This window comes from Meriones unguiculatus, chromosome 19 (assembly GCF_030254825.1).
Source record: "Meriones unguiculatus strain TT.TT164.6M chromosome 19, Bangor_MerUng_6.1, whole genome shotgun sequence".
Taxonomy (NCBI): domain Eukaryota; kingdom Metazoa; phylum Chordata; class Mammalia; order Rodentia; family Muridae; genus Meriones; species Meriones unguiculatus.
Genome location: NC_083366.1, coordinates 52,734,998 through 52,879,176, shown reverse-complemented (window position 1 = coordinate 52,879,176; position 144,179 = coordinate 52,734,998). Strand labels below are relative to the sequence as shown.

The 144,179-nt window shown below is 44.1% G+C and overlaps 1 protein-coding gene and 1 long non-coding RNA gene across 2 annotated transcripts; both read right to left on the bottom strand.

Annotated features, from left to right (window-relative positions):
- Nucleotides 1-38,027: 38,027 nt before the first annotated feature.
- Nucleotides 38,028-104,828, bottom strand: Ly86 (lymphocyte antigen 86). The gene is made up of 5 exons (XM_021650947.2): nucleotides 104,618-104,828; nucleotides 74,678-74,764; nucleotides 73,377-73,505; nucleotides 44,252-44,304; nucleotides 38,028-38,467 (listed from the first exon to the last, which is right to left on the bottom strand). The coding sequence occupies exons 1-5, from the start codon at nucleotides 104,751-104,753 to the stop codon at nucleotides 38,384-38,386; spliced, it is 489 nt and encodes a 162-aa protein (XP_021506622.1). The 5' UTR covers nucleotides 104,754-104,828; the 3' UTR covers nucleotides 38,028-38,383.
- A 25,518-nt stretch (nucleotides 104,829-130,346) lies between these two features.
- On the bottom strand, nucleotides 130,347-134,951 carry LOC132649270 (uncharacterized). The gene is made up of 3 exons (XR_009587713.1): nucleotides 134,781-134,951; nucleotides 131,966-132,238; nucleotides 130,347-130,744 (listed from the first exon to the last, which is right to left on the bottom strand). It is a non-coding gene; the product is annotated as an uncharacterized LOC132649270 (long non-coding RNA).
- Nucleotides 134,952-144,179: the final 9,228 nt, after the last annotated feature.

The window sequence follows — 144,179 nt, the reverse complement described above, 5'->3', positions numbered from 1 at the left end:
TGTTCCTGGGAATATACCCTTCCTAGCTAGATGGGGACTATTTGCACACCCCCAGCTCCAAGATCCCACTTCCTCCCTGCTTCTTCATCTCCTTTGGCTTCTCTGTCTTGATTGTCCTCATAGTCTGGCAGACCTCTCTTGTCTTCACTTTGGTCTCTGCTAAGGGTGGCCCAAGGTGGAGCATGCTGAAAGCAGCATCCCAGGCCCCCAGCCATACCACTCTGGAGAGACTCTATCCTCTTCCACAGACCCTGTCCTCCTGGAGAGAGAGATCCCATTCCACCTACCATCTTCCTGGCTAGACCCCACCCTGTGGCTAGACTCCCTCTCCCTGTCTATCCGTTTCAAGAACTCGCTTCCGCAGAGGGAGTTCTGTGCCTTCCGGCTCAGTTCAACCCTTCTAGCCAGACCACACCCACCCCATTTGCCTGGCTCTGCTGCCTTAGCTAGGCCACTTTCTCCGGGATCTGCCTGGCCTTCCTGGGCAGACTCGGTTACACTCGTCCCTCCTGGCTGGGCACACAGGCACACAGCTAAGTCCCACTTCTGATTTTCTTCCCTACAGCTTCCTGGTGGAGGAGTTTGGCGAAGGAAAGGATTCAAAGTGATTCCCTTAGGGTCAAGTTTTCCAGCCCTTTATGGGTCTCGTTGAGCACAGCGCTTCTCACACTCAGGAGCTCTTTAAAGAGTCTGACAAGTGTACTCTGAATTCATCCTGACGACGCCAATTTTGGCCCACCCCAGTTCTGCAGAATGCACGTCTCCCGGGAGAACTTTCGGAATCTGCACTGCCACACTATAGCCGTTCCGTTTACAGTCGGGCTTGAGAAGCACAGCTGTGGCCCGCCTAGGACCCAGCCCAGACCCCGGCGGCCATTAGGGATTTCTCCAGCCCTGTCTCCCATCATCACCCAGACTAACTGCTGCCTCCTTTCTCACTTCCAAGATTGAGGCCATCTGTTGTTAGCTTCCTGCACTTCCTGCCCCCACCCTCGACATTCTCTGCATTTCCCAGTCTTCCTCCTTCTCTCTCTTTTCTTAGAAAATAAACATCTTCCCATGGATGGATTTCTATCCTCCTTGACCATCTCCTCTGTAACAATGATCCTCTCTCTGTACATTTTAGTCTTTTTCTCACCAGTGGATTTTTCTTTTTCTTTTTTTCTCTTTCCTTCCTTCCTTCCTTCCTTCCTTCCTTCCTTCCTTCCTTCCTTTCTTTCTTTCTTTCTCTCCTTCCTTCCTTCCTTTCTTGAGTTAAAAAATTTTTGGATTAGACATGATGTCTTTTCTTTCCTAAACCACAAAGCATCTCTCAGTAACTTGGCTGCCCCCTCGAGCTGCCAGCTCACCTCTGGCTTTCTTGTCTTGTGCATCTCATCCTTGTGTAGTGTCAGCCTGACACTTTCCCTTTCCAGCACAAGGTGCCCTGTACAATGCTGTGCAAAACGTCTGCTATGAGCCTAGTATCAGGCTAGAAAGTCGAGCTTTCAAAGCTGAAGACTAGGTTGCAGGCTTGCCCTCAGACTGGGACCACATGGTTTAGCTCTCTCAGACCTTGCTGCTCAGATCCTGTAAGACCTGGGGTCTCACAGCTCAGGAGTTCAATCGCGCCCTTCCCAGAAACTCCCCCAGACCAAGACTCGTTGCAAAAGCAAGAGGTTTATTAACCATTGTACAATGGGGTCACCCCTGCCGGTCAGCAAAGAGTGGCACCAGGAGACAAAGGTCTTTAGGTTTTTAAAAGAAAAATTGTGGGAGATTTGAAGTTCTAGTTTTGGCAATTTAGGATTGGATGAGGAAGCTATAAAGTAAGATAATTGGTTAGTCTTAGGTGCTCAAGCTTGGCCAGTCCTGCCAAGTGTGGATGCAGCTGCAATTGAAGGTGGGGGTGGTTAGCTCATCCTTGAAGATTAGGGCTGCGGGCTCTTGGCTGGAGGTCAAAAGCTACTCAGAAGAAGTCTAGGTTTGTTGCTAAGAAACGCTATCTCAAGGACAAGGGTCTGGTCATTCTTTTGCTGAGTGAAGGTCATTGCTTGCTTGCCCTTTTTTTATATCTGTCCTCACAGATAGGGTCACATTCCTTCACTCTCTGGAAAGGTACTAAGAGGCTTTAGCTTAACCCGGACCTAAAACTCAAAACTATAGGCTTTAGAGGACATATAGGTTACAAAGTTAGCCTAACCCTTTCAGTCCAAGGCTATGTCCTTAGAGCCTCCTTACGAGCAGGTGCCACCTATCACCATCTGCGTATCTGTCAGCTTCCTGTTAGTGTCACAAAACACCTGAGCGAACGAATTTACAAAGGGCAAATGTTTATTTTGGTTCATAATTTCAGTCCATGGTCGCTCAGTCTTGCTGAACTGTGGCAGGAACATGTGTCAGAGCAAGGTACTTATCTCCTAGTAACCAGGAAGCTAGAGAGAGAGAGAGAGGATTCCCCCTAATATCTGCTTCAAAGATACCTTGCCCTTCCTAATAACTTTAACTCCACCTCTTAAAGATTTCACCACTTTCAAATACGACCACAAGCTGGCAACCGAGCCTTCAAGACACTAGCCATTTGGGTAACACAAATCTAAACCACAGCAATTTGAAAAACTAAAGAGAGCCTAAAAGGAATGGAAAAGCAATTGTTCCACGTGAGCATGAAAGCTGCTAAGCTGTACAGGTGAGTTTCTTTGCACAGACTTTGGTGTACGAAGAACTACTAGCAGCTGAAGGACGTGCAGACCAATTCCTCTTCCAGACTGGGCCCAGATAGGGTGCTCCCACCCATATGCACCAGCCTTATCAGGGTTTTTTGTTTGTTTGTTTGTTTTGTTTTTCCCTGAGACTGAGTCTTACTGTGCATTCTTGGCTGGCCTGGAGCTGGTAAACCAGCCTGGCCTAAAACTCACAGAGATCCGCCTGCCTCAGCTTCCTAAGAGCTGGGATTAATGATCAGCAGCTCTTCAGGGGATGCCGGGCTCTCTGTGCTGCTTACCTGTCCTGTAGCTTAGCCTCCCCTCTCCCACTCTCCCTGGTGATGAGCACCTCTGAGGTTTTTGTAGGACACAGAAATACACTAGCAAATCCACGCTAACAAAGACTCCTTGCTTATTCCGATCAGAGTTGCCGATAATAGCTAGGATGACCCAGTGCCTTGACATTTCCCTTGAAGCTTCATACTTTCTCCCAGATGACCTTCTTTTGTGTTCCTCACACGGATGATCTATAGGGTGCGGTTGAGAGAATTCTCAATGGTAAAGGCCCTTTAATTAAAGCCAGATTCTAGAACGAGAACAAGCAGAAAGGAACGAGGTTGTCTGGTTGATAATTCGATTATAATTTGGTGGTTACAGAGCAGACTGTTGGGACAGGCAGACCCAGGAGTCTCTTATGTCATTCCACAGGCATCTCATGAAAAACCTCCGGCTAGTGAAGAACGAACTGATCAAAGAGAAGCACAAGAGGAGAAGAAACTTGGAGAAGAAAATAAATAGCACCTCAAAAGAGTTACGGTTCTCCTGGTTGCATGACCTCACCTGGGAAGGGCAGCACAGAACCACCGAATGTGCCCTTGCCACCTTCTCCCACATCTCTGTGGACATCTCTATGAGTTTAGACAGCCGGTTGCATTCAGTGTAATTTATGGCTTATTCTTTTCTTGTGTGCCTGTGATCAATTTGAGGAAACCATTTTTTGTGGATCCTCTGTGTAACAAAAAAAAAAAAAAAAAAGGATTTTATTTTTTAAAAACTTACGGAAAAGTTCAAAGTCTGTTTGGAATGCTTAGTGACTGACTGGCATAGAGTTGTGAGTGGACAAGGGCTGGGTGACACCGTTCCTGCGGGGACTCGAGCAAATGTCTGCTTACCCTGAGAAAGAACCGACGACAGACCAAAGAAATGGTTACACCGAAGCTCAACTTGCGTTTATTTATTTAGTTAATAAAATAAATAAAAATGCAACTAATTAATCAATCCGTTAGGATTATTTAGAGTAGCGTAGGTGAGAGGTGACTCACAGGAGCAGCTGCTCGAAAGCAGCCGCATCATCAAATATCCAGCTCTTAGGTGCAGACTCCTAAGAGCTGCATCCCTACATTTCTCTCCGTGATGTGCAGGCAGATTGACAGGCCAGAAAAATCTTCTCCATGTAGTTCTCCCGCCTGGAGAAGCTCCTCCTCCCGCAGTTGTTTACTGCTTCCATAATGTTGGGAAGGGTCTTTGTGTACCTTGTTAATTAGTTAATTTCAGGAACCTTTAGAGACTTGTGAGTTGTTTTATGACACCTTCACCTCCACCCCTTTGTCCTGCAAGAATGTTTCCATCCAGGATAGAATACTTAAATTTAGAGAATATTGTTATATAACAACATGTATGAATCTAGTGATTTAGAATTCTGGGTAGACAAGAGATAACTTACATGTGTGCTTAGTGTACTTTTGGCGTGACACTTCTTCCTAATGGCCAAGCACCATCTCTTTTTGTTCTGGTCCAGGAAGCATCAGTTTGATGGCTGAATCGACAGTTCTCTAAGGTCAATACTCCTTCGTGTAGCACAACTGCTACCATGGCTCTTATAGACTTATTTGTACTGGAAAAACACAGATCTTCTTTCATCTGTAGTTCCCTAAGAGCACGTGCTTAGGGCCCTCATTTATGAGGCTATGTCTGGCATGGTGGAACCCTATGTGTCATTGCTAGTTGCCATTGGAGGGGTAGAAAAGAAGCGATCTCTTTGCTGTCCATCTCTCATAGTCAACACTCTCTTATAAGGTGGATTAACAAGAAAAATGATAGCATTTGTCTGATCATAGTTTTATGTGACATGGGAGCCTTCACACTGATGACTTGGAAACCCAGACTGAATTTCCCAACCTTATTCCCAGGTCTGATGAAGCATGAACAGCTTGTGGAAATGATTGGATCCCAAAAGGCATGCTTAACTGGTAATAGACATACAATGGTAAACCCAGAAAAGCTTGTTTGTTTAGGTGTCCTCTCGATCTGGGGCTGGTCGTGACGCTCAGTGGCAGAGTGTAGATCAAACTCAGGGGAGTTTGATCCCTACAATTGAATGACGTAGGTCAAATTTTCATTGCCTCAGCTCTTATGCTTAAAGGTGTTCATACCGTTTAGCTTTATGGGTGGGAGAAGGCTTTCTATGTCCCATTTAGGAGAAGACTAACTCTAGTTTCTGTCTTTCCTAGAAGGAGGAGAAAAGGTAGTAGGAGAAGACCAGAAAGCAGCTTTGTTGCCATCTGAGACTTTCCCTTGCAGTACAGTCTCCTGAGTTCTGACACCACAAACCTGAGTGTTGTTACCCAGAACATCAGAAAAGGACATGATGTGATTCATCCTCCATCATTAATGTGCCGTTCTGCATGTTGTGATGTAAAGAGAACACATGTTCCTATCATGTCTTTTCACTTTGGACTGCTGCTTGCATCCTAGGATGCTTTTTCCTCACATGCATCCTATGCCTGCCTTCCATGTCCTATCCTCAAAGAGGCCCTTGGGAAGAGCAATCAAGGAGACCCAACTCAGCAAGAAACACCATCCCTTTTCCTGCACCGCCTTAAACTTTGGGAGAGCACAGTGTCAGCAAATCTGTTGTAATCAAGAACAGATCTGGGCATGGTGGCTCATGCCTTTAATTCCAGTGCTAGGGAGACAGTGGAAGGTGGAGCTCTGTGGGTTTGAAGCCAAGAGTTCCAAGATAGCTCCAGAGCTACATAAAAAGACCCTGTCTCAAAAAATAAATAAGTAAAAAAGCAGATCTAGATTAGCAGACCCTCTTGCCGCCTCAAAGTGAGAGCTAAAGCTAACAGGCTCTCAGGGAACCCCCTGACCCGTGCACAAAGCCTGCAGAAGGCACGGTGACGGTTCCCCTTTCTGCCTAAAGCTGGCACAGAGTGAACCCGGAAGGGGGCCGACAATCCTACCCAGGGCAAGGGTCAGGGGTAAATGTGTTGGTAGCCCAGAGCGCATCTGATGTGCTAGTCTAATCTACGTCTGATGTGATTTGCCCAAAGTTAGCATGTTACCGTCCCAATGTGACCACAGATGCAGGCTTGGGAAGGAACCTGGGGCAGGAGGTGGGGGGGGGGGGAAGGTGGTGAGACAGCAGACTGGGCTACTAGTTAATGTAGTTTAGTGATGCCCTCCAAATGCACTCCTGTCTCATGCAGCTTACTTGTGCCCTCTTCTCCTGGTTTTTTATTTTTATTTTTTTAAATGAAGGATAGCACTAGGGATCAACCCTAGGGCTTTCCTGGTGTTATGTAAGTGCTCTACCATTGTGCTACATCCCCCTGCCCTTTTAGTTTTGTTTTGACACAGTTCACTAAGTTGTTCAGGCTTGCTTCATGCTCAGTAGCCTCATACTGGGATCCTAGGCACAAGTGACCATACCTGGCTTAGATCTAATTTCCATCCTAGAATGTATCTTATCCAATGACTGATACCTCCACCCCTAAGGAGTCCGCCAAGTCACATGACTCCAATGGGAGATGTGCTTGTCTTCACTTTGACCTTTAAGGCTCCACTTAAACATCCGTCAGTGTCATCTAGCGTGTAGAAGGGGTCAGTGTTCCCTGGTGTGGGACTATGCTGCCACCAGGAACAAATAAGTTTGCCAGGCACTGCAGTCCCTAACTTGTGGTAGGGAGTCTGAGGTTTTCCATGCTCGTGCATATTCCTTCCATCTTTCCCAAAATGTACTGTCGCTGTTTATGTACTCTTCTTGACATATTGGGGTACTCGTGAAAGTTTCTGTCTGGTATCTTCTACTATGACGGTTCTTATATCATGGCCCACAGAATCAATGCTGAAGCCAACCCAACTACTGAGTAGGTAATTACAATTGTGCATTTAGGATTCAGAGTTTATCTAACACATGCTTCTGGAGCTAATGGGAACATTATGAACAGGACATCAGCCACGATTCTCTCTAGGGCCTGGCTCTGGGTACTCACTCTAATGTGGGGAAGAAGTCATAATGACATTTAAGACCCTCACATGTCAACGGTAACTGAGACTGTGTGAGGTCTATCGTAGGTTGACCATTGTTCTCCAAAAGATGATCCAGGAAAGCCCTGCTCCCCAGGACTCGTGAATGGGACTTTGCTTGAAAACTGTCTTTGCAGCTGTAACTAAGTGAAGATAAGGTCATGAGGGTGGATCCTGTTTCAGTTTGACTTATGTTCTTGCAAAATGGTGAAATATGGGCTGTTAGCATGCAGGAAGCCATGTGGGCTGCATGAGGCAAGTTCTGAGTGTGCATTCTACAGAGAAGAAAACGTGGGCCAGTCTCCTTTCTAGGGCTGAGGCAGAAATGTACCATGACCTTTTTATTGTTTGTTTTTTAACTTTTTCTTTATTACAATTTATTCGCTTTGTATACCAGCTATAGCCCCCTCCCTCGTCCACTCTCAATCCCACCTTCCCTCCCTCTTCTCCTCCCATGCTCCTCCCAAGTCCACTGATTATCATGACCTTTTTACCTGCGGTTTTTAAATCTTGAAACATTCTTAGCATAGTACAGAGCTGGTGGTCTCCAGATAAAAGGTTATTCTCAAGGAGAAGCTAGGTCCCCTATCTGGCCACATCTCAAACAAACAAACAAACAAACAAACAAACAAACAAACAAAAAACCTCTCTGTTGGGAATCCTACGACCTCTTCAGGTCTTAACTGTCAGCTTTGTTTAATGAGTATATCCCATGACTTCCGAGTATTCTGTTAAGTCTTTATTATCCAAACAGTGCATCGAAAAACTTGGGTCCATTGGGAAGGCATTCATTTCCTTGGGTTCTTTGACTTAGGAAAGCAAGGGGTGGAGGCTTTGGTAACCATGGTGAAGAGAGCGAGAAGTTGAATGTGCATGTGCACAAACATAGTGGGCGAGCAGGTCGGTGGGTGTGAAGGATCTATGGGACAAGGGAAAAGGCGTGTGCCCCTCCAAGGGACCCATAGGGTCATGGATCCGGTTGAAGAGGTGAAGGTCACCAATATTATGTCATGCATTCAAACCCTTCTGGTTGTAGAGGTAAAAGGAAGATGAAAGAATGAAGGTAACCTTTTTGTTTCTGCTCTACTCCCAACTAATCAGAATTATCTGGTGCATCTCTGGGTAGAATGGAAACCCATTCTGTCCAAAGCAGCCTGGGGTCTACTGAAATACATTTACACTCACACACAAGCACACACAAACATACACGTGCACAAGCATCAGTGTTTGCAGTGGTATTCATACAAGCTGGGCTGTGAAGAGATAGAAAGTTCTAGAATTCTTAAAGCTCCAGGCTGTTACATGAATTAAAGCCAATGTGCTGAGACATAAGGTCTGATAGAGACATCGTCGCATTGTCTTATTTAAGATCTTCCTTCTTGTATTTTCCTTCCCTCTGTCCCTCCTTTTCTCCTCTCTCTTCTTTTTCCCCTCCCTCTTTCCCTTTCCCTTCTTTCTTTTGTTCTTCCTTCTCTCCCTTCCTTCTTCCTTCCTTCTTTCCATTTTGCCCCTCCCTCTTCATCTCCTTCCTCCTTTTGAGACGGTCTCACTGGCCTGATCCTCCACGTTTCGTTCTGACTTAGCCATGCAAGTGTTTTGGACGCAGGGACCCAGCAAAGACGTGCCATCCCAGCAGTGACGGTTGTTGGGATCTGAAGATAATATTGATGACTCATTATGTGTTTTCATGCTCAGAAGGCTTTCCAAGGCCTATTGCGATGTCTCACTCCCTGGAAATAAGCACGCATGAAGTAGGAAAAAACGATACAGAATGCAGCTGCTGAGCATTCACACCTGGTGCATCCTCAGAAGACTGGATGTTCCACACTGATGGAAAGCTGGTGTCTGCCATGAAGGATCCACTTATCAAAGGGTCCCTGTGGCTGGCACCGTTCCCTCTCTAGTGGTCCTCATGACTGGCACAGTTGTACTGAACATCCACCCTAAGACTCACACTGTCCTTGAACCACTCTTGGTGCCTATAAGTGTACAAAGAAAAGAGTTAAGGTTTCTGCTTCATCAGAGAGTCTATATGGACACAGCATAGGGCCCCTCAAATCCATGGGGAGCAACTGTGCTTCCAGAAAACAGCTTCTCAGCAAGCTCAAACAACACATGATAAATTTAACAACATAACGTACCTTACACCTTGGAATCTGGTTTTCTAACATGACTGCCACATGCATGTCAGATGATACTGAACAGGAGTGTAGGGATCTCTGTCACCATGTCTCAAACAATCTTTGCTTTGCACAGTAGCCTACAACTGTAGAAAGGGCCATCCAAGCTGAAATCGTGGGGGAACAATTTTATAAGGCAATGAGGAAAATTATGAGTGACCTCATGAAAACTAAAATAAAGATGATGACACTGTTTAAAACCTTTGCTAATAAAAAAATCCTCTTGCTGGTGGGTGTGAATATAAATGGGATTTCAAAAGCAACTAAATTAATCTTTGATAGCAAGAGAGACATTGAAAAAAATACTGACCAGGATCACTTTAGGTTTTTTAATAGCATATTAGTCAACAGGGCTTATCTTCAGTGACATAATCAAGACCTCTAACAATAGTCTCTTAAGTGTTGACTCTTGGGTTGCGTGTCTGGTGAAAATGCTTAGAAATGTTGTGCACGAATACCAAACTGCAGCCTCACTCACTGTCCCTTCACTGAGGAAAACAGCAACCAGACTTCAGGCCCATAGAGGAGAAAGTTTACAGAGAATCAAGAATGTGTAGTGTTTCCCTTTTCTTCCTTTCCCCCCTCTCTCACTTTCCTCTTTCTCTTAAACAGTGTTTTACCATGTGACCCAGGGTGAGCCTGGACGCAGTCCTTCTGTCCCAGATCATAAGCTGGGATGATAGTTGTGAACCACCCTGCCTAGGAAAGAATTAAATATAAATTCTAAAGTCAAAGATGCATACATATGTCTAGAAAGTATAATGCATGACTAGACTCTAATTATGTATTGTATATTTAGAATCTAGAATGTATAGCTAAAATCTGTCCCTACAGCCTCAAAAACAACTTAAGATCTGCCAATAAACCTTTAGTTTTATTTTGTTTTGTTTTAAGATAGAGACACAAAGAAGAAGAAATTAAGAGATCCATCTATACCATGTTTTTTTTTTTACCCAATAAACAAGTCAGTCATCTTTAATCTATATTGATAATAGTTTAGGATTCTAATTGGACAATTTTACTAACCTTTTTACTAACTAATTTTACTACTTACTACCTGTATTTCTTGCACATATTAATGGAGTGATGTTTCAGCTCTTAACAAAATGCTGACCAGATGATTGGGGCTAGCACCATTTCCTTGTCTGTAAGTATTGCTCTTCTAGAACTTTTCAATTGTGTAATAGCGCATTCTGATCTATCATCACATCACACTGTTCCCCAAAGCACCAGGATTTACTCCATCTATACAGCCGTGTTTTGCTACTCTTCCATACTCTTCCATTTTTCTCTGAGAAAATTATATTGAGAATAAACTGAATAGCACCTTCCCCTCACCATAAAACTCAGGTGCAGACCAAACACCGTTTCCGTGGGGCGGTGAATCTTCCCACACTTCTAAATTTGAGTAAGCCCATGGAATTTTATGCTTTGTATTTTCAGTGCTGGGAAATAGCCCCAAAGTTCTTTTAATGTGGACTGCCACTGCAGCATCTTTAGTCTTGGTCTTCTGGCTTCACTTCAGAATCTCTCAGAAGTCGGCAGGAATTCGCTCCTGGGGCCAGAAACTCCTTCTGGAATTCCATTTACATTTCATTCATTGTTCACTTCCGGTATGATCCCTTTTCTCTTTGGCCACAATTCCCTCTTTAGATTACGACCCCTCCTCTTTATTAATTTAAACCTCACATGGGTTTGCCATTAGAAGCCACTGATCATCAACAGACTTGGAAGGAAGTGATGTGGTTGGTCACTGATGATGGTTCACACCTATTGGTTATGTCCTGATTTGTGGGCTCAGTTGTGCAGTGGAATTTGTGTCTGCTCTTGGTTAATGTGCCTTTCCATATGCTCTCTCATGGGCACCCCGGTGCTCAGCTTTCTGCTGTGTCTCAACACGCCCTGTCCTTTGTACCTGGCCATATGTCTTCTTTTTAGCAGATTGCCACTTGCATTGGGCTCACACGTCACCTTTGTGACATCATTTTTGACATAATTACCCCTTCGTAGGCACAAATACGACCACATTCTAAGGTTCTGGGAGAAGAAGTCTTCATATGAATTTCGAGGGTGAGGTCATAACTCACTGTAAGGAGGTATGGCATACTCATTTCCAAAGGAATTATGCTTTTAGATGAAGGGGGAAAACATGGACATCAGAATCAAGAAATGCAGTAACTTTCACGATTGGCTAAAGTACTTGATTCTGGTGCTTTTCACCAATCATCTCAGGCCTATAATCTAGCACCTGGAGGCTGATTCAGAGAACTGACAGAAACTCAAGGCCAATCTAGTTTACTTTCTGAGTTCTAGGCTACCCAGAGCTATCAAATGAGATTCTGTTCCCCTCCCCTTCCATACTTAATATGAAGCATTGAGCTGGCTGGTGAATACAGAGTAAGAAATAGCTCTGCCATTTTTGTAAAGTGTGGATAAATATAAGTAGTAAAATAAGATTTTGTTTGGGGGTTTCTAAACATGTGTGCTGAGGCCCAACCACAGCAGCCAGAGGTTGAAACTCTTGGTTTCTTTCGAAAGGCAAGTTTAAAAAGGGCTCCCTAATTGCTGCTTGCAAAATAGTCCTCCCAGTGGGGAACTGGCCTTTCTTTCATGATGTTCTGACCCCGTGGGCTGTTTGCTGTGCAGTGTCGACACTCCAGTGTCAGGATTCTCTTGGGTTGCACATAAAACAAATACTGACTGGGAATAGGATGGGAGCAAAAGGGAATTACCGGAAATGTGACCCGGGGATTGTATTTGTGGTAGAGGTTTGAAGACGTGCTGTGTTAATCAGATTTCTGTCACCATGATGGAATACCTGCAGAAACAGCTTTGTGTGTGTGTGTGTGTGTGTGTTTTACATTTTGTTTGTCAGTACTAAGGGTCGAACTCTGGGCTTTATGCACCATAACGTGTACCGGAGCCCAAACTCTTAATTTTTGAGACAAAGTCTCCTTTAGTTTTCTAAGCTGTCCTTGAACTCACTTTGTAGCTGAGCAGGCCTTGAAGTTTGGATCTTTCTGGTTCAGCTTCCTAAACAGCTGGGGTTTCTGGTCTGAAGAGTCTGCCTTGGCTGAGATAAGCACCCTCTAAGGAGAAAGTTTTGTCTGGGCTCTGAGGTGGCAGTCTGTGCTCACAGAGCTTCATTGTTTTTAAGCCTATGGGAGGTCACGATAAGCAGGCAGCTCAACTGACGGCCAAGAAGGGAAAGAGGAAGGGAGGGAGAGGGAAGGGGGCAAGGAGGAAGGGAAGAGGAGAAGGAGAGAAAAAAGACAAAGGAGAGGAATCCCAGTACCCCTGTCAAGGGCACCGTCCTCAAAACTAACTTCCACTCTACCTTCCTTTCAAAAGTTTTAAGTTTCTACAAATTTGCAAAAAGGACTCAAGTTACAAACGAAACCCTCCCTTAACATAGAGGACTCCTGGAAACTTAAGATCCAAACTCTACTATCTTCCTCTCATTGTCTCAGGGTCAAGTCTTACCTCAGCCACAGGTTCAGATGTAGTTTGAGAGCCCTTACTGAGCTGCCTTTACCAGCGTACTGCAGCCCTTCTTATTCCTGAAGAATCCCAAAGGGAGACCCCACCTGGCACATGCTCATCCTGGAAAGGGGAGCCAAAGGGTCTGGGGGCAGCAGCCAAGGGAGGAAGGCCCCTCCCCTACCCCCACCCCTCAGGCCAGTGATGCTAAGGTGCGTGCCATAGGTAGCTCTGAGCACTCAGATGTCTCCAGACTTTCCTCAGTGGCCCCTGCTCCTTTCACTCCTTCTAGCTGTCCTGCCTTCCTGAGTTGATTATCTGTCTTCTTTGAGGTAAATCCTGTCTCAGGAAGACCAGACAGGCTTGAGACCTGAGTCTTTGGGCTCCCTAAATGGGAGAAAGTTGTCATAGGCTATTATGGGGGCATCAGAAAGGATGCAGATGCTCAAAGGGAAAGGATGCTGCTGCCACAGTGGAGAAATAAACCAGTGTGGACTAAAAATAGCACGGGGGAAGGGAAGAGGAGAGAATGGTCCACTATATTTAAAACAGCCAAGAGCAATGGTGGAAACCAGTCTCCTGGGAATACGGTTTGCTAAAGGGAGGGGCTGGGGGTTTGCCCACAAGCCTAACAACGCCCTAGTGGGACTTAGGACTCCCATCCACCACTGCATGCAAAACAGCTGCCTTTCTCACATCCTTATGTCCACAGAGCACGGCTAAAGGAGGTAAGCCTGTAGCTCCCACTACAGAGATGAGAAACCAAGGAGAAATGACCGGTTGAGACACCAAAGCCATAAGAGAAAGCCATGCTGAGTTTGGGATTACACTTTCGACGTCCCACCCTCTGTGGCCATGGCTTTGGCCTGGCCCCACTTTTTTTTTTTTTTTTTTTTTTTTTTTTTTTTTACTGGATGTGACCCCAGGGCAGAAGAGTTGCTAGGTTCCTGGAAGGCGGAGGTTTGCGTTTGCACGCTTTGCAGTGGGGACATTTCACTAGACAGGAGGAGAAAGCTGCCGCTGGCACGTTGGAGAAAGGGAGGGGAGAGGCACTGCGGGAGCAAGCTGCAGGGGGGGGGGGGGGGGTGGAGTCCCCGCCTCTGTCTTCCCGTGACTGGACTTGCCTCTGCCAGCAAAGAGCCTGCATCTCCAGCAGTAGCAGCCTGGGGCAGGGCCGAGTCTTGTCCAGATACTGTTCTTTTAAACACCGCTGTTTGCAGTCAAATGCAAAAGATAATGAGAACGACGATAGTAAAACAGTCCCCAGTGTTAAGCTGCTGTTTTCTATACATGGGGCGGGGGTGGGGGGGTGGGATTGGAACTATCAAGACAATTTGTGCCCATCTTTGAAGCTCAGAGAACTGAGCTAAGGCACGCTTCAGCTGCTGCTGCTGCTTCTCCTTCTCCTTAGGTTCTGTTCTACTTTGAGCCTTCAGGGTGATGCCTGGCACTGCATTTTGGGTGCGGGGGGGGGGGGAAGTGGAGGGACCACAGCATCCTTGGCACGTGTTAGTGGCATTTACCTGCATCTCTTCCCCCTTCCTGACAGCCCTGTGAGGCACGTACTAGAGTGATGCATCTTCCTTTAAGAGATGAGCAACCAAGGAGCATAGCAAGGTGAGGGAAGCTGAGTGTCACCGGGCAGCCCCACCCTAGCCTGTGCTATTTCCTTTGTCAAGGAGGAGCCTGCCTGGCTTCTTCACCATTGCAGCTTCCTGCACAGCTTCCTGCCTCCTGTGAGACAGTGATATCCTGGAGAGTCCTAGGCATGATAATTTCAAATCATGGGTTTGTCCCTGGTTTCCCCACATTTTTTTTTTTTTAATGGATGACAGGTTTTTCTCGATTCCTAGCATTTATCTTTGGGTAACTGTCAATGTACTTGGCTGGAGGAAAGCAGGGAGGTGGAGCTAAGGGGCCAGAGGGAAGTAATTGTTGAATATGGGTGCTCAGTCCACAGATCGTAGCGGGAAATGCTTTCACAGTCTGAGGACTTTGTCCTGCTGCCAGCCTAGTATTCTAGGTGACATAGCTGAAGATGCTATTGGTCCTCTGGGCGCCGAGAACTGGTGCCACAGGTTGGTAAGGAAATCCTGAGTACCATTCTTCTGTAGCTCTCCATCTTTGAGCTTGCAGTCCCACCTATGTCTCCAGAGTTCTGAGATCACTACCGTGAATCACCCTGATCAAGACAACACCCACCTGAAGATCTCCGGGGAGCTCCTGATGGCTGGTGGATGGGGCACTCATGGACATTCACAGAGTACATGTGCAGAGGTCAGAGGACAACTTACAGACATTGCTCTCATCCTTCCACCACACAAGGCTGGGAATCAAACCAAGATCAACAAGCTTGGGGGCTTTATCTGCTGAGCCATCTTGCTGTAGCCTCCAGTGTGCCGAAAAGGAGAATTCTAAGCCCTAAGGCAGCTATGTGATACACTGGCTCTGTATCAGCATTTCCCCTTCTTAGGACCTTCATGAAGTAAAGTCTCTTATTCAGACAGAGTTTTGGGTTTCCATGGGATGTGGTAGGATTTATGCCCTATGTTTCAATCGTTATCAATCTGTTTCTAATGTACTCATGGAAAAATATGGCAGCCATCTTGCCATTAAGCTATTTTTGAAATCTTGTGGAAAACTGCCAGTGTTTTTGCGAGCTATCTAAGAAACACTCTTGCATGTGAGAGGGGATTGTGGGAATATGTCTCTGGATGTCTCTTTGGGAAAGTCGTTGTTAAACTAGCATTATTCTAGTGCCAAAATAAGTACGTAAGCAAGTAAATAAACAGGGACGTAATAGGAACAATTAAAATGTTCCCATTGCAAAATGAGCAATTTAAAAAGTAACACTGGTATAGTATTTTTGCAATTTTGTGTTCTATTATTATTATTATTATTATTAATTACTATCATTATTATTATTTTTTTTTTCAAAAGAGGGTTTCTCAATGTAGTCCTAACTGTCCTGGAACTTGCTGGCCTTGAACTCAAGTTCAGTTGAACTTGAACTGCCTGCCTCTGCTTCCTGAGTACTGGGATTAAAGGCATGCACCACCACTGCCTAGCTATGTTTTATTTTCTTAAGACATCTTGCTTTGCAAAGCAGGCTGGTTTAGAACTCAGTTGGGCGTGTACCACTCTGCTCCGCTTGGTATGACTTTTAGCTTGGTATGACTTTCGTGAGAACATTTTTGTTCAAGTGGCTGGCCCATTGGCTCACATGTTGAATGATTTGTGATGTGGAATCCATGCTTTTCTTTAGTTCTCCAGATTCATCCCACGAGTGTCTTGACATAAAATGTGTTAACTTTATCGCTGGCCCTCCAGGCGTGTGCTCTACATTTGCTTTTAGAAAAAAGGCTGTTAGATCGCAACAGAATTTCCACCTGGACCTTTTCCCCGCAAGCCTTCGTGCCTATGCAGCTTATCTCTGAGCCTGAAGAAACACCAGGAGCTGCTGGTCTTTTGATGAACTTTGGGTTTTGCCACATTCCGGAGGACCCACAGAAAGGATCCAGTCCTTTGATCTGCACCATTATTTTGAGGACGGCCATTGCCTTTTCACTGTTGTCCCTGGGCTAGTGGCACCCAAGTTCAAGAAAGCAGGACGCAGAGACCCCTGGGTTTCTGGGAAATGGCATAAAAGCAGACCTTCCCTAAAAGGTCTAAAAGGTACCTTCCGACCTGGAATTTGGCACCTGTGTTCTTGTTGAAGCAACCCCTCTCCTGTTCCATGACTTTCTGGTTCTCATTGCCGAAGCCATGAGTTTCAGGGTCACCCTCCACACCCCTGGGCCCCACACTCTTCCTCCTATCAACTCTCTCTGTTTTCCTGAAGCCTCTAGGTATCCAGGCCTGGGCCTCACTGTCTCTGCTGCATGCCTTGGAGGGAAAAAGTGTCAGTCTTCATTTATCCCTCCCCCCCTCCCACCTCCGCCTAGTGGCTCTGAGAGACCAAAAGACTAAAAATTAGCAACTATTATTAATTAAGGCCTGAACTAGGTAGGTAAAGAAGTACAGTAATGCTGAGGGGAAGGACCGCCTTCCTGCATTCTTTCCCCACCCACTAGAGATACAGTTGCTAGGAAACTGGACCATCCCCCTAGGGAGGGACACCAGACCATTAATGGTCTGGGGACCTTCCTATAGCCAATCAATTCAAAATGTAGCATTTTGACCAATAGATGCTTGCCAGGCAGCAATTGACCCTGCCTTGGGCATGCTGGGAGGGACAAGAATCTTTAAATCACCCAACTAACCTGGGCACAGGGCAGTTGGCTCCCACCACTTCGTCGGTGGGGGGTGTGGGCCCAAGCTGCAGCTTGTAAATTACAATAAAAAGAACCTCATGTATTTACAGCGGAGTCTGTTTATACCTGGTCTTTTGGGGTTCGTGAACTGGGCAGAACAACTCTAATCTATGCAATATTATTCAGCCATAAAGAAGAATAAGTTGAGTTCGTTTTCAAGAAAATGGATGTAAGTAGAGATCAGCAAGTGACACAAACTTAATTACACTCAGAGAAATAGTTCAGGTTTTATCATTTGTGGATCCTAGATTTTATACCAGTATACACCATCGTGAGTGCACGTATTGCATGAAGTAGAAGCAAAACCGATGAGGGCTATGAAGGGGACTGATGGGAAGGAGGAGAGGAGAGGAGAGGAACACAAAGTGGTACCTGGGAATATGGTCAAAGGTCATTGCATGCTTTTATGAAGATGTTAACAGGGATGCTATCCAGCGCTGTGTACCATGAATATACACCAGAACCCTTTAACATAGCACCCCATTATTTTCAGCACTAGATTAGACTGCTCTGCATCTTTCGGTCTCTTCCCCCTCCACTCCCCATCAGTTCTCTGGACACTCTGCATGTGGCTCAGTTTCCACAAAGCTTTCCTGCTAGCACAGGACTCTTTCCCTTGGCTTGTGTGTGTGGTTCCTCACTCACCCTGAGCATCTGGGTATAAAAACACACACGTTCCACCCTTCAGAGTGCAAGGTACATAAGCCTAGACCTGCACAGGTGTTATTAAAGGAACCTGGTTGGTACCTGGACAGCTGGGCCTTTTAGAACGTTGGAGGTTCTACACAGGTGTCGCAACTGGTGTGATCCTGCCTCGTGGAGCCTGTGAAGGCATTAAAACAGGCCTGGGTGAAGGCTGACACACTCTGATTTGGCTTTGGGAAACAGTTTCAGTTCTTCAAGGTAAGAGCCACGTCACCCTGCCGCAGGGCTCTCGCTGAGAGGCAAAAGACGCCCAGCACTGGTTCAAGGTCATTCCCCTGGGTAGTAGGTGTGGAACTGGTGCTTATCACCAGCGGGTTTTCGTTCTGTGCCTTCTGTGAGTTACCACCTTCCCTCCGACCTGGGGAGAGCCCTCTTCCTGCCTGGGAGTTAAAAGGTTGTGCCAGTCCTTCCCTTAAACTCGAGGCTTCTGGCGATGCTTCCTTAGCGCTGCGTATCCAGTCAGCGGGTGACTTTTTTCTGATCACAATGAAAGGAGAGGCTTCCTCAGGGGAGGCTGGGATCCGCCCTCTCTAAGATGCTCTACTCCAGGGGTGCTCTGATGTATTTTCATGCAGACAGAAGAAGGTCTCAGGAATTCTTGGCAAGTCTGGTGCGTGGGTAGGATGGGGGAGGAGTCTGGTATGGGGTGATAGTTAATGCTGGCCCAGGGGAGAGTCTGCCTTTGTGTATACGTAGGTACGTGTGTGTGTGTGTGTGTGTGTGTGTGTGTGTGTGTGTGTGTGTAGGTGCTAGTATTAGTGGATGGAATAAGACTTAGGGCTTACATGAGCGCCTAGTGAATTTTCAAACCAGCACTATAGTTTTGATAATCTCAAGTTCCTCCAAGACCAATTAAGACAAAATAAAACATTTTACAAAATAACAAAAGTGTGAGTTAGGGATTTTGGAAGGCACAATATTCTCCACCTATTTTATAAAGAAATCAGAAAGTCTGGGGTTACCGTTTGGTGATAGCCCACTTGCCTAGCCTATGCAAACATTGGGGCCCAAGTCCCAGTTTCTCTCTCTCTGACTCTCTCTCTCTCACACACACACATACACACACAAACTAACACATACATGAACACACATTTACTTACCCATATGCACTCTCACATACACATACCATACACACAAACACACACACTCACACTCACATACTTCCCACCCCCTCTCGCCTCTCAGAAAACACATCACAGAATCAATAGAATGTATTTTTCAAGTACAAATCTGTATGGCAATAAAAAAAAAAAAAGCAAAACCAAACCAAACCAAAAAAAAAAAAAAAAAAAAAAAAAAAACCAATGCCACTTTGTAACTATTTTAGCAGATGGGGGTGGGGTAGAGGAATTATGAATGTGCTAGAATCAGAGGGTAAAGGTATGATGAGGATCAGGAGACTCACACTGTAACATTATGGCAGAGGACCTCGCCGGGTGCCATTCTAAACAAGCAGCCCCCAAACAATCACTAGTAACAGATCACTAGTCAACAGCAAGAGCCTTCAGATAGGATGTCCTGGAACCTCATCCCTGTCTGACTCCTGCCAAGACGTACGTATTTCACAAAAAGGCCGGCAGCATTCTTCTGAAGTGTCAAGGTCATGAGCAAAAAGCACCCAGCAACTTTCAAGTTCAAGAGAACTAGAGTGACACGGACAATAGATTCACTGATTTACCCTGAGCCAGGAAAGGACACTAAGTAAAATTTAAATGAGGTCTGAAGGTTAGGTAATAGTCCTATATTAATGGTATTTTCTGGTTTTGATTGTTGTATCATGCTTTTGTTGTAACTTAATGTTTGAAGAACCTATAAAAGGTGTATAGGAATTCAGTATAATTACTGAAAAACTTTTGTAAGTCCGATGTCCAGAATTCAGAGTGCAATTGTCTGTCTTCTAAAGATCTGGCTTGAGTATCTTTTGTTGGCCAGTTTGCTCTGCCTCCTGAAGGCTCTCCAGTTCAGGACTGCCATCTCTAATTAACATGCAGGGAAATGAGGAAATGGAGTTTCCAGAGCTTTCACTGCTTTTCCAATCCCAAAGCCAAGTCCCTCTGGTGCTCCAGCTGCTTCCTTCCTGCTGCAGAGAAAGGAGACTGAGCATTCTAGACGTTCCTCTGCAGTCTTCATGATCTGAGAGACTCTATAAGAACGACCAAGTGCTGAGATTCAAGGAAAAAAAAATAAAAACTTAATTGACGTGAGACTTTCCCGCCATCTTCTTTTTCATGGTCACTTGTAAGTTAATAGGATCTTGTCACAACCCCCTTCCCTCCGGGGCTTAACTTTTAATTAGGTCTGGCTTCTCCAAGCCGTCCCCGTCTGGGCCTCCCCCGCAGCTGTTCTGCTCTGTGTCGGTTCGCGATAGCCATTTGAACTCCATCTCTCAGGAAGGACGCCATGAAACCTGTTTGCATGTGCGGGACAGCTGGGTGCTGCATGTGGGCAAGTATCTGGATTGGCAGCTCGGGTTTTGGGGGAGTCGCTTTCAGGACAGAATTGGTTATTCGGTGCAGCCTCCTTCTACCCGCTCCGCTTCCCGGAGCTGGAGTCTGTGTAGTGGCTGGATGGCTGCTGCCCCTAGACACACCTTCCCACAAGCCCCAGGAAGTCCAGGGTCTTTTCTCACTTCGCTTCCTGGAACGAACTTGTAGCTGCTGGGAAAACACTTGACAGTCAAGCTGTAGCTGGGAGGGTTCGACAACTGGAAAGGCACAAACATCCTCTATCTGCAGGGTGAGGCTAGTTTCTGTTTGGGCTTGTGCTTTTAAAAGGAGGAAATAGTTTTCAAAAGCATCTGATTAGAAGCAGGAAATGTCCACAGGACAATGAGAAGCTGATCAAGGCTGAGCACCAAGATTTTGTCGTTGGTTCCTACCGCCATCTCCTGGCAGAGTTTGAGAACTACAGGGCATGGGCTTTGAGGGTAAACTATTGGAGCTTGCTTCTCTCTCCCCAGCTCCTTCCTACAGTCTCAGCGGGCAGGAAAGAGAAACGCCAAGAATTGTTTTTTCCAGATAGAGTATTTACCAGCATCTTTCGCTGATCCTTGAATGATAAATCAAAGATAAGAAAGAGGACGGAAACTAAGTGAGCTTTTCTTATCTGCAGCACTAGGGTGGCTGTTCCCAACCTGTGGATCGCATATCAAATATCCTGAATATCATATATTTACATTATGGTTCATAACAGTAACAAAATTACAATTCGAAGTAGCAAAAAAAATAATAATTTTATGGTTGGAGGGTCACCAACCACAACACGAGGAACTGTATTAAAGGGTCACAGCCATGAACTCAGTGGCCTCCTCTTTGATCACCTCCCCCTGTGGGGGGTGCAACCTTACCAGGCCACAGAAGAAGACAATGAAGCCACTCCTGATGAGACCTGATAGGGAAGGATCAGAGGGAAAGGGACCTCCCCTATCAGTGGACTTGGGGAGGGGCATGGGAGGAGATGAGGGAGAGAGGGGAGATTGGGAGGGGATGAGGGAGGGGGCTACAGCTGGGATACAAAGTGAATAAACTGTCATTAATGAAACAGTAAATTTAAAAAAAGGGTCACAGCGTTAGGAAGGTTGAGAACCGCTGCATCAGAGGGAAAGAATTCACCAGGGAAGCTTCTTATACCTCTGCTTTCATAACAGAGTACCCAACAAAAACAAGCTTAGGGAAGGAAGGGTTTGTTTTCATTCACCTGGAGGGAACAGCGCTACTAGTGAGGAAAGTCTTAGTGGCAAGACCAGCTTTAGCTGGAGGCCACGGGGCCTGGAGGTAACTGGTGGCCTCATGCCCACGGTCAGGAGGCAGAGGGAGGAGCCCTCGGCTGGGCTCTCCTTTCCTCTTTTTTAGTCACAGGAGTCCAGCCCACGAGTGGGTGCTTCACACATCAACAGCGGCTCTCCCCTCCTCAGTTAAACCTCCCTGGAAACTCTCCCTGGAAACGTTTGTAGGTGTGTCTTCTAGGTGCTTTCAAATCCAGGACGGGGTGACCTTCACCTGCTACTTTCTATATCCAAAGCACATGTTGGCACAATCTCAAATTTTAAGACCCTTAAAAAAAAAAAAAAGCGTAGAGAAATCTAGAAATCATGTTGAAAAAAAAATCAGTGCAAAAGTAAGAAACTGAGTCAAAGCTGCAGTATAAAATGGCGTGCCTCTTTAGGCCTACCTAAATCAAGCAATGAAAATGATGTTAGATTTGGGGACTGTTAATCCCACAGATTTGAGGAGAAAGACCACTAACCCAAAGCATGGCCAAATTAATTCCTTGGACACGGGCTGTCTGTCCTCAAGGCAGTGTTCAAGAGATCAGCATTGGATGTGGAGAAGAGAAGGTTTTCATAGCTCAGGAGGATCATTATGACAGCTTTTTGAAACAAAGGCATGGTGGTTGTTTCCTGGAACAGGTAGTAGAGAACCATTTGTAGTTAAGGTTACAGGTGGGCATAGCCCAATCCTCGAGAAACAGATTTAATCATAAATAGGGATCAGTTTCAAGCCCAAGATGGTGATGGGCTGGTTTATCAGGACTTGCTCATTTTATCATTTAGTATTTATACACTGGCCCTTACCTACCCTTCATGAAGGTAAATTCTGTTAGAGGCTTAGCAGAACAGACATGTCATATACACATACAGGCAGACATAAAACAGGCCTTCCCAGGTATTGAGGTTTTGCTTTGGGAAGAAATTGTGTTTTATATTTAATAGTGAAAGCGCTGCAATCAAGAGAAGCATTTCTGAACCACATTAGGGATATGGACACAACTCCTAGCTCTGCCCTTTCCTCAACAACAAACCTCATGTTCCTCTCTCATGGGGGCCACTGTATGGACTGACTGTGTTCATGAAAGAGAGACATACAAGTCTGACTTGTGTGAACCAGAGCTAAAGTTTCTGTTACAGTAGCAGGGAAAAAAAATGTCAAGGTTTTATTTGGAGAGTCTGAAGGTGAATCACATCAAAAGCTCAGGCCCACTGTTGTGGCTCCCTGGTGGAGTAGCTTGCTGAGCCTGGAAGAAAGAAACAAGAAAATGAAGAGCTCGGTTACCCAGAACAATCACTGGGAGATAGCATTTGCTATGCAAGCACTATGAGGGTGCTAGCTGACCTCCTCCTACCCCCCCCCAGAAGAACACCCCTCCTACTCAGGTTGTAGAGGATGCTAAGGAGAAACCAGCCCTACCTCTCTACCTCAGCCAGGCTGAGAACATTGGTCCTGTAGGTTGCAGAGAGAGAGAGAGAGAGAGAGAGAGAGAGAGAGAGAGAGAGAGAGAGAGAGGGATGAAAGGAAAGAAGAAAAACCGCTTGATTTTTAACTGTCCGTCAACTCTGGAGGAAACTTTCCCTAAGCTAATTCCTCAGGAAGCTCTCAGAGCTTGGGAACACAATCAACACAGGCCTTTGTGTGGCCTGTCAGTCACCCAGCCCCGTGCTGTTTTCCTGGCCTGTGGTGCAGGGAGGGAGAGTTTCTGAAAGGATGTGCTTATCCTCTGTGATGACTTTCCAAACGAATCCACCCATCAAAGCACTTGGGTTGGGCTGGTGGTGCACATCAGTGGCCGAGTGCTTGCCCAGAGTGAATGGAAACTCTGGAAGAGCAAAATGAAGTCAAGATGAAAGTCTGTTTGATTATGCTGTTCGTGATACCTTCAGCCGACGGTATGTGCTTTTCGTGTGTCAACGTAGAGTTATTCAGTCCTCCGAGTCTACTGACGGGTTAGCAATGTTGAGAAGTGAGAAAACATGTGAGCTGGGAGTCTCCATCCAGTCTTAGTCTGTGAGACAGTTTCCTCATCTAGAGTATGGATTTTAGAGTAGCCCCTGGGGCGAGGGATTGCTACGAAGATTAAGTCTGATGAGCACACAGACCCTTGAGTGGTCAGTAGAGCAGGAGGTAAGCACACAGGACTCTGTAAGCATGTAGCGATGATTAGCTGCCACCGTTGTCATTTACAGGACTGTTCATCCTCCAGTCATGTGCTATCCAAAGTGGTGTCAACTACCGGCCTCCTGTGGCCACTGAGCACTTGAAATGAGTTTAGACCAAAGTGAAACGTGCTATGAATACAAAACACTAACTAGGTGGTTCATGCTTGGAATCTTAGCACTCAGGAGATGGAAGCAGGAGGGCCAGGAGTTCAGGGCCACCCTTGTCTACAAAGTGAGGCGGAGGTCACAAAACAAAAGCAAAGGTGTCAAAAGAGCAAAACTAAAACCAAAACCAAACTCTAAGCTGGCCATGGTTGTGCACACCTTTAATCCCAGCATTTGTGAGGCAGAGGCAGGCGGACCTTTGTGTTGGAGGCTGGCTGGGGCTGCAGAGCGACTTCCGGGATAGCCAGAGTCACATGGAGAGACTCTGTGTCAAAAACCCAACATACAGCCAGGCATGGCGGCACATGCCTTTAACCCCAATACTCAGGGAGGCAGAGGCAGTCTGATCGATGTGAGTCTGAGGCCAGCCTGCTCTATAAAGTGAGTCCAGGACAGCCAAGGCTACACAGAAAAACCTTGCAAAAAAACCCAAAAATTAAATCAACCCAAAAATACGTATGTATGTGTATACACACACTCTGGGTTCTGTTTTTAAATTTTTTTATAAAGGATTTATTTTTATTTTATGTGTATGGTTGTTTGCCTGCATGTATGTATGTACCGAGTGTGTTGCCTCAGTGTGATGGCATGTCCATCACCTCAGATAGTTATTATTTCTTTGGGTTGAGAATATTCCGAACTCTCTCTACTAGCTGTTTTTGCAATATTCATTGTCTTCTCATTCGTAGTTAACTTACTGTGCTAGTCCTAACATGTATTACTAACATTAGTTCTACCTGTTTCTGTCTTTAAAAGTAGCTACCAGGAAATCACAACTCCCATGCCTTGTGTACCAGATTGTTGTTGGGTAAGCACTGGCCCAAGGTGGATCGATTAGAGGAGGTGGTGGGAGTCATGGAAAGAGGGGGTTAAAGTGAGTGAAAAATCACAGTTCATTTTACCAGTACGTGCTTATCCTGGAAAGAAACGAAGAGTCAGCAGCCTCTTCCCAAGGGTGTGTGGGCTCTGGTATGAGGCAACCCCATCCATATTGCCTGAGGTCACTGTGTGGCCACTTCAGGGAGTGACACTCAATCCCAGAAGATTAAAGACAGACTGTAGAGCTGATGGTCCGGATGGAGCTGCAGGATCCAAGATGGAGTCTCAGCTGCAGAGTGAAGCATCTTGTTAACCCAGGGCCACAGCAGGCTGCTGTCAGGGACCTGGGCAGAGAAGCTGTATGTTTAGGGGCGGGACACTTGCTTCGCCAAGGCACTGCTGGTGCTCGCATTCGGTTCCATAGGTATCATCTGCCAACCTGGCATGAGCTCGATCCTCTATTAGAAGTTGAGGGAAACAGTGTATGCTTTAATGGCGCTCGCTGGCTAGTGTTGAAGGCGGGAGACTAGACAGTCGTTCACGATGCCCATGGTGAATAGAATGTTGCAGGAGCTCTTGAAAACAGAAAAGGAATCTGTTGTTTGGGGGTAGGGAACAGTTTCGTGGAGAAGGTAAGGTCTCCCCCATGACTTGTGGGACAGAAGGTGAAAAACACTCGTTAGGGAACCATTGGTGCTGGGAGCTGCACACAGCTCAGCCATGCTGCTGAGGACAAGAGTGGCGGCTGGAAGCTGGAGAGAAAAGGGAACCCAGCAACACAGAGGGTTTAGAGCTACAGGGAGGGAGTGCTTTACAGCCCTCAAGCAGGGAAGTGGCATATCTCTGTTTGTGGTTTAGGAAGACCCCTCTGATTAGATTGTAGGGTTTCGGGGAACTCAGTTTTGTGTCTGCTCCTGAAATGGTTAGAAAATCTGGGCAGGACTGATGCAGTCAGCCATGTGAGGGCTCTGGAAAGTGAATAGTAGCATGTGGATTAGGAAGAGGTGATTTAGGATGTTGGAGAACGGCCAGGATGCCTCCGTTTCTTTCCCCATGTGGACTTTTTCTGGGTTTAATTAGAACCTCAGCCCAGGAAAGGCATCAGGGCAGAGAAAGATCCAGAAGTGTGAAGAGCGGGAAAGCTGTTTCTAATATTAAAAAGACAAAAAAAAAAAAAAAAAAAAAAAAAAAAAGAGTTGAGGAAGTTTCTATTTTTACTTCTGTCACCATTCTGCAATCCAGTCCGGAACCAATGCTGAGGTAGGGACTGTGCAGGGACAGCATTGGCAACACCTGCTCAGAGAATCCTGAAGGTCCTGAGGAAGGAGAAACATCTGGGATTAGAGGAGCTGTGGCCTGGAGTGCACGGAAGGCACCCTCATCGCTTAAAAAAAATTCTGACGTTATTTGTCCTTGGGTATGTACTTGCATGCTGCAAACCTGCCGAAATGAGGTAATGGTGGTCCTCCATTTCCATCTGGAGACTGGAAAGGGTGACTCCAAGGTGACTCCCACAGCACCGAGGCTGGGAAAAGCGAGGGATTCTGGTAAGCAGCTTCCAAAAGCTGAGTATGAACTCTTCAGTTCCTTGTGCTTGGGGCTGGCTCTACTCAGACTCCAGGAAGCAAACTATGGGCTGGACCATAGTCCATGAGCCATACTCACTACTGGGTGACGGAGCATGTGTGAACACCTTGGCAATCGAGCTCTCCCTGAAAAACAGCCTGTAAATGATACTGACCCTGAGATCACATCTGTGGAAGAACATCTGCAGCTGGCCAGAGCTTGCGGCCGCTGCACGAAACAGTTTGCCCGTCTAAGCGAAAGCATCAGCGCGTTCCAAAGGTTTTAAATAGTCCCTCGAGTCTCGTGGCCTAGCATCCAATATATTTATTACCCAATATTTGTTAACACACAACTTTCCTGAGGGCGAGAAACCTGAAAGAAACGCTGAAGCAGAGATGTCACGAAGTCAGAATTACCTAATAAAGATTTTAGAACTGTGGTTAGAAAAAAAGGTTCTCAGCAGTTAGGCAAACCTCCCTGAAATGAAGGAAAGGTAGTTTCCATGGGCAAAGAAGATATGAAATGGAAAAAAAAAAAAAAAAAAAAAAAAACAAAACCAACTGGGCATTTTAGGAGTGAAGAAATATAATAATAATTTTAAAAAGCTGTTGGACTTCATAGAAGCAAGAAACTACATGGCAAGCCTGGGCTGTTTAAGAAGACCCTGACTCCAAAGAGCACACACACACACACACACACACACACACACACACACACACACACACCCCAAAATAAAATCCCAGTCCAAACACCCAACATCTGTGATGAGCGTGTCTTGTAGTTTGTGCCTTAATGCAAAGAAGATGTTCATCTAAGTTGTGCAACTTGCTGTTCCAGGCAGAAGGGGAGAACTGCAGCCCTTTCACACTGGGAGACAATAGGGGGCTCAGGGGAGCTTGTGGGGAGGAAGGTGTTTGTCGTTTTCCGTCTATACTGCTGAGGACCGAGGGTGGCAGAGAGTGGAAGGTTACCTCTGGCTTCCATCAGCTCTTGGCTTCTGAGGGACACGGTGAGCTGGCTGTTCAGGATTGAGCACTGTGGAAATATTTGTGCTCTGGCAATCGGCAAAGACTTCAGATCCCCGGATGCTGTAGTTAAGATTACCAGCACAGCAATGGAGTCGGCTCGAAAGGATGCAAGACCATGTAGGGCCTGGACCATGCTGCTCAGTGTTTAGTGCTTGTAACACTTGGTATTGTTGGTGTGTGAGGATATATGCCAAATGCTAGGTTAAACTAGCATGGCGGCATGCTATAGTTGAGTGGAGAATGAGCCTTCGTTTTTTCATTTGTGTGTGTGTGTGTTTAGGGGCCACAGTGCACTGTAGCGCATGTGTGTTACAGTGGGGTGGGAGTCAGAGCGTAACTTGTAGGAGTCATTTCTCTCCTTCAACAGTGCGGGTCCCAGGGACTGAACTCAGGATGCCAGGCTTGGCGACAAGTTCCTTAACACTTTGAGCTATCTTGCCAGCCCCAAAACTGAGTCTTTTTCTTTAATTTAAAAAAAAAAAAATCTCCTTATTATTAGTGTGCAAGAGTCTTCTTGGCACTTTCAGGTTGCTCGTTTCTCACGTGGCATAAATCCTGACTGGAAGACCAGAATCTGCCATGGAGCCAAATGTACCGTTAGATAAAGGGTCCTACTACAATGCCTGGGCCAAAGAATAGGCCCCCAGAACTCCACAGACCAGTCAGAACTAAGAGAGGCTGTGTAAACTTTTGTTGTGTAACTCATTCCCATCCTCACACTCAATAGGACACCACACTGTGAAAAAAAAAATGGTCACAGGTTCATGAGCCTCAGGCTTCATCCCTTGGCTGACAGATCCAATAGGCAAGGTCATGTTAACTCTATCTTAGGGCCAGATAGAGCAAGCTGAGCTCCTCCTCCCCCTCCATTTTACATCAGGAAGCCACCAGAGCTGTGTATTAGATACCATCTTGTCAGGGGTAGCTTCGGGCTAATGGAAATTGAGATAGAATTTCCCTCTGAATGAACTCCAGAGGGACCAGTGCAGTTACTGTATCTAACAGGTAGAAGAGCAGACCGAATTGGTTACATGGACTGTCCTCCCCTGGCGCCATATGGAGGGAGCTCAGGGCGAAGTCCAGACCATATTGACCCAATCAGTCCGGGAGCCTAGAGGCATTTGTATCAGAAATGAGCAGTGTAACTTTTGTTCACACAAAGGTGTAACTCATGAGACACCCCCATGCAGGCACACACACACACACACACACACACACACACACACACACACACACACCTCAAGCATTCTTCGCACACTGGAGTTTGACATCAGTAGTTTATCATACCAACTTGGGTATCTTGTCCATGGCAAGGGCAGGACTTTTAAACCTTGGCCCTCAATCCCCATCTTATACTGGGACCCAGAGTTCCAGCCCCTACCTGCCTTTGCAGGACTTCATGTGAGAAACCAGCTCACTGCTGGAACGCTGGCGAATGACCAGGGGGACAGGACTTCCATCTCTCACGTAGAACAGGTGGGCCTTCTTCTGTTGGCCCAGTTTTCAAAGACACAAATTTTGATTCCTCCTCTTTGTTAAGCTCCATTGGGAAAAATAAATCTGCTGGATCTGTACTTGGGTTAAACAATTGCTGACTTGGGGCTGGAGAAATGGCTCAGTGGTTAACAGCACTTGTTGCGCTTTGTGGAAGACCCAGGCTGAGTTCCCAGCATGCGCAGGATGGCTCACAACAGTGTATGGTTTGAATTCTAGGGGATCTAATGCCTTCCGTCCTCTGTAGGCATCGCATGCATACACACACATACACACACACATGGGCTGCTCACAACTGTCTGTTCCGCACACACATACACACATATGTGCAGACAAACACTCATAAATATAAATCTTAAGATTTTTTAAAAATGGTGACTTAAGGCATATCATTTTTTAGTTAAATTCTAGGTCTCAATGCCATTCTCTAGTTAGTTCAGAGAAGAGTAAACAAACACGTGTGTCCTTTTCTGTTTGACTTATTTCTCTGGACACATTGTCTTCAAGATTCATCTACAGTGAGGATACAGGAAGATTTCCTTCCTTTTTAAGGCTGAATGACAGTCCACTGAATGCAGATGTCACACTATTTGTTTTCATCACTGGTGACTGCCTTTACCTTTGGCTATAATACTACCATGAACATGGGTGGACAAATGATGATTCATGTCCCTGATTTCATTTTAATGAAGGGGTGGGTAAATTCCCAGGACTGTAACTGCTCAAAGATTTTTACACTTACTCTCCCACTTCAGATAAATCCATTACTGCTCTGTAATGGATTAGACGCAGTCAAGCATAACTGAGATTGCTATTACTGTCAAGTGTAATATTAACTTTGTTTGTTTGTTTGAGACAAGGTTTTCTCTGTGTAGCCTTGGCTGTCTTGGACTTGCTTTGTAGACCAGGCTGGCCTCGAACTCACAGAGATTCACCTGCCTCTGCCTCCCTGAGTGCTGGGATTACAGGTGTGCACCACACACCCAGCTCCATATTAACTATTTTAATTGGATAACAAAATTTCCTTTTCAAAAAAATCTAGGAGGAGGACTGAAGACATGGCCCAGTGGTTAACAGCACTGGCTGCTTTTCAAGAGGACCGAGTTTAATTCCCAGCACCCAAAGGGCTGCTCACAACTGTCTGTTCCAGGAAATTTAACACCCTCACACAGATACATGCAGGCAAAACACCAATGCATATAAAATAAGGATAAATAACTTAAAAAAAAAAATCTAAGGAGAGTCTTCTAAGAGCTTAGTCCTTCCTCTGGCCTGAATCCACCAGGATGGACTGTGAAAAAAAATGGCTTCCCAAAATGCCCACATCCTTCTTCCTTGTACCAGCTTTATGTAGCAAAGAGACTTTGCATTTTTGACTAACATGGAGACTTTAGATGTGCAGAGAATCCTGGGTTACACAGATGGCATCAGCATCATCTCGAGGGTCCTTAGAGGTGAATGTGGGAACAAGGAGAGAAACCAGGGAGTTGACTGTGGCAAGAAGGCCCCGAGAGCTGCAACATTCTAAGGGTGGAGGAAGAGGCCATGAGCTAAAAAGCAGAGGTGGCGTTTGAGAATCTGTCAAAGGCCGGTACTTCCAGAGGGAAGGCAATCCTACTTCAGGCCTGATTTTCATCCGCTGAAACTCATCTCTGCCTTCTGACTTGTAGAACAAAAAGATGTCAAATTGGTGTTTGTGGTGTTTTATTACAGCAGTGACAGATAGCGAGCAAACAATGGGTACTATGGTTAAGATAGGATTTGGAGTTAGGGAGATGGCTCAGTAGATGGAGGTACCTGCTGTCAAGGCTTATGACCTGAGTTTGGTCTCCAGGATCCTCATGGTGAAAGGAGAGAACCATAAGTCGTTCTTTGACCTCCACAGGTGGGCCATGGCACATCCACTCCCCACACCTCAATGCATGCATAAACCTTTTAAAAGGTTGATCTGGGCTGCTGGGGAAGGTATACAAGTATGGATTATTTAGAACCTCTGCCCAAGGGAAGCATGAGGACTCAAGTCTACTTGTTCAAGCCACATATCTTCGTAAACATCTTTTTCCACCCCCACAAGAGGTACCATCTGCTTACCAATCTGGATGCCACTGACTCCTGGTCTACACAGAAGGGGCACCTTCCTCTAACAGGCCGCCTGTGTGAGTAGAGGTTAGATCACAGACCTGCTCGCTTCATCTCCCTGGAAATCACTTCCTCACAGCTCCCTCTGGGATGGGGAGTTAATAAAACACACTGAGGCTGTGTAGCCTCCCCACCCGTCGAAGCTGTGGGCAAGCACAAAACAACCTCAAACTATAGCTGTATTCTTACCAGTCCCTTGTGACTTGTGGCACATTGGATAGAGGTCACATGGCATAGAGTTTACCCTCTGTGTCTCCCTGCCATGCCCCTTCCTCCAAGTAAACCTCTAAGAGCCCAAACCTCCTTTGTCTCTTCAGGACCCCACTGTACTGTCTAGAGTGTAACAGTCTAACTCTGCTAAAGATTTCCCACCTCAAGGCTTCGCCATGGCTGCCTATGGCAACGAGCCTGTAACTCTCCCAATGCTCTTCCCGCTCAAGGCCTTGCCATTGGCTTTCTACGGCCTAAGCTTTCATATAGATTTTGACTCATGCATACAAAGTCAAGGCTATCTATCTCCTTTTCTTTCTTTCCTTCCTTCCTGCTTAGCATAGGAAGTCTGGAGCACAATGATTCTCTGAGCAATTGTTAACAAATGTTCATGATAAATATTGTCTATAATGCTCTCTGCAAATTCCATTCTTGTCATAGCCTTAAAATCAAATACTTGGTAAATCATTCTAAATTAGCAGTTTTTTTTCCCCCATCCCACAGATTGGCTTTGGGGTGTAGTAACTGAATAGGGTGTAGGTTACTTGGGGTATGCTTCGACTCAGGGCAGCACCAATTATAGGATCTGAGGCTTAATGTCAGGAGGGGAGGAAGAGACCCTGTAAGAGGAGTTTGTCTTAGAGCAGAGGGAAGCATAGCACCAGGGGGACAGTGTGGGCGTGTCAAGTGGACTTCCAGATGGTAGTAGTGGGGAGTAGGAGGAACTGGGGGAGCAAAAGGGAGAGGGAGTAAGATCCCCATTCTACTGGGGATCCAAGGGAGGGGGCATTCCTGTTCACCAGGGATGCTGGGATTTCAGATGTGCTTGTCGATTGTGGTTTCTGAGAAGATTCTTGAACAAGAGTGACCTTTTACCTGTCAGTGACCCACCTGTGTGCCATGGACTGCCTTTAGAAGCTCTTCATTTTCTACCTTTGCCGTTCCCAGGAGCCTAGTGGCATTGTAACAGTGATTCTTTGCTACTCTACCCTTCCTCAGATGGTTGGTCAAGGTCTTGAAGCTCCTTGAAGGTCAAGGCCCATTGCCAGTGTCCTTATTGAGAGCAACACGACAAATCCCATGCCCAGGCTTGGCTTACCTTGTCTCTTCAAACCTTGCTCACCTATAATTGGATGTCCCCCACCCCCCAGAATGCTGTAGGTACCTTAGCACCTCTTCAAGTCAACTGGGAAAGACCAAGGTTTGAGGTTTAGTCTATAGCAACAGTAGCAGAAGTGTCTCTGGTGGCTGCAGAAGCCTGAAGCTGTTTGCTCACATCTTTGTAGATCAGGAAACAAAAATAGGGCAAGAAGTGGGAGCAGGCTACAGCCCCAAGGCACACCCACCAGATATCTAATTCCTCCAAGGGATGTCCCACTTCTTAAAAGTTTCACAGCCTCCAAAGCCAGCTTTACCAGCTGGAGAGCACATGCTCAAACACATGAGGCTGGGTTGATACAGAAGTCCTTTCCCTTAAGGGCAAAGAGACCAAGATATTGAAGTAAGGAACTTAACTTACTTCTTTGTCACTCAGAGACAATCAGCTTATAAAGAGAAAAAGGTTCTCTTTGGCTCAGTTTTGGAGTTTTAGTCCATGATGGGTGGGTTGAGTTGCTTTGGCATTTGATGAACAACACATCACCTTGGGAGCACCTGATAGAGTGATTTCATCAGCTGTGAAGTCAAACGGAGAAAAAGGCCCCCCCCCCAAGACATGCTCTCGATGACTTTAAGACACTCTGCTAGGCTCCACCTCTTAAAGGCTCCACCATTCCTCTCAATTGCATCAACAGCCTAAAAGCACCGAGGGTCTAGACCTTTACTACATGAGCCCTGGGGGAACACACATGCACTAAAATGTGTCACAGATCAAGGGAAAACATCATTAGCGAGGAAAAACATTACATACATACATTTGAAAGAAGTAGAAGTTCCTTTTCAGTTCCAAACTGAACAACTGCAACCGTATGTAGATTAGAGGGAAGATAACTTCTTTTCCACTCTCATAGTGCCCTGCCTGATGCGGTGATGGAGAGAGTAGACAGAGGCACTGGCTTTGCCGACTGGGAAACGTCCGGTTAGTCTACATCTGAGCCATGGTGTCCCAGATGGCAGGCAGTCCGTGTCATAATGAGGCTAAGGCTCTTTCCCACCTCTCAGCAGCTACTTCTGGTGGTTAAGTAATTGTTAAAATGGCAGTTGCTATATTTGGTTCTTCAAGTCTTCTGGGTGTGTCTTTATTTGCAGGGAACAAGTTGAATTAAAACATACACACGCTTTCTTACAAAGATTTCTTCCTGGTAACAGTATTTCCATTTTTTTTGGGGGGGATTCCAATTTATTTTTTGGGGAAATGAATTTCTCTGAAATATTTTGGAGAGTTCATGGATCCAACCTATAACCCATGAAACATCCTGCCCCCTTTGGTCTAAGAAAGCTAGCCATAGCACTCTTAGATAAAAGAGTGGTATATTTGTGCGTCAAGCTGAAAGGGGTCAGTTGTACCGGTCAGTTTTTGTCACCTTGAGGTAAGCTAGAGTCAACCTCAACTGAGAAAATGCCTCTGCCATAGAGGATTGGCCTGTAAACAAGCCTGTGGGGACATTTCTTGATTACTGATTGCTGACGGAGGGCCGAGCACACTGTGGGCAGTGCTGCCCCTGAGCAGGTGGGCCTGGGTTGTCTGAAAAAGCAACTGAATAAGCTGTGCTCCTTTGTGGCCTCTGCTGACTTCCCTCAAGGATGGTTTGGGATCTACAGGTACAAGCCAATAAACCCTTTTCTTCCTAGGCTGCTTTGTGTCAAAGAGTGTTTTGCCACAGCAGCAGAAAGCCATTAGGACAGGCACAGTTCCTGAAATATGGCTAACATGATGGATGAGGGATGGCCTTCTGCCTTCGTTTGGTGCTGTCATGGAGGGTGAGGGGGGAATAAGACAGGAAGGTGGCAGGAGACAGAAGGGAGGGCATGAGGCATTGCCTCCATTGTTGAGTACGAATCCCGACACAATAATGACGCTGATGGCATTCCAAGCACTGTTCTAAGCTGCACACACATCACCCTTTGAATCCCCCAAATGCCCATGTGTTAATGTCTTGGGCTCAAGAACAGTGCCATTGAAAGGTACCGTCACATCAAGGAATGGACCATAGTGGGAGGAAGGTGGGCCACTGGGGCTCCGCTGAGGTACCTGCCCTGTACATCACAGCTTCGCCAGGAAGACACTGCTCCCTCAAAAAGACACTTCAATAATATTCAATGCAGAGAGGTTGGAATTTCCCTTAAAATATGGAAAGGGAGGGGCTATTACAGTGGCTGGAGCTTTTGGGAGAGGCCTTTAAGGCTGGTGAAGAGTGTAACCACGTCAAACCGGTTTTCTTTTCTGCTTCAGAGGTCGGACAAGCTCCCGGAGGTTTCCAGGGGGATTTTAAAACAGTAGCAAAGTCTTTTTAGGAGAAGATAAGTAAACTTAAATTATTTTCTAGACTGTCTGGGTCTCTTCTCTGCTCTCTAGCCTCCTTACGACACCACCTAGATTTCTGGCTCTTGGCACCCACTTAAAAAAAAAAAACAACTTTTTATTCAATTAAAATATAATTGTGTTATTTTCTCCCTGCCTCCAACTTCTCCTGTGTCCTCTCCTCCAAAAAATTATGGCCTCTTACTCTTTAACTACTATTGTTACATACATATGCAAACACTTATTTGCATTATAAATTCCAAATGTCGAGTCTGTTTAGTGTTGCTTGTTTGTATATATTTTTAGGACTGAGTCCTTGGGACTGGATCACCATTTCAGGAGGTCATCTCTGGGGAAGAGTAATTTTCTCTTTCTCTCAGCAGTTTTCAACTGCTGGTAGCTCTTATCTAGTGTCCCATTAAAATCCCCCCATCAACGTTGGCATGTCAGCTGTGTTATCATTGTTCGGGTACTGGTTAAGCAGCCGTTTTGGTGCGATTCCATGGGTGTACCTTTCCAGTCATATTCTTACCAGTCTTACCACAGACTTCCCAATCCTCTCGTTCTTACAACCTTTCTTCCTTGTGCTCTGCAATGTTCCCTAAGCCTTAGGTGCAGGGTTGTGTTGTAAATGTATCTGAATTTAAAAAAAAAAAAAAAAAAAAAGCAAAGGATGTGACTGGTTCTAGGTTTGGTGGAACATAAAGTTTATTGTAGGTAAAAGGGAGCAGATAATCTGAGGCAGAGACATCTGGGAGAGTCCTGAGTGAACATGACCGGACTGAGCCGTGTGAGGAGAAGAAGGCAGAAGCAGACTAAGAGGCTAGGAGGGTACAGGGTAGACCAAAAAAGGGGGCAGGTAACCAAAATTATGGGATTAAATAGGGAAGGGCAGCTGGGGAGAAGAGCAGACGAGCCCTTGGGCTGGAGAAGTTTAGGGTAGGGGGTAGGGCATACCAGCCATACTCTGTAACAGTCAGGGGCTGAGGGACTGTGGGAGAACCCGGCAGCCAAGTCCACTTTGCTATGTTAATGTGCACCTCAGGCCGTTTCTCCTGGGTTTGGGCCGGGCACCGCAGTCAGTCTCTGTGTTCCGAGCAGCTGTGGCTCTCTACAGCCATCCCTGTGTGCTGCAGAAGAAGCTTTTCTGATGAGGAGTGGGGGCTCCCCTCATCTGGGAACCACTTCTCAACACCTCCAGCCGTCTGCCACACCACAGTCTCAGTTTCTGTTTTCCACCAGAACGAGTCTGGCCACTTCTCCTACCGGGTCAAACTGTATTTTTGTAAAAGACTCCTAAATACTGGAGTTTTTTTGTTTTTTTTTTCTCAACTTGCAGAATTGAGAAAATTTTTTTCTCAACTTACAAAAATGGTAAGAGCCGAGGCTTAGGATAAGACATTAGGAAACTGTATATGTTGGGACAGAGGAAGAGTTTCTTTTTCTTGCAAATCGTGTTCTTAGTGAAACTGTGAGTGTATTCTTACAGCTATGCCAGGGATCAGCCCTGTAAATGACAGTCCTTACTTAATTTAAACAAAGAATCTGACTGAATATCTATGTCTGTGACATTATACATGCATGTACACACACACACACACACACACACACACGCACGCACACACACCAGAGCTATCAGGTTTAAGAAGGGGAAAAGGAAAGGAATGGTTGACATCCGATGCCTTCGGGAGCCTGGGCCAGCTGTTCTGAGCTGCTGGGGTGTGTGAGTGAGTACAGAGACTATGAGGGCTTTCATCAGTCACAGGAATGTGCTGAAAAAGGAACGGGGTCAGAATGGTGGTGTAATGACAGGCTTGCTCCTAGGCCTGGCATGGCTGTGATTCTCATGAACATTAAGGGTTCACTGCTATCATTTTTGTTGGCCATCAACTCAGAAAACTCCCATATTATTGAGTTTCAGACCCTGGACAAATGGCTGAGGTACCTATTTAAAACATCAAAGTGGACCTGGCCTCCAGGTTCTCCCAGCATACCTCAGTCCCTACGTGTTAGCAGGGTATGGCTGGCACACCTCACCCTCTACAGTGAACTTTCCAGCCCAGGGGCTGGGCTTGCCCTCCCCCCAGAGGCTCTTCCGTATATAACCCAGACATTTTGGTCACTGTGTGTGTGTGTGTGTGTGTGTGTGTGTGTGTGTGTGTGTATTTTTTCTCTCCCTTTGTGTGTGTGTGCTCTTCACCCCTCCTCCCTGGTCTCCCTGTCTGCATGGTGATTTCTCTGGCCCCATTCCTTGGGACCAGTGAGGTCATCTGAGAGCTATTTCCAAATAAACCTGCACTTTTTACTTTTAATTCAGCTTGAATCGACTTATTTCGTCGGCAGAGAAAACCTATTAAATACTACTGCTAAATCTCTGACTTCCTATGCATGTATGTCCGGCCGTCCTCGTTGGCTTAGCACCAACTCACCGGGTATGTCCAGCCATCCGTTCTCAGCACCATCCATCCTCAGAGAATTAATTACGTATTTGTAGGAATTCAAAACAACTAACATGCTTTTGACTAGGAAACTTTTTCCTCTTCTAATCTGACACAAAGACACTTTTATAGGTACTAAGAACGGGTAGATGATAAAGCCAACCCACCTACCTCTACTAGAACCCTGTGGCAGGAGGCCCAGGGATACTGCCCGGTAGAGGCTGGGAGAAAATGGGAGTGAGTGCAGCAGAGCCCAAGCACCATGTACACATCCAAGATGGGATGGCTCCGGAAGCAAGACGGGAACACGCCCACTTATGAGGCACCGAAGGAGGGACTTGTGACTGAGTTAATGTTCCCCAAACTGGACACATGACTTCTAAGCAGTTCAGGAGACTAATAATTCCGAGGAGGTAGGAGCAGCGTCTTTTTGTTTGTAAGTGTATCCTGAGACCGTAGTACCTGATATGCAAAGTGGTTAGCATAATTGCCTGAATGAATGAATGAATGAATGAATGAGTTCAATATGCACTGAGGGCAGCTAAAGAACAGCTTTGGGGATGCTATAGTTTGAATCTTGACCGTCTGGAGGGCCAATGAGTCAAAAGCTTGGTTCCCAGAGAGATGCTACTTAGAGGTGATGCAACCTTGGAGAGGTCTTCAGTTAACTGGAGTTATTGTCTTGAAGGGGATTGTGGGCTCCTGTGACCCTTTACGATGTCAAATGCTCCTGCTGTAGGGTGACACTCCGCTGCAGGTCAAAGCCTAAGGGCCACAGTCACCAGCAGAAACTCCCAAAGCTGTGAGCCTGGCACCCATTTCCCCTTTGTAAGTTAGTTATTGTAGGGATTTGTTGCAGAGATGGAGGGCTCACGGACGCAGAGGATGAAGGTAAAGAGTATGTGGACAAGTGCGGGATGGTGTCAGCGTTTCATCAGTTTCTCCTGTCATGGTCTTAGGGCCCAGGAGCTCTGAATTTAGGCAGGCTACCGTCTTCTTGGCTTTCTGAGACTTACTGTGTAGCGCTAGGGGTATGTGGAGTGGGGAAACAGACTCTTACAAACACAGACTGTACTTGTAGTCATTGAGCAAGCCACAATGAATAGGTGTGAGCCTTTTTATTTTTATTTATTTATTTATTTATTTATTTTTTGAATCCCAGGCAACTGTGAGGAAGTGTTCCTATGGAGCCGACAAGGAGGTAAGTTTGATGAGATGGGATTACGTAAGGAGAGCTATTAAAAAAGGGGCCTCAGAAATAGATCGTTTCAGAGGCTTTGTCACGTCTGTTTGGTCTGGGAACATTTGTCCTCGGGGATGAGATTGGCAGAGGAACCCATGAGAAATTTCTTTGTAGAGCATTTCTTTGGCATCAGGGGTCTTCATACAGCGAGGTAAGCCTGGGGACCTTGAGGTTCCCTGAGGCTGAGTTGACTGTGCATTTTCTGGCGGGCCGTGGTCAGGAGCAGATGATGGTAGCGTTAGCACAAGCCACAGTAGCACGGTTTTCATTGTACAGTTCCAGCAAGACATGGTATTTTCCCTGCAAGAGACACAGGAAAGGCATAAGGCATATCCACAGTACAGCCAGTCACTTAACACAGTTGCTCCCCTCTCTACTCAAGGACTGAGCATCTGAGCACCCCACCAACTGCAGAACTTCATTTGCAAGAAGCTGTTTCTCTGCTGAACATGCGGAGACTCCTTTGTTACGATTCTCTGGACAATCCAGTGTAACAATCAACATAGAGCTTACATGACGTCCGTATTCTAAGTAATCTGGAAATGATTAAAGTGAGCCCAAGGGTGGGCATAGGTAACACTGCAAAGACTATTTTTGAAAAAGGGTGTCAACATCTGTGCATTAAAGGTTTTAAAATTTACATGTATGTATGTATGTATGTATGTATGTATGTATGTATGTACATATGTGTACATGCCACAGCTTATGGGTAAATGTGTGGGGTGTTAGAGGACAACTGATGAGCATTAGTTTTTTTTTCATTTTACAATATGGGACCCAGGATCATCAAACACCTTTACCTTCTAAGGCATCTTTCTGGCAATATCTGTGGATTTTGATGGTTGAGAGGCTCCTGGAATCTATTCCTCATGTGTACTGAGGAATAGTTACATTTATTGAGCACCTTTTGTGTGCTGGGCACGGCAGGCTCTGGAGATAAACTAGAACAGCACAAACCAGCTCCTTGCCCTGTATAGCTTGCATCTCACTGAGAGAGATGAAAAGTTTGCAGGGTGAGGGGCAACACAGATGTAGCCACTATGGAGAAATGCATGCAGGAAGTGGGGTGGAAAGGATGGCTGGGTAAGGGGGGACTGATGTTGGCTTGCATCTCTAAGTAGGATGATCAGAGGGAAGAAGCCTTGGAGGGAAAATGACCTTTAGGCAGAGACCTGAAAGAGATGCTAGAAGATGGCATGCTACTGTAGGGGTGACGTCCCTGTATTGAAGAAACAGATGAGAGGCCAATGGAGCTTCAGGGAGATTGGAAGCCCATAGGAAGCCAGAGTCTCAGACTCTTGCTGCGATTATGAAAGGGACCCAGGTGTGATGGTTTTCTCAGGTATGTTAGGAGGATCTCTTCAGCTGCTGTGTTTAAAAGAGGCTGTAAGTGGCATTAGCCTAAAAGAAGATATAGCACTTGAAGGACGGCGCTCTAGATTATGAATGACAACATACACATGTTTTTATATAGAGGGTGACGTTACTCAGGGAATCGACCCTTTGTGGAGTCAGATGGAGGTATGGGTTACATGACAAGAGGCCAGAGTAGGGGCAATGGACAGAGAGCATCCTGTTTCTGCTGATGAGAAGGGCTGTGAATTTGCAGGCTAGAAGTATGTTCCTGTGTCCTTGGCAATTTATGGTTCAGGTTATACCAAGAGGATGTCCATATGTTTTGGAAGCCTGAAGGAGCTCTTAAGTTTTAAATCAGAGAAGAACAGACACAGGCAAATACACGATTATGTGCAGATGGGACTGGATGTGTTAAAAGCAACATAAGCGGGTGGGCAAGGCTTTAAGTAACAAAGCTAGTGCTATCATTTCTCAGCATAAAGAAATCATAGCAATGGCTACCCAGTTGCCCTGATCTGATCAATATATACCCTGATGTCACATTGATTACAGTTTATTCACTATGTATCCCAGCTGTAGCCCCCTCTCTCATTCTCTCCCAATCCCATCCTCCTTCCCTCATCTCCTTCCATGCCCCTCTTCAAGTCCACTGATAGGGGAGGTCCTCCTTCCTTCCATCTGATCCTAGCCTATCAGGTCTGTGGCCTGCTCCCCCATCAGGGGGAGGTGATCAAAGAGCAGGCCAGTCAGTTCATGTCAGAGACAGTCCCTGTTCCCATTACTATGGGACCCACTTGGATACTGAACTGCCATGGGCTATATCTGTGCAGGGGTTCTAGGTTATCCATGAATGGTCCTCAGTTGGAGTATCAGTCTCAGAAAAGACCCCTGTGCCCAGATTTTTGGTCCTGTTGCTCTTTTTGTGGAACTCCTGTCCTCTCCAGGTAAGAACAAAACGACTGCCTACAGATTGGGAAAGGATCTTCACCAACCCTATATCTGACAGAGGGTTAATATCCAGTATATATAAAGAACTCAAGAAGTTAAACAGCAACAAATCAAGTAATCCAATTAAAAAATGGAGTACAGAGCTAAACAGAGAATTCTCGATAGAAGAATATCGAATGGCAGAGAAACACTTAAAGAAATGCTCAATATCATTAGTCATTAGGGAAATGCAAATCAAAACGACCCTGAGATTTCACCTTACACCTGTCAGAATGGCTAAGATCAAAAACTCAAGTGACAACACATGCTGGAGAGGATGTGGAGAAAGGGGAACCCTCCTTCATTGCTGGTGGGAATGTAAACTTGTACAACCACTCTGGAAATCAGTCTGGCGCTTTCTCAGACCATTAGGAATAGCGCTTCCTCAAGATCCAGCTATACCACTCCTAGGCATATATCTAAAAGATGCTCAGAGATAAATGAATCCCTGAATTTCATTGGTAGCTGAATCGACGAGCTTCAGGTTCATTGTTTCAAAGAATAAAGGCACAGGGATGGCAAGATGGCTCAGTGGTAAAGGGGCCTGTTGAGAGAACTGACTCCTGCAAGTTGTCCTTTGACCTCCACACACGCACTGTGACATGTGTACACAGCACATACACACACATACACACACACACACACACACACACACACTGTAAAAAGTAAAGATGGGGTAAGACCAAGAAAAGACATCCAATGGAGACCTCAGGTCCATGTACACACACATACACGGACTAGTAAGTATATATTGCATATATAGATAAGAAAATAAATACATTTCAAGAAAGAGGAAATACAACCAACGTATCAAAGAGTAAATGCTGAGTGAGAACACATTTTGGCTTCGGAGAACCCTCCATTAGTTTGAAGCCTATCTCTGTGCGGCCTAGGTGAAGGAAGGGATGTGAGTACGCCTTTCACTAAAATGCTCTCAACTGACTATTCCTATGAAAGTGGAGTCTCTCCTGAGAACAGCGTGCCGGTTCTTTCCAAAGCTCTGTGGCCATTGGCTGTGAGCCGGAGGCCCTGGTCACACTGTGGCTGTTTGTGGCCAATGTGGACAGCCTCTTTGAGATCAAGGTCCCCAGCTGTTCTGCCGCACAGGCCTGGGTGGGATGTGTCCCAGGGAGCTGTGTCCTCTGTTGGGTCTACAGGTTGGGGATGGGTCGGGAGATGGCCAGGTGTTTGCTTCCTATGTACAGGCCCCAGAAGAGGAGGAGAACCAGGGTCAGCACACCTGGCCACGGGGCTGGCTTATATTGGGCTGTATCTCCTGGAGCCCTATTACTGGATGAAGAATGCAAGAAAAAGACTGTAGAGGACTGTAATATGGCGCCTGCTCACAATGGCTTTATAATGGCGAGCGACGAAAATGAGCTCAGCAGGATCTGTGCTTTGCATTTAAAATTTTCATTTTTCCAGGCCCGTGGCACCCCAGATGAGGTGGTACATGCTTATAATCCAAGTGCTGGAAAAGCAGAAACAGGCTCACCCCTGTTCAAACCTCCTTCCACAATGAGCAGTGACAGTGAGTCCCAGTGCCCAGTCATGAGAGTAAACGATCAAATGACCAGCACTCTTTTGCCTGTCGTGCCACTGAACTCTGATGATTGGCAGGCTGGGTCGACTCAATGCATTTTCAACTTAAGCTATTTGCAATTCATGGAGAGTTTATGGGATGTAATCTCTTTATGGGAGAGTTATGGGATGTGTTATGATGAGGAGCATCTGTAAAACCCTTTACATCTCTGAGGGTAAATTTCCTTTCAAAGAGCATCTGTGACTTTAAGAGATTCCCCCCTCCCCAACCCTGCCTTCATCGCATAGGAATTGCTAAGGGTAACCAATTTTAAAAAGCCAGCAAAGCAAAATGAAATCCAATTGTAGGCAATTATTACATCAGTCTCTGGTGGGGTATCAGAAGAAAAATGAGGAAAGGAAGAGTGTTCAAGTAGCAACAATGTGAAGAAATGCTCCCTGGGAGAGTTCAGGCCCCGTGTGCTAGGGGTGAGGAGAGACTGAGTTTTCCTTCCTTGGAAGAACTTGCGCATTTCCCAGAAAGGCTGCAGAAGATCATTGGAGATTTCCAGAGAGGGAGGGACAGAGACTCTGGTTGTGAGAAGGGTTCCTGTGGAAACCAGGGAGGGCCTGGTCCAGACTCTGTGACTTAGGAGAGCACAGGATGGGACAGGAGGAAAACAGTCCCAGGGCTGGAGGAAACTAAGCTCAGGAGATTCCTTATGCAAGAGACAGTGTCTCCTTCAGGTGTCAGACAGCTGAAAAGATGAAGCTGAAGGCAAGATGCTTAAATGATGACATTTTCATGATGTTCCGTATTGTTCTTTTGAGGAGCAGCAGGAAAATGCATGGCCATGTCAGGGTAGCTTGAGTCCACACGCGTCAGAAACCATGTTATTTTGAGTGAAAAGGACTTCCTGGGAAATTCTAGTCCTCGCTCTGAGTCTTGCCGGTGAATGCTCAGGACAGGCCTCTCTATCTGCTTGTGACACCTTACTGTAGCTTGACTGTCTCTACTATAAAGAGTGTTCAAACTTAATCCTCAGGGTGAGGTCAGGATATGTGCCCTGGTGGGACCTTTAAAGGGTTCTGCCCTTGTGAGTGGATTCAGTCAACGGTTTTTCTCCAGAGTGGGTATGTTATAAAAACTTTGACTCCCTTTGTCCCCTAATGTCCTGTGCTGATAAGATGTCACAAAGTCCTCACCAGCAAGAGGACCCCCACCAGATGTGCTCCCCCTTTACCCCGAATGCTCCAGCCTCTGGGGTGGTGGGCTGGGTACACCTGTATTTATTTGTGCATATTATTTGTGTACATGTGTTATGTGGTCACGTCTGTGTGTGCAGCTGTGTGTGTATGTGGAATATATGTACACATACATATACATTTATATATGTGCACACATCTATAAATTGTGTGTGCGCATGCCTGTGGAGGCCAAGGACAATCCTGGCTGTTACTCCTCATGCATCATCTGCCTTCTTCCTTTTTTGAGTCAGGATCTCTCACTGACCTGAAACTCCTCAGGCTAGGTGGCCAGCAGGTCTCAGGGGTGAGCCTGTTTCTGCTTTTCCAGCATTTGGATTATAAGCATGTACCACCTCATCTGGCTTTTTAAACATGGCCTCTGGAGATCAAACTCAGATGCTTTATGTCTGCAAGGTAGCACTTTCCTGGCTGAGCTATTGCCCTCGCCCTCTTCTTTATACATTAAACAGTAAACAGGAGGGGACTAACATCCTAGCTTGGCAGTCAGAATAAACTGTGTAGGACACCGAAGCCCTTGGGGTTTTGTGAACTGTCTTTTCTCTGGACTGCCAGAAGCTAGGTGCCTCCTACACACTCCAAGCAACTCTAGACAGATGGACTCTCCAACTCCAGCCAATCTTGTGGACAAGGTACTAGAATTTCAACTCTCATAAGGGTTTGTTCTAGTTTAGCGCAAAGATTCTATAGAGCACCAATCTGAAGCATCAAAAGGACGAAGCCAGCATGTTAAGCGCGCCTCCTAATTATGGCATGTGCTAGCACTTTCAAATTATGGAATGTACTAACACTTTCAACTACTTCTTCTCTATTTCTCCTCTTCTTCCCCCCTCCTCTTCTTCCTACTTCCTTGCCTTCTTCTCATCCTTCTCTTTTTTTCTCCAACCAAGAGCTGAAGATGAAGGCTTTGACAAAATAGTTAACACAACACAAAACAGAAAACCAAAACCTTACCGGTGGAACTTCAAATCCAAGGTTATTGACAGGGCCGGCATAGTATATCTGCTCTGAAAAATAGATAAATCACAGATAATATTACTCATTCGTTTAAAACAAGCCACCAAATAATGTTTTCATATCACTCATGGCTATAGAGATGTAGATCAAGTCTGGATAATAGAATAAGAGTAACCACTGTTATAAAAAGTTGTGATTTCCTGACTTTCAGATGGCTCTCAGTCATTTATGAGCAATAGCCTCTGGCCACACACATTGCTTGCTTTCCAGGGGTGAGGCTGACAGTGCAGAAACATCTGAATAGAGCGCTGCCTACCAGTGAGGAGTGCAGAAAGGAAACGTTGCAAGTCATGGAGAGACCCTGGCTGACTGAGTGGCCAAGATCCCGGCTGGAGCTGGGAAGCAGAGGAAACCCGGGGTGAACCTGCTCTCCTGGCCTGGCCAGCCGTTCTCTCTTTCTACCCAGCCACCTTGCTCCCAAGATAGGTGTTATAATTAAAAACAAAACAAAACAAAACAAAACAAAAAACAGTGCCCACTTCCTAGGCCTAGGAAAAATTAAGAGTTAATGAACGCAAAGCCTGAAGAGCAAGCAGCCCCTGGTAAACTTTTGCTAGCTCCGGGAACAGGGACTTAGTCACTAGCGAAACGACGGTGGGCAATCTTGTCACTCAGCTTCTGGACTCACAGAATAGAAAAACTTCCTGTAGGGCCCAAGGAGGACTAGAGAGACATTGTCTTTAGGCTCAGGAAGCAGAGTGTGATCCCCAGGAAGGGTACTGGCAGTTGTCACTAGTTGATTATTAATTAGTACCAAGGAGTATCACTTGATGGATTCTGGCAGGTACAAGGACACTCAGTTTGGGAAAGCCTCGTGTAGGAGCATCTGTTTTTCCTTTTCACGTTTTCAGTTTCAAAAATGGACGCGAATAGCTGTTTGAAGAACGCCGTTCGGGCGCTAGCTGCTCCTCTCTGACGCTCACTCAGTGCCTCAGGGTTTGCTAATTTGTGTTCCTCACTCTTCACAGGTCCTTCTCTGGGAGAGGGTTGCATTAAATTGGTTCTCAATGTTTCACACTTTCAACTGGAGCATTTTGGGGGCCCACAAAACTCTCGTTCCTTCCCTTTCTCAGGCCCTCTTCGTTTCTGAGATTCCTTTAATTAATATTCTCACACTCTATACTATAAAAAGATCCCCAGGGTACTCGCACCATTTTTTTTTTCTTTCCATCACTGAAATACTTATTTGTTTTTAATGTGCAGGGGATTGAAGAAATTAGCTTTCTTGATTGGGAAAACATTTCTAAAAATTGGCCTTTTTCCCCCCTCCCTTTTAAAGAGAGTGACTTGGCTTTAGTTCAATTGAACTTAATTTGATTGTCGTTTTGTTGTGCCAGTGATTGACGTCATGCCTCCTCTGCAAGAGCTGGGCCACTGAGCCCTATTCCTACCCATGACTTCTACAGCACGGACATGAAGGCCTCACACAGTCTAGAGGACACAGGCTTGGGGTTCTAGTCTCTGCATTGCTCCCTCTTGCCACCCCTGGGCTCATGGCGTGTCCAGCCTTGGTCCTGTTTCTGTAGTTTTCTCTCCAGTGATGACAGTATAGGCGGGTGTAAGCTCCTATTGGATGAGTTCTTGAACCTCACTGAGAGCCTGGTTCACTGGGGCTGACTCCCCGTTTCACACTCTTTAGTTCTGGCTGCACTGGCTGACCTGGTCAGTCCTTGGCAGGTTCAGTTAATCATTCTGTTTCCGCAGCAGTTACTTAGCTTAGCGGGTTGCTCCATCCTTTTGTTCTCTGAAACCAGGCAGAGGCTGGAGTGAGTGGAGGTGCTCCCGGAGTGGAGGTGCTCCCAGAGTGGCGAACTCTACTGGCAGCATTTCTACCATTCCTCAGGCCTTGCTAGGACCTTGTTAGAATTTCTTCTGCTTTTCTAACATTTGAGCATTGCTATACTGTTTTAACAACGTGAAAACATGTAGGCTAACAATTATGATGCCAAGTCTTACAGTTATGATGCCATGCCCATTAGTTTATGTAGAATAAGGGCTTTATTTAAAAAGATTATTTTTTAAAAAAAATTATTTACCCGTATTTCGCCTGCATGTATGTCTATGTGAGGCTGTTAGATCTTGGAGTTAAGGACAGTTGTCAGTTGCCATGTAAGTGCTGGGATTTGAGCCTGGGTCCTCTGGAAGAGCAGTCAGTGACCTTAAATGCTGAGCCATCTCTCCAGCCCCAAGAGATTTTTTTTTTTTAAATGTGCTATTCTGGGGATTGAACCTAGGGCTTTACCTATTCAAGCAAGTGCTTGATCACTGAACTACAATTCTCAGGCCTCATTCATTTTTTTTATTAGTTACATTTTATTAACTCTGTATCCCAGCTGTATTCATTCATTTGTTTACTCAGCCTTTTAATCAGGTGTCGAAACCAGAGCATTTACATTATGACTGACCATCAAAAATCCTCAAGATGCATTGGGTGTGCCATCGCTGCTGTTTTGGGTACAGCTGATGTTCTTGCAAGGGATCCATGTCTGAATCTGCTTACTCCATCCTGGTAGTGTTTCTTCTCTGCCTTGGCTCTCCAGTTACCCTTCCTCTTGCCTTGGCAGGGCAGCTCTTTGCCACAGGTGGGTTTCTGAAGCTGCAACAGCGAGCCTTAGAAAGCTCCGAAATTACCTGTGGATATGCATGCATCACTGTAAAGACACCTGTGCAGGGTAGTGTTTCGTCAATGCCATACAAACTAGAGTCATCTGGGAAGAGGGAACCACAGTACCTCCAGCACATTGGCCTGTGGGCCAGTCTGTGGGGGCATTTTCCTGATTAATGACTGATGTGGGAAGGCCTAGTCTACTGTTGGCCTTTCCACCCTGGGCAGGTGGTACTGGGTTGTGTAAGAAAGGTAGCTGAACACAAGCCAGTTCAACAGTCTTCCAAGCCAGGAAACAGTCTTCCTCCATGGTCTCTTCTACAGTTCCTGCCTTCAAGTTTGTGCCTTGGGTTCCTTCTCTGACTTACCTCCATGATGGACTGTAAGCTGTGGGATGAAATAACCCCTTTTCCTCCCCAGGTTGCTTTGCTCCTGGTATTCAGAACAATAATATAAAGCAAACTAGGGCAGCATGTAAGTATGCCCCCCCCCTTTTTTTTTCTCTTGAGAAGCCCACATTCATGTTGTGAATGTGAACTTTGTCCATCCTGGCACCTCTTGTTCAACACCTGTTCTTAAATCAACAGTGTGTACCATCTCTGCTTAATAAACTTACTAACTTTGATGTACTCTGACTCTCTCTAAAATTTTCTTTCTGTGATATAGTTAAGGGCCTAGATTGCCCGAGTGGAGGTTCTTAAGGATGTGCATATGGATGGAGGGGTCATATGAGTTAGGCCATAGGTATCAGCGATGGTCTGTTGCCCCAACAACTGCTGACATTTTGAAACCTTTCCTTCCTGTTGGGCCAGTAGGACAAAATGGTTCTCCCACGCTGTAGGAAATTGTGGACAAAGTATATATGGAAGACATTTAACGCTAACCACAGACACCCAGTGTTGTTGCCCCAAAGAGATCGCCTAAGATCCACCCTGTCAGAAAATTTCTAGTAAGTAACACAGGACTGTGAGGGACAGTTTCCACTCTGTGCAGCAGACCTCAAGGACTGGTTGATCTCACAGTCTGTGCCTGCGGAGGTGAGGCTTCAAAGCCATTTTAGCAGGGTGTAGAATTGTGCCTCTGGGCACATGTACACCGAGCTAACTGAGGTGACCAGTCCAAATGTGGGCGGCACTATTTTATGGTCTGGAATCTCAGACTGAAAAAGTAGGTGAAAGCAGGCAATACCTGTGTGCATCTCGGTCTGCTTCGTGGCTGTGGGTAGAGAGTTGCAGGATAGTCAATGCTATTGTGAACCCCCAAATTGTGAACTTACCCTGTTTCTTTGGTGTGGTCACACACCTTTATTTCAAAAACTTTCCGTTTATTGTAAACAGGTGATTATGGTGTGGTTCAGCCAGCCCTAGCACACGCCTTTAATCCAAGAGCTTTCTGTATACCAGATCTAATAAAGGTAGACCTAGGTCAAGAGGCAGAACAAGAAACCAGCTGACAGGGATTAAAGAGGAGGGACTTTGAGTTGAGGGGTATTTGAGACAGCTGAGGGGTATTTAAGACAGTGTAGAGAAGAAAGGGGTATTAATTTAAGCTCTGGCTATAGCTTAGGCTTCATTTTCAGCAACTCAGCTCCCTGGCTTTTTGGACTTTAAGTTAGCAAGCCTTTGGCCTTGGGTTTTTTGTTGTTGTTGTTGTTGTTTGTTTGTTTGTTTTCGTCTTTTGTTCCTGTGCTGTCAGCTGAGCTAGTTAGCCTTTTGGGTTTTTTCCATCCAGACCTGAGCTGAGAAGGAAGGTTAGCTGGTTACTTTCTCTGCCTCTCTGAGCTGGCAAGTTTGCACCCCAGCATCTGGCTCCTGAGTCTTTATTGGTAAAATAGAATGGTTGGGATTTTCCTTCTTTTAAACAACACTGTAATGCAGCCAGAAACCTCTTTTTCCATGCTGTGATAAACTGTGTCTCCTGAACAGTAAACCAGAAAAAAAAAAAGTCTTTCCTTCTTTAGAAAGGTTGATCACAGCAGAGAGAAAAATTAACTTTGACAGTACAGTACGCTTAGACCAATGTTACCCCTTTACTTCCTAGGTCCTGACTGGTAACTATTCTCTCCTGTCTGAGTTGATGAATTTGAATGGTTTTTCTTAACTTTTAGTTTACTTATATCTCGGAAACCATGCAACATCTGTCCTCTCTCTCTGGCTTATTCCACTTTGCACATTGTCTTCCGGTTTTATCCATGGTGTTTAAAATGACGGGGTTTTCTTCTTTAGGGTAGAATAGCATTCCATTGTGCAGCTCTTTCCTAACGGCTTCATTCACCGGTTGATGTTGTTTGTGCTTTTTGTCTCCTTGAGTGCCTGTTTGAAGAAAGGGAACCCTGTTGATGGCTAACAACTGTGGAGAAAAAGAAAACGGCGATGCCTTCAAAACCATAAGCCCGCAGAGCTCTCTGCTTGCAGGGGAGGCCTGTGGGTCTGGGCCACACAGCCTTTGCTCTGCAAGAGCACAGTGCAACAGAGCCCAACAAAAACTAAAGAGAGATGGTAGAAAAACCAAGAGAGAGGCGAAGGTCAGTGGAGCACACTGCCTATCCTGAAGGGAGAGGCAGGGAATGTGTTATTTCACTCTAGTGAGCCGTGAATTAAAACAACAACAACAACAACAACAACAACAACAAACTGTTGCCTCTCCCTGCCTCTGGGTATTTCCTGAACAAGATCTAGACAAGGGCTGAGCATGGCTCCTCCACCACAGCTCTTCAGGTCAGCATGCCAGGCTCTCCTCTCCTCTCTCCTACCCTCCTCTGCTTTCCCCTCTCCTCCTAATCCCTCTCTCTTCCTCTCTTCTCTCTTTCCTTCCTTCTTTCCCTCCTCTTCCCTCTGATTTCCTTTCCTTCCATCCTCTTCCCCTCTCTGCTCCCTTCCCTGTCCCTGGCTCTGTGTGTGCTTGTGTGTGTTCAATCATGTGTGCAGGCTAGGGATTAAAGCAGAGCCTTGCATGTTTCTGGGCCACTTTTACCATTGTCTTGTAGAGTCCCTGAGTTATTTTTGTTTCACTTTTGAGAATTTTAATTTTTATTTTGCATATATGGATGGTTCACGGACCTGCACACAGGTAACTGGACTTACAGATGGTTGTGGGTGCTGGGAATTGAAGCCCTGCCCTCAGAAAGAGCAGCATGGCTCTTGAGCCATCGCTCCAGTCCATTTTTGTATTATTTTCAAGGGGGTACCCCAGGAGTTTCTGTTGCACACCTGCTTCAAGTCTCAAATGTGCCTGCAGGGCCTTACCGGGTGCCTGCAGAGAGTATGTTGTGAGGGATGAGAGGAGCAGACATTCAGTGGCTGGAGTGGCCCTCCCATGTCATCCCAGGTCAAGGCATTGATTGCTACCTAGGCATAGGATCCTGCTTTAGAAACGTCATGGAGGGAAACCAGGAAATCAGTGAAGTGAAACCCCAAAGAATGCTGTTGACCTAGGAGCCTCCTGACCTTGAGGAGGGCAATCCTGCAAGACCCACTGCAGTTCCTCCAAGCTCCCAAACTGGTGATCAGCTCCATGATACAGTGATGGCTCACTTTTCCTCCTTCTTGGGTCCCTTTCCCCACGACCCTCCCTCCCTCCCTCCTGCTTAGTGTTAGGTTTCTGAGTCCCTTATTTCTGTATTTCCACAGGGAGGGTCACAAATGCAGAATACTCCTTGGTAGAAGTTGCCTGCTATGGCTTGAATAGTTTGTCTGCACACAAACCCATGTGATGTCACGGTATTGAGAGGAAGTGGGATCTTTGTGAAAAATTTGGGTCAGAAGGGATAACACCCCCATAGAAAGATTGGCGCTCTGGGTCTGGGGAAGCTGCACTGGTTAGCATGAAAGCAGAGCAGTGCCCATCATCTCCTCTCCTTGCTCCTCCTGTCATTTTATGAAGCAGCATGAGGCCCTTGCAAGATGCAGGCAGCCTTGTTTGGACTTCCCAGACTCCAGAACTATGAATCAAAAGAAGCTTCTCTCCTTTATAAAGTGCCCAGGCTCAAGGATTCTGCTATCGAACTAGAAAATAGGCCACGTCAGTGCCCTACTTTTCTTGTGTACACAGACTTAGGGTATCAATTGCTATGATGAAGCACCATGACTCAAAGCAGTTTGGGGGAGGAGAGGGTTTATTTCATCTGATACTTCTAGGTAACAATCCATCACTGAGGGAGTCAGGACAGGAAGTCAACTAGACCAGGAACCTGGAAGTGGGAACTATTGAGAGGCCATGGAGAGATGCTGCTTACTGGCTTGCTCCCCATAGCTTGCTCAGCCTTCTTACATGACCCGGGACTGCCTACAGATGGCATAGCCCACAGCGGACTGCGCCTACTCGCATCAATCATTAGTCAAGAAAATGCCCCACAGGCTTGCCTAAAGGTACAGGCGGATCTTATGGAGGCATTTTCTCAACGGAAGTACCCTCCTCTCAGATGACTCTAGCTTGTATCAAGTAGACAAAAAAACTAGCTCTCCCACACACCAAGGCTACATTTCAGCCAGTGTTGGCCACAGGAACTCAGCTATTGATTCATTTCAACCAGTTCTGATGACAGGCCACTCAGTCTACAGATTGTGGAGGCCTGGAGTTGTTTTGCTGACTTTTAAGCCAAAAACCAGGAAGAATTTCCATGGCCAGAACTGTGCCTGTGAATTCTCTGAACTTCACACTGGTGGTTGAGACAGAGGGATATTTTATTTTTATTTTCCTTTTGAGACAGGGTCTCACATAACCCAGGGTGTTCGTTAACTCACTTGTGGCTAAAGATGCCCTTAAACTTCTGATCCTTTTGTGTCCACTTCCTATGTGCTGGGGTTTCAGGTGTGTGCCACCACACCTGACTTATGTCATGCTTGGGGATCTCTCCTAGGGCCTTTTGTGTGCTAGCTGTGCACACCATCAGCTGAGTTACAACCCGGTTAATACCCAATATTTTTGTCTGTTCACACTGCCTGTATGTAGGGTCAGGTGCTGTGGGAATCTCTTATTGTCCTCCTTTGTGAAACCACAGTCCTACTTGAGAGCCCACAGCTGTTCGGCAACAGTGGTTATTTTTTTTTTTTATATGAATTATTTTCATTTTGGCTCAATGAATTCTACTTTGATATCTTCCCCCATATACATGCATCAGAGTTCTGACCCCCTTATGGAATTGCACTACCATGAGAGATCCAATGTTATTGACAACTCAAAAATGTTCACTGAGAACTTGTGATGGATCATTAAAAAATGATCAAGTTAGAGTTCTCCAGAGTTGAATCAATCATGGCCTTCTATTCACACCTTTCCAGTGACTCAGAGATGTGCTTATCATCAATCTTCTTATTTTAAACAGCAAGCTAGTTTTGAACTGGGAATGGTTTCAACACATGAGTTATGTCGTTTACTTCAGGCCAAAATGTTTCTCTTCTGGGTAAAGAATACGGCAAGTAGGGGTGGTTATGAAGTTGAAAAAATGGTGACAGTAATGTTCCAGTGAGACACAGCTTTGATATGAAGTGATGAGCTGACCTCCTAACAGAAAAAAAAATTCATATCTTGTTCTGGGCATGTGGGCAAGGGTATGGTCTGGGGAATTCTCAGTTGTTTGGTTTTTACAAGGTCATTTTAATCAAAAACACAAGGAGCTTGAGGCTTCCTTGGATTATGCAGAGCCACTTGGGCTCTTGACATGGCAAGCAGAAGTCAGAAAAAAAAGCCTGTTTCTCTCAGTAAAGGTTGCACAGGCAGCAGTGGTCACTCACAGATGTCCACGTCCTGGTCCCCAGCCTGTGAGTATGCTATCTCACATGGCAGAAGGGACTTTGCAGGTATAACTCAATTAGGATTTTGAGATAAAGAGATGACCCTGGGTTGTCTGGATGGATTCAGTGTAACTAGAAAATTGAGAGAGGGAGAAAGGATGTGAGAAGAAGAGGAGAGGCCATGTGGAGATGGAGGCCGAGAATGGAGAGCTGTGGCTGTGAGCACAAGACAAAATATTAGGGTTTGAACTGGGCCTTGGAGTGGGATTTCTAATTCAAGTTATACTGGTGAGTTTAGGACAATTAAAAACAATACAGAGCAGTATCGAAGAAGTAGATCAGATCTGTCCAATAGAACATTCTGCAAAGATGCCATCAAATATGACTGCCATCAACCCCCCTGTGGCCATAAGAGCTTGCACTGTGGCCATTGCAACAGATGAGCTGATCTTTTAATTTACTTTGAGAACATTTTTGAATAATCACATATGACTTGTTATTTTGCTGGGCAGTGAAATTCTGGGTCAACACTAACAGAAATGCAACATGAGCCGCATGGACCGTGTGAGCTATTCTAGAGGCCATCTTCAAAAAAGGAAAATGAAATAAATAAGATTAATGAAAGAGTTGTTTAACCCAGTTATTTAAAATATTACCATTTTAGCATGTAGCCAATATAGAAATGAGGTATTTACAATATTATTATTGTTATTAATGAAGTTTTAAAAATCTAGAATGTACTCTAGACTTACAGCATGAATCTCTTTGGACTTGTCATGGTTTAAGGGCTTCACAGACACTGGAGGCTGATGGCTATTGCCCTGGATAGTCATTGATGAAGAAGAGGATCCTGGGAGGATTAAGACTTATTTGCAACTTCCTTCCTCTTGTCAGGTCTTTTTTCCTTGGCTGCTCAAGTTCCATGTGAGAAATACATAACTTCTGGGGAGCACAGAAAAAGAGAATTCAACGTGTTCATTATTTTTCTCTCTCCTCCTATTAACCTATTCCTGGATTTCTGAAGAGTCTAAACACCACACTCAAATTTCACCTTAGCAACCACTGGAGTGATTGGATTCCTGGGTAAAGAGAGAAGCACATGGGAGGGAAAAGAAAGAGGCTTGATCTGCAGAATCCTGGGCAGCTCTGGCAAGAACATCGTGACTGAGAATGCAGCCTAAGCATTGAGGAGGCCAGCATGTGTTGGCCTGAAGAACTCTGTGGCCCTGCACAGTGGAGCCCTGGAGAATGCTTAGTTAAAATGCAAATACCAGCAACCTTAGGGTCAGATTGGGGTGGGTTGGAGGAACTGAGGGTTGTCCTTTTAAATTAGCTTTCTAAATGATTATTGCATGAAAGTGTGTGAGTCACTGAGTTAGATTTATGGAATTTCATAACCAGCTAAGGACTTGGAAAGAAGCTGAGCATTGTCTTGGAAAATTAAAATTGCTTCTGGTCCTAGGCCATCATTAGCCTTACTATATTGAGTTCAAACTGAACAAACTGACTTATGTTAAAAGACAGCTTTCACCCATGGCTGGATCATTTACAGCTGTACTTGAATTTGAAGGTGGAGACAAACACCAGAAACACACCAATTCCTTAACAATCAGGATCTCTCCTTTTATTTTGTTTAACAAGGAAGAGTTCCTTTTGCTTAGTCATTGCTCATCTCTTCTCTTTTGTGGCCATTATTCTTAGGTCTGTGTTCTGCAGTTCAATTATTCTACTCATTCAATATAGAGGCAAATGCTTTTGCTGATTCTCCATGAATTTGCAGCAGTAGTGGCTGCCCAGAAACCTAGAGCTACTTAAAGGCTATAGACAAGGAATAAAACATGAAGATGAGAAAGGATTGAAAGCAAGGTGACAGAAATGCAAATGGAGTTCTCTCCTGGGGTACAGGAAGGCCAAGGAGATGGCATTGCTGACCTCTAGGGAATATGAAGGCTTGAATAAAAGGCATTTGTTTTCTTGCTACCTGTGAAGAAAAAGGGCTGCAGCTTCTAAACACCAAGGCCTCCAGTGCCTCTCCAGGTGCCTGGTTATGATGCAGACTTCCACTCTTGAGACTGATGATTCCTCAGGGACTTTGATCCCTGGCTTGTGTCTCTGTCATTAGCTGCTTCAAGTAGCTGCTGTGGCTGGTATTTCAAATGCCTACTGTAGAGGCAAGGCTTCACACACATCAGCCCATATTTCCCTTTGATCATCTAATGGCTTCAGTCACATTTTCCTTTTCATACAGATTGTACTTCCTGAGGCTCAGAAAGTAAGTGGCTTGCCCAAGGTCACATAATTGGTAGCCGTTAAATCTGTAGGTCTGGCCTCCAAAACTCCTGACTGTCTGCCAGGACAGTGGATCTCAGGTGTGGGCTCCAGACCAGCACTGTTACTTCCACTGGAGAGATCTGCAGAGTCATTCCTGAGATTAGCCTCCCACCAATAGTCCCAAAAGTAACCCCCCAAACTTAGAATTTAGGGGTACCCTCTCTTTGGTCTGTTATGGGTTCCCAATCTGAGGTGAGAACACACTTTCCTAGGAACAGTGGACACAGCAGGCATGCACATTTTCAGAATTCTCTTCGTGAGCTTGAAACTTCAGGATGGTCCAGCCATCTACAGTCAAGCACAGCTGCCTCTAAGCAAAGCTGATGCCTGTTCGGTTATGAGAGCTGCTGGGCTATAGCCCCATCCTATCCTCCGGTAGCCAGGCAGAGTGATGAGGCAGGGAGCAGGACATTGTCCCTGAATAACATTGCTTGCGGTGGCATGCTGTCTGCTGTTACAAAATGAGGGTGGGAATGAAGATGGCAGAGAGATTGTACAGTTTTCCAGCTAGGTTCATCCGTGGGAAGAGGAATGAAGACATCTCGTCTCTTAGGCTATTGAGAGGTTTGATGAAGGTCGGGATGAGAAGCCAGGATCAGGAGAGGTTGAGAATAAAGTGTGGGGACAATAGAGCATAAAGCCTTCAGCAGTAGGGCTTGCAGAAGCAGGTGGTCTTAAATGGCCCCAGAAGCCAGGTAAGTGAATGGGCAGAACAGGGGTGACATATTTCATAATTGAGGCTTCAAATTGAGCTGCTTAATCTCCTTCTGTTATCGCAGAAATCAGTGACCAAATTCCCCGGGCTTGCATCTGTTAAACAAGTGAATAATGAGGCCCGTGGACGTGCTGTGTCTCCAGCATGCTTTATAGTGGTTGTCAGCATAGATTAATGCTCTTCAATGTAATGCCTGGAAGGTAGGTTTTGGCCTTGTCTTCTACTATAGCAGTGCAGGTAAAAGGTCTTGTACCGAGAAAGCCTAATGGGAAGTTTTCCAAATCCAGGCAATAAAGAGATGGCATCGCATTGTTCACCCCCTCTTTCATAGATCCCAGAGAGTAGCTTACTGACCTACAAGTAATGAAGGCGCAAGAGAAGCAAATGGATTCTGACCTGAGGATTTAGGTATAAGTTTTAAGATGGATTTTGGATGGGTAGAAATAGCAAGGCTGAGGTATTTTACTAGTTAATGGTGCCCTGAGGATCAACATATTCAGATGCTCAGTGAAAACCTGGACAGCAGGAAACACCCCCAGGATGGGACAGAATGGAGGACAAGTAGTTAAGAGAGAGTGCCCAGTGCACTAACAGTTTTGACTTATTTGTATATGTAAGACCAGGAAGCACCATAGTCTAAGCCCTTAGCTGCTGTCAGGGCTATTATCTGCCCTAAGGACAATATTGTGCTTATATATAGCTCTCGATGGATCTACTGGATGTTGAAATTCTAGTAATTATAATGTATTTACCATACCGGACAAACAATTAAAATAGCAAAGTTGATTTATGCAGAAGATAATCCAGAGAGCAATTGTTTGCTAGACTGAAGAAATCAGGGACTTGAGATGTGGCTCCACTGGAGGAGTGCTTGTGTTGCCCACATGAGGCCCTGGGTTTGATCCTTAGCCCTGAATAAACTGTAGTCCCAGCACTCAGGGGAGAGAAGCTGAAGGGTGAGAAGTTCAAAGTTCAAAGCCATCCTCAGCTATGTAATGAGTTTGAGGCCACTTTGGAACACTCAAGACCTCCCCTCAAATACAAACATCAGTTAAACAAACACTCTATAAAACAACCCCAAGTCCATCAGTTCTCCCTGCAAGAAGTGTCACTGTGTGTAAAGAGTTTAAAGTTAGTGAGTTTAATACCCAAATTCAATTTTGTCCTGTAGCCTACATAGTACACAAAGTGACCTATGATTACATCTCTTGTAGTTTGGAGTAGATTTAAGTCCTATATTTTTGATCAAGGTGTCTTGGACAGGGGCAGAGGTGTCACCAATCAGCAGTTCTTGTGGGTGAGTGATGTCTCCTGCTCCTCTCAGATTCCGAGATGAAAGTGACGTTATTAAGTCCTCTCGGTGTCCATTGTGTCACACCGTATCTGCTAGAGATGTCTGAAATGAGTCATTAATACACACAGATATACCCAGTGCCTTTACATATGACTCTCAGACTTGTCTTTCCCAAGTTTTAAGGTTTTTGTTTAGTTGGTTTGGGGAATAGGTTGGTGCTTTAGCTTTTCATTCGTTTTAACAAATAGTTGAGGGAATCCTTTAAGGAAACAAATATATTTATTTTGGCTTAGGATTTTAGAGGCTCATGTTCATGGTCAGGTGGCCCTACTACTCTGGTCTTGTGAGAACACAGAAGGAGCATGTTCAGAGCAAACCCATTTGACCCACGGCTAGGGAAAAAGAGAAAGAAGAAGAGACCTGGGGTCCTCCCATCAGATCATTCATCCTAATGGTTCTATCACATTGGAACAGCACCACCCTAAAGGTAGATCCTTTAAGGTAGGGGCCCTTCAGGGATATTTAAAGCAAACCATTACAGCTGGGTACACTAGGTATCCACAAATAAATTTATTAAATAGTGAGTTATTGCTAAAGTCAATTATTCTCTTTGAGCTGTGACATCAGTGCCAATCTTGACCACTCTGGATAGAATTCACAGAGGTTTAGCCAGAACCAAGCTTGACAGTGATAGTCAAGTTGTCATCAGCAGTGGAAAAAAAAATCACATACTCTTTGTTTACTTCATGGCCTTGGTCTGGGCCTTCCCTCAAAATCCTAAGTTCATTTCCAACAGAGAAACTCATTGCCATATGGTCTTACATAAAGAACACATGTTATCATACTCCTTTGAGTAATTTCTCATTTTTTTTTTTTTTTAATTTGGGTGGAGTGTGATGTGGAGAAGGCCTCTTCCTACTTTCCAGCTCACTGAGTTTCAGTAAGTCCCATAATTAATTGTTGTTTCTATTTAACTCATGTCACTCTCAGCATCCTGAGATGGGATATTCTAGGACACTCATTGAACATCACTAACCACACTGAAAACACACACACACACCTCTTGACAAGTCATCTCTGAAAGGGAGTAGGGTGACTTGGTTACAAGTTAGGCTGTGGGATCTATACTGTGGTGTGAGTTAGAAATGGAGGAAGCAGGCTTTTGGGCACATTTTTTATGTCAGATGGCTAAGGGGTCACCTTGTTGGGCTTTCTGGAACCCTACCTCATTTGTTAACATAAAGTTAGGGGAAAAATCATTTTCTCTTCTTATGTTCTCAAAATATTATACTTCTAGCTGCTAAATGTGTGAGATTTATTCCCACACCATCCACTTTCTCAGGGTCAGCCGGACTCACTTCCTCACACTAATCAGACTTAGTGCTCACCCTCCAGGTTAAGGGCCCCATCCCTCAAGACTGCCTTTCCTTTTCATCTCAGACACAGAACCACAGTAGTAGGCTCACACTTTCTCTTTAGTTGTCGGTGCCAACAAGAGATTCACAGGAGCCCTTTCTTTTGCTTGATAATTTGCTAACACAGCTTGCAGAACCGGGGAAAATGCCTGCTAACATTTCTCAGTTTGCTCTGAATGGTATTACAAAGGGCACAAGTAAACACACAAGGCGGGTTATATGGGAAGCTGTGCGGAACTTACATTCTGGGCATACCACCCTTCAGGGACCTGTACCCACATTTTAGGGGTCACTTTGCAGCTGCCCCATATAGACATGGTTTGGTATTAACTCAGTCCCCTATGCTTATCAGAAGATAGAAGTGGGTGGGATAGGACATTTCTCGATTGTAATGACTTTGCATTTTTTATGACCAGCTTCAGAGCCAAGCAAGACTTGGCATCAGTAAAGCAAAGATACTCATCACCCTGGAAAGTTCAAGAGGCTTAATAAATCTTGTCAATGGTTAATGTGAGAGGAAAAGATTTTTCTCAGTTCTTCTGAGTGCCTAATACAAAGGTATTGGAAGCTGCTGAGAACTGAGGACAAAGGACATTTATTGTAAACCACAGCACCACAGAAGCCAATAACGAGGCCTCTAGACTTCATATAACTTTAATAACAAGGTCCACAGAAGCTTTGGTTAACACACATGGTATCCTGGTACAGGTGCCTAGTGTGGTTGGGTGTTATGATAATGCTGACTGTTAACTCGTAATGACTTCCTGCAGGGAACAGAGTACTCGTCAGCTACGGTGGGGACTGGAGTAAGCTGGCCTGGTTCTGACCTCCAGGGATTTTTATTTGGTTGGTCTGGGGCATAAACTAGGCATTGGGATCCTCAACATTTTAAAGGGAGGAGATATAATAAATATAATATAAATGTTATACTAGTTAATTCATAGCATATGTTTTTATAATATAACAGATATCATTATATACAATGCTATTATATAATATAAATACATATTTTGTGAATATGGCATATACCATAATATATGCTCTATTTAATACTATATTACTGTCATTATAGTTCTATCTATTGGACAATGTTATACTATAGTACTATGTATATTAATGATATTTAATATATGTTATAATATATGTGATATAATAATATTAAGTCATGCCCAGTAGCATTATAATAAATGTTATGTGTATAATTTTGTTTTTGAACATGTTTTACATTGATTGAATATATGTGTGTGTGTGTGTCTGTACATGTGTGGATATGCAGAGGTCATATCACCCCTGTGGAGGTCAGAGGACAACTTTCAGGAGTCAGTTTTTGCCTTTTATGTGGGTGCCAGGAATTGAACTCAATTCATCAGGCTTGGTAGCAAGTACCTTTTCCCACCAAGTCATATCCCTAGCCCCCTAATTTTGTTTTTGAGAAGTCAAATTCGAAAAAAATACAAGTAGTTTTCACAATAAGCTAATATAGTCTTATTAATAAACACATAACACATTGGTGTATTTTACTTAGCTCAGTGTTAGGATTAAAACCTTAAATGTTCCCAGAGGCCCATACGTTGAAGGTCCCAGCCTGTGACCCTGCTGGTGGAAGCCAGCGGAACTTTTAGGAGGAGGAGCCTATGGAAGGAAGTTAGGCCATTTGTTCCGGTTGTGTCTTTCAAGGAGATATTGGGACTACAACCCTTTCCTGCCCTTTTCTTTCTTGATCACCATAAGGTAAGCAGCTTTGCTCCATCACACACTCTTTTCTACCAGAGTGTCCACATTTGTAGGGCCCTAAACAATGGAACGAATCACCACAATCTGAAGCCTCAGAAACCGTGAGCCTAAATAAACCTTTCTCTTTTCAAGTCAATTATCTGAGGCATTGTAATACAGTAACAGAAAATGACTAACAAATCAACCATGTCCCAAACATTATTTCAGCGTTGCTGCAGTTTGAAGGTGTCTTTCAAGTTTTATGTGCTGGAAATGAAATTTCTGAAGTTGTGTATGAATGTCACTTGGATGTCTTTGGGATGTAATTCGGAGTGGGTGGGGTCACAGAGGTGGAGCCTTCACAATACAGTTAGTGGTTTTAGAAGAAAAGGAGAGAAGCCTAGGCGAGCAGCTTGCTCCTCTGTTCTATATGATGCTTTCTGCCATGTCCTGATGCAGTAAGAAGGTGCTGAGCAGATGCTTAACAGATGTATGGGAACTGGGTTTTCAGCCTTTAGAATCATGAGCCAAATAAATCTCCAGGTTCTGGGATCACTAAGCTGTAGCAAGAGCCACTGGCTCTATTCCCAGCAGCGCAAAGACAAACAAATAAACAAACTTCAGATCTTCAAAAATCACTAGGCCTCAGATATTGTGCTATAGCAACAGAAATTGAAGACAAATGTATCAACGACGGTGACATAATATGCTTTTCTTTCACATTGTCTTTAAAAATTAGGCCTGTGCTTTAGGCTCACAGCGTACTGTAGCTCAGATGGGCGTCATTTCAGAGGTTCCATGACTATGTGGCTTGTGATCTCTGCATAGGACAGCAGGGGTCTAACTAAACATAGCCCACACTAATGTCTGCTAAGGTAACCAACCATGCTGAATGACTATGGACTGGACCAAAGCTAAACTATCCTAGGCCATCCTTGAGTGTGGTGGGGTCTACTCCCAGCTTGTCTCTTTAAGGTTAGTTATTAGGTGTGGTCGTTAAGAGCATGCCGTCGACCCCATTTCAGTCTTGACTATTGATACCGAGCATACGCAGCTTCTCTCAAAGCACCGAGAGCAAATGAGTCCACGTGACTCGAGCTACAGAGTAAGAGCTATAGAAAATGCTTTTTGCCCAGTCTCTGTCTCCCTAAACTCAGAGCTTGGATGAGGAGGCTCAGAGGTCCCAGGGGAAGAGAGAAGAGCATTAGATGATCCCCTGATGGTCTATTTGGCTCTGATTCAGAACTTCCCACAGCTGTTCCTGGAAACAGCAGTTTTAATTGTAGACCACAGCATCTGGATACACATAAATGTTACGTTTATACTGTACCGTGCTTTGTTTAACATGCAGCAGCCTGCATCTACAAAAAGATGGCTGCACTTTAGCTTAAAAATACCTAATTGCCAAAAAAGTGTGAAACACAGATACAAAGTGAACACGTGCCGTTGGAGAAATGGTGCCAAGAGACTTGCTGGTCAAGGCTTCAATTTGTTAAACAGTTTCTGCCAAAGTGCCATGAAATGAGATAGGATAAAACGAGATGTGTCTGTATTCAATTCTACACACCACTGAATCTGAACTACGCTGTGTTTCTCTTTGAATTCTCTTAGATTTCTGTGGGGGAGGAGAATTTGTACCCCCCAAAGCATAAATGATGGGCAATTTTTGGGCTCAAAGATTGCCACTTGGCTTTGTATTCCAAAGTGCCTCTTGCCTTAGAGCTAGCTGAGGTAGGGCAGAGGAGAAGAACTTCATCTTATTCATTAGTATTTGCTCAACCTGAGCCATTTGGTAGCTTTTTTCTGGCTTGGGGAAGAGCCAGAGAAACCCAGTTTTCAGAAGAGTACGTGGTAAACAGCGCTGAGCCTCCGGCTTGCCGATGGCAGCAGACAGCCTCACCTGCAGTGGAGAGCAAGTTTTCCTCCTCTGCTAAGAAGGACTGGGAGGCCCCAGGGACTCTGTTCCACTCCTGACATGGAAACAGCAGCTTGAGGTCGGGTTTGATGACTCCTGTTCTCCCTGGTGTCATTTGCTGCTTCCAATCACAGTGTTAATCACAGCAACTGCCCTTCCTGCAGTAGGTTAAAAATTACAATGACCCAAGAGGCCCCTGAGTTTTAAGATTTCACTTTTCTGGCTCATTTAATTTACATAATGATTTGTTCAGCGTTTGTGTATCCCTTATTTGGTTGTTTTAGACTGAATAAAATTTCCTGGCAATTCCCCAAATGCCAGCCCCTCTGCCTGCCTCTGCAGTCACTGTCTCCGTAGCAATAAGAAGAGTAAATGACTGTGGGATGCCTGCCCGGCATTCAGAGAAGTCCAAGGCAAGCTTTCTGAGCTGCTAAACAGATTTAAGACTCCTCAAACTGTTTTTAAGGGAACAGTATTTTTCTTCTTTTATTAATTCTATTAAAACTATGCACAGGATAAACAGTAAGGTTTTCTTGAGCTTGCAGGACCACGACAATTTGCCCCATGTGAGGACTTAATGAGCCTCCTGTGTCTAGTAAAGCAGACACATCCTTATATATGTTCATCTGCTGTGAACGGGTGTCCTTGTATCCAGTGTATCATCTGCCCACGCCAAATTCAGCAAAATATATGTTCACTATCTCTTTACTCTGTAATAGCTTTTTCTGCCATGTCCACAGAGACAGAAATATTCCTGCCTTCAAGGAGTGCAGTTTCATTGCACACACACACACACACACACACACACCTGAAGTTGAGATCAGGGCTGTGGCAGAGGTAGGAACCATGAATGGCTGCCCATCACAAAACATTCAGTTATTTTTCCTATTCAGCTGCACCCCAGTAACGGTTAATCAGAGTCTCTGTCACTTGCTCCCTCACACCATTCCTTGGCTCTGGCAATGACTGCAGCAACTATTCTGGTTGGGTGTGGAGAAAGGATTATTGTGTTAAATCCGCACAGAAAACAAAGGGAAGCAGGTGTTACAGGCCAAAGGGACCACCTGAATATAGCTCCTGCTAACACGTAGGCTGTGGTCAGTAAGTGGTAACCTTTTGCTGAGATGCTAAAGGTACAAAGTGGATGTGGAGAAGGATGTGACTAAGGAAGCATGACTATCAACATTATAATAAATTTTGCTCATTACAGAATACAGACTTTGGAATAACCTAGGTTTCCAGCAACAGATGAATGGATACAAAATATGGTCCATACACAAAAATATTATTAAAACATGAACACATACAGCTGGGCACCTTGTAACAGGATTCAGATAACTTTAAGGCAGGCAGGAAAGCAATTAGTTATTCAGTTTCCTAGTTTGTTCCTGTTCTTAGAAGTGGGATAACAGGGGGATGAGCCACCTAGCAGGCTGACCTGCCATTTTGTTTATTTCTGTTCAATGTAAGCACCCCATGTGGTGACTTTGAACCATAGTTTTATAGATTTCTTATCTTAGGTCAATAATGTCTTGGATGGCAGAAAACATCCTTGGTTCACCTTGGGTTCGCCAAAGCACTTGGCATTGAGTAAAGGACTTAGTCATTGTGGTAGGGGGAAGGGAGACAAGGAGGGGTAGAACCAGGAGATGAAAGAAGACAGTCCAGATCACAAAAGAGAGGAAGGGCTGAGGAAGGGACAGAGGATTGAAGGAACAGAGGAGTGTGTGTGTGTGTGTGTGTGTGTGTGTGTGTGTGTGTGTGTCTGCTGTGTCTGCTAAGTGTGGCCAGGAGGGTTGGACCTAGCCTAGACAAAAAAAAGAAACATGCTTTTTCTTTTCACTAAAATACTTGCAAATCAAATTTAAGAACACATAAGAAAGTTTATTCATCACAATCAAGTCAGCTTTATTCCAAGCATGAAAGGATGGTTCAACACATGTAAATCAAAATTGCAGCATATCATATAGTGGACTCAAGGACAGAAATGGCATGGGAATTTCAATCGATGCAGAAAGGACTTTTTGACAAAATCCAGAACCCTTTCATGATAAAAATTCTAGAGAAACAACGAACAGAAGGGACATATTTCAACACAATAAAGGCTATATATGGCAAAGCCACAGCCAATGTCATATTAAATGGAAAAAACTAGGAGTAAGAGACAGGTATCCCATTTTCCCACTCTTTACATATAGCATTAGGAGTCTTAGCCAGAGAAGTAAGAAAAGGGGCATTAATAAAAGAGATACAACTAGAAAGGACAGAAGTCAAACTATCTCCATTTGTTGATGATATAATTACATATGCGAGATCTCAAAGACTCTACCAGAAAATCTTTTAGAGCTGATTAACACAGTAAAATGGCAGAATGCAAAATTATCATACAAAAATCTGTTGCTCTCCTATATATGAATGGCAAACACGCTGAAGAGAAAAAGGGGAAATCCCATTTACAACAGGATTTATGATGATAAATGTAAAATATCAGAATAAACCCAACTAAGGAAGTGACAAACTCTATAATGAAGATTTCAAAACACCCAATAGGCAGGAAACTTCTTTTGGTTCCTCAAGAGAGAAATTGAAGAAGATGCTGAAAGATGTAAAAATCTCTTATGCTTGTGGGTTGGAAGAATCAATACTGTAAAAAAAAAATGGCCATTTTACCAGAGGCTCTGTAAAGACTCAATTAAGTCCCCATCAAAATGTCAATATCATTTTCCCCAGATACTGAAAAAAAATTTAATTCTTTTATAAACATAAAATTGTTAGATGGCCAAAGCAGTCCTGAGCAAAGGACAATGCTGAAACTATCAGATTTCAAGTTATGCAACAGAGCTGTAGTAATAAAAGCAGCATGGCTCTGATACAAGAACACACATGTAGATCACATGAAGACTAGACATAGATGCACACACCCTTAGACACCAAAAATACTTGCTGGGATCACTTGGAGAGAAGCCCTTTTAAACAAATAATGCTGGGAAAACTGAATATCCACATGAAGGAGAATCATCTTTCTCACCTTTCACTCCCTGTGGATTAAAAATTAACTCCATGTGGATCAGAGATATTAACATAAGACCTGAAACTCTGAAAGTTCTACAAGAAAAAAAAAATAAGGAAAAACACTTCAAGATAGAGGCATAGATAATGACAGTCTGAATAGGACTCTATAACGTCAAGAAATGAGGCCAATAGGATTAGAGGGAAGAGGAGGAGGACCTCCCCTATCAGTGGACTTGGGGAGGGGCATGGGAGGAGCTGAAGGAGGGAGGGTGGGATTGGAAGAGGATGAAGGAGGGGCTACAGCTGGGATACAAAGTGAATAAACTGTAATTAATAATAAATAAATAAATTTAAAAAAGAAACAGAAAATAAAAAGAAAGAAACGAGGCCAAATACTGACAAATAGGACCTCATGAAACAAACAAACAAACAAACAAATCTTCTGCATGGTAAAGGATGCCATCACTTGGAGAAAGTGGCAAGTTACAGAATAAGAAAAGATCTTTACCAATTACACATCTGAGAGAGAGTTAACATGTAGAATATATAAAGAACTAAAAACTGGACACCAAAAAAAAAAAAAAAAAAGAAAAACAAATAACCCAATTAAAACATGGGACACAGAAATAAATAAAATTCTCAAGAGACAGAAATGTTCAATATTTTCAGTCATCAGGAAAATGTAAATCAAAACTACTTTGAGATTTTATCTTATACCAATAAGAATAGCCAAAGTCAATAAAATAAATATTAGTTCATGCTGGTGAGGATGTGGGAAAAGGGAAAACTTATCCATTGCTGGCACAAGTGCAAATTTGGGCAGCCACTAAGGAAGTCAGTGTGACTGTTCCTCAGGAATCTGGGAATAGATCTACCTCGGCATCCAGCTATACCACTCTTGGGCATATACCCAAAAGACTCTTCATCAGACTACTGAGACACTTACTCATCTATGTCCATTGCTGTTCTCTTCGTAATAGCCAGAAACTGCAAACAGCCTAGATGCTCATCAACAGATAAATAGATAATGGAAATGCAGTAAGTTTCCAGTCTGGAATGCTATTTATCTGTTAAACAGGAAATCGTGAAATTCATTGGTAAATAGATGGAGAAAAAGAATCATTCTGAGTGAAACGACCCAAACCCAAAGGATACATACTGTATGTATTCTCTTACATGTGGGTGTTAGCTGTTAAATCTTTGATAAGCAGTCTACAATTCATAAAATCACAGAGCTGAGTTACCGAGCAAGAGACTTGGGGTTGGGGAGGGGAAGCTCTCCCTAGGAAGGAGAAATAGAATATATCCTTATGGAGAGCCAGGAGGAGGCTGGAACATGAGGATTAAATGGGGAGGGGGAGGAGGGAAGAGGGAGTAAGGGAGGGAATACTGGAACAGCTGACACTCAGGGCCATTTGAGGGGTTGGATGGAAATCTACTGCTGTAGAAGCTTCCTAAGATATGTACACATATCAAAGAAATCCAAGTGGAGTCACTAAATAATGGAGGAGACAAAGCTCCAAGAAGACATCTTCTGCAACCAGGTGAAACTTCTAGTGCCAAGAATGGGTTATATCTAATTGAGTTTTTGGCCAAAGGGGGGTCCATAGAAATCCCCAAATAACTCAGGCTATTGCCAAGGCTATTGGTTGCTCTCCACAAAGTGATGATAAAAGCCTATTGCTGAAGAGCACACTTACATATCTTGAACAGGGACAAGTCAAGCTGGTGCCTGACTAAAGCCTTCATCCCTACTGACTAGTAATAATGGTGTTGAAAGACACTGCATGCAGAGAAAGGAGAAAGGTAAACACCGACTTAGCTACAAATCCTGCAATCTGTAACGTTTCACCTGTCTGAATGATATTCTGGTGTAATAGTGGCACAAATGTACGGGCAACCAATCACTATGGAACCCATCTGGATAGAACTCTGACACTACTCAGATGGCCAAGAACTTGAGATTAAATACATCTTGGGCCTAGGGGAAAAACCAAATACTAGTGCTCTGCTGAAGGAACATAACAATAAAAACGACTCTTAATAACTTTGAGTATATCCATAGATAAGCTTGGACATCATCAGAGAAGTTTCCACTTACAGTAGACGGGAACTAATACAGAGACCCACAACTGGGCAATGTATAGAGAGTGAGAGCCTTAGGAATACTCAGTCCTAAGTGAGATGTCTTCATCAAACCACATCCCTCAGGGCTTAGGGAACTGTACAGAAGAGGAAGCAGAAAAGTTGCAAGAGCCAGAGAAGATGACAAACACCAAGGAGACAGTGTCTTTGAGACACAACAGGACTGACATAAACATGAACTCACAGACGCTGTGGCAGCAGTCACAGGGCCTGTACAGCTTCAAGCCAGGGCCGAGAGGGAGGAGTGGACTTGAGCTCACATCTCTAATCAAGAAGCTATCTCCAATTGGCCTCTGCTTGCAAAAATTAATTTTTTCAAGTGGAGTCTCGCTGGGTGTATTAACCAAGTTTAAGGAAGGCTCCATGCCAACCAGTAGATGGTCAACACAGAACAAACTCAAGGGTGTTTTTGGAGATGGGGGGGGGGTAGGTTTATATTGCTTTTTTGGGTAGTTTTTAATCTTCACTGGTCTTTTGCTTGTATATTATAATTTCTGACTTTGTATTTTCATGGATTTTGTTTTGTATGTGTTTGGGGGGGATATGAAAGAAAATGGGGAGAAAAAATTGTGATTAGAATATGTTGTATTAAAATTATTTTCACTAAAAAGAGAAGAAAGAATGGGATGACTTTTCTATCCATACACATGATAGAGGATTAACATCTAAACACATATGATACAGAGATTAAAAACACTAAACATTGAGGAAACAAAAGCCCAATGTAAAATATTGGCTGACAAGCTAAACAATATTATCAAGAGAGGAAATACAAATGGTCAATAAATTTCTTTTAAATGTTCAACATCCTTATCAGGGAAGTATAAATCTATTCTATCTCACCCCTGTCAGAATGGTTGTCACTAGGACAAGAGACAACTAATCCTGTTGAGGATGTGGGAAGGAAGAGCATGATTCCGTGCTGGTAGGAGTGTAACCAGGTGTGGCCATCAAGGATTTCAGTTGGGACATTTATCTAACAAGCTAAAACTAGAACTCCCATATGACCCAGCTGTCTGAGTCCTGGGCATCTATTCAAAAGACTCTACATTCTACTGGAGAGACATTTGCTCATCCACTTTTATGGCTGCTCATTTCATAACAGCAAGGAAATAGAATCAACCTAGATGTCCTTCAACAGACAAATGGATAATAAAAATGGAGCACATATATACAGTGGAATTTTATTTAGCCATAAGGAAAATGGGATTATGCCAATTTCAGTGAAAACAGAAAGGACTAGAAAATATTATATTAAAGAGGTATCCCGGGCTCAGAAAGACAAACGCCACACATTTTCTCATATGGTCTCTTAGTTTCTAATATTTCATACATGTGTATTTCCATGGGCTTGAAGGAAGGCAGATACCATGAGACTAGAAACATGCCCATGCCAGGATAATAAATCCTCTAAGCTTTCTATACTGTACTTAAAACACTCAAAGTTCTGATTGGTTGGACTAGCATCTGCCATTTGTGAGAAATTTTAAATTCCTAATTATGTTCGAGGATTGCAGTTCAGCTTCACTTCCTGATGTAGCTCCTCTTCTGGGTGCAGGTGCTACTGCAGATCGTGGCATCCTGGTTTTGCACCTTTTTTCACATTGAAAAAACACAGATATGAGATCGACACAAAGTGTTCGTCATGCTGAGGGAACTCAATGATATACTCAACCCATCAAAAATTTCTAGGACATAACGGTGCAATAGTGGCACTCACATGTCAATGGCAACCAAGAGCTGTCTAATTGGACTTATGGCCCATCCAACAGGAGGCAAATCCTACCTGGTACTGGAAATGTAGCCAGTTTCTCAGAGCTAGTGAGGTTATGGATCTTACAGGAGAACTTACTTTTACCACTTTGCTAGACCAGCATAATTCCTTACTACATTTCAGATCTTTTCCTTATACCCACAGATAAGTGTAGCTACCATCCCTCATCAAAGATACTTTTCTGTACAGCAAATGGAGACAATCACAGAAAACCACAGCCGGACAGAATTCAGTGATCAATAAATCGTTGGGCTGGGAAACCCAGCCTCAGCGGATTCATCTCTATTCCAGTCCCTGCATCTATAGCCCAGCGAACAATAAGGAAGAGGGGTAGAAAAATTGTACACGACACAATATCAGGAAGTCTGCTAGGAAACCGTCCATCCTACAAAAGGCCACACAAACAAGTGAAATAAGGGCAGTGTCAATAAACATGCTAACATAGAAGAGGGAAAAAATTTACAGGGTCCCACTCCTAGACAAAGAACTAGGCCACTAATTACTGCTGGGAGAAAAAGAATTAGCCTCTCCCAGGGATGAGCCCTTATTGAAGAATGGTCAACCTTAATAAACCATATACACACAACCAAAAAAGGGGCCTGCATGTTGTATTTATATTTATTCAAGCACACACAAATGCACTACATTCATGTATGTTACAATAATAATCAGTGGGAAAAGGCTATCAACTTGAGAGTCAGAGTGAGAGGTGCTGGAGAGAGTGTAGCTAGGAAGAGTTGGAGTGAGGAAAGGGAGGCAGAGTGATGTAATTCTATTTCAATTGAAAGTATATTTAAGAATCTTTAGGGGCTCCAGAGATGGCTAAGTGGGGAAAGCACTTGCTATGTGAGAAGCTGAGGCCAGCCATGTGTCAGGGGTGTCCCTGCATGGAGGCCTACAGAGGCCATTGTGTGAAGCTGTGAAGGTGAAGCCTGGATTGCCTCGGAGACCCCAAAATGTTAGAGATGCCAGAGTTGTAGGTTACCTTCCAAGAAGAGCTGCAAACAGAGAGTGGAACCAGCCCAAGAGAGAGAAGTGTGTTGCAATAAAAATGGTGAAAGGAGTTGGTGGTCTAAAGAGTGCTTTGACATCAGACATGGAGAGGTAGATTTTCAAGTCTGCTCAGCTGCTTTTTGGTGTTGCTTTGGGCCAGTATATCTTTGCTATGCTCCCCTTCCTCCCTTTTGGAACAGTAATATATGTCCTGTTCCGTTATATGATCTGTTTTTTGATTTTGATTTTATAGGGGATTACAGTTGAGGGATTGGCATAAGTCTCAGAAGAGACTTTGGACTTTGAACTTTCACAGGGTGGAAACTGTTACAGACTATGGGGACTTTAGATGCTGGATTAAGTGCATTTTGCATTATGATATAGCTATAAGCATATGGGGGCAAGGGAGTGGAACGTGGTAGTTTGAATAAAAATGGCCCCCGTAGGCCCAGAGGGAGTGGCGCTATTAGGAGGTGTGGCCTTGTTGAAGGAAGTATGTCTCAGTCTCTTCCTGCTGTCTACTAATCTGGATGTAGAACTCTCAGCAACTTGTCCACCACCATGTCTGCCTGCACTCTGTCATGCTTCCCACCATGACAATAATGGACTAAACCTCTGAAACTGTAAACTAGCCCCAATTAAATGTTTTCCTTTATAAGCGCTGCTGTGGTCATGGTGTCTCTTCACGGAAATAAACTAAGACAGAAGCCAAATTTAACTTCCTAGAACCCATGTCAAATCAGGCAGAGTAGCATGTATCTGCAATCCCTTGTGATGCTCTTGTGATGAAAGAGGAAGCAGAAGTCCTCTGGCAAGCTAGTAGCAAACATCAGAAGACCCTGTCTCAACTAGGAAGGAGAGGATCATCATTGGAGGGTGTCCTTTGACCTCTAGCATACACACACACACACACACACACACATACACACACACACACACCTTTCCACTAAGTTGAAGGAGGAAAATCTGATACCATTTATAGTAATTTAAAACATAGTCACACCACCAGGCTGAGTTCATAAGTGATTATTTTGAATAAACTCTTGGCCAAAAGATGTATACACACACATCCATATGTCTCATGTTTGTGAGAGAGCCTGGTTAAATAAGCCAGACTAACTCCATGACAGGCTTCATTTTCTTGCTAGACAGAACAGGCCTGAAGTTACAGGAAAAACCACAGAAAAAGGGTAACCAATCATTAACAGCCAAGACATCTGGCCTGGGGAAGATAAGGTTGCTTAACTGCTGGTTTGGAAAGACCCCAGCTCTTGACTTGGCCCTATCAATCCCAGTCAGAGTCAAGTAGCCTTCATGGGCACCAGGCAATCTCAATCGAGGTCACGTAGCCACAGTAGGAATTCCCATTTTTGGTTTTAAAGGGCGCCTTCAAGCTCCCCTTGGGGTAGCTGCCATTTTGAAGGTAGTGACCCCAGCATGCTGGAATTTTTTACAGACTCAACACTTTTTGCTTTCACATACTACTTGAGTCTGGCTCTTTCCTTCAGTGAATTCTGGACCCTAACATCTGTTCTTTGGTTCACTTTTTTTTCTTATAGACTTGGGAGCTAGCCTGCCTGTGTTTCAGCCATGGGTCCCTCACCAGCCTATGGCTTGGTGTAGGTCCCTGAAACTATGCTTCAGTTTCTGCATTTACAGATTTTAGGAGTATTGATAGCACCCTCCCCACCTCCCTGTGAGTTTGGCTGGCAAGGAAATGGCTTTCTGAATATATAGCTCTTAGAACAGTGGCCAGTACAATGCTTGGTGGGGTTTTCTGGTTCACTGTGTGTGTGTGTGTGTGTGTGTGTGTCTGAGTGTATGTGGGTGCATAAGTGTATGTGTGAGTATGTCTGTGTTGAGTATGTATGTGTGAATGGGTTTGTGTATGAGTGTACATGTGTGCATGTATATTTATGTGTATGTGAATGTGTGTGCATGTGTATATGTTTGTGTTAAGTATGTGTGTGTGTTTGTATGTGAATGTGGGTGTGAGCATATCTGTGTATGAGTATGTGTGTGTGTGCATGTGTTGACTGTGTCTGTGTGTATATGTGGCCTTCTGGAGGTATAGGTTCCAACTGTGGAAAGATTTGTGTGTGTAGTGGGAAAGTGTCTTTCTGAAACACACAGACCTTTTCTGTCTTTATTTCCCTAACAACACAGTACTAGGTATTGTACGGTACTGAATAGGTGAAATGGGTAATCTGGAGATGACTGAGATAGCCTTTTATACATGTGTGGGGAATGAGAAAATCCTCTCCACTTTGTATGAGAAGCTTGAACATCCGAGGGAGCTGGTATCCCCAGGGAGTTCTAGCACCAGATACCAAGACAACTGTGCAGGGAACAAAATGTTGAGTGTGACACTTCCCAAGGCCTGTCGTCGGTTGTGTTTTATGAGTGGGGATGGTGATGGTGGCACGTGCTGAGAGGCCATGCTCTAGAGGAGAGAGGAGGCTGAGATGGGGTCTCTGAGTGGAACGCAGTTCAAAGTTACTGCTTCCCATCTACCGACTCTCCCATAATTTTCATCTGTTTTTATTGCCAACAAACATCTTTCCTCTGTATCCATGGGTATGGGAAGGGGACTCCAATGACTTCTGCATTTTTGTTTAAAAAGGACAATTGGGTAATTTTGACAGGACCCTTGCTGCTTCACAGTCTAGTTTCTTGGAATTTGGAGAGACGGTCAAGTTCGTGTTTCTGGAGCATGGGGTTGAATTGTACTGACTATGGCCAATGAAAACAGATGGGAATGGAGCAGCTGGAAGGGATCAACACTGGGAGCCCAGTGTAGAACAGACCCAAGTTCTCATAAACACTTAAGCATCTTTGGGCCTGGGAAGGGGGAACAAGGGGAAAGGAGAGGTGGAGACAGGCGGGTGGGTTTGCCTGTGCACCTGGGGCCAGGCCTAGCACAGCGTCAAAACTTACTGAACTAGGAAGAAGGAAGCTTGCACAATGGTGTTTCTGCTTCTCCCTTTGGAGTGTAGCTACGTGACATCCCCATCAGTCAGCCACCCTCTGGGAGCAGCAGTGACTTTCAGCAGGCCTTGTTCTAGTTTCTTTTTCTGAGTTGTTACTATATGGGCAAGACCTTACCGGTCTACAGATCATCAGAGAAAACCTGGGAACACACTGACTCCTCAGGGTCTTTAGCAACCTTCTGCTGCCAATCTTTGGAGCAAGATGCTGCTATATATAGGATAAAAGCCTCCATCAAAACCATATTCTACACATCTTTTATTTTGGTGCTCACAACATCCACATCAGGAAGGCCCCCCTCACACAACTTTTATGCAACAGGGGCTGATGGGTGACATGTGGGTTGCCCATAGATGAGTAGGGGAGCCAGGGCTCTGTCCACTGGGACCCTGGTGTCAAGCGCAAGCAGTCAGTCAGGCAGGTAGCTTACCTCCTTTTCTTCTTCCACAAAATGAGAACTTGGGCTGATCCTCCTCACAGATGGGGTAGGAGAAATTCAGAATAGAAGAGCCTTTTGCAACGAGAGCTATGTCCAGAAACAGCTTTCTGATGTCCTCTCCTAAAGAGAAGAGCAACTTCAGCACTGTGTGTTTTCCAGCAGGGAGGCCGCTCAAAGCTCAACAGCATCATATAAAAGACCCTCACGGCCTTCAGCCTGCTGTACGTGGGGTATGGGACACTTCTCTTCTCGACAGAGCAGTGATTCCAGCTTAAGCTTTACCTGTTTGGGGTAAGGCAGATCATTGGCTACCCTCCCTCTTGACGCTCAGGGCTCTACCTAATTAGTGGAATGCCTACAAGTGTGGATTTTAGAGTTCCTTAGTTTCATAGTGTTATTTATCCCCCATGACAGTAACAGGGTATGACCGGGTCTGCATATTCCCATTACTGTTGCCTGCTAGATACTACACGTCTCTCCAGGAAATTCCAGCAAGCTTTGCTGGCAGCGTCCATTTCTTTCTGCCCCTTTCCCATTCCTGTTTTTCTCTCACCCATTTCTCTTTCCCTCTTGGTTTCCCTGCCCACAGTATTTCTCCAGATGCCTTGAGTCCAAAGAGCATACAGAGTTCTAGAAACTCTCACAGTCACGTGAGAGTTTCTGGCCTTTGAGAATATTTCTTTCATTTCTCTGGAATGATTCTAGATGCTCAGTTTACTGAATGCTTCTGCTCTGTTTTGAGAAAACTGGTCATCTAGAAAAGGGGACACTCTAGTAGCTATGACACAAATACTGGTTTACTGTAATGGCATGGCCAGCCAAGAGACTGCCAGGACTTGTGTGGTCTCACAAACTGGGGTGCAAAGAAAGATTTGGCTCTTTTTATTTTTTATTTTTGCCAATTTGTAAGAACTTCCATTAGCTGTTTGGGAAGCAAACTAATATGAGTAACAGCCTAGGCTGTATGGTAGGTAGAGCAGGCTTGTTTGTGGCAGAGGTCATAAGCGAGCCTCTTGTCTGTGTAGCAACAAGACAATCATTTCTTTTCTGCTGTCTGGTGACCAGGGGCTGACAGTTTTGAAATGCACACCTGGGGTCTCCTTAATGCAAAAGCACAGCACTCCACAGCCACCAGGGAGTAACTAGGGTGGCTGTGAGAGACGATGGCTGTATCATGGCATAGCCTGCTATGCATCATGGTGCAGCCCGCTGTGCCAGTCACCATGAGTCCTTGTGTGTGCAGAGGAGGAGGCTCTGCTATGCTTCATGTCACGATAATCACATCTACTTACTCAGAATGATGCCAAATCTTATGTTGATATATGGTTGGATCTGTTTGGAACACTGGTCAATGGAAAGGCCAAAGTCCTGTAAGGGATCTGCCAAAGAGGACGTGGAGCGATTAGTCAAGAGTACACCGCAGACTCACGGGCAAATTCGCACTAATGACTTTTGCAGGACTTGCTAAAGCGCCCAACACTTGAAAAACGCCTGTAACTTTTCATCAGCTCCTCCCAGTCAGTCACCGTCGGGTTCACTCTGACAACAGGGCTTCAGTAACAGATGCCAAGTGCAGTCTGTACATTATTTTCATTGTTGCTTAAGTTCTTTTAGCCCCTGACCTTAATCTTGCTGACAGGAGCAGATGAACATACTCAGTTAAAATGCACCTTTACAATTCTGCTTTATCTGATGCCATCCCATCCCATTCAACACCCCCCGCCCCCAACCAATAGTCTGCTTTGTGCAAGGCATTATGCTGAACAGTCAGGGCTAAAGATAATGCATTTCACATGTAATTTTTGCGTATTCAAATAGCACCTTACGAAACAGAATAAAGAGTATAAAGAAGCTACTGTGCCCAACCCTGAACATACTTCACATCCTGAGTCCGTATTGTGGACTTGAGGCAAGGTGGCAACACACACACACACACACACACACACACACACACACACACACACACGCACACACACTCCAAATCTCCAGCCCTCGGATTTGCTTGTATGCTTTCTTTCATTTCAAATGTTTCTTGCAAATTCTCACCTTTTGTGAAGGTTCCCTCGTTCTCTTGAAAATAGTCTTTTGGTCTCTGAATACATAAACCCATGTGTGTGTCTGATGTACTCTTCAAACTGTGTAAATATTTCTATCAGTGAGGAACCCATTTCAGGACCCCCCCATATATACCAAATCATACATACTTAAGCTCTTATTGCCATAGAACCTATGCAATCCTCCTGTGTATACATTCATTTTTTTAAGTGTATGTGTGAGTGCCTACATGTATGTATGTGTACCACGTGGGTACCTGTGGAGGCAAGAAAAGAGAGTCGGATCTTCTACAACTGGAGTTTACAGACAGCTGTGACCTGCCATGTGGGTGCTGGGAACCAAACTGGGTTCTGTGCAAATCCTTTTACCTGATAAATCATGTTTCCATTCCCCTCCCATCACAGATACTTTAGATCATTTCTAGGAGACTTCCAATAGTTCTAACTGTGACGCAGTCGTGTGATACAAGGCGAACACAGTGAATCATTGTTAAATTGCTTTGTTCAAGAAACACAGGAAGAAGGCTGCACATGCTCAGTATGTATGCTCATACTCAGATACTTTAGATCTGTTTTTGGCTGAATCTGAGGATGTGGCACCTGTGGACGTGGAAACCCAACTATATTACTTTGTAATTTACGCTGCACCTTAACCTCATAGCACAGTAATCTTAGTCATAAGGCAGGAACTAATTTTGTGTCGTTATTTTTCATTTCCTTTTCTATTCTGCTTCCCACCTGCCTTTCTCATTCTGCTTGATTTTAGATCAAGAACATAAGCTTGTACAGATATACGGAAGAGGGTCCTGAAATGGGTTCCTCATGGATACCGAAGGATGACTAGACATATTTACACAGTTTGAAGAGTGTGTCAGACACGACTGGGCCTATGGGAGGAGGGCCATCTTGAGCAGAGAACTTTATAAGAATTTTCAGCCCACGTCTTCAGACTCCCCGTTCCTCAGTCCATCCGACACGCGCGTGATGAATATGAGTATGGGCCATCTGTTAAGCTAGCTACATCTCAGCTCCGACTCCAGCCTTGGTACTTAGCTCTGTGAGGCTGCCTATCAGCAGTCATTCCCCTGCTGTCTGCAGTCAGGGGCCAGAGGGAAACGGAAGCTGGAGCCAGGGGCTTGGCTTGCTTCTTATCACTTCCTAGTGGTGCTTGGTTCTGATACATGCTGTCCTTGCGCCTTCCTGGAACTAGCCAGGCTCAGCTCTGTGGGCTCTCAGACCTCTGCCAAATAGCACCTCAGAAGTGGTTACTCTTCTCCCGTCCCAGACCACAAGGTTTGCCTTCCAAGCATCCAGGTTATCATCCCGCAGACTTTTGCCCTCAGCTGCCCCAGCCCTTAAAGAGGCAGCTCTTATTTGCTGTCATTTTACTCTTTTAGTTTGTCTTATTTTTCCATTTGGTTAATTAACATATTACCTATTAAATTATTTATATGGAAGTTAATTGATTAGTTATTACTTCCTCTGTTAGCAGCATTTTCCAACCTGTGGGTTGTGACCATCACAAAACACATATTTCCAATGTCCTTCGAAACTGAGATATCGCAAAATTACAGTAGCAAAATTACAGTTATGAGGTAACAAGGAAAATAAATTTATGCTTGGGAGTTCTTAAGACCATCAGAAATACGTGTTTTCCGATGGTCAAGGCCCACAGGTGGAGAACCGCTGCTCAGATTGGAGCATATAGATTCAGAAAGGTTGTATTAATTTCCCTAGATCCCAGCACGGAAAGTGCCCAAGGCAAGATGTAAACTCAGCATTAACAAAAGCACAAACAAAACCACATTGCTGTTTAGTAAGTATTGTGCATTGTAATGAATAACTAAATCCTAAAATATGCACGTTAATTTCATTTTCAAGATTGCCTGGGATACTGTGTGTGCAGGTATATGGCATTGAGCAGTTCTGTCTTATTCCTGCTTTCCGCTGTGAGTTTCTAGGCGATGATGCAGACAGTGTCATTACCATCCAAATACTGACTTGAGAGATGCACCATTTTGCCTCTGAGGCCTGTGATAGAAGTGACAACTCCAACCTGGCAAATCTAACTTTTGGGGTCCCTCTGATTGGTTTGCTCCCTAATTTTCTCAGGGAAAATGTCCCTCCTCCCCCCTTTTTTTAATGCTCATTTGGCTTCCTCCTAAATCATTTTCATGCTGTCTCAGGATTTTTTTTTTTCAGACTGGTAAACAGTGGTGGGGATGAAGGAGGCAATTACACAATTAGCACTCAGTATTGAAGAAAACAGACCCACCTAACAATAGATATTTAGGATAATGCACCCTCAAAATTGTGCATCAATTTAAGTTGCCATCGGAGGCAAAATGAGAAAGGTATGTATTGCTCAGTTAGCAGTTACAGAATTCCAGGGTGTGTTTATCAATATTTTAAAGCCATACACGGGATAAACTAAAAGGAGAAAGAAATAAAGCCTTTTCCTGGTATTAGAAAAATAATTTTAATAAGAAACAAAGTCACAAAGGAATCAGTATGTTGTTTGTCTTCACTCTCCAAGGAAATGTATATGGAAACAGGAAGTTTATTTTTAAGGTACTTAGGGATTTTCTGAGCTTCCCTGGCAATTTGCTCAAGTTTTTATGCAAGAGTGAAGTCTTTGACTATAACTATGAAGTCTACAGGAAAACTATGTAGTAAAACTATGTAGTCTCTAGGAAAAAAGTGGGATAATTTCCTTCAATCCCACCCTCATACTAATACCCCATACTTTCTTATGTTTCCATTTGGGCACTTAGCCTGCCATTCCTCTACTAGACATGAGTTCCCAGAGCCAGAGATGTCATGTCTTAATATTATATTAGCTCCTCAGTAACTGTTGGAGGAAGAATGCTTGGGGGGGGGTATTTGGAATAATGTCATTGAGCACCTTAAAGCGAAACCAGCCCAACCTCATGATTATTGCCACTTAGTCTCATGTAATCTTCTGTGCACCACAGGTTGGCAATCAGCATCTTCAGTTGCTATCCATGTGAGAAAAGCATCCCTGTGACAATCCATGATGTCACAGCACTGCTGGAGGCCACCCACCCCTGGGTACTGACTTAGCCCTAGTGAAGGGTCATCGACTTAAGGGGTTACTTTCTTGTAGACAGGGACCTTTGCAGGGACAGTTAAGAGAGTGGGGATAGGGGATTGTAGGTGAATCAGAAGTAGTGAGGTGGAGTCCTGGAGCAGAAAGACTTATATGGGGAAGATGTGGGAGCATGGGGGAAAAGAGGGTGAAAGGGAGGATTAACCCAAAGGAAGGGGGCACGAAGAGCCATGTGCACCCTCCTCTACTATCTCACAGCCCAAATTAAAGAAATAAGTGGAGAGAGAGTAGAACACACACTAAAAGAGAGAAGAGGGGAAATACTGGGGAAATACTGAGCATTAAGCAGGGATGAGGGTGGTGGTGAGAGAGAGGAGGGATAGTGGACAGGTTAACCAAAAGACTAAAGATGTGTGGAAAAGCCTCATAGAAACCACTACTAAAATAACTTCAAAACACAAGCCTTCGATGAAAGTTCCTGCAGAACTACCCAGCCTTGGTGGACAACGCTCCTCCAGAAAAAGTAAATTTCAGTATGTAGCAAGGAAAACCTCCTTAGGAATGATTGATCAGGGAAGCCCCAGAGGCCTCCCAAACAGCACAGGCTATATCACCATTTTCCTAATTGTCCATTATAATTGCATGTAGGACACTGTTGCTAATGATATCACACATTCTGGCTGCAAGACAGAGAAATCAGTGCCAAACTGACAAGGGAACATTCTTCCTGATGGCTAGCTTTCATAGTCCTGAGAGGTGCTATAAAGGCTGATAGAAAGAAAAGACAATTAGTATCTTACCTGGACTGTAGACTGTAATACTGATTTGCCAGGTAGGTTGTGCTTACTGGTGTATAGTCACATGATTGTTATGTGGTAACTATCTACTTTCTGATTGGATATGAAGGGTGCTCTACAGGGGAGCATGCTTGGTCCTGGCTTCCTTGTCAAAAGCCATTTGACAAGGAAGTGGATGGGGAGCTCATGGGCCTTGATCTAGAGCCAGTTCTTAGTATTTTACTAAATATTAATGCTGTCAAAATTGTCTTCTAAATAATTATGCTTACCCCCATGGACCTGAGCTACTTTCAACCCAGAGAGCTCCATTTTGAGATGAACAGAAGGCAATGAAGAGATGCCTAACTGGTCGAAGTGCTGAGAATAAGAATGCTCAGCTCTGAATGGGACATCTGTATTAACCCCACCAGCACAAGGCTCAGGGAACATCAGGAGGAAGTGTAAAGAGTGTCAGGATTCAGAGTGTGAGGAGGAATGTTGTGAGCTGCTGTCTTCTAGACACGACATGGCTGCTGCATTCATGAACTCACAGCAGCTGTAGTTACCACCACAAGGTCTATACAAGATCAAGCTCACTCAAATCCAGGCAGAGATGGCGAGATGCTCTCTAGGCTCCACCCAAATAAAGGAGCTGCTACCGCAGGTAGTTGTTGAAGGAGGGAGAATCATTCTTTATTGAGTTTCGCTGACTGCACTGGTAGGTTTCCCATGCTCCCATGGATGGCCCACATACATGCATATGTCAGCAGTGCACACATTAAGGTGCAAATTGGGAGATATGGGGAAAGTTGGAGGATGTAAATGAGGGGTAAATGTGATCATATTTCATTATATATATATAAAATTTTCAAAGTTAAATAAAAAATTAAAAAATAATTACTTTCTCTATCACCATAGACTCGACTTATACAAACACATAAAGAACCAACTACAAAAAAAGAGATGGGCTTACATTTTCTAAGTAGTTCTCCTTGTACGGTAAGAGAAGTGTTTGGGGGTAGGAGAATTTGTACTGGGTCCGTGACTCAAGTGACTCAGATCATCTAGCTTTGAATTTTTAAAACAAGAGCAAGATAATGGAAAGCTTTGTGAGAGTTGTTGTTCCCAAGCCATTGGGCCAGTGACAAAGGTCTCCTCCTTATCCTGTACTGAGGAGCCAGGAAGGAAGCAAACACTTTTAGGAACTACAAGAGATAGTCTTTTTTAATGCTTTTTTCTTTGTCCTCGAGCTCGTATTTAATGAGAGCTCCTGGGTTAGATTGACTATGGTGGTATCCCAGAAGCCAACAACTTCACTTTGGCACTTTCTGGCCAGTGTGTGTTTGGGGAATATGGAGCTTTCAAATGGAATCGGTGGGAAGAAATCAAAATGATTTTGGATGCAATTCTTTAGGTGAGGATGGTGAGGGGTGGGGGCACCCGTCTAAATTGCAGGTTGACTGTCTCAGGCAAACCAATGGATGTATATCACCAATTCCTGGAGTCTATGGAGTCTCTGTAGCCTCTGTTTTCTGCTGGGCAACTTGAGTCTACAGAACTCACTCAATGTTTTCTAGTTTCATTCTGTCACTGTAGTAAAGACACTGACCAAAAGCAATTTAGGAGAGGAGAGAAAAGGAGAGGACAAGAGAGAAGGGGAAAAGAGAGGAGAGGAAAAGGGTTTATTTGGTTCGCAACTCCAGATTCTAGTCCATCACTAAGGAGAAGTCAAGGCGGAAACTCAGCAGCTTGTCACATTTCATCTACAACCAAGAGCAGAAAGAACATAATGATACTCACTGATTTACTTCCTGCGAAGCTAGCTTTCTTAACTCTCATACAATTCAGGGTTTAGCTCATGGAATTGTGCCAGCCAGTGGGGTGAGTCAGTTGACAATTGTCTTAGTTTGGGTTACTATTATGATGAAACAGCATGACCAAGGCAATTTGGGGAGGAAAGGCTTTATTTGGCTCACACTTCCATGATCACAGTTCATCACCAAAGGAAACCAGGACAGGAACTTGGAAGGAACTGGAGGCAGGAGGCGACTCGGAGGCCATGGAGGGGTGCTGCTTACTGGCTTGCTTTGATGCCTACTCAGCTTGCTTATAGAACCCAGGACCACTAGCCCAGAGGTGGCCTCACCCACAATGGGCGGGGCCTTTCCACATCAATCACTAATTTAAAAAAAATGCTCTACACCTGCCTATAAAATGCTCTTACTGAGGCATTTTATCAGTTAAGGCTCCCTCTTCTCCAGTGACTCTAGCTTGTGTCAAGTTGACTTAAAACTAGCCAGCAACCAACCAAGGCAATCTCTCACAAGCAGGTTAGGCTAATCTAGACGATTCCTCAATAGAGACTTTTCCCTTAGGTGATTCTAAGGTGTGGCAAATTGATGTTAAAGCTAAGCCATCACACTGACTCTTATAGTTGTGTATGTGTGTGTATGTGTGTGTGTGTATGTGTGTGTGTTTGTGTAGGTGTGACTTGCCCTGACCTCTCGTCTTATTGCTTAGATTTAAAACACTGCTGGAACTTGGCCAATTTTACCCTACCCTACCTCACCTCCACCAACTTTCTTCAAGCTTGTATCTAAAGCCAGCTTTAAGCTTCTGTACTTCCTGCTCTGTTCTCTCTCTCCCCTCTTTCTCATCTTTTCCTTTCCCTCAGTATCCCTAGTTTGCCCGTCCTTTAATTTCCCACAGCCTATTGTATATCACACCTTTATCATCCTTAATCAGTGTAGAAATTAGGGCTCTATCTTTCTTCCTTATGGCTCTGGATAGTTCTGCGAGTGACTCAATAAATGCTCATACATTTATTTAAGCATTACTGAATTAAAAAATATTTATTATTTTTTATTTGTAGCTCAATTATGCCATTCTTCGATATGAATTTGGTTGCAATGTCCTGAAGTTGGACACACCTGCTTCCAGAGTGTAACTGTGTCAGGGTAGGAACCGTGTTTTATTTATTCATGTTCAGATAACTGGTGTCTGTGCTCATGGACATGTCCAAGTCGGTTAGATGTGTAAACCAAAGGACAAGAAAGTCAGGTAATTTGACAAGAGCAGAAGTTGTTAGGCAATGGAGTTTTTTATTTCCAACCCTGACTTGGATAGGTGCTGGCAATTACATGCGAGGCCTGGCTGGGAGGCCCATGATAGCAATCTCTTTTGCCAATTTGGCTCTCTGGGAAGCTTCGAGTACATTAACTTTTCTTGACAACAATGGAAATAGTTACTTTAGTGCTTGAGATAGAGTTTCTGGGTGTGCTTGAACAGCCAGTAGCCCAAGGTCAGATGCAGCGGATATTCCTCTGCATCTTTGAACATTCTTTCCCCAGATAATAACAAACAGACCTTATTTAGACATTGTCTTTTAGGCTGGCTGCTTACCAATTCTCCAAGCTTGTGCTTCTGTTTATGGTTAAAATCTAGTGTGTGTTGAAAGTTCCCTTTCTTGTGTGGTGGCCTTGACTGAGGTCTTGATCTTCTTGTATCAGTTCATAAGATATCATTCAGGGGTCATTATAGGTTCATCACTGATGATGGTATAAGGCTTGTGTGAGACACCATTGCTAGAATTCATCCACAGAAACTCAAAGCCAACTTTCATCTTTTCTGTTTGTGAAGCGACTGTCTTCTCTGTACCCTCCTCCCCTTCTCCTCCTTTCAATTCACTATAGGATAAGAAGTGAGTCTAACGTGGGCAGATATATTCTATCCGTGTTCTCCTGATCTTTTCTTTTTCCCACTTGTCAAATCTCTTTATTAGAGACTAGCACAGCAAGGTCCCAGTGGTTCACTTTCAATTAATAGTAGTTCTATTTCCATTCAGGTCTCTTCTCCCAGTGTCTCATTCAAAGTTGTACATCCGGTGCAGTTGCTTGTGTTTTCTGACGAAATGTGCAAATGCTTAGGCATGAATCTTTGCATTAAATATAATAAAAGCACATGAACACCATCAGTGTGTATTGTAAGTAAGACGAGGGCTTAAAAAGTTCAATGCTGTGCAGGCTGTTGGTAATGGTGGCCAGTGTGCTTTTGAGTGTAAAGGTGTGTTTGGGTTGCTGATGGAAAATTCTGGAACTTTCAGTAGCTTCAATTGTAAAAAGAAATAAAATTCATTAATAATAAATATAATTCATAACAGCCTTTTAATGGCAGAAAAGTAAAGCAATACATATAGCTGTTTTGGCCTCAGAATCACTGAAGTTTGTCTTCCCTCGGCAGGGGAGAAGATGGTTTGTATTATAATACAGTGGTCCCTCTCCTGCAGTTTTGTTGTCAGCGGTTGTCATTACTTATGATTAATTATTGTCCAAAATTATTGAGTGGAAGATGCCCGACGTGTACAATAGGTAATTTTCAAAATTGTGCCATTGAGCTCGTGATGGAATCTCAACACATGCCCTTTGGGAGGTGAACTGCCTCTTTGTCTGCTGTATCTACATTGTATACACAAGCCACCACTTAGGACCTATCTTAGTTATGAAAACTACTGTCTCAGGATTGTAGTGTGTTCAAGTAATCCTTATTTGACTTAATAATGGCCTCAAAGCACAAGAGCAATAATGTGAAAATTATTGCAAAAATTCAGAAGTACCATAGAGAAACTTTAGAGGACTTCTACATTAAAAGACGGGCATTTTTAACACAGAAAACAAATCACGTGCTGAGATAACTAAGATCTATGTAAGAATGAAATACGTGTACACCGAATTCAGCATTCTCCATTGTTTCACACCCATTGGAGGGTTCTAGAACATATTCTCTAAAAGGAGGAAACTAAATAAAACTTCATTGGACATGACTCTGGTTCAGAATGCTCTTTCCCACCAAAGATGGCCACCAAGGGAGCAACACCGTGAATATGCCAATCTCTGAGTCCCATTCAGCCGTTCTGTCTGGATGCTACCTCAGCACTGAGGCAGCCCTCAGATCTATTTCATTTGCAAACCACTGTTTTAAGCCATATGGGCCTTTTTGCTCATCTCTTTGGTGTACAATCTTGTAGGCAAATCACATAGATGAACGACTTACAGGTTGTAGTCCCACTAATCCAACAATGGCTGATTGTAAACAGAAAGCCCAAGAATCCAGTAGTTGCTCAGTCCACTAAGCTGGATGTCTTAGCTGGTCTTCTGTATATACTGGAATTCTCAAGAAGTAGGCTCCAATGCCACTAAAAATAAGTATGTACTAGCAAGGCAAGAACAGGCAGACAAAGAGCAAAAGTTTCCTTCTTTTATGTCCTTATATAGACTTCCAGCAGAAGGTATGGCCCAGATTAAAGGTGTACTTTTTCACCTCAAGATATGGATCAAAAATGTGTGTGTTCCTGCCTCAAAATTCTGGGTTAGAAGGGGATTCATCCATTTCATATCAAGCAAAAAACAAACAAACAAACAAACAAAACCCCACAAAATCTCACAGGTGTGATCTCCATTTCTGAACTGTAGTTCATTCCAGACGTAGTCAAGTTGACAACCAATAGCAGCCATCACAGACACTCACTGTGGTGTGAGCTTAGGCATGGTAGGGCACCAAGAACAGACTTCCCTGTGATTTCATCAGTTTCACCTGATGAATTAATTAGTTTATTGAGCTTACTTACAGAAGCATGCCTTACTTACAAGGTTATTTCCAGGAATATTGGTGACCCCAAAGCAACCCGCATTACCAAAAAAATCCAACTCCAGCATGGATGATGACTTCTTCATAGCTGCTCGGAGTACCACCTTTAGCTGGCTTTTCATGCTATGTACTCTATCACTTCCCAAGACCATGAAATCACATGCATCTTAGGCAGAATTACATAAGCTAGGAGGATGAATAGGAAAGTAATGGCTTGAACCTCACGTGAGTATCTACTGACCCTCCTCAACCTCTCCTCTTATGAAAGAATGTTAGTGAGCTTGATCTTGAGGGTAAACTTGATCTTGAAACTAGTCCAGAGCTATTCTGATGAAGAGGGTTATGGCTGTTATGCTAAGAGGACAATGACCTACAATACACAGGGACCACAAAGTTCCCAGAATTTCCTCCACAAGAGTTCTGCAGGCTATGACATTTGGCCACTTTTTGTCTAGTCCTGGTAAGTCTATCATCAACTCACATACTGGATTTTGCTTTGTGGTTTTTTTTCTCTGGAATAAATGCCCACAAGTGGGAATTCTGGGTCATATGACAGGAGTGTGTTCAATTCCCTTAGAAACTGTCCAGGTCCATTCCCTGTGGCAGTGTGTTTGAAGTTCCCCTTCTAGGAGGGATCCAGTTGGCAGTCTACTTGGAAGAAACTCTTACTAGAGCAGAAAGCTCCCAAGGGAGAAATTACAGGAGCCTTACGGTCTAAGGTATGCTTGAATACTTGCATGCCCACTCAGCTCTGGAAGAGCCAGCCACAAGACTGCCTCTGGGAAGCCACTGGGCCACAGGAGTGGAACTGCTAACACCACAGGGCACAGAACAAGGATGCCATGACAGCTGGCATCTGTGCTTAGCTGTCTCCTCTCTTCCCGAGGCTCTATTCAGGGCCCCGACACAATTCTGGCCGCACTCCGAGTGTTAATTGTTATTATGTGTTTCCCAAATGCTTTCGATCACGGGACCAGGCTGATGTGTTTTCTGTTCTTTCTGTATGTCCAGTAATGAATTGTCCACTGCTGCCTCCAGTCCCCAGGCGACTCATAGGAGGAAAAAGATCAATTTACACTTTTTTTTTCCTTCAGGAAACAGTCCCACTGATGGAGATGACTCATAGTGAGAGGCTCCTTTTCTAGGTTAGCGTGTCTCAGAGGGCCAGTGAAAATGATGCTTGTGAGCATGACTGCCTTTGATTTAAGAGAAGAGTGTCTCTACCAAGAAGCACTGGAATCAAGGAAGATCACAGCAGCAGGTATCCAAAGCATATAAAAGCCCATTATCTCCCAGGTGTGGATGCCCAGCTTTAGCTGCCTACAGCTACAGTGCAGCTTTCCAGAGGAGTTAAGGATGTCCACTGGGAACGCCTCTCAGGATATCGTGAACTGAAATCAGGGGAAAAGGATTCTTTCTGCATCTCTTACCTCAATGAAAATGAGTCAGACTGAATCCACCAGATGCCTGGCTCAGAGAGCTGTGTTCCTTTCACGGAGGAGAGATGCTTCCCTGGGAAACTATCCTTGCTGATTGCATCTTTTGCTGGCTCAAAGTGCATGGAGAACAGGGTCCCAGGGGCAGGAGTGGTAGAGGATTACAAGATCCTGCAAGTCCAGGCTGGAGGAGGAAAAGAACAGTTGCCGGAGGCCGTGCTTCTGTGCCAGCAAAACTAATTCTTAACCAAGGCTCATCTCTCTGCCTTGCCGATCAACAAGTCCTATTGCTATTGCTCTCTTCCTCTTTAGAGGATTAAAAAAAAATGGTTCTGCTAAAAATATATATGAAGGATTACATGGAAAGATAGAAAGCTGCCATAGAAAAGAAGCCGGTAAACCGGGCCTCAAATGAACCAAAAAGAACTGTGGGCTTTTGGGTGACAGCAGTCTCTAGCCTGACCTTTCTTTTGGACCCCCTACCGAGTTAATCACACAGTATGGGTTGGGGATGAACTTGGATAAGTTGCAAGAAGCTGGACCGTGTTCTGTTTTCTCCTTAACCATTTGTTCAGCCTTCTCTTGCCATCTGTTCATGCGTTTTCAGGGCACAACTTAGAAACTGTTAGTGCGTACAGAAACATCACTAGACAAGTCTTCATGTCACTGTAGTTAAATACCTTTGTCCCAGCTTCTGCTTCGAAGGAGTGGAGAAAGCAAACATCTTCACGAAGCATTCTCTGACATAACAGACACAAATGTGGACTTTCACCCAGAGCGTGGGAGACAGAGACAGGGGTAGAGGACCACAAGTTTGAAGAAAGCCTGGGCTACATGGCAACTTTCAGGTAGACTTGGGCTATACAAGGCCCTGCCTCAAAATAAAACAGCAACAACCAAAGGAAATGAAAAATTGATGTTCACAGTAGCTTATAAGGACGGCGGCTTGGGTATCAAGAGAAGAGGGGTCAGCTGTAGTCTGCATACACAATAACACTCTACAGCTGGGAAGCTATTACCTTGTGTACATGCTAGGAGGCACATGCTAGCTGCCTCCTGAAAGAGTGCAGTAAGTCTCCAGGGAGACTGTGGATTCATCTCTCACTCACTGGAGTAATTTGTTGAGTAGGTTTTTCCATGTGGATGGTCATATTGGATGCACATTATATAATTTTTATATGATCTCTTTACCTCTCAAATCCTTAAATATATTTTATCTCACTATTCTTGTGGGGCCTTCAGGGGGATGTTGAACAGAGGAGATCAGAGGAGATGGTGGACATTTTTGCTGTGCTTTTTTTTTTTTTTTTTTTTTTAGTTTAAAAAAAAGCTTTTATGTTCTGCCATTAAATATAATGCCCATTGCAGAGCTGTAGCTTAGATAGATTTCTTTAGAAGATAGATTGCTCATTTTAAAAAGGCAATCTGGCATTCTTGGGTATTTTTTAAAATGTGGATTAATTTGGTCAACTTTTACTTATCACTATCCATGCCCCCTCAGAACCAGCTTCCAGGGTCAGTGCCAAAAAAACTTTAATTTTCTCTTGTTCCTACAGGCATTGAACTATATGTACAAGTCTAGATTGGGGGCTCTTTCCTTCTCTGGGGGTGTTGATAATATTATTTATAAACCTGTTCTCAGCCCAGTTGTAATTTATTGTTAGGTAGTTTGGTTCCGTTTGGCGGGCTATGGAATCCCTCTTGTGAATCTATATGGGGATGGCTGTGTGTGTTCTGAACCTGAGAATGCACATCTCTCTGAGTTCTAGAAAAGGAACTAATATTTTTGCTTAGAAATCACCTTTTCCTCAGCTCCTTCGGCAGTAGTTTATATTTTTCCATCGTTTATTCTTTTCATGGTGTCTATTCAGTAATATACCTCTCACCTACTCCAATAACATTTCTCCAGCTATTTTTAAACTCAGCTGTTATTCTTTAATTCAACAATTAAATATTCCATGACAAGGAGCTTTATTTTATCAAATCTTCCCGATAGTATTGATATTGAATTTTTCCTCTCTCATATCTTGAAATTCCCACTTCTAATTCTTTGAAAACTTATATTGTTATTTATATTTATGTGTCTGTATTTCCAAATTCCAATATCTCTCAGAATATGTCTCCTGCATTTGAGTTCTCTGCCAACTATGATTTATTTCCTTCTGTTTTAATATTTTGGACTTGGAGCTCACGGAATCGTTAGCAAGCCAGGGAAATATAAACTGAGGGTGTTTGTTTCTCTGCCAATATACTCCAGATGTTCCCAATCAAAAACCACTTTAATTTCTGGGCCTGAGATTTCCTGAATCAGAAAGATAGTGAATATATATTTGGGCCCAAGCCTGAATGTTATCATATCTGGAGCTGCTCACTCTAACAGACATTCTCCCTGGCGTCCTGGCAGAGTTAGACATAACTCTGTCTAGTAGCACTTTCTTTTTTCTCATTTACCTACTAAAATCTGTACACCTAAAGAAACTAATCAAGAAGGAGGACGCTGGCTAAAATGCTCAATCCCCATTCAGAAAGGCAAAGAGGATGGACATCAGAAGAAGGAGAAAACAGGGAACAGGACAAGAACCTGCCATAGAGGGCCTCTGAAAGGCTTTACCCTGCATGGTATCAAAGTAGATGCTGAGACGTATGGCCAAACTTTGGGCAGAGTGCAGGGAATCTTAGGAAAGAAGTGGGAAATAGTAAGTCCTGGAGAGGACAGGAACTCCACAAGGAGAGCAACAACACCAAAAAATCTGGGCACAGGGGTCTTTTCTGAGACTGATAGTCCAACCAAGAACCATTCACGGAGATAACCTAGAACCCCTGCACAGACATAGCCCATGGCAGTTCAGTGTCCAAGTGGGTTCCATAGTAATGGGAATAGGGACTGTCTCTAACATGAACTGATTGGCCTATTCTTTGATCACCTCCCCCTGAGGGGGGAGCAGCCTTGCCAGGCCACAGAAGAAGACAACGCAGCCATTCCTGATGAGATCTGATAGACTAGGCTCAGAAGGAAGGAGAGGAGGACCTCCCTTATCAGCGGATTTGGGGAGGGGCATGCAGGGAGAAGGGGGAGGAAGGGTAGAACTGGGAGGGGAGGAGGGAGGAGTTTATGGGGAGATACCAAAGTGAATAAAGTGTAATTAATAAAAATTAAAATAAAAATATTTAATAAAAAATAAAAATAAATTTATGGCTGCTGCACTTAGAAGGCTGTATCTTCACGAAGGGTCAGCTTTGTGTTTTACACAGTGCAGGTCACTTGCTTGGAAACTACTGCACAGTCACGAACACCTTACTTCTGGAGCATAGAAGGTGACTGGTTCTCTGAGGGTACTCAAAACTCCCGTATCCTGGCACCCCCTTTATCAGATATCATTCAGCAAGCTAGATTTCAGGAAACTGACCATTCTGTACAGCTTCCCCATATAGATTATCTTTTTGGTGAAGGATGTCAATCTCTGTTTTACCATTGTCCTGTTCATCAGCATATTCATGTGTATTCAGTAATTCAATGTGCAAATCAAATGTTCAAGGGCATCGCGGCAGAGTGCTATAGTCTAGACGCTAACACTGCCTTCAGGGCAGTGGTGTTGGAAGGTATGGACTCTAGGAGGTAGTTAGGCACTCAGTCCTTCATGATTGAGATTCGTTGTTACTTTATGAAAGATGCCCAAGGAAACTTGTATGTCCCTTCCACTGTAAGGGCAAAACTGGAAGGCAGCATCTATGAAACTGAGATAAAGCTCTCATCAGATGTGAAATTTACCGTTACTTTGGATTCTTAGCCACTATCTATTTAACCAATATAATTGAATAAAACAAACATATGCCTATTGGTACAGTGTTGGCATGACTGATGGGGGGGTAACCAATTGATCTCTGATCAGTTTCATGCCCATTCCACAGAAAGAAGCCCATGACTGGTTGAATAAATAAATTATAACTGAACGTGAAAATTCTCTCCCACATAAACCCAATCTTAGGTGTTTTGTTTTAGCAGCTTGAGTAAACTAAAGCGCATAGTTTATTTAATGCCACCAAAGATGTGTTCCTTCAGACTTGTAGGACTTTCTGCTTATATGTCTCTTGCTGTAGGAGTACGTCTGTCCCCTTAACATAGCTAAGGTGGAAGTGCTGAGAACTAACGCCTCTGGGAATAGCTCCTGGACCAGTACCCTAGCTCTTCCAGTTTGGATGTGACATTTTGAGGTATTACCCACAGGCTCTTCCTGAGTACTTAGTGTGAATTAAGATTCATTTCTTGCAGCGGCCACTTGGATTGGCTTTATTTTCTTTCATGTCTGAGTTCTTCATCCTCATCCCGGGGTTTCTTAGGGACCATTTCTTAAACAAATTTGTACTCAGTGCATTGTTTTAGCAACCACTTCCAGAGAAACCTTTAACATCAGCAATATTCGAGCCAATCCTTCTAGTTTATATTGAGTACAGGCTGTGCATTTTGTTCTAAAATAATCAGATGTGGTTTCATCTCTAGAATAATTTATGGTTGCTTTCTTACTTTTTATTCTTTTAAAGAAAAAAATATATACATATACATATATACATATATTTCAGCTTTCCAGACAAGATGGTGCAGTAGTGGCATGATTATGGAGTAAGCCAATGGACTTCTGCTTGATTCAGAGGCCCCTTCCACAGGAGAGAATTCCTGGTACTGGGGGCCTACCCAAAGGCCTATGGCTGGGGATGTCCTAGGCACCAGGGGTAAACCTACTACTTTTGTTTTGCCAACTGGAAATGCTGTCTTATGGGGATGTCAAGGTTCTTCCGACATTCATGAACTCACACCTGTGTTTGCCTACATAAGGTCTGCACAATACTGAGCCTATGAACATTCAGTTGTAGTTGGGGGATGAGCTCAGGGCACAGCCTCACCCAACCGAGCAACTAGCAGTTTGTAGGCTGCTGGAAGAGGAAGTGATTGTTGTCAGAAATGGTAGCTCTTGTTGAGTTAACCATGCTCTGGTGGATAGCTTCACAGCTGTGCCTAAGAGGGTGACTCTGGTTAAACCTGGTGGGTTGTGAAGCAAAACCAAAAAGATGTGAAAATAGGATGGGAATTTAGTGGGAGGAGGGAGATTTGGCGGGAATTGACAGAAGTAAGAAAGGGTGGTTGAGTGTGACCAGAATATATTATACATGTATGAAATTGTAAAAAAAAAAAAATTAATTAAAAAAAGAAAAAATATTTTAATAACATTTGTAACTATCAAGAAGCATTTTAAATAGATTTGGGTCAAGTTAGTATTAAATTTAACTAGTCACGCCAGCTATTCAGTTGTGGGGGAGCTAGCATGAATTAGATCGACCTGAAGGCTTCGCTGTTGGGCTGGTGTGACGGCTGCTAACTGAACAAGGGGATGCATAACTATTTTAGGCTCTGTATCCCTCCAAGGATTCATGTGGAAGCTTGCTTGACATGAAGGGCGATGGGATGGTCAAACTGACCTCAATTGTTCTCAGAGACACTGCACAGACCTCGAAGTTGGGAGGGGGACAAGGAGGAAGTAGTGTTAGGAGGGCATGACCCCACCGAACCCTTCCCTCTCTAGCAGAGGCTGCAAGTGGTGAAGTGGTGGCCCTCAGCGTTTGCGGCTCTCAGGTATGTACTGTCGATTCTCATTGTGCTAAAAAAAAAAAAAAAGAGGCTGTTTTCCATATATGTAAATAGTTAGGTCTTGGTTTTTTTTTTTTTTTAAATAAGGAAATAAGACATCACAGACCTCACTGTTCTACATAGCTATGAGATGGGGATAAGGTGGGCGTCCCATTGGGGATAAGGTGAGCACCTAGGGTTTCACATTGTAAATCACAATTAGCCTTCTCCTTAGTTACAGACACACACCTTTTTACGATGGGGCTGCGGCCTTATAAACTCGACAGAAGTTGAAAAGGCACGTAATACTCCCAAATTTCAACACTTAGACTTAGCAACAGAGTATAGAGTAGAGGGTAGTTCTCTTTGTAACTGTGCTGACCGGCAACTGAGGCTCATTGTTACCTCTGCTCATCTGGGAAACGCATCACATCCCATTATCTGGACAAGGAAAAGGTCAGAATTCATGGTTTCACTCATAACATGGTCAAGTGGATGGCACTCGTATTTCTGACTTTAGCTCTCCCTCCTCTGATAGAGGTGAAATATACACCCATGGCTTAGCAGGAGAACAGCTATGACTGCCTATCTCTCCCTCATGCTCTTGCCATCTTTCTTGAGGCTTACTACCTCAGGAAGCAAGTCCCCCGAATGGAATGGAAGTTTTGGTTTCTTTGTAAAACCCAGTTATGTTATGTAAGTATGTTTTTGTTTTAATCCCAAACGTGGGATTTTAGTTGGGCTTTAGTTGGCCCACAGTTGATAATTGTCTCATGCGGAGCATGGCCTTTGATAGCTGGTAATGCCTTTCCTCATGAGGCATGGAGAGAGGTGGGATCTAGGGCTCTGAGGATATAAATATGAGAGCCCAGAAAGAGAAAAGGTGGCAAGCAGTGGTGGCGTTGGTGAGTGGCAGTTTGAAGACAACAGACATGGACAGTGTGGTGGTTAGGAGCAGAAAGATGGAGAGGTGGCAGAGGCTTGGAGGAAATTGCCTGCTGCATTTGCTGTTGACAGAGATTGATATAGCCTTAGAAGAACCCATCAACCCCAAATAGCTGGGAGAAGTAAAGGGTTCTGTGTCCCTTCTCCCCACTAACTTTTTCTCTTCTACCTAGGATTGGAGATTGGAAGGGAGAGGCCTTTAGGGACCCCAAATAAAACAGAGTTTAAAAATGAGCACTATGCCTGAAAGCTGGCCATCAGGTAGCACACACAGGAGCCATCTTTCTGATTACTGGTTCTGACTTCTCAGGCACAGTTTTGGTAGGACCCTCGATCCTTGCCTGCCAGCTGTGCTCTGTTGAACCGCTGGATCAAATAAATCAAGAGCAACTGACAGTTTTCTCCTCGGGTACATTCCGAAAACACCAACACTTATTTATATCCACAAACACCCTTTCATTTAGCCCAAATTTAATCCAAATGTGAGGTGCATAAGTCATTTCTGCCAGTGGAAAATGACTTCTGGCTCACTCTGCTTGGGTTTCAAACAAGCTCAGTGTGGGTCTGGCTAAAACTTAGCCTCCCTCTTAGAACACCTTTGACCCCGTGATTCAGATCCAAGGCGGTGCCCAGATGGAGTGGGTGGTGGAGGAAGCTTTGGGTATTTGTCTGATGGCTGAGGTTGGCTAGCTTTTCCACAAATGGAGAAACCAGAAGAAGAAGGCTCTGATGCCACACTTTCAGGCTCCAGGGTCCAAGCCACTGTAATAACTTTCACAGATCTCCTCTGACACAGCGTGTGTTTACTTTAAGTTGTTAGGTTTCCAGAGGAGGTTCCTGTCACAGAAGATGCATCCCTTGCTCTACACAAGCATTTCCCCTCCTTCTGATAATCTATGAAAAACTGCTCGACATCTGCAGTTTTATGTTCTACAATTTGTTCCCATCACGAACCCATAATATTAAAATAGAGAATTCCAGGAGGGAAGCATTTCTCCACTGTGAATTGTAAACTATTCCGAGCAGCACCATGAACTCCCGTGCCATTCCACCTGTGTCCAGCACACCCACTCAGCAGAAGGGACTCACAGATCAGTCAGTTCATAGCCATCTCAGTTATCAGATTGGTTACCACAGGACTGGAGTGCTTTGTGTTCAGATGACCCTTATCCTACTTTGCAATGGCCCTAAAGGGCAAGAGTAGTGCTAGCGGCAATGAAATTAGGGTATGTTGTTAAATTACTTCATTATTAGTTGCTGATTGTCACTTTTAACTGGGCCTATTTGTAAATCAGACTTTGTCAGAGGCATGTGTGTATAGAAAGAGCCACAGATACAGAAGGTCAGCACTTTATGACTTCCACTGTCTACTTGCGGTCTTAGAATGTGTCTCTCACAGATAAATGGGGAAATAGCACAGGAATTGTGGATGTAAAGGGCACAATTATAGTACCTTAATAAAATTGTTGTTCCTCTCAATTAGAGTTGAGTCCTGTAGATTGTTTGCAGCTGTAAAGCGTTATACTTTTCTAGGGTCTTGGGCAATGAAGGACCTGGGCAAATTGTTTTACAAGAGGGACTACTTGGAAAGAGGAAATTTTGCTCTTTGGAGATACTGGTATGGTCTTGGTTTATGTGGTAGCTCTGATCTGAAACTGGGTGAGTTCTCTGTGTGGTTTCTGCTTGAAGAGGAAGCTGAGCTTGCCCAGGATGGTCCTGTTGTGTTCTTCCAATGATTGGCTCAGTGACCACAGTGAGAACATGCCGCCTTTCTGGCCCAGAAAGGCCAGGGGTTCCCCTTTTAAGCAAGAGGAGTTAGATTGAAAACTCAAGGTTCAACAAGGCCTGGCCTTACTCCAGTCCATTAAAGAGCCTCTGGTTTGCTTATCAGAGGGCCTGGCAGGAGGCTAACCCTTTCTGAAAAATTCCACTTTGAGGGGAAATTCTTCATCAAGTGACAACTTTCCCACACCCCAATGTTTCACCAGGAGCCACAGACACAGACTGCCCAAACCTACAATCCTGCCTCTGGAGACACTGAGCTGATCTCCAAGAGCTGTTCAGACCCCTCCTCCCCAAATCCCATGCAGGGGTGTTTCCCTCTTATCCACCACAACTATGATGAAATAGACCAATGTCCTCTACCTGTGTACTTCTGGCATTCTAGCAGGACCTGCAATGCCCACTTAGAGACGAAGAATACCAGTCAGGAAGAACTCTGCAGTGTCTTCTCCTTCGCTGACTGTGGCCAGTGGCGTCAGTGGCACTCGGAAGTTGCTGGTGCTGGATGAAATGCGTCACTGCTATTCTGATGTCTCTGAGATCTCATGTCTCATGGTTCTGTCTGGAGGAATTACTTAGCAGGCGTCTTTGAGTGACAACAGAGATGAGAAAGAAACTGGGTCACCCCCTAAGCACTGTGTGTGCAAGCAGCCTCATTCGCAGTTATTTGGAATTCAGAATGTTTTTATCCATATGGACAGACCAGAGAGAGCTACGAAGTTTTCTCTATCTTTGCACATGAGTAGGAGTGAGGACAAAGAGTTGTGAATGAGCCAGACAGCCTTGATTAAAAAAAAAAAAAAAAATATATATATGGCTAGATCACTTCAAGTGATCTCATCTAGAAATCTAGTAGATGGGCTAAGGGTATAGCTTGTGGCAGAGTGCTTGTCTGGCACACACAAGGCTCTGGGTTCGTTCTCCAGTACACACTTCCCCAAAGTCAACACAAAGTTGACCAGTACAAGCAATCACAGAATATACAGGTAGAAAGACAGCTTAATGCTACATTAAGTCAACTCAGTTCTATACAGCCGGGCCTTAATCATGCAGGCAAACTTTGTCCTTTCCTCTAAATGACCCCTTGATTTTTGTTGTTAAGATGTCCACAGTAGACATAAGCTTCTGAGAGTAGGATAATGGCAGGGTGCTGAATCACGAAACAGTGATTCAGACAGACCTCAGTGTACTTTTAAAAGAAAAAGTGGCAAAGTGGGAGGAGCTTTGTGGGAAAAAGTATCTTCAGAGGTTGGGGCAGGAAGTGTTATTACCAAGAGAACTCAACCCAACCAAGTCCAGAATCAGCTGATTGGTAAGTCAAAAACGTGTTCTTTGGGCTGGAACATGCTAGGCACACAAACAAATACGTCTGCAGCTGCCAGGCAGTGTAAGTCTTCTAGGTAAGAGTAATCATGTTGGTGCCATGGTCTACACACACATCAATTACTCAGGAAGTTGACGCAGGAGGATCAAGAGATTAAGGTTACCCTAGGCAGCATTGGTGAGACTGCTTATCAAATTTAAAAAAAAGAAAAGGAAGTGGAGGAAATATGTAAGTGTCAATATGAAGATGAAAGAATTAGGCCCATAGAGCCAAGGTTTTTGAAACAAATTCAAGAAAAATCGTAGCAAAATTATTTTGTGATAGTTAGTACACACTTTCTCTGCTATTCAGTGTTTTAAAGCAATCATGAAACATCAGTTGTAGTCTACCAAACACTTTAGGAAATTCTATTGATAGTTCCGTGGATAGTGTGCACATCTGTAAAGACTTGTTAAATGAACACAATGTTAGTTAATTTTGTGTAAGTAGAGCTTACATATTTAAAGGGACATTTTAAGCCACAGTAAAAGAAGGACTAATTGTTACTAACACACAGATAAGCCTTTTGGACAAGAAAGGCCTTAGCTATTGCGAAAAAGGACAGCACTTGTGGCCATGATACAAAGTGGTCCTGGGCACTCCACCCTCATGGCTAAGAGCCAAAGGGACTCCTTCTACACCCTAATCTGCACATTGCTCCCTTTTCAGCCTCACACAAATGTGCAGGCACTTGCTTCCTGGTTGACTGCGGCATAGTTCTGGCACCTGCTTGGTATTTCCTGTTCCCTGGCCTAGAGCTACTGGGTCAGAGATCTAGAACCTGACCTTAGGAGGTGTCCAGGAAAGGTGTAACACAAACCTAAGGTGCATGAAATTACTTAGAAGGCCACTTTTCTCTTCTTATGTAGAGCCCTGGCCTGCTGCTTGTGTCTTTTGTGTGTTGGGGGGGGGGGATCTTGTGTGTGTGGGGGGGGATCTTGTGTGTGTGTGTGTGGGGGGGATCTTGTGTGTGTGTGTGTGGGGGGTACCTGTTGCTCTGTATCTCCCAGACACTACTGTCAAAAGTCCATACAACCCCCGGCAACTGCGTGTCCCTTCACCACTGTACAGATGGAGCTTGCAATGGCTTTTCATTGAAGGCCACTTTCTCAGACTCTGGTGTCCCATGCCCTCCCTGCACACATTCCACCACCCAGGTTTAGGTGGAGGCCATGTCCAGGACTCCATGCTGCCTGTGGTGCTGGGAATGTGCTGGCTCTGAGAACCAGCTGCTGAGCTGGAAGACAGCCTCCTGCATCTCCGCCTCTCCCAGGATGCTCCTTGCAAAACACAAGCAGAGTCAGGAGCCCATGGGGATGTCATATGGCTGGAAAGAGAAGTGGATAGCCTTTCAAAACACCTATTTTCTGCTTACTAAAGAGGCTGCTTTAGAACCGCAGACTTGGCTGATTTCCCTCTGTCCGCCCAGTTACTTAGTATCCCCTTTTAAATGTGCTCAGGAGCACTCCCACCACCCTGCAGGTTTGGCTTCTAAGTGGTTTCCATTTAATGAGACCCCTTGAGAGTCCCAGTGGTGGGCTCCCAGGAATCTATCTGTAGAGATTGCTTCCCTTCCAGCATGTGTTCTTACTAGCCTAAATAAAGTAAAATAAAATAAAATAAAAAAGTAAAAATCTGCATCTCTTGTATTTTCTAAGTCAACTTCCTGTTTTAAAAATCGATCAAAAGCCAACCCTGTTCTAGGTGATCTGCTGTTCAGCCTGCATCCTGTGTACACAAACTTATCACCCCTGGAATTTAGATTCTCTCTCTCTCTCCATCTCTTAATATTTTCCTTAACTACACAACTGCACAACAGCTTAAGCTAAGGGATATTACTTTCTGTGCAGGATAAGAAAGCACAGCTAAATGACTGCATGGCCGTGATTCTTTTTGATTTTTTTATGTTTCTTTGGTGTTGGTTTTATGCTCCATTTACTTCAGAGTTGTCTGGTTCTGAAGAAAGACGTTCTCCCCCTCCCCCCCTTCAGGACACCTTAAAACTTTTGATGAACACTTTATCCATATGCCTTGTTCATTGAGCTATGGGGGTGGGTCATTCGTCATTTGCCCTCTATTCTACAGGAGATTTTGCCCGCATTGTTTTGCATTCTTAAAGCCTGATTAATTGTCCTGTTTGACTACCTTGATGGATTATGCAGGTGCCTGTTCGTGACCAGATTTAGACTTTTCTAATTAAGGGACATTGTGGAGGTCAGTTAAATTGCCCTACCCGAAGCAAATGTCAACAACTTATAAATCCTATTTAGACAGATGTGAATGAGGCTGCTTGCCTCAGGACAGGAGGGTAGATGCTAACTGTATGTCTAAAGCTTGAGGACCAGGTGCAGTACCATTCTTACTGGTAAAGGAATTTCCCAGTGGCTTTTTTTTTTTTTTTAATTTGGAGGATGTCACTTCTATAGTCCATCTTGCAACTTAAGACACATCATTATAAATGTTAGTGTGGGGGCTCTCCTCTAGAGCTACTGAAGGTCCCTGATGGCTGCTTAGGGAGAGCCAAACTGAGGCAATTCTGAATATGTAAGGAGATGCAGAGAGTAGGTATGGGGGTTGGGGGAGAGGAAAAACTGTTCTTTAATCGGAAGATATTTCCATCCTCTTCTTGCTCCTTCTAGATGTTTGCCCATTAGAATGCCAGGAGAGGGGAAGCTGTGTACTGAGGTTTGTATTAAGCTCAGCACATTATCTTGCTTACTATGTATGCGCCCCAGTTTCCACATCTAGAAATGGAGATCTCTGTCCAACCTTCCTCTAGGATTTTTTTCTGTAAGGGTTACGTGAGGCATTCTGAGTGACTATTGATTTTAAAAGAGCTGCATCAGAAAAAGCCCACACCATCATGTGTGAGTCTCACAAAAGCTGGAACTCTAGACATCTAAGAGGGAGATTATAAGAGCACAGATCATTTTCTGAGGGAAAGCCTACAATTTTCTTACGAACATGAGAGTTTTAGGGTTTGTTTGTCCATATAGTCATTCTATTGCTAGAATCATCCAGAAGATTCAGAACTTGAGGATCTGATCTCATGACAATTTTGACATTCTTTCCTACCTTTGGCCAGTTATGTCTATAAAGATGGTTGGTATCCAAGAGTGTGGCACATGAGCAAGATCAGACTTCTCAACATTGCTGTTATGGCCCATGAGTAGCCATCAACAATACATAAGAGAATGGATGCAGCTGCGTGCCAATAAAACTTTACTTATGGGCACACACGTTTGAATGTCATGCAGTCAGTGTTCGAGTCCCACAGTGCCTTAGTTCGAATCTTAAATGTCTCCCGATAGACTATGTGTCAAAGGCTTGTTCACTTATGTAGAGTTACTGGTAGATGATAGAACATTTTAAAGGTGGTGCCTAGTAGGAATTTATATAGCAATTTCCTACAGTTGGCTCAATTGTGGAAGAAAGCCCATAAAGACTCAGGAAGATCCTAAAGACTCAGAAAGAAGACAACACAAAAAGTTCAGGAAGTTTCTGAAACTTACCAGATGTACAAGATCCCTTCCATGATGGTAGAGGCAGTATGGATTCCTAAGGAAACAAGCCTCTGACCTGTTAAATTGCCTACAACTAGTGTTGCCTACAGATCCAGGGTTTCGGCTTTTGTGAGTCTCCCTTTTGTTGGAGTGAGCTTTTGATGATGCAAATTCCCTTTAGTCAGCTCTGTTCCTGTAGGCAACCTCTGACCCACACTCCTATAAGTAACCCCAAAACACTCATTGTCACTCAAACTACTGCTGTGGTGACATATTAGATATCCTTCATATCAGACATTTACATTACAATTCATAACAGCAACAAAATTACAGTTAGGAAGTAGCAATGAAATAATTTTATGGTTGGGGGTCACCACAACATGAGGGTCATAACAGGAAAGTTGAGAACCACTGTTCTATTGATTGCATTATACCATATAAAGTTACCAACAACAAAGATTTATGAAACATGTAGTATAGGTGGAGAACTTTTCCCATAGTCTCTTTCACCGAATCCTTACACAGCCCTGTAAGGTAAAATATTATCTCTCTCATAGTAGGCTGGAAAACGATCATCAAAAACACCCACGTCCTCATCTTTGGAACCTATGAATGCTACTGTATGTGGTCAGAGACTTTGCCATTGAAGTTATGAATCTTGTGTTTGGGAGGCCATCCTCATCTAAATGCCCCCAGGAAGGAGGTAGAGGGCTTTGTCACAGTATAAGAAAGTAATGAGATGACTGAAACAAGATGCTACAGGGCTGCCTCTGAAGATGAAGGAAAAACCTTGAACTAAAAAGCAAAGTTGTATGCTGGAAAATGAAGCACTTTTCTCTTTTAGAGCTTCCGAGGGAGTGAGGGCCAGGCAGCACAGTGACCTAGAGACCCAGTGAATCCGGTATGTGTGTGTCTATGTCTGTGGGTGCATATATGTGGAGGTCAGAGGACAATCTCAAGTGGTGTTCCTCAGGTGATATCCACGTTAATTTTTGAGGCAGAGTCTTTAGTCTGTCCTGAAACTCACCAACTGGGCTAGGCTGGCCTGCCAGTGATACCGGGGGCTGTATCCGTCTCTTCCTTCCCAGTGCTGGGATTACAAGCACACACTACCACACCTAGCATGTTTGTGTGAGTTCTAGGCATTGAACTTAGGTCTTCATGGTCATATTGTAAGCACTTTACCAGTTCGGCTGAGGCCTAGAGTATTCCCCAACAGTTTGAATGAGATTTGCCAACTCCAGCTCCTAAGCCCTTGTCTTTCCCCTGACTTATCTGTTATATAAGTTTTGACCTCATTTGCTTGTTTCTCTTGACTCAGGCTACTGTGACAAATTTCTGCCAACAGAGGGGCTTGAACAAGAAATCCGTATTTCTCAGAGTTCTCAAGGTTAAAAGTTTGAGATCTGAGTGCCCAGCAGGGTTGGTCTTCTGGTTCCAGGGGTCTTTTTATTTTTGGAAAGGAAAAAAATTTCACAGAAATGTGGGTTCAGCTTTCATGATCTAATTGCCTTCCTTGCAAAAGCCTTATTTCCTAATATATACCACCCTCTTATAAATAGGATTTAACATATAAATTAAAATTTGTTATTATTGTGTGAGTCTGTGTGCATGAGTGAGTGATGTGTGTACATGAGTGCGGGCATACCCATGAGGTGGTGTGTATGAGGAGGTCACAGGACAACCATGCGGAATCAATTTTTTTTTTTTTCCTTCTGCTGTAACATGGATTCCAGGAACCAGTTGCAGGTTATCAGGCTTGCAGACACCTCACTGGCTCTTAATGTATGAATTTTTTTGGCAGGATGCACAAACATTTTCTCCATAACGCAGTCTCCTACTTTCTTGTGCACCCTGTTTCTCCCACTGCTATTGATTTTTTTCCCTTAATAAATATATATTTTTGTGATACACATAAATATTTTTATAATATACATTGTATCTTTTATAATCTACACTATACTAGCGGCTGCCTATCAGTAACTGCACCAGTGGGCACTGGTACCGTATGTCTAGGCTTTTCAAAATATTATCTTATGAATTAACATAGTTAAAATTCTCTACATGTTCTTGCACTTTGCTCTGACAACACTGGCTTTCTTTTTTTTTCTTTTTCAGTTCTCTTACTTGAACAGGTTAGAACTTCTGCTTTTCAAAACATTTTGCATACTTCCTCCTTAGATTTTTAAATATTTTTTTTGATTTTTTTGAGACCAGGCCTCGTTTATCCATGATGGCCTCAAAGTCACCATGCAGTTAAGGATGACCTTGAACTTCCATATCCTCCAGCCTCCACCTCCAAGTGTTGGGATTCAAGCATGTGCCACCACACTCAGCTTCCTGGTCAGAACCAAACATTCAGAAAGTATTCTTTCTTTCTCTTGAAAAATTAAAAAAAAAAAAAAGATTCAGAAAGCAATTGCTGGCTTAAGCCTCCTCCTCTTGGACCTAAAATCACAAAGGAAATGAAAAGAGACAAACAAAGCACAACCCTTGAACACCACAGAGACTCTGTTTCCAGGTACTTAGTGGGATCCCGGAAGCCCCTGATGTGCACTGATACTGCCTCAACACCATGCTGACCAGAGCATCCATCACGTCAGGCAGCCTGTGACTGAGGTTGCTGCCCTGCCAACCCAGCAGCAGAATGGGAGACTCCCTGTGTCTGGAGGGGTACAGCCGTTCAGCCTTTCAAAGCTCAGGGCCGTTCAGAAGACAGAGTGAGCACAGCCCCTGAAGGGGCGCCTAGGGTTCAGCTCGCCTTTCTACCGACCCTAGAGTGTACCCAGGACTCCTGCAATCTGAAGACTGTTGAATGGTCTTCATGGTGACTAGGCTTTTCTTCCTGATCTATCATGCCTTCCAGCTACAACCCTCATTTCCAGGCACAAATAGGCTCTATTGCAATACTCACCCTCCTCCTAACTACCCAAGGGATTGTTCCAAAGCGGCCGGGATGGGGTGGGAGCTTCTCAAAGCCAAAGGCAGGCACACTGCCCCTTGTCTAGGGCTCTGACTCGATCTCACTTGTCATTTCTCAGCCCCCTGAACTTGGCCTGGTCATGTCACCGCCTCTTTACCTTTATGCACAGCTATTTTCTCTGCGAACCTCTCCTTCTCTCCTCCCGCCCCCCGTGCCACTGCCCAACACTCAAACTCGCCACACCAGGGTTATTAACAGCATGGCTTTTAGATTCAGAGAGGCCAGTGGTCAACGTGTTTTGGTTCCACAAGTATTTACTCAACCTTTCGGCTTCTCTGTGCCCCTGGAGCCTGACTTCTCCAGTGTTAGCTGGATAGGCTTTACAAAGTTAGCTGTCATCTCTGGCCTTGACTTCACAGACCGGTAAAGCAAGGGTCATGCCAATGAAGCATTAAGCATGGTCCTTGACCCACACAGGCCCTTCTAGTAGGAGACGCTGCACAGCTGCTTTTCTTATCCTTTAAGTTTCAATTTACTTTTGATGATCCAAACCTTGCTCCCTTCCTCGCATCGTGTCCCCTGGTAACTGCCTCCGAAACACCCTTCCCACAAAGCTTTTATCTTTTGGTTTCATTGGCTGATTTCCCCACTATTCCTGGATGAAAACTTCATCTCCTTTCTTCCTTATCTCCTCTCTTCCGTTATTCCATGCGCCCAGGGCTTATCCCTGAGATGTAATTGCTCTGCAGGGAAGTCCCGCCTCCAGATAGCGAGGCAGCCCTTATGTCCCCATTTCTTCCCCAACAGACCCAATCTTCTTGCCTCTTCTCCAGGTGAGTGAAAGGACACTTGAGACTTGGCTGTGGTCTGATGGGGATTCTTGGACACAGACTAGCCAATTCCATGAGGCTGAATGACCTGGAGAATCAAATACCAACCAGTCCACATGACTCAGATCTTGCTGTCATCCTGTATCTTAAATGAACGTATCACCAGCAGTCTAGGCTGCCATTCAACCCAAGCATAGCAAGCATGACAAGGTCAACACTTTCGCCATCCAACCATCATTCTCTTTTTCTTATTCCTAATTTTTAAAATGCGCTTCAATGTTCCTTTTAAAAGAATAAACAAATCCATCAAATTGCCCCAGAAACCAAACTGACTATGTGTGTCTCTCAGGTCAGGTCCTTGGATGGCAGAAGTTAGGTTCAGCTATTTGCTCCAGAGTTGCTTCCATTGCTCCCAGCTTATGGTGATACCGGCACAAGGCCTTAGCATCTCTGGTCCACACTCTTCAGCTCAAGACACAGTAGCCCTATCTCCCTATAGATTTCCAGGTTTTATAATGTCTGCCTTTTGCAAAGCCACTGGAAACTATTTGCCACTAGAAGTCGATCCTAAGGCTCGTTTCTCTTCACTGTGTCATAATATCACTGAAGGAAAAAGGTGAGTGAGGGTCGGCACCAGATTCAGACTTTATAACTAACTCGCTCCTAAGTTCTGGCTGGCGGTGCCAACAGTCGATCTCTCCCTGCTGGACATGTGCCACCTCCCAAACCATCGCACTGGGAACTAAGTGTCTAATGCACGCTTCATCACCCAGTCAAACCTTTACTGTCTTTGGCCCTTTTGGGAAACGCTGGCATTGGGCGCTGCTTCTCAAGTGCCTGCTGCTTTAATGGGTGGCACAGCAGAGCCTGGCAAGCACTCTGGAGGGGGTCGCTGTCTTGCTGCTTACACGGTTTGCAAAATGGATGCCCTGGAAAGCCAGCCCAGGCTCAGGGTTTGGGAAGAAAAACCTATTGGAAAAAACCACTGATCATTTGTTCTTGGAGGGCCTGAGCCTTACTCTTGGCTCCAAATCTAGACTCTTTCGCTCTCTCTGTCTCTTTCTGTTTCTTCCTCTCATTTTCAGCAGGCTGTCCCACTCTCCCTCTCCCTTCCCTTCTCACAGTTCCAAAGGGATCCCATGGCCCTCAAAGACTCACTGCAGTGGAAAAAGCACTGGGCTGTGGAAAACCTCCTTTCTCACCCGTACCAACGTAGAGCTCACGCTGTCCACACCTGTAGACTTTAATTTCCCCATAACCACAAGCGAACATTTCGTAAGATCTTACCGCAGCTCTGGTAGAATACTTCCAAGCCTCCACTGCTGCAGGCCATATGTATGGGCCAGCCTTCCCCTCTGCCATGGCCACTGCCGCTGGGAGAAGTCAAAATCCACACAAGGAGGGCAGCTGCAAAACTGTTCATAGCGAGAGGGCTTGTGTGTGACCATGAGAAAGAAGTCCAACAAAAAGGCCTCCTTCAAGGTTCTTCCCCCTTCATGAAAGTGGCGGTATGTTCAGTTTCACTTCTCAAATATGAGGCTTTGGGGAATCAACTGTGAGAGGCCAGAGGCAGAGAGCAAGAAGGGGCATTTGAATACTGTTCTGTAGGGTCTTCACAGACTTGAAATAGTAGGGGTGTGTGTGTGTGTGTGTGTGTGTGTGTGTGTGTGTGTGCATGTACAGGTGTGGCCTAGGCTGAAGGTTGACTTGCTGCACTCACAGGAAGAGATCTAGCATGACTCCTCAGGACAGCCCTTCTTGAGAGCCTCCATCCCCCAGGGCAACCTTGAAAAGGAAAGATGAGCCGCAGGCCGCCATGTGTTTTCTGTCAGCATGTACATCTCTCAAGGCTCCTGATACGAGACTCGGAGCTGGCTAAAGCCAGCAGGCACCTTTGGAACTTTGAGGGTTGTGTGCTAGCATTTGGGATCTGGAATGAGGTTTGTGCCCTATTTGTACTTGGCTCTTCTCTGACTTTGGCTCAGGTGTTGGGGTCAGGGGTCAGCAGTACATGGTCCAGCAGGATAGGGCCTTGCCATTGGAGCCTCACAGAGCAGCTCTGGAGCTGAGTGAGACAATCAGTCTTAGGAATAAGTTTTCTTCCCATTTCTGAGTGCACAGCAGCAGGAGGCAGGATCTCCATTTTAACGTTTTTATTGTATTTTTAGTGTATATGTGCGTCATCACTCTGTGTGTGCACGTGAGCACACAGAGGCCGGAAGATAACTTTTGAGAGTCAATTCTCTCTTTTCACTGTGGGTTCTGGGAATGGAAATCAGGTCACCAGGCTTGGGAGGCACTGAGACAGGAGGTGAACAGGTTTCCTCCACAGGCGGAACCACCTTAACATGGTCCACGTTAATCCACAAAACCACGGGGCCAAGTGCCCATGCTTTGAAACCTCTGAAGCCACAAGACAAAACAAACCTTTCCTACCTTCATTTGTTTACCTTAGGTACTCTGTCACAGTGATAGAAAGCTAACACAAGTGTGGTGGTTTGAATAAGAATAGCCCCATATGCTCATATATTTGAGTCATCAGGGAGTGGAACTATTCGAAAAGATTGGAAGGATTAGGAGGTGTGGCTTTGTTGGAGAAAGTGTGTCACTGGGAGTGGGCTTTGAGGTTTCAAAAGCCCATGCCAGGCCTAGTCTCTCTCTATCTCTCCCCCCACACCCCATGGATCAGGATGTGTGTTGCTCTCAGATTCTTTTCCATCACCATCCCTGCTCTCCACCATGCTATGCTCCTGGCAATAATGAGAATGGACCAAGTCCCTGAAACTCTAATCAAGCCCCCAATTAAATGCTTTCTTTTATAAGAGTTGCCTTGCTCACGGTGTCATGTCACAGCAATAGAACAGTGACTAACATACATTTTTAACCAGAAACTTTATAAGGAAAACAAAAAATTCTTTGAGAATGTCCTGTTCCTTACTATAGAATAAGATTCAAATCGTCTTATGATAGCTATTTAAAATATGGTTATGTATATGTAAATGGTAACCGAACATTCTGCCAGGCTTTGGTATCATTTATCCCCCCCTTAGCAAGTTGTGGCTAAAAAGGCTATGCCTCTGCTCTTGGCTGTATTCCTCCTCTGCTTTTTGACAGTCCTCTTCCTCTGTCTCCCACTATGCCTCTTTCATAGCGGTCATATTGGGAGTGATGCCCTCCTTTTCCTGCAGGGTGAAAATAAGACTGCCTAAAGATGGAGAGAAAGCAGCAAGGAGTGGAAGGAGGAAGGGAAGCAAGGTGAGCTGGGAAAGGCTGCTGAGTGGGATGGAGCATCCTGTCTATGGGTGGGATGAGCCAAAGATATCTAAGAACAGAGCCTAAGCACTTAAGAGGCTGATACAGGAGGATTATGACTCTGAGGCCAGTCTAAGCTACATAGTGAGATCCTTTCTCAAAACAGTAATTGCCCCCACTCAAACAATAACAATATTGTTCAGATCATCTTACATAACTAGACATTCATATCCTCCCCCCCTCTCTCTTTGTGTGTGTGTGTGTGTGTGTGTGTTTAAAGGGAAAAGGTTCACCTTTGCATCAATTTACTGTGAAATAGGAGATTAGTGTCATGGAAATCCAACCCATTGGGAAAGTGATTCAGTTTCAGTGTGGATATTGTACTTCTTTAGGATAAAGAAGGGGGTTTGGGTCAGCTTTGTCTCCCTCTTACATGCTGCTCTGAACACGAATGCTGGATTCGACAGAAACAGTGTTTTCACTCTTATTTGTATTTGATGCTGCCCATCCTCCTCTAACTGCAATAGGATACTTTTTGCAGTCCAGAACGGCACAACCATTGCCAACCATTGACCATACTTAGGAAGGTAGCCAGCAGGAGCAGCCTTGCATATTTTGTGTTTACCACATTCCTTGCTTGAATCATTTTCTCTGTGCTAATTTAAGCTCAAGTTGCCTTGTTCACCAAGGTCCTGACAGAATCCACTGCTAATGATGCAGGAAGAGGCCACATGAAGTAACTGACCTAGAAAGCAAATTCAGAGTGGCTAAGAACTACAAAGGTAGAAAAGAAGTGGTCATTGGTTGCCACTCCATCAGGTGCCATTGCGCCATGGGTGTGAGCTTGAAGAATAAAATTAAACGAGGCCGTCGAAAGACCAGCATTTATTCTAACACCACTACACTCATGGTCCAAACAAGAAGTTTGTTTTCAATGTTGGAAAAAAAAAGCTTGGCCTCAAGTGCAGATCTGAATTTATTCCTGTTTCCGAGTGGCTTCAGAGGTTGGAGGACCTTTGCTCAGTGAGCCGAGTCTGGAGGGCCGCCATCAAGGTGCTTTGGAAGGAGTTTTGGAAATGGTAGGGCATTTATCTGTAGAAGGCATTTTTCTTGTGGACTGAATCCCCGATGCCATCCGGATTTGTGTAATGCTCTCCGCGATGTTCACACAATGGCCCGATGTTCCCTGCGACATGTTTCCTAGAGGATGTCCCATCGTGGAGTGTCCAAGACAGGAGAGCAGGTACAGTGTTTGTCTTTTTTTCACCCTGGTTTCCCGTATGTCCTCTCTCTCGGTTTCTGTCACACTATGGTGAGAGGAGACAGGATTTTTAGATTTCTAGATGGAGTGAAAATCATGAACTGCTCTTATGTGATGGTCAAAGAGTCACCATAGCTTCCTGTATAACACCAATTATATCTTGCTGGTTATGGTGGATGTTTTACAGTTATCTGCATACCTCCTCTTATTTGAAGGATTGGTACCATCCAGTTGTTCCCCAGAGAAGGTACAGAATGTCTTGTTGTGGAAGTTTTGGTTTATGATATGTAAACACAGTTTTGTTTTAATCCCAGGTGTGGGGTATGGGGCTGATTCAGATTGTTCACACCAGCAAACTATTTGCCTCGTGTGGTCTCTGAGAGAGGCTCTTTGCCAGTTGCAGATAGTTTAATTCTGAGGACTCTGGAGAAGGATAATACCAGAGCACAGAGAGAGAAGGGGGGGGCTCTGAGAAAGAGGAAGGCTGCTGGTGCTTGCCCCTTGCTGCTCCTGGTTTCTGTTGATCCAGCCCGATGAGAAGAAGTTGGCGATATCCTGAAATGAGGATTGGACTTGCCCCAAGGAACCCAACAACCCTAACCAGCAGGAAGCAGCTAAGGAAAACCACGCCCTTCTTCCCTACTAACCTTCTTTCTCTCCTACCCGATGTTGGGGTGTTGGAAGAGATTGGGATAGAGAAGGGAGAAAGAGAGATAAGAAACATAAATAAAACTTAAGAAGTTTTTTAAAAATATGCCTACCATGCCTTTTTTGGACTCTTGATGTCGTAGCTATTTGACAGAAAGTTCAGAAACCAGCCGTCTGCTTTCTGTACAATGGGGATGGAAGGGGGATCCCTTATTTGTCAGCTTCGTATTTGCTTGATAATTTACTTAACAAATGTTTGTTAAGCACCTCCACAACATCAGGTACAGCTCTAAGCACCAATAACACAAGCAAAACACAACCTTTATTTTCATAGGTGCTTTTTAAAGGAAGTAATAATCAGTGTATTTGTTTGGTACAAACTTGCTTAATAGAGGAAACAAAGAAAAGTTTTTTTTCTTAAAATTTATATGGATTTATTGACTGAATGATTGTGTGTGTGTGTGTGTGTGTGTGTGTGTTAATGCACGGATACATATGCACGCCACCCCACACTCCTGGAGGTCAGAAGACAACCAATGGCCCAGAATTCACAATGGATCCCAGGCTGGCCTTGAACTCATAACAATTCTCGTGTCTCAGCCTCTCAAGTGCTGAGATTACAGGCATGAACTGCCATTTCTAACTAAAAAAGAGATTTGAAGACTGAAAAGCAGAATTCTTTGACTGACCTTTCTGAAATATTTCATTTACTGCTGCGTATATACAACAAATGATAAAATTTCCCTGGACCAGTAGCTCATTAAGTTTCTTCCATTAACCGTATTTTTCTATCTCTAATGTATTAACCATAGCAGGCTTCTACGAAATGCCAGTCTCTCCTCATTTTTGTTATCGTTGCTGCGTTTGTTATTATTAATGCCTAATTATTCCAGGAACATAATATGTAAAGTATTTTGTTTCTAAATGGATCTATAAATTCTGTAACAATCTCTAAGCAGAAATGAATTTTGTTTGAGGAATGTATTTGCTATTCAAGGGAAGAGGTAGGCACTATAGATCAGCTAGATCAATTTCCCAATGATTTAAAGGGCAACACATTGCAGCAGCTGATTAAAGCAGGAGAAATTACCCAGATTCAGGGCGTGAAGATCTCATTTGAAAAGACGGATACTTTCTGTATTCCACAGCATGAGAGAAATTAGCAACTTGTACAGCTACAACTCTGCCCCACAAATTGAGAATGCTTTCAAGATTAAAAGAATTTCAGTAAGTTCACGGAGGGAGCCTGGGGGAAATTAAAGTAGCATGAAGAATGGGGAGGTGGCTGTTATATGGCAGGTAGTGGGAAGATGGCTCTGAGGTGGCCGGTGCTGCTGCTAGAACACGGGGCTCTGGCTTCCACATATGCCTCCAACTCTGGGTGGTTTCAGAACTTTCTCATTTCACTCTAGGATGCACGCTTACCACATTTTAGCCAACTCTCTGCATTGTATGATGCTGGTCTGGCATAGGGTAGCTGGAATAAAAGAACTTCTTACCCCAGTAGCAAGCATGAGAGGCTTTTTTTTTTTTTTTTTTTTTTTTTTTTTTTTTTTTTTTTAGTTGTTGGTCAGGGTTCCAATCCAAGAGATTCCTCAAACATTTTAATTTAGTGGTGTTGCCCCACAAAGGTGGAAGATAAGTCCTTATTGCTGCAAACACCCTACACTGCAGACACAGTGCCCAAAGCTGGAACTAACCTAAAAGCCTTCTCTCTGAGGATGAGCTTTTATGGTACCAAAAAGGGTCTTGAAAGGTTCCAAGGGAGAAAAGCAACCAACAACAGACTTTCCTAGATGCAATGCCTATGAACTACAGCAATGGACAGCATAGCACTATTACTATAAGCTGTAGTAGTGGCACAAATACCTTGGCTGTAACCAACAGCTCTCTAGTTGGACTTAACACCTGATGAATAAGAGGGACCCATCACTGAAGGAATTCAGGGTAGGAACACAAGTAAGGAATTTAGAGGTAGGAACTGAAGCAGAGGCCAAGGAGGAATGCTGCGTGCTGGCTTGCTCTCCATACTCATGTTCAACTATCTTTCTTACCTCCCATTATCTCCCATGGCCACCTGATTAGATATAGCACTTCCCACAGTGGACTTAGCTCCACATCAATTATTAATCAAGAAATGCCACCCAGATTTGTCTAGAGGCCAATCTGACGGGGACATTTACTCAACTGAGGTTCTCTCTTCCCAGATGACCTTAGTTCCTGTCAAGTTCACAAAAACTAACCAGCACAGAATCTTTCCTTGTTCATACTTTCTGCTATTTTCTGTTTCTCCTCCTCATTATTGTATGCTCACTGTCCAGTGTATGGTAAGTAAGCAATAAAATATTTTAAATTGAATGAGTGAAATTCCAAGGTAGTGTGGCCCAACAAGCTTGTCTTTTTGGTCAAGTCTGCTGGACTTCCAGACTTCACTGCCCATCACCAGAAAAGCAACACAAGAGACTTTTCATCATAGAGTCTGTGGCACCCCCTCTCCCCCAATTAACAAAGCACAGCATCACCTTTTCCTAAAAGTAGGTCAGTTTCTTTTTTCTATTTTTGTTTCTCATGCATTCTAACTGAAGAAACTTTCAGGAAGGAAGGCTAATGAAAGGGGGGAAAGAGAACACCAACAACCTCAACATCCAGACATTTCCACTGTTGAGACTTGGTGAAACCTCATTTGGATATGTGCACACGCATCATTGTACCGCACAACTTACATTGGCTGCTTGCCTCCTTCCATTATATAATCTTAATGACTGTGTGTTCTTCTGCTACACAAACTGCATCTGTTTATACTTTGGACACTCAACTGGTTGTCAACAGCAAATAATAGCAGCTAATGTTGAGGGGGAATTTCTCTGTTATGTGTGAATTTAGCATGATCACTTCTTTAGAGTAAATTCATCAAAGTGAAGTTCTTGGTGAAAAGAATTAACAGATATTTTAAGGCTTCTGACACATACAATCGTATTTTTTTATCCAGGGACACTGGGCAATTTAACAATCCTCTCATCACTTGAATATACTTATTGATTGGTCTTGGCCATTTTAGTAGACAAACATTATTGTCTCCTTAATCCTATTTACATTTCTTTCAGCAAAGCAATTCAAGTGAATCTTTTCACAGTGCTGTGCTGGTCATTCGTATTTTTGCCTTTGTAAATTCTTGTACATGGTCATTGGCTATTTTTTTTTCTCTTACGTTAAATTCAAAGGAAAGAAATGAAACATAGGTATTGGGACCATCACAAAAATTCCATCAGGAAGCATTTTTATCCCTGACCCCCTTCCTGCACCGTGTTCCGCATCCCTGGATAAACTGCTGTGATCTGATGTAAGCACAGAAAATCTGCTGTGAGACTTCCTTGAGACTCAAATTTACTCAGAGGACAATGCCGACGGTTAATAGCACACACAGTGCTTATAATACACCAAAAAAGAAATACAGAATTCTGGAGAAAGGATGCTGCATTTGCTTGGATCACCCTCTCTATTTGAACATGATTAGCTGAGAAGTTGTGTGGGGAAAGCCGACTTCTTCAGCAACATTCCTCCAGCTGCTGCTCTTGTTGGAGCACACAATTTTGATTACTGGAAACAATTACTTAGCAGTGTGTGGTTTTGATTACTAGAAGCACTTACTTAGCAGTGTGAGGGTACTCGGTCTCTCCCCAAAATCTGGGTGTTTGGTAAGAGCCACTGGGGGCCCGCGACCCCCTTGTTATTCTTGAGCAGATAGTAATACTATTGCTCAACAGTTGCCTTTCCTCGAAAAGCCTCGAGAAGAGGAATGCTTACAAGGAAGAGGTTGCAAAGGCAGTGCGGTGAGACCTGTGTGGCTGTGGGTCCTGCTGCTGGCCGCTCTGTGACCTCGGTAAGGCACAGACCCCTGCTGCAACGTGGAACTTCCTTGTAACACTTTCCGGTCTTAGTCAAGCGTGCGTGGAGAGTATTGGTTGGCTATTTGGAACCAAAACCCTGGTGGCCCTTGCTGTAGTTTGAATGTGGAATGGCACCGTAAGGCTCATGGGTTCGAACAACTGGTTTCCACCAAGTGGTTTTATTTTGGGAGGCTATGGAAACTACCGAAGGTGGAGCTTCGGTGGAGGGAGTGGTCACTGGGGGCGGCCCTTGAGGTTTTAGCCCCGCCCCACTTGCAGTCAGCTCTCTTTTCTGACTACAGGCATCTCTCTTTGTATAATCATATGAATAGCCACACAGTCAAGCATTATTCAGCCGCCAAAAGAATGGACTTATACTATGTGGCATGACTGAACCGTAAAACCATTATGTTAAGTGATACAATTTGGTTACAAAAGGACAAATGCCATACAGTTCCACTGAGTTGAAGTACTGTCTTAGTTAGGCTTTCAGTTGCTGTGATAGAACCCCATGACCAAAGCAACTCGAGGAGGAAAAAAGGGCTTATTTCATATTATACGTTACCGTCCACTAACCAAGGAAGTCAGGGCAGGGACCTGGAGGTAGGAACTGAAGCAGAGGCCATACAGGGACACTGCCTGCTGACTTGCTGTCCATGGCTTGCTCAGCCTGCTTTATTATAGTACCCAGGACCATCAGCCCACGAGTGTCACTGCCCACGGCAAGCTCAGCCACCCCACATCAGTCATCAACCAAAAAAATCCACTACAGGCCAATCTGGTGGGGGCCAATCTAGTGGGAGCGTTTTCTCTGTTGAGGTTCCCTGTTCCAAAATGACTCCAGCTTTGTCAAGATGACATAAAGCTGGCCAGTACAAGCACCCAGAATAGGCACATTTATGGAGACAATTTATTTATTTATTTTTAAATGACATTGGAAAGGAAAGCCCAGACTACTGTGAGTGTAATTGTGACGGCAGAAGAGAGAGTTTAAAAACCCCGAGATAGGAAAGATGCGTTCTCAAGATACTCGTCACAAGTGGCAAACTCACCGTGGCACCTGCATTGTTTCTAGCTTTCTTACCTGCTCAGATCTGATAACTGGGTTTCCTGCACGTCTTTATGTCTATAGGTAGTTTCCAGACCCGTTGCTAATCACCTCAAAAAAGTGCTGACTGGAGCGATGACACTAGGTCTGGTTCATGGGAGCACAAAGTCAAAAGTGACATAGGCAGTATGGTTAAAATTTTCTACATTATCCATAGAATGCATGTATAATACATATATTTTATGCTAAAATATATCTATATATCTATCAATGTTTCTACTTATCTATGTATCTACCTACTCTATTATCTATCTAATCTACCTTTATATCATCTATCTATCTATCATATCTGTCTGTCTGTCTTTCACCACATTCTGGTGTGCCGTGACAAGCAGTGAAAAGAGCACAGTTAGCTTTTTTCTTTGCCGTGACTAAATACCTGACAAAGCTGTTTAAGAAGGAAAAAATGGAAGAAACCCAGTGAAGACTGGTGGGTAGGGCTTAGCAGCAGGCGCATGGGGTGTCCTCAAACAGGAAGCAGAGAGGGCTGAATGCTGCTGCTCAGTTCACCTTTGTCTTTTTGCTCCATTGTTTCTTTTTGTTCTGCCAGCCCACAGGACAGTGGTGCCCAGCCTTGGTGCTCTTCCCAGTTAAACATTCTGGAAATACCCTCTCAGGCAAACCCGGCGTATGTCTTCTAGACGATTCCTAATCTAGTGCAGCCCACGGTGCAGAGCAGCCACCACAAGGCACTCAGTGCCTGCATCTTTTGTAGCAATCCAGTTAGCACTTGTGAGGTTGGAAAAGAAAAACCTAAAAATAGTGCCAAGTAGAGATTGCCACTTCCGTTTTCAATGTTACTTCCTCAAACCTTAAGTAACATCCCCGGGAGCTTCAAAAGTCAACTTCCTGTGTCAATATTATCCTGTTTGATTTGTCTTTAACACTTTCCATGGGGGGATGCAGTGGGCAACCGCCTTTGATTTTGAGGAGGGTTGCTGATGCTTCCCAGCTGCTGTGAGTTGCTTTTAGCAGATGTAAGATGCTAAAGCCACCACATCAGAAAACACCGAGACAAACTAACATGCAAGCTAAAACGTTAGATGTGGAAATTAAAACATATTTTTCTCCTTAGAATAAACGTGCCTCTGAAAACGTGTACATATTCAGCATTTGTAAGGCAATAGCAAATTCTTTTTGGAAGTTCAGACACAAGACTATAACCATTTTGATGGTTCTGCATTATATATATATATATATATATATATATATATATATATATATATATATATATCCTGAACTTGCCCTCCCCAGAGAGAGTGGAAGCCTGTTTGTATTGAGTATTTTTGCCTAGAAAATCAGTTGCAACAAGGAATGAAAAGCTGAAGCAAACAGTTTCCCATAACCTTTAAGGAACAGCCTTCACGTGTAAGAACTGAAGACATCACTTTGTTCAAACTGGGAACAGATTTCAAAATGTCACAGACAGTTGTGATTCTTTCAAAGTCCCAGGCCTCAGATTACTTGTCAGCCTAGGAGAACAAGGGGAAAGAACCTGGACTAGAGCTGTTAAAGAAGAAATTGTTGGTTCCAAAAGATTCCCTTTAAAAGGGCTCATCCTCTTTGTGTCTATGGTGTTGTAAAAATAGATAGCTGGTCCTTTTCCCTGATTCCTTACACACAGTTCCTAAAACCCAAGGAACCTCAGGGGCGGTGAGTGTGTTTTCTGTGAGAGTGGATAACTGAAGGCTGGAGGCCTCTGTGGATTTTCAGGATGGCTAATCAATGGTTTAGCTTAATTTTACCAGCAAGAGCAACAAAAGATGGGCGTTTTAGCCCCAACTTTTCACTCTAGGGAAAGAAAAGGAGCTGAAGGAGGGTGCATCACCAATGGCTAACGATACCATCAAAGGCCAAGGCCATGCTCTGGATAGCTGATCTGTGGAAGTTTCTGGAGGGTAGCACACAAAAGGAAGCCAATCTGTGTTCCTGACCCATACCATTGCCTACGCATCTCTTGTGCCTGATTGCTCGTCTCTAGACTTTCCAATATCTTCCAGAACAAATGGGTAAGTATGTCTCCCTGAGTCCCTGGAGCAGCACATTAAATAGAACTCGGGGTCGGAGCATTGTGAGCATCTGATTTAGAGCCAGTTGATCAGAAGAACAGTCTACACTGAGGGTGTTGTGAGGGACACTGAGAGGAGGAGATGGTCTTTGAGGTTAAAAGCCTCAACTTGTGGACTGCCTCTGGTTGAGGCCGTCTGGTGTTCACTGGAGCCTTGTTTGATTGGCACCCGCAGGGAGCCCCACCGATCTACCGTGAGGAGTGCTGCGCTGAGTGTCAGTGTTGGAGGAGAACAGTAGGAACAGAGCAGTTTGGTTTCATCTTCCGCAGTAGTCCTGCTGGGCCTAGCTCTGTTGTCCTTCAGCCTCAGAAGCGTTTCTCGACTCTACCTCTGTCTGTTCACATAGTCAGTGTGCTGTGTGCAAACAGAATGGGCCCAGGAAGACAAAGCTTCTGGAGAACCCCTGAAGGAAGTGAAGTACCCAGAGGTGAACATCTTCCCTTCCCAAAACTTTAGTGTCTATGCACATTATGAAGATGACCCTTTTTGCTTTCCCCATACTGTCTGAAAGTGAACTGAAGCAGTCCTTGAGAAAGCATGTACTTCAGACTTAGAATTCAGGAATGTTAGAATACAAGCATACACACACACACACACACACACACATACACACACACACACATGCACACTTGCACGCAAGCACGCACGCACACACACTATCCTGGTCCTTTGGCTCTATCCCTTTTATGTTCTCAGTGCCTTCTCTCTAAATGTCATTTTTATTTCCTCAGAAGAGGGGATGAGATGAGAGCCATACCCAAACTCTGTGAATACATGGCTTGGGCTGAACCCAGAGCTTTCTATGTAACTAGCCACAGACCTAGGTCTATAAGCTTCTAGCCTCCATACAATCTAATTAAGCCTAGACCTTGAAGGCTTCAGCTTCCAGCCTCTGTCTGCTCACCTAGACCTAGAATGTTTTCAGCCTCCAAGACTTATTGCTGAATAAGCTCACCCTTTCTAGTTCTTTCTGAACTCTGGCTGGTTGGTTAAACTCGGCTGTTCTGACTCAAAACTCCTTTCCAGGCTGAACTACTGATTCAAACTGGCTTCTCTCCACTTCTCACTAAATTGCTCTGCTTGGAAAAACTGCTTCTGAACCCCACGAACTGAACTACATTGAATTGTATAGTATTCTTGAACTCTACTGTATTGTATCTACAGACTCTCTTGCTCTCTCCCCGTGCTGTCCTTCAGTAGCTTCTCCTTCCTGTCTTTTCTCATAAGAGCTGGGCCTATCCTATTTCTGATTCATCTGTCAAATCTTTGATTTGTCACTTTGTCTGCTCTTCAATTAGACATCATTGTTCGGGATAAAAGCTGTGAACTAAAGGTGTGTCTGTGATCCAGCCAGGGGAATCAAAGGTGTGTACTAAGGGTGTATCTGAGTTCCAGCCATCACACAGACTTAGGTCTTTGGATGTGATCCCTTGCCAGAGCAACCATGTTGCTGGGTTAAAATTCCTTTACACTTCTCAGTCCTGGACTGTGTGATCTTGCATCGGAGCTAGCAAATTAACTTCCAGTATGGTCTCTCTGCCTAGAGTCTCTCTTTCAAAGTCACCTCTTGAGCTACAAGGACAAGGTGCCTTGCATATTTTCTCTGAGCTTCCCCACTCCTTCTCAGGCATGTCTTCCCTGTTTGCTCTCCCAGCTTTTGCACTCACCGCTTAGAGTTGATTGCTCCAAAGCAGAGGTACATCCAGGTCACCATGTCCATAGCATGTGGTTTGCATTCTCTTCCCCTTTCAAAGCAAGACATGTGAGCTACTGTCCCCCATCCTTGCTGATCTTCTTCCTCTGTCTCTTCTCTCCTACAGTTTCCATGAACTCCATGCACGGTGCTGTTTCTCCTCTGTGGTGCCATCATTGCTCAGTGCTTAATAAAACGTGTGCTCTGTGTCATAGGGGTCTGTCTTCTTCTCTGGGTTGGAACTCACTAAAGGACTCACTTTTTGCTTGACACTTCAGAATCATCAGAGTGCTTCCAGGATCAACACATTTGGGTTCATTAGGAGAGATAAAATGGGGAGTGTAAGAGTAAGAGCAGTGATCTCTCTGATCTACCCCTAGTCTCTCTCATGATGCCTGGAGCTTGTCTCAGATAATTGCTTGATATTTGTATATTGGCTTTGATGACCATTTTACTTTTGTTGAACCTGTGTGTGTGTGTGTGTGTGTGTGTGTGTGTGTGTGTGTGTGTGTGTGTGACACTGAGGCACCATCGTGGATAAAGAATCTCCTAAGTTCATTTTGTTTGTAGAAGCTTTATTTCGGTTTGCTTCACACTTACTTGAGGATGGGCAAGGCAAACCTATGTTCTGTGGAGCCTAGAATATTACAACTTACAAGCATTCCTGGGTAAAACAAAATATGAAAGTTCAAATACAACAAATATTTAAACTGAAAGGAATATATCATTAACCTTAAAATAATTATATTTCATAAGTCCCAGTAATGCAAAATACATAAGAATCATATTTTGTTTAGTCAGCTATCTGATTTTGCTAATATTTGTCTTTTTTTTGTTTTCTTCTTTTCAGTTGTCAGTCTTGTAGTATTCCCTCATGTAAGGATTGGGAAGACAATTCAGTCTTTCCAATGGCATTATTGATAGACTTGATTACTGTTATTATTGCTGGCTTATAAAAGGGATCTTTTAGTTTTCCAGTTAGTTACTCAGGTTTTGGACTCTTGTGAAACTAGAGTCTATATCTGATGTAATTTTTTTTCACAAGGAGAGTAAGGATTTGTAAACTTCCTCATAAGGTTGTTACTATCTGAAGTGTGAGCAGGTAACACTGAGCAGCTGTTCTGTCACCAAATCCCTCATTAAGTGCTTCTCGGGCATTACCTAGCTGTATCCCACGGCTGTCACCATGACAGATCCTCAGCCATCATTCTGTCCCCCCGTTTTGTTTATTTGGTGCACCCTTCACTAAATGAAGTATCTCTCAAACACCAAAGCCTGTTCTTTGCTACTGATTCGCTTTGCTTAGCTTATTTTACTATATACTTTTGGTTTAAAAGGTTTTTTTTTCCTATAACTTGCTTCTCAATACCTAAATGTTTTCCACCGATTGAAATGGTCAGTTATAGGGTCTGATTATATTGTGTTAATTTTCAGCTCCAATTTTCCCCCTGAGTTTAAAAAAAAAAAAAAATCTAATGGTGGCTGCAATAGGTATTTTGTCTGTATTCAGATTGAGACTTGGTAATTTTTCATTTGTTGTACTGATATATTACAAAATTTGTTTTCAAGTTGCAGGAAAAGGAACATTTTTCAAGGTTTGTACACACACACACACACACACACACACACACACACACACACACCCTTGATTGTCTTTACACAAAAGGAACAAAAAGAGGTTTGCTTGTAATTGTGTTCATTGGATCATCAGGTATATTTCATACAGACTTTGATTTTGACTAGGCGCCTGAAAGAACTATTTCCCATCTACAATGTTAAACATCTGCTCTCTGGAAATCCTCCCCACAGCTCCCATTTCAAACCTCACTGTGCTCCTGTGCACGCATGGGACAGAAGTCTGGTGAGGTGGAGAAACTGTGAGACAATCCTCCATCTTTGTAGTCAGCGTCAAAAGATCAACGGTGGGTGGGCGGGTGGCAGCATCCTTGGGACCAGTTCCTATGTCAGAAATATGGACAGAGCGACTCTCTGAAGAGACTTCAAGAGAACTCATTCTCAGTTCAACTTCCTAAAGTGTCCTTGGCTTGATCACACCACACAGATCTTAGCAGGGGCTCTGAAGGGACTACACAGGAAATCTACCCATGGCGAAGGGCACATGCCAGCCCCACTCTGACCAAGGACAGTGCTTCTCTGAGGGAGATCTGTGGACCAGTTTCATCAGGACCACTTGGAGCTTATGAGGATGCAAACCGTTAGGCTTCATCCTCCTCCTGCTGAGGCAGAACTGAGGTTATTAGAACTGTGTAGCCCCAAACAGGGTGGTATCCCAAATGAAGGAAATGAAAAGGAAATGGTAAGAGCATTGTTTATTGATTTATGACCATGAGGCCTTCATTCTGTGTAGTGAAAGTGCTGACCATTTCCATCACTGGACACTGTGGCTTTAGACTCCAGGTCACCTCGGTGGACTCCCATCTGCAACTCTTTTTATCTAGTGCCCATTTATTTGTCTCAACCAGAGCTTCTCATGCCATGCCAAAATTACATATTTATCTGTGTGCCTCTTCATTTGTGAACGTGTGTGAATTTGGGGCTCCTTTGTTAGCCGTAACCACAGAGCCAGACGGAGTCCACCTCACATCAGTCATTAGGTAAACAAGTACACAACAATCATATAAGTGAAATATACACTGATTAGCCACTCTTATTGTTTTGTTTTGTGTGGCATAGAATCTCATGTAGCCCAGGCTGGCCTTGAACTTTCTGTGAAACTGAAGCTTACCCTGAACCCCTGACACTCCAGTCTCTTCTTCCCAGGTGCTAGGATTACACATGTGAAACACCACGCCCAGCTTAAGCTAAACTATTTTTATCAAGGGATAGAGAAATTTTGCTGTTTCTTTTGTAATTATAATTTATATGTTTATATGTTATCTCTTGTAAAAATACTGTGAATCGTTGATCAGGGCAGTAAATCTATCGTCATTTGATGTGGGTCCGTGGCTTCTTGTGGGTAAATGGGAGACCCTTACTTACTGAAACAACAATTTTGGAAACATATATTTACTGAAACAACCTCGGTTTCTCTGTTCCGTCTTTCTGTGCACAAATACCACAGTGTACTTGAAATAAACATCACAGGCAGGGAAAAACACTGATGATATTGCTATTCACTCAATAACACCAAGATAAGAGCCAAATTATTCCACCTACTTAAGTCATTTTTATCCAGCTCATAGAAGAAGGATAATTTAATTTCAGGAGATTGGAAGCATTGATTGAGCTGTGAGTCCCTAAGGCATTTATTAGACAAATGAGACCAATGAAAAAGAAATGTATTTTTCATCATTAATTTCCATAAAAGATTTATAGCCAAGCTTGGAAGAATTGAATTTTAAAATGTCACATTTCTCCCCAAAGTTGACACCCACAGAACATTTCATGCAAAGACACAAGGGAGGACCTGACTAAAGGTAGCTTTGGGTTTGAGCTGTATCGACTCCTCAGACCTGCATCCTTTATTCTGAAGCCAAAGCTGCAGAGATGAGGGGTGGCGGAGCAGCTTTACTGCATCAACCTGCCCAGAGCTTCATTAGTTAGAGCCATCAGTGTAGGGTGCACCAGCAGCATGCGATGATTTTTTTTTCTCCTATAAGATGAAAGAACTTAGAAAAAAAAATGAAATTCAGTTTTAATAAATGTCTCGATTTGGGCTTAGTGGAGATGAGAATAGAAAAGAATTTGTCTCTGTGTGTCAAGCTTTTCCCAGTGTTTCGCAACTCAGGTTTCTCCTCGCCCTTACTTCATCCACCCCTGAGGCTCCAGTTCCAAGCTTGCTCGTTTTCCTCCACTCACACCCAAAGTGGGGGCGTCCTCTCTGAGAGCGGGGAGTCAGCAGGGCCAGGGAGGCGAAGGTCATGCTGGGGGTGCAACTCCAGAGCTGTGGGTGCAGGCCAGGAGGAGACAGCTCACGTTCTCATGCCTCCTGTCCAGAACCAGAAGGGCTTTCCTCCACTTCTCTCCTTGGTCATCCTCCTCACTGCTGGCCAAAGCTGAGTAAGGGAGAAGATCCGGAAAGGGAGAACCCGTGCTTTCAGTAAGTGTGCCCACCTCCAAACACATCTCTAAGGTAACATGTTCACAACAACTGAGGAGACGCCAGTGAAGAAGTGGATTTTCAGAGTCAGGGAGAATGAGTTTCAAAGCCAAGCTATGCCTCTTAGAGGCTGTAACTGGTCTCACCGGCCCTGCTTTCTTGTTTGGAAATGGCAAATAGTACCTATATAGTTATTAAAATTCATAATTTTATAAACATGGAATTCTTACTGTCCTATTCTATTAAAAATCACCCACTCTTCACTTAGAAAGACAAATGGGATGGACATTGGATGTAGGAGAAAACAAGTAACAGGACAGGAGCCTACCACAGAGGGCCTCTGAAAGAATCTACCTAGCAGTGTATCAAAGCAGATATTAAGATTCATAACCAAACCTTCGGCAGAGTGCAGGGAATCATATGAAAGAAGGGGGAGTTAGTAAGACCTGGAGAGGACAGGAGCTCCACAAGGACCAACTATATATCAGAGCAAAGGGGTTTTTCATGAGACTGTTACTCCAACCAAGGACCATGTATGGATATAACCTAGAAGCCCTGCTCGGATGTAGCCCATGGTAGCTCAGTGTCCAAGTGGGTTCTCTGGTAAGGGGAATGGGGACTATTTCTGACATGAACTCAATGGCTGGCTCTTTGACCTCCCCACCCCCCGAGGGAGGAGCAGCCTTGCTAGGCCACAAAAGAGGACATTGCAGCCAGTCCTGAAGAGAGCTGATAAGCTAGGGTCAGATAGAAGGGGAGGAGATCCTCTCCTGTTAGTGGACTTGGAAAGGGGCAGGGAGAAGATGAGGGAGGAAGGGTGGAATTGGGAGGGAATGAAGGAGGGGGCTACAGCTGGGATACAAAGTAAATAACCTGTGATTAACATAAAAAATAAATTAATTAAAAAAATAAAATCACCCACTCTTTTCTTCTAAATCTATTATTGTAATCCATCGATCAATGGCTTTTTGGCTATTGGATCCCTTCTAATTAATTTTTTTTTCTGTCCAACCATCTTTGGTTCACATACGGGTACTACCACTCATGCCACAGATATGTGATGCTTCAGACTCAGGGTGTTCATGGAGGCTCTAGGCTCTTCATAGGCTTCCTTTTGTAGGCTGATGGAGAGAGGGTGACAGATGGGTGGCTCCCCGTGTCTAGGGCCATTTTCTTCATTACACTGGGGATTGGTATGTTCCCAATTAACATTTTATCCAGACGACATGATGTAGAACCATTTTCTCTTTCTACTTCATCGCTGAAAAAGCCACAAACTCTGGAGACAGCCCAGGGATACCCTGAGAGAGAGCAGAGGGATTTGGAAGGACTCTGGGGACAAAATGGGCAAAGGAACTGCAGGTTGCTTTCCAGCTGACTTCCTGGCATTTCCCAAACCCCAGCCCATCAAGAGGAAGCAGCCTAGGGAGCCCCACTGCTCCCTGAAGCTGGCCCAGAGATGCTGTTACTTTAATCTAGATCACAGGGGCAAGCAAGGAGGAGTCCTAACAACAATAGCCCACCAGGGGGAGCTCTTTGCCAACAGGGGATAGAAGCAGTTACCAGAGAGGAGGATGGAGAGGAAAGAGTGCGTGCCTGTGCAGTGTGCATATGTCTGTCTGTCTGTCTGTCTGTCTGTCTGTGTGGGTCTGTGTGTGCCTTTGTCTGTGTTGAACAAGAAGAAAAGAGTCAACAGTGGTATCATTCGGTACAAGAAGTGAAATAGTGGGGGGAGGGGTGTCAAGAAGAGAATTTGAGAAAATAATGGTTAAAAAACTCCCCCAAATATGCTAAATCATGGTTCCGAGCTAAGGGGAAAGCCTCAGACAGTAAACTCCAAAAGAAATTTATGCAGCACTACGTCTGGAACCTCAGTATTTACTAGCATATATTGATAATATACTAAACGGGCTTCATCACGACACTTTTATACATGTACATTATGTATTTTGATCGATTCAACCCCTCTATTACCGTCTCTTGAAAAATACAGACAAAGGCAAAGAACTCTTAAAAGCCACCAGACATGCTCATCCTACCAAACGGGGCCTACACCCCAGTTTGAATGGCATTTTGATCAAAATCAGCAAGGCAGTGTTGTAGTAGAAATCAACTATTATAAAATTTAGATAGAGAAGCAGTGCCTGGGGTAGGTAAACAGTCTCAACAAATGAGAGTAAGGAGGGCCTCCTGTCTGGTCGTCAGTCTTAGCACACAACATGGTACTCGTGCTGGTTTGCTGGAAGGCGTACCTCCAGATGAATGGAACTGAGTGAAGAACCTGGAGATAAACCTGCCTGAATCTTTCAACAAACAGTTCAATGAAGGAGAGAATTACAGTGGTGTTGAGGAAACTGGACATCAATCAGCAAGACTAAAATTTAGGCTAAAGTTCTTAAAAACGTTAAACTTCTGTAATAAGTTTAATGAAATCACTGGAGTCTAGGGCTAGACAGCCAATTGTTAGCATCGTTATCACGAGCACAATGAAAGGTTGGCACACTGCCCATCATCAAAACAAAAGCTTTGGCCTGGGAAATTCTGTGTGGGGAAGAGAGGAGTATCAGCTACATGCCCGGAGAGACATCTGCAAACCGCGTATCCAAAAATGAGTTAGTATCTAAGCTATGTGAAGAAGTCTCAAAACTTGATAGCCAAAAACTATTCAAAACTGGGTACAAGACCTGAAGAATGAGTCCAGACCCTAGCGCTAGCAAGGCAGCATAGGCTGAATGGCACCAGCCATTGGCTCTAAAAGTATCGGCAACTCAGTGCTCATGGTGGGTTATTCAATAGTCAGTCCCAAAATGAGTCCAAACATTCAGCAGGTAGATAGTTAAACATTCTGAGGTGGCGTGTAGAGACGGAAACAGCAGTGAGGGTCCCTAACACGTGCACCATTGATGCCTGCAGAGTCTTGAGGGAAGCTGAATGACGGCATAAGAAAACATTCTCAGTGCAAACAAGAGCAGAGCCAGTCCTGAGAATAACGCAACGTTTATACGATGTTCCTATAACATCGGTAGAACATTCGCTCATTCAGGTGTGTAGCATGGCATGGTTTCAGGAGTGAAGCAGGGAGGCTCCTGCTCTTGGCTTGGGTTGGGGAGGGGATGTGAGGCGGAGCAAGGGGGACAGGAGACATCCCATAATATGTGTGTGGGATGCTCAGTATTTTAACTGTTAAGGTGGAGACAATGATATCTGAGTTGGTAGAATGTATGGGAACACTATCGTTTACATATCACACTTGTACCCAGAGAACAGTAACTAAAACTGAAGAAATTTAAATAAGAGAAAGAGATTGTATATGGGTTATCACATTATGCTATAGTTATGAAAAATGTAGTCTTGGGGGAATTGGGTAAAATACTTAAAAGTTCTTAGCTAGTAATTAATCATTGATAAAGTGATTATTGGCTAGTAACAATAATCTCTGTCGATCATTGCTTACCAGTGCATCACAATCTACAATTATCTCAGAGTATTTTAATTCTGAAAATAAAGCTCTTACTCCCCGACCCCCAGAATTTCTGTTTGGGGCCTTCGACAAGATTCCAGTTTCTGCAAGGACAGAAGGCACTGCCTCTTCCACTTGTCACATATGAGAGACACTCTAGCAGCTTTCCTGGGATGGTGTTCCTAGTAGAGCTTAGGGATTGCCAGGCTAATGAAAAGAAAAAAGCTCCTCTTCGCTTGGCCACGTTGTCAACCAATCTCCATGTTTTTGTGGAAGGACAAAGTTGTAGACTGTGGAATATACCAGAAAATACCAGGGATGGCAGTCGCTCTGCAGGTGCTCTGCAGGAGTTACCAGGGAGCCAGCCCCCTTGGGGCAATAAGGATGTGGGTAAGTCAACAAAGCTCCCAAAAGAACTTGATAAAGTTTTTCTTTCTTTCTTTCTTTCTTTCTTTCTTTCTTTCTTTCTTTCTTTCTTTCTTTCTTTCTTTCTTTCTTTCTTTCATACAAAGTTGGGTGGGTGGAAAGGGGAGATTTGGGAGGAGTTGGGGGAGGAAAGTGAATATGCTCAAATTACATTGTATGAAATTCTGCAGCAAGTGAAAAAAAAACAAGAAAAGAATTGAATTTAGGGACACCACTTGAGAATCAGGTAAGGAATAACTTAGAAACCCCTTTGACAGAGGCTCTGCTTCAGCCCAGATTTTGACGATGACACGCTGGGGCACCCAAGGTTAGTCAAGGGTAGGGATTCATTGACTGGGTTTGTCCTTAGCTCCTGAGTTTTGTTTGAGCTGTGACATCAATTGATTGGGCACACACAGAGCCTGAGGTTCTGAAATAACTTCAACTGTGAAGGGACAAAATGGCCCTTAGAGCCCATGGAGTGTGTGGCAGCATGGATGGGATGAATCCTTCCTCCGGTTGCACGCAGCAATCCATTTGACTTTAGAGGGGAGCAGCCACTCAACACAATGACGTTCTTGGGCAATGGAGACAGGGGAGAGTTCACATTTGCTGGCAATCTTGCTTTGGGGCAGGCTTAACTGCCAGCAGATGGGATGCAGTGGGCAAGCCTGCTTTAGTCCTAAGGGAAAAGACAGGATTCTAATACAGCACTTCTATTATTATTATTTTGCTTCATTCAGTGACAACCATCCCAGGATACTATTTTGGCCCTGGGAAACCAGATGGGCCTGGTGGTGAAGGGCAAAGGGGTGGTGGGGTTAAAAGGGCATCAGACTTTCCCCAGGACGTGTTAGGAGTCATCCAGGAAAGGGAACCCTGGAAGCCATGTTTTCTTGGAGTAGCTGGCTGTGTCTGGTGCTGTGAATGCGGGCTACAGTTTGGTGTCATTAGGCTGCACGAATCCTAATTAGAATAATGTATGCTGCAAGCTGAGACCAAGTCGTTCATGAACTTTTGTGCAGAAGTCTCTGGAACTGCGTTCTGAATGGAAGAACCATGTTCTAAGTGCAGGGATTCCATGGAAGTCTTTTCAGCTGTGTCAGCTGTGGTTCCTGTCATAAGATTTTACATGTAGTTGAGACGGTGCATCACACACAAAATCAGAGCTAACTAAAGAAATAGGGAGGTAAAAAAACCTACTCATGTCTTATAAGCCAGTGGGCACTGCAGTAGACTCAAGGGATCCTCATACAGCCTCATCCAGAATGGCCAAGGCGAGTATACATGGTCTGCAGCATGGAAGAACGAAATGATGAAATTGAGAAGGAGGAATCCAACTGAGATGTCCAGATGGGTAACTCTTTCAGCGTAGTTGCAAAGACAAGGGACCATTCAGGAATTTCATTGGCTACACATTACAGAAACTAGCATGGTGGCTTAAATGGAATGTGCTGTCATTTTTCTCTTTGACATCTTAAGATATGTCATTAGAGTCCCCATAGCTTATCTTCCTGCTCATCCCTTCTGAGTTCATGGCTTTGGCCCTAAAGATTTTAGCAGTTGGCCTGTTGCTCCAGCTCAGAATGGGAGCAATGTAGAAGAGGACAAAGGAAGCCTTGGAACCTGTCCCTTTATAGGGAGTCTTTGTAGAGCTTCTGCCCAGACACTTCTATATTCTCCCAGAAATGCACATGGTGAACCCACTTGCAATAGCCAGACATAAAGTGATACCATTGGGCTCTACTCTCGAAGACAAGGAGGCCGGAGGGACATGGGTCAGGCAAGGATGTGCAAAGCATGCTGGGAGGCTGCAATTTGAATGGGATTGAAGTCTGTTATGGATTCAGAATGTGAGAGCTAATTGTTAATTTTTAAAATTTTAATCAAGTTTCATTTATTTGTGTGTGTGTTTGCAAGTGTGCGTGTATGTGTGTGTGTGTGCAAGCACATGTGAGTGTACCACAGTGTATATGTGGATGTCAGAGTACTGGAGATCTAGTTCTTTCCTTCCATCGCGCGGTCCCCGGAAGTTGAAGTCAGCCATCAACTTAGCAGCAGGCGCCTTTGTCTTCTTTGCCTCCCATTCATTATTGGCTGAATTCTTGCCAGAATTATTCATCAATTCTTTGCAGATTTCTTTTTTTTTTAACGGCGAGAGGAGATAGTGGGTATAATGAATTGATCAGAAGCGATGAATGGCAATGTCCACACCGTTCCACTTTTGGCTGGAAGGCTGCCTGGAGGATGTGTGGTTTACACCAGCTCTAGTCACCGCCCTTCGCAGCCGCAGGAACTGGGGGCAAAGGCTCTTTTGTGTCTCATGCAGCCAGGGACAGGTTCACTGATACACAGACCTCTTCATGAGATTAGATGGGGGTGGAGACTTGTAGATGATCGTGCGAATAAACACAGTTCCTGGTCTCTGGGCTGCTGTGATGGGGCTGTAGCTGTCATGTGCTTCCACCCGGGCAGCACATTGTCACCAACCCTGTTCTGTTGAGAGAGAGATGTCTGTTTGTACGACTGTCAGCCCCACCCCCGAGCCTCTTCAGTCTAGTTTATTTGTTCTGGAATTCTAGAGCAAAGTACCATTAGATCTGGGTCACCACAAAGCACACATCCATTGATTTTTTTTTAAAGATTTATTTATTTTATGTATATGAGTGCTCTATCTGTATTTACACGTGCCAGAAGAGGGAATCAGTTCACATTATAGGTGGTTGTGAGCCACCATGTGGTTGCTGCGAATTGAACTCATGACCTTTGGAAGAGCAGCCAGTGCTCTTAATCACTGAGCCATCTCTCCAGCCCTACATCCATTGATTTTTGCCAATTTTGGAATCCTTGGTAGTCTTCTTTCCCTATCCCCACGATCTCTCTCTTTTAAAAAGATTTATTTTCTATAAAATGCCTGAAGCAGTTTTTAAATAAAAAAAATTCCAGGCCCAGGCTCTTTTCTGAGACTGATACTCCAAACAAGGACCATGCATGGAGATAACCTAGAACCCTTGCACAGATGTAGCCCATGGTAGCTCAGTATCCAAGTGGGTACCCTAGTAATGAGAACAGGGACTATCTCTGACATGAACTCAGTGGCTGGCTCTTTGATTATTTACCTCCCCCTGAAGGGGGAGCAGCCTTACCAGGCCACAGAGGAAGACAATGCAGCCAGTCCTGATGAGACCTGATAGGCTAGGGTCAGAGGGAAGGAGAGGACCTCTTCTATCAGTGGATTTGGAGGGGAGCATGGGGGGAGATGAGGGAGGAAGGGAGGGATTGGGAGGAGATGAGGGTAGAGTTACAGCTGGGATACAAAGTAAATAAATTGTAATAAATAAAAAATTATATTAAAAATGATTTTAATGGTATGTTAAAGAAATTTTAAAAGTGATTTTTAACACCGATCTTTTGAAGCTTTTCACTAATTTCTCCCAACCCCAAATTTGTTTGACTACCTTATTTTAATTGGTCCAAAGTTTATTTATTTGTTTTTTTATTTTAGCTATTTATTTTGGTGCTGGAGATTGAAACCAGGTTTTGCATATGCCAAGCTCATTCTCTCGCACTGACATCACCCCCCAGCCGATGTCTTGTTAGTGTCTCTCCAGAAGCTCTTGTCCCATTCTGTCTGCGTGTTGCTTGCTCTTTCCTCTGTTTCCCTGTGTGCTAGGCTTATTCACCTGGAGCCTTCTTTCTTCAGTGTTCTATCCCAGTCTAGTTCATCTGGAAGGCAACCTCAGAGAATTCTGCCTCAACACATATGTGACATTTGGAGAATAATTATACATTTGTTCACATGTGATCATTTAGGTCTTTGCATAACTTTGTTTCCCCATGGCTGCCGTTTGTCTTGTTGTGGAAATTAAAAGCACTTTCCATTTACCTTCAGCCTCATGTTGTACTTGGCTGAACACACTGGACGATCAGTCTTCGAATGAATGCTGTGGGTGGAAGCTTGCAAGGTTTGAGACCTTCTGCTGTGTGGCCCAGGGGTTCTCTGCCTTCCTAATGTTGTGACTCTTTAATACAATTCCTCATGTTATGGTGACCTCTAACCACAAAATTATTTTTGATTGTGATTCTACTACTGTTATGAAGCATAATGTAAAAAATATCTGTGTTTCCTGATGGTTTTTAGGCGACCCCTGTGAAAGGGCTGATCAACCCCAAAGGGGTCAAATGAAACCCACAGGTTGAAAACCATTGGTCTAGCCCTCCCCATCCACAGTTCATTCTGTTTCCTGTGTGAGTTATCTCAGTGGTTTGTTTGTGGGGTCAGTTCACTGGAAGGTCAATTAACTTTACACAGAGAAAAGATCCCTCACATTGCTGCCTACTTCATCTCTGTTATGTATTGAATGTTTGCATCCTTCATGAGTTTATGTGATAGGATCTTCACTCTCTTTGAAGGGGGTGGGGTTCTTTAGGAAATGATACAGGTCCAGAGAATTGAGCCCTCTGCGAACATTGCTACTATTAGTATTCTCATGAAGCAGAACCCATACAGTAGTCTGCATCCCAGAAAGGGGTCTTCATCTGAACTTAGCCATGCTTATACATGCCAGCGCTATGAGAAGTAAATTTCTGTTGTTCATAGCACAATATCAGTCACCTTTTGCATTGCTGTAACACGCTACCCAACAGAAGCAACTTAAGGAGAGAAGGAATTAGTGGCGTTTGTGACTCTGGAGGGCACGGCAGGCATCACAGTGAGAAGACACAGCAGTGTTAGTGGCTCTGACTGGGAGTCATGGGCTTCTTCACACGGTAGAGAGAACAGACCAGAGCCAGAGACAGGCAGCACCTGCAAGACTCATTCACAAATCCTCTTTGCAGCTAGCTCCCATGTGCTAAGGCTCCCACAACCTCCCAAACTGAACCACTTAAAACGTATGGGACTGTGGGGACATTTCCAATGCAACTATGGTGGGAACACTCAGTTTGTGGCACTTTGTTATGAGCCCAAAGTGGCCAAGTACTCTCAGATCAACCTCCTGGCTGTAAGGGGTCCCAGTAGCCTGTGCAAAAGAAACGTGGACTCAGTGTAAACCCATTATCACTTCAGAGTCACTCCGGTATAAATTTATGGTGGTAACTCAGTCAAATGACTTCCATTTATTAGCACATATTAAAATTATAAGGGACAAAATAGAAAAAAAGAATGTTGTGCTAATATTCTTTATGCTTCAGTAGCACACACACAAAGCCACACACACACTCTCACCAACATCTCAAAGGTCCAAGGCAGACCACCCCACCTCTAATGAATGATGAGTCATTCTCAGAGTAAAGCTCTGCCAATGGTAACTCAGCAGCCCAAGATACTGCTGTCATGAAATGCTCTTTTCTCAGCTATCCTCACAGCTGGGAGGGAAGGGCGCAGCTCTTACATGGCTTGGAAGGGGCAGTCACCACTTCCATACATAGCCTGTTGTTTTGGACAAGTCGCATAGCCTTGCTTAACTCTGAGATGGTGGGTGTTCCGCGGAGAGCATCTGGGTCCAGATACACGTCTCTTGAGTGATCTCAGCAAGGACGATGGTCGGAAGCTATGTGCTCCAGATAGCCCTGACAGGAAAGAAAGTGTCTGTGCTCTCAATAGCCCAGCCCCCCAATAGCTGAACATATATGAATTTATGGCAGACAGTGATGGCTAATTCTAGATCTGGTCATGCATGACTACAGTCCCAGGATTCTGGAGATGAAGGCAGGAGGATCAGGCATTTGAGGCTGGCTTGAGCTATATAGCAAGACCCTGTCTATAAGGAAAAAAAAATGCTGGATAAAGAAAATCATAATTAATTGTTGCTCAATCAACTTCTTCCTTCATGAATAAATCATGCCTCTCAGTACTGTCATCCATTGCTACCCTGACATTGAAAATGGTGCAAATTCATCATTACCGTAAGTTTGTGTACACAATAAATGTTCTATGAGAAAGAGGGCTGTGGAGGAGGTCTTTCCCTACCTGTGATGTTAAAGTTTCTCATTGAGTTTTATGTCCAACAACGTAAAACTTGAGTATATGATTGACAAAGTTGAATTTTAAATACAAGATAAAAGACAAGGACCTATACACACATCATTAAGACAAGTTGTGTAACACTTTGTGGCGTATAATTCCAAATTATACTGTTCACTGCTGTATTTCCAGATTTCACCCTATATTTTAACCATTCAACTTTCTTTGAGGATATACCTTCAAACATATGACTAAATACTCATATTGCTATTCCCATTTCTTTTTTTTTTCTTTTTAAAAATGAACTCATGATCCTCCTGCCTCTTCCTTCTTCAGCAAATCCTACTGGCGTGTGCCATCACGACCAGCAATTTCCCATTTCTTAATTCTCTTCTCTCTAATGTTTGAGCTTATGTGTTCAGTTTCTATAGTGCAAAATGAGAAGAGAGACCTCAAATTCACCAATCCTTCTTATGTCCATTCTCCTGATTGCTCCACCAATGCAATAAAATTTTTCACAACTTTCTCAAGTTAATACCAAGATTCATATAATTGTGACCATAGGAACAGTCTTCATAACAAAGTCAAATAGTGTATTATGATTATGCTTTCTTTATTAACTTTTTGTTTTTCCTGGAGTTTATTATTCTTAAATTCATATTGCTCCTCTAGCTTTCTTTACCACCATTAGCAATTCATTCCTATGCACTGGAAACTATTTTCCCAGTACATTTACTCATCTCATTTGTATTTTCTTTTAAAAATATATATTTATTTATTATTTATACAATATTCTGTCTGCACCAGAAGAGAGTAAGAGATCTCACCGTAGATGGTTATGAGACACCATGTAGTTGCTGGGAATTGAACTCAGGACCTTGGGAAGAACAGCCAGTGATCTTAACCTCTGAGCCATTTGTATCTTCTAGAAGAGAGTCTACAGAAGGTCCCATGCCTCATTCTTCTGTAGTCTTCTTTCACCATCAGTCCTGAAGGCTTGCCTTCTATATTCTGCAGAGCCCGTGGTCAACCTTGTTCTCTTTAGGTACTCCAGTTGAAGGCAGTTATTGTTTGGTTTTGGTTTTTAGAGATGACACCTCCTTTTAAATAAAAAAAAAAAATGAGTGCTATGCCTGCATGTTTCTATGTTCATCACATGCATGCCTGGTGTCAGCAAAAGGCATACGTAAGAGGGCATCAGATGCTATAGAACTAGGGTTCCAGAAGCTTGTGAGCCACCATATGGGTGCTGGGAGTGGAACCCAGGTCCTCTGCAAGAACAGCAGGTTTTCTTAACCATGAAACCATTCTCAAGCCTCAGTCATATTTTAAAATTTGGAAACATAGGCCTTTATGTTTCTGGCAGGGCCTCTCAGGAAGTGTCAGTGATTCCTGCTCAGTGGTATAATGGACCCTGCTCACAGTGCCCACTATGCCACAAACAGCATAGTGTTTTGTTGTAGCTAGCCTAAGGCTGTGTGCTCTTGGAGCTTCCCAACAATGGTGGGGAGTCAGAGGAGCAGCCTCCCACAGGCTCTGGTTCCTCAAAGGGGGAGGCTTTTCTGCAGATTAAGATTTCTAGAAGCATCACTTCCTCTTCTTGTAGCAACTCAGTGACCCATGCTAAATCTCCTTCACTTCAAAACAGCTACAGTGATTTCTGCTTTCTTGGTTGCCAATGGAAGAGTTAGGTTTCTCAATTTGAGCGAGTATTTCCCCTGTATGGGACACTGAAATCCAGCTGCTGTGTATGAGAGTGTCCAAGATGCTGTTCTCAACCCACCAGGCCCACCCCCGGTTTAAGCTCTGTTGTTGTCATCCCTTTGGAATTCTTAAGGACTTGATTTTGAGACAGTTTCGATATGTAACTCAGGCTGACCTTGAATGACACTCCTCTGCATTAGTGTTTTGAGTGTTGGGGTTACAGGTGTGCTCCAACACATCAAACCTTCCAAAAGACATTTTAAATCGAAGGACCCCCATTTGATCGCTATCATTTTGCCTTCATACCCTCAAGTTGTGTAGCTGACTTTGCTTAGTGGGCTGATACTGTTTTCTTTTATCTTTGTTACAAGTTGACCATCTTTTTGCCTTTTTATTACATTTTCTGGGAAGCTTATGTGAAATGTTATTATTTTTTTAAATCTTTAATTGTTATTAGCATCCTAGCATTTTAAAAATTTCTATGCCTTTCCCATATTCTGAATATTCCCTTTCTTGTGATATATATACATACATACATACACACACATATATATTGCATTCAGCATTTTATCCATGCTTCTGAGAATGTTAGTGGCAGTTTCTTTACATTTTCTTTTGTATTGTCTCAGGGGCCTCTTCTCCCCTACCCTTGTTTTTCTTGCAGTCAATAGTTTCTGTTATAGGGTTTGGAAAGACAAAAAGTTTTTTTTCCCCCTATTTTCCTCCTCTGAAGTCAAAGGCAATAAAAAGCTAGGCGATGACACAAATACTTTAAGGTAGGAGAGGGAACACTGAGGAAGCGAGAGTGTCTGGGAGGTGGGAGGATTTGCTTCTGAAATAGCCGAGTATTGTACAGGAAAAAGCCAAAGAAGAGAAGAAAACGGAGAAGATCTGCAGTGCAGGAATCAACAACCAGCTCACAACCAAGCTGCATTGCGCCCTCACCTGAAGCTTAAATGTGCAGCCAGCCGGCTCAGAGACCTTAAGCCACCTTTCCTTCTTAGTCTTGGGTGGGCTGAGGGGCCAGGCAGAACGGTGCTTGCTGCCAGATGTTGGCTAGAGGTCAGGTGAGCGGCAAAAGGAAGAGGCACACTGCAGACAGAAGAGTAAGGGAGCTGGGGATCTGCGAGTCTGGGGGTCTGGGGAGATGGGGATCTGGGAAGCTGGCCTTTTTATTCAGATATGATAAAGAAAGGAACAGAAGAGTGTCTGAGGGAACCAGGGACACGCTACTGAGGATGGGTCCCTATGCTTATGAAGTCTGTCTTGAGGGAATGAAAACTTATCAGAAGGCAAGAGCGGTGTGAACACACAAACAATACTGCAGTTGAATTTCGGAGGGAGAAACACCTGGGGGAGGGGCTGTCAAGGACCAACTTAGATGGGCCCAGGGAAGATCATATAAGAAGTCCTGCTTCAAGGCTGTCGAAGCCGTTGACTCTCAGTTTTAAAGTCAGTTCTGCAATGGTGTGCAACAAAGAGCGTTAGCTCTAGGAAGGGCCCTCTCTTACTTGGTTAAAACTCCGAACCGGGCAATACCAGTTCCGCAGCCACCCTCCTTCCCCTCCCTCCCCCCAAAGAAAAAAATTGCAGACCATGACATCATTCCTTTTGGTCTCCCCGCACCTGCTCGCGCCTGTGGATCTTACCACCAGATGGCGGTGTTGGCCTAAGATCTAGTGCAGTCCTGGCAGTCCTGGGAAAGCCTGACCTGAATATAAAACTTCCCTAATCACATTTGATTCCTCTGCCGAACGGCACAAAATGCTGCGGAGCCCAAACAGGCTAACACGGGCATCTCACCACATTGCGTGGCCCGCGGGCCAGACATCAGTGCTTATTAAAGTTTGATTTCAAGAAAACTTCAAGATGCAGAGTCCAGGAGCGCCTCACCCCCTCCCCCCTACGTCCCTCTCCCTCCCTCCTTCCGCTCCTCACCCCCACCCCGGGTCCAGCGATCTCGGTCGTGGAGCTTTCCTCCAGCCGCCTCGGCATGGCTGGCAGCGTGGCGCGGGGGTGGCAAGCTCCGGGGACCCACGCAGCGTCTGTCTGAGCAGTGCCCAGATGGCAGGGGCTGGAGAGGCCTCCAGAAACCTGCGACTCAGCGGCATTTCCCCAACTCTGGTCCCTGTCAAACTCCCTGGACACCTCAGTTCTGTAGCTGTGGTTCCTGCGGGCGGGCGTTACCCATTCCGGATCGTCAAGGGGCAGTTTGAGGCCAGGGAGGGTGGGTTAGAATTTTTACAGCTTAGGTGTGTGTGTGTGTGCGCGCGCCAGGATCCTAGGTGTCCACCCAATTGATGTTGCTGCAGATAGCAGTTCCTGGCTTGTCTAGAGCAGTGTGTGCATGCTTTAGCACGACGCGGGCAAGACCGCAGGCGCCTGTCAGAGAAGGACTCTCTGGCTCCTAGTAGCTTTGCACCAAAAGGTCGGGGAGAGACCGTCTCTGGTCCCCAGCAGCCAGACCTCGGTGGTCCCTTCTAGGCCCCGCAGGCATGTGTTATGGTGTTCACTGCCTTGCGGTGCAGTGCTCCCCACGGGCCTGGGCTGGGGCCCCTCGAAGCCGCCAGACGCTGCTTCACAGCGGGGCTTGCTCCCGCCGAGGTCATTTGCTAGGCGCAGCTGGGCCGCGGAAAGGAAGAAGCTGATGAATTTTTCATCGCGATTCCCTTGGCTGTCGATCTGAAGGCAGTTTCTGGGGCAGCAGCCATTAAGGACCAGTCTGTGCCAAGGACAGCCCCTCCCCCACTGCTCTAATTACTGATGGACAGGAGACTCGAGTCCCAGGTCCCCCAGCCCTTCCCCCCCCCCCCCCGCCAGGGCGTGTCTTGGTCCCTTCGGCTTTGTTTGATTTTCAAGCATCGGGCGCAGGATGAGGAAAACGCCTGTCTAGTTTAATAGCATGTGCAGACAGCCCGCCTGGGCTCTGCCTGGGCTCCGCCTGGAAAAGGAGCAAAGAGATGCTCATGCCTTGACCTCCCAGAGCTTGTGGTCCTCTGGGGAGATAGAGTCACAAAAATGGAGATGAAACAGTCGGGTGTGGGCCAAGGGCCAGGTTAGCTGGGCTGTCTGTGAGTGGGACTGGGGCTCAGGGAGAGACGTGGGGAAGGTAGGGATGAGCTGAAACACCTGGGCACAGGAAGAGGCAGAATGAGGGCGGAGTCTAACTTCGCGTTCTGGAGGTGAACGCAGGCACACACAGGTGCAGGGAACTACCCAACACACATGTAGGCCTATCATGGGTCCGAAGCTGGCCTCTGCTTAAGCCCTTCTTCTGAAAAACAGGATACAGATATATCAGGGGAAATCACTGTCTGATAAGAACACTGAGGAGCTCCCTTTTCTCCTGAGTGGAGGTGGGTGAGGGAGGGTCGTGTGCTCCCCAGGTCTTTTGTCCCATAGATTGCTTTTGCATAGCTGTAGGTTAATAATACATACTAACACAGCATGTGTACTGTTGCATAGGGAGATAATTTAGAAATACAGGTTTTCATGTTAAAAGGGTTAACACAGTTGTTTGTAAGCTTGGATGAAATAAAGACAATTAAAAAAATTCACTCAGAGATACAATCTTGGTATATTTCCTTGATTTTTTTTTTCCTGTGCATACTTCATTTCATTGAGACCAGGTACTCTTTTTGTAAACACAGTCACTCAATGGACATGGAGAGATAGAGATCCTAACGGGAAAATTGCCTTAATCTCAGAGCAGAGCTGGGCATGGTGGCGCATGGCTGAAACCCTTGCACCTGAGAGGTGGAGGGTGGATGATGGGGAGTTAAAGCTGCTGTTCTAGGCAGGACTGAGCTCTACGTAGTTAAAGGTGGCATCCCAGGCCAGGCTGAGCTATCTGTGACACTGCTTAAAGAGAAGAAAAAGGTGGCTATGTCTTAGGGTGCCTGAATAGGCCCTTCATCTCACCTCCCAAAGCTTGAATAGGGAAAAGCCAGGGAGGTACCCAGCTCCGTCTTCCCCCAGCGTCCCCCTCATTATCCATCTCCTCTTCATCCTGCTTTCCTTGGTGGTGGGGCTTCTAGGACTGTGAAATTCCTCTCCACCTTCTATTCTGAAAACCTGTGCAGAGCCTGATAACTCATCGCACGTTTTCCTGTTGTCTTGTTTGGAAGGTTTAATTGCATTAATCCTGACACCTGTTATACCTGCTGCAAAGAACAGAAACTGAGGCTACATTAGAGGTTCCGTCTGAAACATTAAGTGGGCAAATTAAAGATGAGGCAACAGCTACAGAAATTTTAAAGAAAAGGTGTTATTTGTGAACTGTGAATGTTTGCTGTTTGTTAAATTAGCTTCCATATTTAAAGCCACCAGAAAGACATTTTTATCAAATAAGAGAATATGCCACCTGCTTTATTTCTTGGGGGAAAAGAGAGAGAGGGAGGGCTTCCATTTCTGGCTCTGAAGGAGGAGTGCAGAATAAGCCTTGTACTAAAAAAAAAATCAAAAGTGGAATAAAGAAAAGTGTGAACTAGTAGTCTGAGAGCAACAGAGAGCAATCAAAGATGCTAGGATGGTGTAGGAGGGCAAGGCATCCTCCGTGTGTCCTGAGAGCATTTGCTGAGTCATGTACTGCCATTGGGGTATGGAATCAAAACAGAGAGTGACAACTCCTTGCTTGCCTTTGTAAAAAAAAAAAAAAGTTGGAGTTCAATATACAAGGTTGCCAGGACTTGATGGACCATAAACACGGAGCAAAGGAAACCAAAGAAAATGGAGTCTGTATGCAATTTCTCTCCAAACCATTTCTCAGTCTTTTAGCTGTACATGTAAAGAGCAAGATGCCAAGAAACCAAATAAAAGCAGCTGTCAAGAGGCTTAAAAGCTAAGCCAAGATGCTGGCATGCTTATAGTTCTGGGTAGACAGAGCTTGCAGCTCTGGGTAGACATAGCTTGCAGTTCTGGCTGCCAAGGAGGAGGGACCTAATGAAGCTCTCATTGTCAGCTGAGTCTTGAAAACCAATCCATAGGAATAAGCAACACAGAACAGCCCTCATACCATATGAAATGTGGGCTGCAAGAGCCTCCCATCTGGCTGGATGAGTGTGCTCAAACGCGCGCGCGCGCACGCGCGCACACACACACACACACACACACCTATCTGCTGGTATTATAAATCCCTCTTCAATCACTTGCAGCTTTCCTGGAGGAAGATGACATATTCCAGTGCCATAGAAGGCCTTGCATTTAATCCATAGTAATTAATACCAGATATGTAGTTTAGAGGGTCAGAGGTGCTGGCAGGCGAGGTAGAACAGGGGGTAGTTGTTGCCTCATCAGGAAAGGAGTGATGCTTCCATGGCGAATCATGTGGTCTGAATGGGAGGGGGAGATGGCCCAAGCCATTTGAAGACTTAGCCAGAAAGGTCTAAGTGGAGGAGATGATTCAGTTTTTCCATGTGACTATGCAAGGGAACTTGTCTATACTAGAGGCTAAGGGCAGTGCAGTCAAAAGGACAGCACTGCTTTGGAAACTTTGGAAGATGATTTGGAAATTTCTCACAAAACTGAGCATGTTGTAATCAATACAACAGTCAAACTCTTTAGTAGGTTTGGATCCAAAGAAGGTAAAACCTTAAGTTCATACAATAACAAACATCAGGCTGTTGATATTATCAGTATCTTTTTTTTTTATTTGCTCAAATTTGGAAGCAGCTAAAATGTCCATCAAGAAGTAACTAGATATAAAGTTGTAAGTAAAGACAGTGCCATCACTCAGTGGTGAGAGGGAATGAGGTAAGAAGCCATGCAAAGACATAAAGAAAACTTAAATGTGTAAAAGAAGGCATTCCAAAAGGCTTCCATGCGCTAGATGATTTTAAATATGTGAAACTCTGGACAAGGCAAAAATGTGGGTACAGAGGAAAGAATAGAGGTTAGCCAGGGTTAAAAGAGAGTGAGGGGTAAATTGGTGAGGCACAGAGAACATTTCTGGACATTGCAATTATTCTGCGATGTGGTGCTGGGGCAAAGTCATGTCAAAGTGCATAGAACACTCGACAGTGAGTTGAAGTCTGTACTGTAGGCACATTGATTTTCCCCTCTGGTGGGGGACTGATAAGGTGCAAGGGATAGACACAGAGGACCCACCTCCTTGGCCTCTTGAATGGAATGTGTGTCTACGCCTTCCTTTCAAATTTTCTGTGACAATAAAACTACTCTTTTCTTTTGTGTGTGTATTACTGTTCATGGCTCATCAGTTGGAAAAATCCAACCAAAGCCTTTCCAGAAGATTTCTAAAGCACCCAGGAAACAGCCACGGGTGGAGGAAGGGTACAGCTGTATTTCTGGCACAGAGATAGTCTTGCAGCTTGGGTGACATTTTTCCCCAATCTCCTCTTCCCCACCCTGAACTGGGAGGGGTCAAAGGCAGTAGCTGGCAAGCTGTGGTGAAAAGAAAATGCTGGGAGGAAGAGGAACAGAAAGGGTTCTGAACTGTGACCATGTGGATTGTAACCAAGCATGACACTGGGGCGTAGCAGTGAGCTACCATGACAAGTGTTTGCCCAGGAACCCCCAGGTACCTCACAAAAACAGACACGAACCACTCGGGTCAGAGGATCACTCTGCAAGCCCCTCTCCAAATTAATGAGTCAACACACACACACACACACACACACACACACACACACACACACACGTGTGCTGCAGCTGGTGAGATTAGACCACAAATGGCTTTTCATAACTAGATCCTCTAGATAGAAGACAGGCAATATCACGAAGCCGTGTGATAGGTGCCTATCACCTCAGCTATTGTGGGGGAGGCCCCAGGAGTTTGCTGTAAATTTCAGGTCAGCCTAAACTACAGAGGAAGACCCATCTCAGACAAAACAAAACAAAATAAAAAGACATAACACATCACATTTCTAAAGGAAAAAATTCACAAAGTGAATGAGAAAACCAGAGACTGTTAGCAATGATGTAAAAAGCTTTGAAAAATTAGAAAAATGCAAGTAAAACTTCTGGAAAATTATGTTTCATTGAATTGGAATCCAGTGAAAGTTTTGTTTTTTCAATGCCACATCTCTTACAGATTATAAAGAGACTCCATGAACTAGAGAAAGGCCTCAGGAGTTGTTACCCACATACAGCAAAATCTTAGAAAATCACAGAAGATAGGAATACATTCATAGAAGATAAAGCATAAAGGTTTAACATATGTCTAACTAGAGTTCAAGTGAGAGATTAGAGAGGATGAGGAAGGAGAGAAGATTTCATGGAGAAATGATGGGCTGAGTAAGTAGGTAAAATAATCTTATTATAATGTTTTATTGATCATTGTAGTATAAGAGACAAAGAGATAATCTTGAAGGTTTAAAAAGGAAAAGACAGATCATCTCCAAAACTTAAGGGAGTGATTGACATTAAATTGTCTGCAGCACCAATGGGAACCAGTGGACAAAAGAGCAGAAAATATGAGCATCAAAAATAGACAAGTAAATAGCTGTGCAAGAAGCTAACCACAAGACTACACAGAAACAGGCAGAATAAAACCCCTTTTGTTTTCAAGCAAACACATATAGAGATGTTTATTGCTAAGGGGTGTGCACAAAATGAAACTCTGAATTTCTGTTTTAGAAAGAAGGAAACAGACCTAGTAGAAGACCTGAAAGTAACATTTAAAAGCAGTGACACCAGTGTTGTCAAGTTAGAGAGGTTTTATAAACCTAGATGAAACATGATAATGCCATTTGAGTTGGAAGGGAAGAGACTGAGTTGCAGTTTTGGTCTTGTGAGGAGCATAACATTGCATTGCATTTGGTGTGAAGTTTATATAATAAAAATTATTCCTTCTTCTGGCCACAGAGGACACACACACACACACACACACACACACACACACACACACACACACATTCTCCACACATACATAAATAAAAAAAAATAAAAGAGACGACACCATTTTCAAATTAGAAGAATATTGACATGAAAGGGAGGAAGTAGGGGCAGTAGGGATAGAGGGAAGGAGAGGGCAGAGCAAAAGAGAGAGGAGTTAAATTCAGAAGCCTATAAAGAAGAAATAAAGCAATTGTGCAGAATCAAGCAGCATAAGGACTGGGGTCAAAATAGACTTAATTTATTTAAATATTTCAGCATTAACAGTGAGCACAAGGACTAAACTTATCAATCTAAAGGCAGAGCTTTACCAGACTGGATATAAAATGCCAAGCTATTTGCTCTTTAGAAACAATAAACCAGTTACTTTTTAGATAGCAATAAACCTACAATCAAGACATTGCTTAAAAAATACAGGATAAACTAGACAATAGAAATAAGCAAAAAAAAAAAAAAAAATTCCAAGACAACCAGTATACTAATATAGAAATAAAACAAAAGATAAAAATTTAATAAAAAAAGTTTAAGTTAAAAGTTCAATTCCCCAGTAGTTCATAGCAATTACAAATTTATATGCACCCAATAAAATAGTTACAAACACAGAAAGTCAAACACCACAAAAGGTTAAAGGAGAAACAAATCTTTCATTAAGTTATCTGCCCCATATTGGATTGGCTAAAAAGACATAAATGAAGGCAGGGAAGTCAACTTAACGGGAATTACTGAGACCCAAATAGAAAAACATTAATAAGAATTCACAAGAGTTTATCATCTCTGCATATGTCCCTAGGCTTAGAGCCAGTCTAGAAAAACTTCAAAGAGTTAGAGAGAGACGATATAAAATCATAATGAAAATACCAAGTAATCAAACCTGAGGATAAAACTAAGAAAAATGTTGGGGAAAAATATAAGTGACTATATGGAAAACAGAGAAATAATCAGAATCCGTGAATTAACGAGCTAACTTAGGTTTCAGGGGAAGAGCAGCGACATGAGTAAGCTTGAAGAAACAGAAGGAAAAAAAGAAAAGCGTTGAACAAAAATTACCAGGGATAGTTTGCAAAGCCCAAACTTGGTTTTTAAAAAAGCTTAGGAATAGAGAAAATGTCCAATAAATTTGTGCTATTTAAATGAGAGATGACCCAAGTAGGCAATTGGTAATAAAAAGGTCATGGATAAAGGAGATATAGTAGAAGAAAACCCTAAGATAAATTATATGCCAATAATCCGAAAATTCAGACAAAAGACAATCCTTTAGCATGGCTAACCACAATAAATCAAGGAAAAAGAGCACTCTCTAGCAATTACCAAAAGGAAAATTGGTAGCTTAAAAATCTTCCCATTAAGAAAACTAAGCCTGAATCATTGCATAGATCATATTGCTGTTTTGCAAAGAGGAAATAAATACAACATTATAGAAATTCTTCCTAGAATTAGAGGAGGAAGTTTATTTCAAGCAGTTGGTGCTTTCTTGATTCTGGAATTGGATAAAGATTGTATGGGGTCATATATGAACACTGGTGTAATCAATTTTATATGCCTTTAATAAGATAGATATAAAACATAGAAAGTAAAATGCTATCAAAGGTCAAGGAGACGCAGATAAATCTTCTCATAAACTATCTTCCTAAAATTGGATTGGCAAGAAGACACAAATAAGGGTAAATACTGGTAAGTCAAACCTGGCCGTGTGAACAAATGTGGTCACATTGGGTCATCCTAAAAAGTAAAAACATTGTTTTTGTAATTTTCCATCTTCAATTAAAAGAGAAAAACATTTGGATTGCCTTAATAGGTATAGATAATATGTTTGGTAACATCAATATCTATTCGTAGTTAACATTGTTAAGCAACTGGCAGTCCTTAGCTGCACTATGTAAGCCCACCAAAAGCCTTTAGATAATCCTACAAATTATACACACAGATAAATAAAATAAAAGGCAAAACCTCAAACATCTGTTTTGCTTATCGGCCAACAAATTGACATGGTGACTAAGTCATTTAGATGTACAAGGGTAGACGGAGATGAGGGTAGAGGCACATAAATATTAAGAGTCATGACTGAATAGATGTTATTGAGTCATAAGTTAGGGAAGGCATTTTAGGGCTGTGATGCAAAGGATCTGTCTGACGGACAAGGCGTTTACCCAACCTGGAATATTTGTGTGCTCAAAAGTATTTGACCATTAATCTCAGCACCGACTTAGATGCCCTGCTGGTAGTCTTTCTGAGGTCTTCTGTGGTAGGCTCCTCTCCTGTCCCCTGTTTTCTCCCTCTTCTGATATCTGTCTTGTTTGCCTATCTGAGTATGGATTGATCATCTTATCCAGGATCTTCCTTCTCATCCAGCTTCCTTAAGTGTACAGACCTTAGTATGTTTATTCTACATTATATGTCTAATATCCACCTATAAGTGGGTTTTTAAGTCGGTGCTGAGACTCATGGTCAAGCAATGGGCAGAGTTTAGGGAATCTTATGAAAGAAGGGGAGATAGAAAGACCTGAAGGGGATAGGAGCTCCACAAGGAGAACAACAGAACCAAAAAATCTGGGCCCAGGGGCCTTTTCCGAGAATGATACTCCAACCAAGGACTATTCATGGAGATAACCTAGAACCCCTACACAGATGAAGTCCATGGCAGCTCAGTGTCCAAAGGGTTCCCTAGTCTGACAGACAGGGTCTAACTCTGACATGAACTCAGGGGCTGGCTCTTTGATCACCTCCCCTGATGGGGGAGCAGCCTTACCAGGCCACAGAGGAAGACAATGCAGCCAATACTGATGAGACCTGATAGTCTAGGGTTTGATGGAAGAGGAGGAGGACCTCCTCTATCAGTGGACTGAGAGAAGGACAAGGGAGGAGAAGAGGGAGGGCAAGATTGGGAGGGGATGAGGGAGGGGCTACAGCTGGGATACAAAGTGAATAAATTGTAATAAATAAAAATTAATTTAAAAATTAAAAAAAAGTATTTGACCATTAAAAAGTTTCTAAGCGTGTTCAATAGTTGCATTACTTTCTCATAACACAACCAACAGAGTAAATAATTTGGCCCTTGGTTATTTGTTTTAGTATTTGCATTATTAACAGAAAACACATAACTCCATTCCCCCTGCTCCACTGAGATTGGATCAAATAGCATCATGGGATGGCAAACAGAGTTTTAGCTAACTTTGCCAGGGCAGAATGAGACCTTCTCCCCCTTCATCCTGCACTGTTGCTCCTGCCTCTCTGACTTGTCTCTTGTTAAGACTGAACCTGGGGGCTTGAAAGATGGCTCAGTGGCAAAAGGGCTCACCACACAACCTGTTGGTGGAGCTCCATCCCTGGAACTTACTAAAGGTGGGAGGAGAGAACGTGCTGTGAAATCAAATGGGTGCTGTGAAGCTCTTGCTCACACCCATAGATACACACACACACATGGATCACATACACATAGATTACACACACACACACACACACACACACACACACACACACACACACTTA

What these genes read in the sequence shown, in the direction of transcription:
- Ly86 (XM_021650947.2), bottom strand. Translation starts at nt 104,753, where the DNA reads ATGAACAGTTTTGCAGCTGCCCTCCTTGTGTGGATTTTGACTTCTCCC. An exon ending in AGTATTCTACCAGAGCTGCG is followed by an intron (nt 74,765 to 104,617) that starts GTAAGATCTTAC and finishes CCTCTTTGGCAG; the next exon opens with ATCCCTTACAGGACTTTGGC. An exon ending in AAGATTTGGCATCATTCTGA is followed by an intron (nt 73,506 to 74,677) that starts GTAAGTAGATGT and finishes TCTTCTCTTTAG; the next exon opens with GAGAGGACATCAGAAAGCTG.